Source organism: Callospermophilus lateralis, chromosome 1 (assembly GCF_048772815.1).
Source record: "Callospermophilus lateralis isolate mCalLat2 chromosome 1, mCalLat2.hap1, whole genome shotgun sequence".
Taxonomy (NCBI): domain Eukaryota; kingdom Metazoa; phylum Chordata; class Mammalia; order Rodentia; family Sciuridae; genus Callospermophilus; species Callospermophilus lateralis.
The window spans coordinates 80,211,114-80,312,243 of record NC_135305.1 but is presented as its reverse complement, the minus strand read 5'-3'; the positions used below and the strand labels follow the sequence as shown (position 1 = coordinate 80,312,243).

The 101,130-nt window shown below is 36.1% G+C and overlaps 2 protein-coding genes across 4 annotated transcripts; both read right to left on the bottom strand.

Moving 5' to 3' along the window:
* Positions 1 to 13,771: 13,771 nt before the first annotated feature.
* Nup42 (nucleoporin 42) lies at positions 13,772 to 28,184 on the bottom strand. The gene is made up of 7 exons (XM_076863373.1): positions 27,992 to 28,184; positions 25,811 to 26,039; positions 24,512 to 24,606; positions 18,395 to 18,471; positions 17,618 to 17,704; positions 15,539 to 15,617; positions 13,772 to 14,387 (listed from the first exon to the last, which is right to left on the bottom strand). Exons 1-7 carry the CDS (start codon positions 28,110 to 28,112, stop codon positions 13,813 to 13,815), a joined length of 1,263 nt encoding a protein of 420 aa, XP_076719488.1. The 5' UTR covers positions 28,113 to 28,184; the 3' UTR covers positions 13,772 to 13,812.
* A 14,523-nt stretch (positions 28,185 to 42,707) lies between these two features.
* On the bottom strand, positions 42,708 to 96,595 carry Klhl7 (kelch like family member 7). 3 transcript variants are annotated; one of them, XM_076835343.1, is made up of 12 exons: positions 96,183 to 96,267; positions 95,561 to 95,736; positions 85,358 to 85,460; positions 84,329 to 84,422; positions 83,976 to 84,100; positions 75,179 to 75,354; positions 72,196 to 72,370; positions 63,690 to 63,832; positions 49,653 to 49,893; positions 47,873 to 48,074; positions 45,270 to 45,367; positions 42,708 to 44,106 (listed from the first exon to the last, which is right to left on the bottom strand). In XM_076835343.1, exons 3-12 carry the CDS (start codon positions 85,434 to 85,436, stop codon positions 43,823 to 43,825), a joined length of 1,617 nt encoding a protein of 538 aa, XP_076691458.1. In that variant the 5' UTR covers positions 85,437 to 85,460; positions 95,561 to 95,736; positions 96,183 to 96,267; the 3' UTR covers positions 42,708 to 43,822. The 3 variants fall into 3 exon arrangements, with proteins under 3 accessions (XP_076691458.1, XP_076691450.1, XP_076691466.1); XM_076835335.1 differs by lacking the exon at positions 95,561 to 95,736 and having other exon boundaries at positions 96,183 to 96,595; XM_076835351.1 differs by lacking the exons at positions 95,561 to 95,736; positions 96,183 to 96,267 and adding an exon at positions 95,983 to 96,071.
* Between the last annotated feature and the right edge of the window lie 4,535 nt (positions 96,596 to 101,130).

Here is a 101,130-nt window from a genome sequence, read left to right as displayed (position 1 = left end):
TCTCTGTCCTCTTTCTCTCTCTCTCTCTCTTTTTCCCCACACAATGCCCTCTTTGCCATGATGTTCTGCCTAATCAAGGGCCTGCAGCAATGCAGCCAGTTGACCATGGACTGAAACCTTGATCCCAAATACATCTTTCTTCTTCTAAGTTCTTTTTCCAGGTATTTTGCCACAGCAACACAAAGCTGACTGACATAAAGGCTAAGAGGTAGAATTAATTAGGAGAGAGGGACCTCCACTCCAGGTAACAAAAAGAGATTAGAAGGCAACTAAGACTTGCATAGAAGTTTGAAAAAATATTTCCCTAATTTAGAGGATGCTTCAAAGATCCCCTCTGTTAACAGCTGGATTATATTTAATGAATTGAAGACAATGAAAAGAAAAATCTAAACATTACAGCCTCAAGGATTCCTTCCCCTCCTCTTCCTCATAGTGGTCACAGGAACCTAACAATGTGACATGTGATGGAAACTTCCTTAAAAACACAAAAAGCACAACTCAGCAGTCATGTGCTTAAGGAGGTTGGTGAAGAAATAACTGTGCGTACATGTGTGCGTGGTCTAAAAAGGACATCCTGATGCTATTTGTGTTAGTAAACTTCTGGAAAAAAACCCCAAGATATATCAATAAAGGAGAGGTTAAATAAATTATGACATATTCATACAGTGGGATACTATGCAGCTGTTAAAAAAGATGGAGGTAAATCTTTGTATGGGATTTGGTCAGGATATCCAAGAATGTCCACACATTCCAGGAATGGGAGTTTCACTGAGGGAAGGTATGGAAAGGGCTGGGGAAAGGAAGATTCTTCCTCCTTGTGGATATGAGCAAATATCTCTCATAAGCAAACTTGGAACCTTACAGAGAAGGGGATTCTGGGGAATGTAGCTGTGGATTCTCACTTGGGTGACCCAGGAGGACTCCAAGTGGGCATGCTCTGGTAAAACTAACTATAGACAGGACAGTGTGACCTGTGCATGCTGAGAGGAGAAGGGCACCCCTCAAGCCAAACAGTGATTACCTCTGGGGGAAGGTAAAGAGGACACAAGGGAGCACAATAACTTCTTTTCAGTGTTATTTTTGATTGACATGTCATTGTACATTTTTATGGGTACAATGTGATGTTTTGATATATTCATATATTGTTGAATAGATAAGTCTATCCATTCACTCTTGGTGGGAGTCTAAAGTCCCCTCTGACTCCTCCCTCTCCCTCAGCTCCATGGCAGGGTCACCCTTTTCAAGTCTTCATCCAGTTGAACACTGCCATTTTTGATTCCTGCTTGTCCTGTGGCTGCACAGGAGTCTGGGTCCTTACTCCACTCATTTTGTGGTACCATTGCATTGTGACATCCTTGCTTCTCTCCTCCAATCTACCCTGCACACTTCTGCCAAGATTTAAGAAACCACTCTCGCCTCAAGACCTCGCCCTGGGTCCCCACTGCTAATGCAACTGAGAACAAAGCTTCATGTTGGGTGTGGCTAACACCCACCTCACTGCCTCAGTTCCCTGTGTGTACAGGCAGCCCACTACAAACTGGCTGCTACCACCCTACCTCCAAACATGCTCTGTGCTTTCCTGCCTTCACATCTTGGCTCACGCCAGCTTCTTTGCAAAGAAAACTCTCTCCATTTCTCTTTTAGTAAAATCCTTCTTACTGAACACCTGGCTCAAAGCTCACAAAGCCTTCTCTGCTGCATGCCAGATTCCAGTGATCTGTTAGCTTCAAACAGTTCAAGAGCTTATTGTCTGGGACATTCCTTTTGATCCTTAATAACAAGCTCTGTGATTTCCCTCTGCACTCTCAACTGAATAGCACATTCTTTGAAAGTAGGGACATGTTTTGTGGTTCTCACTTCTTGCAGACAGTCTTGGTTCATGGATGAAGTCGTTTCTTAGCCTTCTCTGAAAAAGGACATTAATTTCTTTTGTTTCCTGTGTTCAAGGTGGTCTTGAGGTGGACAACTCAGACTTGTAAGAGCCAGGAAGCCCAGGCTTTGGAGCAGTATGATCACATTTCTTAAAAAAGCTATATTGAGATATACTTCACATACTCAGCAATTCACCCTCTTGAAGTGTCCTGTAGAATGGTGTTTATCATGTTAGAGTTGTGCAACTATCACATGAGCATTTGCTTTTTAAATGTGTGTTTATATTATTTAAAGTTATTATCAAAAGCCTACATTATTAAATAAATATGATGAAGCCAGATATATTCAAACTTAGTGATTTTGTTAGAATTATCAAAATAGGATTACCTGAAAAAAATATAGGTCATTCAATTAAATGTGAGTTTCATATAAATGATGAAGACCTTCTCTAGTGTAACTGTGTCTCAAATATTGTATGAGACTTATACTAAAAATCATTCATTACTTATCTGAGATTCACAGTTAACTGTGTCCTGTTTTTGTTTTTTGCTTAATCTGGCAATTAAATATTAAGTGTGAAGTGGGGAAGGTGAAAAAAAGAGTATTTGGATTTGATCAAGTGCACCCCTGAAACCTATTAATATGTATAATTAATATGTGCTGATAAAAAGATTTCCCCCAAAAGCAAAACTGTTAAGCATACACTGACCATATGACATAGCCATTCCACTTTTAAGAGTTTACTGGAGAGAAATATCCACACTAAACCTGTACACAAATGTTTACAGCAGTTTTTCTGATAGTCAGTAGTTAAAAAGTAGAAAAGCTTGCCTGTCAACAAGTTAATGGATGAACAAACTGTGTTCATCGAACATAAGAATACTACTCATGAATAAAAACGAAGAAACTATTGACATATTTAATAATGTAATAACACACATAAATCTCAAATATATTATGGTAACTGAACAAAACCAGATAGAAAATATGAACTTCCAAACAAGCAATGTTGATTTATAGTGGCAGAAAGCAGATCATCTTTGACCAGAAGTGGGGATTGTTTCCAATGAGACAAGACAGAACTTTCTGAAGTGATGAAAAAAGTTCTATGTCTTGAGTACTGTGGTGTTTAAACAGGTATGTATACTTATCAAAAATTATTAAATCCCACCGAGTATGGTAGTGCACATCTGTAAATCCAAGGGCTTGGGAGGTTGAGGCAGGAGGATCGTGGGTTCAAAGCCAGCCTTAGCAATTTGGCTAGGCCCTAAGCAATTCAGGGAAACACTGTCTCTAAAAATATATATATATATATATATATATATATATATATATATATATATATATATATAACAAAGGGCTGAGAGTGTGGCTCAGTGGTTAAGCATTCCTTGGTTCAATCTCCAGTGCCAATATATATATATATATATATATATTTATTTTTTTTGAATTCCACTGAAAACACATGTATTTTATTGCATGTAAATTATACCTTGACAATAGGAATTCAAAAACAAAATCACATTTTGCTCAAATAATAGTGAATAAGTATGAGTTTAGAATTCTGGTCAACATGTGGTTGGTAGTGGATTTGAAAATTAGCAGTGTTATTTAATTTAATAAAATAAAGATGTGTTTCTTCTTCCATCTTTCAGATTCAGTCATATTTGTCCAAAGCTGACGGTTTTATAGCCTGGACCCTACTAAATCTACTTGCCTGATGATTATCCCTAACAACAAAGGAACGATCTCTTTGTTCAATGAGGAATCTCCCCTCATTCAACAAATTATTAATTGTCCTCTCTGGGTTGGGCTTTATGCCTGGATGTGGTCAGACTTACAGGTAATTCATGGGAATGCAGTAGGGGGGCTGATTGCTGAGCATGGTGGGGAGGGGATGAGACAGACATTAAATAAATGGCTACACAAGTATATATGTAAATTGTCATGAGCATGAAAGACACAATGTTTCATCAGAAGACTAGAATGGCTCTCTTCCTCCTGTTCTCTAAAGAGAATTCTCTTTGATCACTTAGCTCTGCCTTGGCAGACCATGCCTTACCAAACCCTTACCTTCTGGGGTGGTTGCAACTGACAGTTGGCTGTTGTTTATCCTTCTCTTCCTAATAGAACCATATTTTTCTTTGGGGCAGCCAAGCCCACAGCTTAGGGGATACCTTTCCCATTTGCTACCCAACCTTCTTTGTAGCTTGATATAGCGCTGTCAGTTCTACCAGGCAAGAGGTAAGGAGAAGTGGCTTTTAGCAAGGCAGTTTCAAGGAGCTGAGTGGGCGGAGAAGTGTTCCCTTTTTACCATTGTGCTCTTTCTCCCTCTGGCTGGAAAGTGAATATTAAAAAGGCTCTGGTTCTTCAGTAGCCATCTTGGATTATAAGGTATCCTTAAGGATCGATGTCATGTGCAAAGATGGCTGATCAAAAGGTAGAGAGAGCCTGGGTCTCTCTGATGGCCATCATTTTAGTTTTGGACCACTCACCTGTGGACTTTGTGAACGGGGGAAGGAAAGGAGCTTTGTTCCTTGAATTTCTGTTATTTTGGGTTTCATATATAAGCAGCCAAACCTAACTGGTGCAGAAGGTTCAAGTCTGCCTGTTTGGTTGGTCTTATAATGTAAGCTGAAGTTCTAAATGGTGGGGGACAGGTGAAATGAGAGAAGTCAGAAGATATACACTGGAAACAGAGAGCTGCTAATGAAAGAGGAAAGAGACTGGGCATGGTGGTACATGCCTATAATCCTAGTCACTGGGGAGGCTGAGGTAGGAGAATTGCAAGGTCAAGTCCAGCCTGAACAACTTAGCAAGACCCTGTCTCAAAATAAAAATTGAAAAAAGGGATATAGCTCAGTGGTAAAGTTCCCTGGGTTAAAAAAAGGGGGGGGGCGGGGAGGAAGATCAAGCACAAGTCAGGTGTGAGGCAGGCATCAAGGGCTGGGTTAGGAGAGGGATATTTGGTGGGAACTTGCAGAGAGGTCTGGATAGCTTTAGGGTGTAAGAAATACTGAAAATAAGAAAAATGGGGCAAGAAGACTCTAAAAACTGCTGCTCTCCCCCAGAGTCCCCTGTTGGAGTTCTACAGCAAACAGGACTAAATTTACCCTGTAGCCATAACCTCAGCCATGCCCTAGGACTGGCACAGGATTAGTCAGCATTGTGGTGGCATTTTCCAAAGTCACATCCTATTATGAAAAGCCAGCAAGACCCCAGCCGCGGCTTCCATGCTTAGGAGCACTTGGCAGGTAGTCAGAGTAAGGACAAGAGGAGAAAGAGGGTCCCAGGGGGCACCCAAAGAGTTTGAGGAGAGCAGAAATTTTTTTTAAAAAGCTGGTTTCTTTTTCACTTAGGTGCAAGTTTGTAAAACAGAAAGTCTCTACACAAAGATTTGTACACAAATATCTGTAGCAGCCTTATTAATAATGTCAAAACCTGAAAAGAACCTAATATCCATCCACAGATAAATAGTTTAACAGTTAACTCATAAAACAGCCCACTATACATAAGGACATGAATGACTTTCACAACACTATTCCCAGTGAAAGGAGCCAGGCAAAAAGACACACTGCATGATTCGTCCTATATAAAACTGTAGAACATGTCATCTAACCTCTAGTGACAGAAAGTAAACTAGTGGTTGTCCAGGACTGGAGGGAGAGATCCTTGGCCACAGGGGTCCTGAGGACATGTTGGGGGGATGGAAATACCCTGTATCTCAAGTCTGTACATCAAGACTTGGCATACTTCACACACTGTGATTTATTGTATATAAATTATATTTTAGCATAATTTAAAGAACAGAATAAATACATGGGAGGAAATTAATTTATAAATAAGCGCTGTACATGGAGAATGTAGATAAGGGTTAGGAAAAGAAACTATTATTTCTAAAGAACCCAATGGAATTGAGTTCCATTTATTCTGAACAGGTGAAAATAATTGAGAAGCCATTGAACTAAGACTCCAGTTATCTCAAAGCCTCACAAATTCTGCCCAGAAATCTGCCTAAGAAGCAAAGCCCTGTTTCTTCCTGTAGCTAAGAATGGAGTGTATTTGCTGACCTCGATTCCATATACAACCTGACTTTTTCACTAAGAATGTTCTGGAGCATTTAGAACAGGTATGGAGCACATGTGTGGTAATGGTGGCCTAATCCAGTTGATCTGAACTCCAGTAAGGATGAAACGGCCTACTTTGCCTTCTTACCAGCCTTCTTGTTCTCATGTGAAAAGTAGAAATCCAGGAGTGTTTCAAGGAGGTTCTATTAGGCATAGTTTTTGGGTGTTAACAATTGAATCCACCTCTTGCCAGCAAAGTCAAAAAGAACATGTTAGAAGATGTCATAGCACTCTACCAACTTTGGACACTGGATAAACAGCTGGCACCACTGGGGTGGGCATGGCTAGGTCTGCTGTGTGACAACCTGGAGTAAGTCAATGACTTTGTAAGAGTAATAACACAGGTATCCAAAAATGTGATGCAACAAGAATTTCCTTGCACAGAATAAGGCAACATTAGGCTGCCACTTAGCATGCTGCATACCCCAGTATGTGATTATAACCCCTGGATTACACAGCAAGGTAGCCTTGAGAGAGATACTTAAGTGCTCATATGGTTTTCTCCCCTCCCTCCCTCCGCCAAAAATAATATAAAGAGCAGTGATCTTCAAGTTCTGAATATCTCTGGCCTGAAATATTTCTTTCTTAGGGCTCCTGGGCTTCCAAGCTTTTACTGCAACTGCATAAGGAATCCATGATGCAATGGGGGAACCTTGTTCACTCACTGGTGTCCTCTTTCCTGCTTGCTTTCTGATTTGGAAGTAAAATGAAGTGAAAGTAATGAAGCCAAGTACAAGTCTCCATTCTTGCCAGCTTTCCAACCTGGATCAGCCTGTGCTCCCAGTCTTACTTATTCACCCTTGTCAGAGTGAATTCTGCAGCCTGCCTTCATTGTTGCTTCAAGAGCTTCCAATTCAGCCTTTTGCCATTGTATGTGGGTCATGTGCCTGTACTCCATCTGCAAGGGAGGTTGGGGAAAAAATCTGTTTTTTTAAAAAAAATATTTTTAGTTGTAGATGGACATAATACCTTTATTTTATTTAGTTTTATGTGCTGCTGGGGATCAAACCCAGGGCCTCACACATGCTAGGCAAGCACTCTACTACTAAGCTACAACCCAGGCCCAAAAAAATCTAGTTTGCATGTGGTAGATACTCAGATGGAATGGATGTTCAAAAGTACTTGGTGCATAAAAAGAATGGCAGCTGTCCACTAGAGAGATCTCAGTAGATTACTACTATTTTTGTCAGGTCTCACCTTTTCCATTCTGGGACAAGATATGGCAATAGTCCCATTCTGGGACTAGATAACCTTTTCCCACTACAAGGGTTAGACTGGTCACCTGGATTTGCCAATCAGACTCACTTTGGCCACAGTGAAGGACATATGGGAAGGACATATGACCCAAGCTGGTCCAGGTGGCAGCATCTCTGGGACTTTTGTTGAATCTGTTCTATTTTCTCTGGAACTACTGTCTGTAAAAATGAGACATGGAAAAAGAAAGACATGAACTGTTAGTGTTCATATTTGCCACCACTAGCCTGCTGAAGAAGAAAGACAACCCAGTGATGAGAGAAAAAGAGGAGGGAAGCAGGGAGGGAGAGAGGGAGGAAAGGAGGGAGGGAGGAAGGAAAGAAGGAGAGAGAGAGGGAGAGAGAGAGAGAACTGTATATATTTTATAACCAAATGTTTGAGGCTGGGTATTGCATAAAGTGCTCAAGTTTTGGAGGTTGAAAGTTCAAGATCAGGTGTTTTAACCTCTGGTAAAGGCTCCTCTGGTTGTGGAGAATATGGCAAAGCAGAAAGGGAAATGGTACCTGAAGAAGGGTAAGATCACATGGTGAGACAGGAAATCAGAGAGACTCAGGAGTCAGACTTACCCTTTTTAACAACCAGCTTTCAAAGGAACTAACAAGGTCTCCTGAGAATTATGTTTATTCCTTCTTAAGATAAGCCCCCAAGATCTAATTACCTTGCACTAGAAGCCCACATTTTAAAGCTTCCACCATCTCAACATAGGCACACTTGAGAACAAGCTGCCATCACATAAATCTCTGGGGGACATACTCTAACCATATCCAAAACAAAACATGCTGTATCCAGTTTTGCCAAAGTTTACATCAACCCTGAATTTTAATTATGTGACCAATTTTAATTATGTAAACATCACCCACCTCTATCTTTTCTGTGATCAGGCCAGTTGAGTTGAACTCCTTCACTTGTAACAGAGTCCTAATATATTGGGTGTACTTGGCTGCTTCTATGGTTTGGATCTGGAATGTCTCTGAAAAGCTCATGTGTTAAAGGCTTGGTCTGTAGTACAGCAGCATCCAGAGGCAGGGCTTTTGGGAAATGATTGGACCATGAGGCTTTTAACCTCATCAGTGGATTAATCTATTTGATTAATTAATAATCTGAAAGAACTACTGGGAGGTGTTAGAAACTATAAGCAGGGCATAGTTGGAGGAAGTAGGTCACTGGAGTCATGCCCTTGGGGACTGTATCTTGTCTCTGGCCTTTCCTCTGTTTCTCCATATTTGCTGGCTGCCATGAGCTGAGAAACTTTCCTCTATACTCCCTGCCTCTTTGGTATTCTGCCTCGCCTTAGGCCCAGAGCAATTGAGCTGATGAACCATGCACTGAAACCTCTGAAATCATAAGGCAAGATAAACCTTTCCTCCTCTACATTATTCTTGTCAGATATTTTGGTTATAGCAATGAACTGACAAACATAGCTGTGTAGAAGACTGTTAAGAGATTGAGATACACAAAGATCAATAAATGTAGGCTGGCATGTAAATGATAGTAAGATATGTGTTATTCTTCTATTGGCTCATCCTTAATTTTTTCTCTCTTTTTAATAGAACCTGGATTTTTAAAGAGACTCACTTATTCCAATCTCAGCCCTTCAGGCAGGGCTTTGCAGCCCAAGCCAACCACAGCATCATATTCCCCTAGATCATGACTAATCCACGATGGGCCTCTAGTCCTAGTCACAGCCAGTAAGAGGAAGTGGGAATTTCACTGGGAACCCAGAGAAAGAGATTGACTGACTCTGAGAAGATGAAGTAACTGGAGCTGCCACAGGGATATTGTCAGCTTGAAAAGGGATTCTGAAGAGGGCTTGCTGGCATTAAGACCTTAGCAAGAATGGTTCCCATGGGATGAGGGGTGGGAGACAAATTGAAATAGGCTGACAGAGGTATGACTAGGTGGGAGAGGAGAGTGATCAAGCAAAACCAACACATAGTGTGGCCATTAAAGGAAGCAGGGAGCAAGGGTGGTCCAGGCTTTGGAAAATGAGTACAAGAGCATTTGTTTCTTCCTAGCAAGGAGATGCTATAGCCTATGTGAACCTTTGTGGGAGACTTCATGGAGACCAGGGGATGCAGGAAGATGGAAAACTTCATGGAGACCAGGGATGCAGAAAGAGATGGAATACTGTGAGGTAAATCTTTCAAATCTAACAAATATGGAGGGCTGGCTTGGATTGCAGATGACAGTGGCCAATGCCATTGGTAACATCTATTTTCTCTGTGAAAAAGGAGGTAGGGCCTTTCCAGAGAGAGAAGACAGTTGAAAGGTATAGGATAGCTATAGTGGGGCAGAGGCTGAGTCCATGGGAGGAGCTTGTGGAGTGCTGGGCAGTGCTTCTGAGACTCAGGTCCTGACCTCAGCTTCCTCCAGAGCATTTTAATCCATATGTGTGCTGGGCTAGGAGACAGCCCCCCAGGGCTATAGCTGGCCAGGCAAGTGCTTGAAAGAAGAGGGGAAAGAGGAATCACAATATTTCAAAAGAATAGTTGTAGTGATGGACCACAGAGTCTAAAATAAACAAATAAGTGAAAGGTGAGACGGTGGCTGAAACATTTCGGCATAGTTCCCTCTTCTCTCATTCAGTTTTCTTTTCCCTATTACAGCTTTTACCCATTTTGTTCTCAAGTTTGGCTTGTTAGAACCTGTTTTTAGTTAGAAAACTGTGTTGTCTTTTAGAGTTACCTCTATCCACTGTTGTGTTTCCTGCCAATAATTTTTCCCACTTTGAGGAGATTCATCTCTGTGGCAATGACAGATTTGTATGTTCAATAGCATTAAACATTACAAAAACTGGCCTGGTGATGTTTTCAGAGCAAAGAAAAGTCCTGCCTATGTAACTCTCTCTGGTTTTGATGAAAAAAGTGCTCACAATCCAAAGCAATGCCCATGTGGTGCTGGTCCAGGGGACTGAAAAGGACTAATGGAAACATTGCTGATCAATCTCTATAGATCTTATTGCTATATATATATTCAATTACAATAAACCCATTGCCACCTGCTCTCCTTTGAGGACCTACACTATAGGGAGGATGGAAACAATTTAACAAAATATACTAAAACTTAAAATATTTATACTTTTCAACTCAGCATTTTCACTTATAAAACATTCTCACAATAGTAAAAAGATACATGTTCTAGGATGTCCTATTGAAGCATTGTTTGCCCATAACTAGGAATATGGCTAAATTAATTAATGGACATACAATGGAATACTGTGAGGTAAATCTCTCCATGCTGATGGGGAAAATTCTTCAAGATATTGTCAAGATGCAAAATAATATGTTGATAATTATTGCATATAAACACTGGAAAATGTACACCAAAAGGTTAGAGACAATATGAATTGAGAAGGTAGACTGTAATTTTCATTTTATGTATTTCTATGTATTATTTTGATCAATGATGAAATTATGGAGCATCTCTCTACTAAGCACTTTACATTCTTTTTTTTTCATTTAATCTTCATACAATCACTGGGTGGTAGATATTAACTTGCCCAATTTCACCCAGCTAATAAAAATTTCTTAAGGAAATTAAGTTTTCAAACTCTTCACCAGCTTATCTTACCTCTATTTAGCTCAATTCCTGGCTGGGGATGTAGCTCAGTGGTAGAGTGCTTAGCATGTATGAGGTTCTGACTTCCATTCCCAGCACCTTCTGGCTATTTCTCCTTTCCAATATGGTTTTACTTCTCTATCAAAGCTACTAAAATTCATTTCCTCTGTGAAGTTACTACAAGCTGATGGCCCCTCATGACTCCATTAACACCACATCTTGGCACTTTGAAGTACTCCTTTAGATCCCTTTGTACATGTTGTTTGAATCTGTACACTTTTTTGGGGGGTTCATCTTCATCTTTGGTGATGAGCTCCTGGAGAAATTTGACCCTTTTGAGACTTCTCATAGGTGCTTAGTAGGATTGAATCCTTAGCATAGTACTTAGATTTGATGGGTCCTTAATAATGATGAGTAATAATCCAATAAATCAAACATATGCCTGTAATCCCAGAAACTCAGGAGAGGAAGTAAGAGGAGCTCAAGTTTGAAGGCAGCCCCAGCAACTCAGTGAAGCCCTAAGCAACCTAATGAGACTGTCAAAATAAAAAATAAAAAAAAGTGTTGGGGGTATGACTCAGTGGTAAAGCACCCCTGGGTTAAATTGCCAGTACCAATAATAAATAAAGCAAACCATCTGTCTCTTACATAAGACATATGTTGAATCTACTGAATTATGTAAAATGTCTCAGTTGAGCAGATTCTGAAATATTAGATAAATCAAGTAAGGATTTTTTTTTTTTTTTGTGGTGGAGGGGAGATGAGTCATAGGAGAAACAAATGGTTTCAAATAGATTTCCAAATGGAAAAAGCTCAAATGTGACAAAGGCATCACCAGTAAAATTACCCTACTCTTCTGCTTCAATGTTGTGGGAAGTGAATGCCATTTAAGTGATCAATGACCAAGGAAACAAGGCTAGATTTCCAGTTGCTTGAGGACATGTGGCTAACAGCCTCAAGGTCACACTTAACATACTGATTCTAGATTATCTTCCTTGTCTGGTGTACTGAAACAAATACAAACCCTTACACAGTTCATCAGATATAATTTTCATTTTGTTCACAAATACTCGAATGTGTACTCTAAAATTTCATTGGCTATACTCAAATGTTCTCCAGAGCAGTCCTGCTTCTGGGCTTCAGTATTTGAACAAGGTTTATCAGGGTGGCATGTTTAATCCAATAGACTTCAACACAATTTGACAAACCAGCCAATGCACAGTGATCACTTTAGGAATCAGAAAGTTACTTAATACACAATTTAGGGTGAAAAAAGGCATTCTTTTGTATTTTCTAAAATCTTTGAACATTTAAGGACCTATTTCAGGCATATGGAAAAGTACAAGAAATAACAATTATAACTATGTACTTGTCATCCACTGTTAAATTTTACCATAGTCATATAAAGCTTTAAGTCACATTTTTAAAATATCACACATAAAGCTTCCTGTCTATACCACTTGGATCCCATTCATTTTCTTACTCCAACCAAGGTAAATACTATTTTGAATTTGGAGCCTATTATTCCCATGTTTCTATTCCTATGTTGTATCCATAAGCAATATAACTTGCAATTTTAAATACTACATCACACATATAATTCTCATCTGCCTCATTTTGGTTGTTTGTACTTGTCACTGTGCAGATGCAGCCCACCATCATACCAGTTTATCTGCTATTCTGTGAAGGGACTTCTTGTTTCTTTCATTTCATATGCTGCTATAAACAATATTATGTACATTTTTATACATGTCCTTGTTTATGTACACAAACTTCTCATACATCCATGTGTATACAAATCACTTGATGAGTCTTTTCGAAAGTGCAGTTTCTGATTCATTGAGTTTGGGGTGAGACCTGGCTTTTTGCATATATGTATTAATTTCCCAGGTGGTGTTGATGTTGCTAGCCCTAGGGCCACACTTTGAGGAGGAAGGTCTTGCATAGAAGTGGAACTGCTAAGCTGTAGAGGTTGTGCACCTTCAACGTTATTAGATGCTGCCAGACTGCTCTTTTTTAAGTATTTGCAACAATCTACACTTCCATCAATAGCATGAATTTCTACAATATCACACCTTCACCAATATTTGTTATTGTCAGATTTTCATTTTTTATCAGGTGGATGAACATGATGTGGCATTTCGTTATTTTAATTTGCCCTTCATGAGTATTAAAGAAGTTTTGGCCCTTTTGAGTTTCTTCTGTAATAATTTAATATTTGAAGGGAAAGAAAAAGACATTATTTTTCTCATACTTTAAAGCATTCTTCTTAAAAAGATTCCCTCACTTTTTGAAGATTTTCAATTATCCCTTTGTTAAAGGAGATAAAAGTAGAAAGGCAAAATTGAAAGAATGGAGCTTGGAGTAAAGAAAGCAGCCATGTCAATCATCCAGCTGGAACATCCTAGTCTTGTTTCTGAACTCTTTTCTCTTACCCCACTGAGGGTAAGAGAAAAGGAACTGGAAGCCTAGGGAGGGATGAACAGATAAGAGGTCTAGCCTAGTACGAACAGGCCCTGGGTTTGGTCCCCAGGCACACATACACGCAACACATACACGCACAACTTTAAAGGGTAAGAGACAGTAAAGTGAGATAGAATGAGATTATTCAGTACAATATTTTTTTCAGTTCATAATCACGCCCCCACCACTGGCCAAATTCCCTTGCTTGTTGTGTATTTACTTATTTATAATTTTGGATATGTTTCACTTAGGCTTAAGAAAAAAATGTCAAACTTTAAAATCCCTAAAGTATTACTGAAGCTTACATTCCTCAAAAATGTGTGGTGTGTGTGTGTGTGTGTGTGTGTGTGTGTATGTATGCTCTTTTATGTGAACCACTCAAGACAAGTTCAAAAGCCATTATAAGGCTGGGAGTATGGCACAGTGGAAAGTGCTTGCTTAGTACACACAGGCCCCAGGTTCAAATCCAGCACTGCAAAAACAGAAACAAAAACCTCTTATTTAAAAGCTGTTCTTTTCTGTATTTAAAATTGCCCTTTTAAATATTTAGAAGCTCCACAGGTGGTGGCTTTAATGGAATTTTTCCCAGGATAAATTTCTTAGACTGAAATTGTTCTAGTTCTTCTACTGTTAATTGATCCTTGGGTGTGAATAACACATTATCTGTGGTAATGATGACATTTGAGAATGGGAGAGAGGTGGATATGTTGCTATCAAAGATGTCATTAGATGGCTTGGAAAAGGCAGTGTAAGAATGTGAGCTGGGACTACCAAAACCAGGCATAGAACTGGTGTTTCCAAAGGCTGAGGCCACTGGAGCTCCAACAGGGCCCGCTGCCAAGGAAGCTGGAAATCCTGAAAATCCAGGTGATCCAAAACTGGAAGCTGAAGGACTTTTAAATGAAAATGAAACAGCAGATGTAATTTCAGGCTTTCCAAATCCAAAAGCTGGAGTGGAAGTAGTGGTGGCTGAACTGGCAGAGGGTACAGCTCCAAATGTTAGAGGACTCCCGAACACTGAAGGGCTTCCAGAAGAGGCAGTGACAAATCCAGGGGTTGTTTTAAAACTAAAATTCTGAGCATTATCACTGCTGCTATTATTCACTGGAAAACCTACCAAAAACAGAAAAAGAAAAAAGTGAAAATGAGAGGTTAGGACAAATGCACTGAACCCTATTTTCCCGATATTTTTGCTACTGTGATTTACCTTCACCCTAGAGAAATCTCAGGGAACAGGCAGTGGCCTTTCCACTTTTGGTGTGTCACTCTGTCTTACCTGAATTGTCACTTGACAGCTATGCAGTGACAAAAATGTTCTCAAAGGTACTGCTACCATAGATATGTATTCCTGTGAAACTCTTGAGAAACATTCCTAAAATGAACTAAAGCCTAAGCTGTAGTGTCTTTCAAAGAACATGCCCATTCTGGACTCTTTTACAAATGCTTGATGAGCCAAGATCTCTGAGGCTCCATCATGGTAGGTGGCAGAATTGGCAAGGGTGATTTATTTATTTTAAAAAACTTCCAGTTTTTATTTTATAAACAATTACTTAAGAAAAATATTCAACCAAACTTTTAGAAATTAGGATGTATTAATAAAATAATCAACTTAAAGTAGCCCTTTTATTTAGGGCCAAAGCGGCCAATAGTTGAAATTCAAATAGCAGAATCGCCCAACTGATTTTGTTACCTATATTTGATGGCACAGAAATATAAGTCATACAACTTTCATTGATAACCACCCTACCATCCAGAGTGGAGTTTAAATACTTGTTTGTCAGGTCAGTATTCAGACTTAAAAATCAGTAATATTTTGAAATATATCTACAATTAACACTTTAAAAACAATTCTCATAGAAAAAAAAACTTAAAATAATTTCATGGCACATTAGACTGCTTAAAGAAACAGCAAAGATGAAAAATAATGCACAAGAATTATAGTCCCTTGTTTACAGAAACCACCCAAATAAAATATTTTCCCTAATTAGTTATCCTTGCTTCTTATAATTTATTAGCAGAGATGACTTGCAAGAAGCAGAATGCACCAACTTTTGGTTCCAGGTTAAGAATGCATAACTGTGAATACAAAGCAAAATACAATTATGATCACAAATTCTGGAATGTGAAAAAACCAAAATCTCTCTTTGAAGTTTTCCTCTATCTGGAAAGGGTGATTTAAAATGATAATTCAGGCTTTTTCATTTGAAACCTACAAAATTCTACTTTTCTGATTGAGTGAAGTCCAGCATTACTTCATCACTTACCTGGTGATCCAAATGTTCCTGCTGGCCTACTTCCAAATCCAAATGTAGGTGCTGCTTGATTTACTCCATCATCAGAGAGCTTAAAAAGAGTATGCAAACATAAAGTGCTTGATGAATAATTCTCAATTACCTTTTCTATACACTTAATAGTCAAATTAAATTTCTGAAATGTATATTTAAAAGTGTGAAGTTAAATGTTTAACATGTAAAATGCCCATAAAGGGATGTTCAAAAGGGTAAGATGTAATATTGTATAAAGTATACTATAAACTAAAAAATACAAATATGCATAGAAAAAAAGTACTTTAATAAATCAATAATAGGGGCTGGGAATTTAGCTAAATGGTTGAGCATTTGCCTAGGAAGTGCAAGGCTCTGGGTTCAATTTCCAGCACACTCAAAACAACAACAACAACAAAACCCCAAAAAGTTAAGTGACTGTCTCTGGCTGAGAAATTATGATTTAAAAAATTATATGCTTTTAAATTACTTTCTAGATATCAGCAATGCGCACATATGCCAATCAGAAAATAATGTTTAATAATACATTTTACTCTCTATAAGATTGGATTCTACATTTATTAAGAAATATAAATGTAGATACAAACAACCTTTAGAGTATATTCAGTCTACTCTAATGCTTGAACTGAATCCACAATTATATTATTAAAAGCTTACTACTAAAATCCACTGAACATTTCCTATTCCCTAAAAATATTTTATGCTCTTTCAACTCCACTGACATCTTTTTTCCCTTTTCTCTTCTCTTTTTCTTTTGTAGAACTGGGGATTAAAATCACAGCTGCTCTACTACTGAGCTACATCCCCAGGTCTTTCTAAAATTTTATTTTCAGACAGGGTCTCAATAAGTTGCCCAGGCTGGCCTTGAACATACATTCTTCCTGTCTTAGCCCCCTGAGTTGCTAGGATTACAGGTGTGTGCTACCATGCACAGTTTTAACTGCTAAATAATAATTTCTTAATTTCCTTTTCAAGAAACTTTTCAGACTCCTTCCAAGATGTTCCTAATCAAAGTAAGCAAATATAATTTCTCTCATTTGGAAGTCTCAATAGCATTTTTAAAAATTTAACTTTATTGAGGACTAATTTACATAAAATAAAATGTACTCATTTTATGTAAATATTTCCCATGAGTTCTGACAATCTTATAACCGCTTCTATAATCAAAATTCAGAACATTACTGTTACCCCTAAAAGTCCCCTTTTTCCCTTCTCAGTCAACCCTTCCTAACTCCTGGTTCCAGACAACCACTCATCTGCTTGTCACTATAGAAGAGATGTGTCTTTTTTATTTCATAAGAACAAATCATACAGTATGTACTTTTTTCCTTTTTTGGTCTCTACTACTCATGTGAAAAAGAAATGAAAAACTATTAAGCCAGTTAAGAATGGACTGTAACCAAATCAACTATGAAGGAGCCCTAGGAAGTTAGCAAAGAAAGGAAAACTCCCCACCCTCAGAGAAGTTCTGCAGTTCCTTGGACTCAAGTATCTTTTTCTCCATCACTTCTCATCAACAGTGATGGTGGTTCATTCTCACAGACAGAATACTTATTAAAAGTCCCACTAAAATTCAAATGTCATTATAACGGAAAGATCCAAGAAATTAGCTTGCAACTGAAAGTCCAGTCAGGACCATGTACCTTTGGAGAAAAGTGGGTACATATGTTCTAAAGGCATTTCTGCCTACAAGGAACCTATCTATGATCAAGTTCCTTTAGTCCCAGAAGTATACATTAGTCTGAATGTGCATTTATATCATTTCCAATGTAATTTCTTTTAAAACAGATAACCTTAAATACTTAAATTTATGTAATATTTCCCAATTTTCAAAACTAGTACTATCAAAAACTACCTAAAATTAGTTTTTTTTAAAAAAAGCATAATTATCCCTGCTTTTCTGAGAAACATAGAAAAAACAATTCCAGCACCCTGACTCTAAATATCATCTTAAGAATGTGTATCATAATTCTTGACATTTTGTTTTGCTTTCCAAATCCAAAGTGAAATATCCTCTACAAAAAAGTGATTAAGATATTTTTCTAAAGAAATACTCACCAAAGCTACTTTCGTTGAGGAAGTTAGACTTTTCAGTTCATTTATCCTATTACTCCACTGACTTATTAACTGTTGGATGGAATTTAGCTGAGGAGAGAAGACAGAAACGTAGTAACTCAAGTGTTTAAATCAATTTCTTCAATAACAACTTCACAAAAGTTTTATGGTGCCTAACTTACAAAATCTGCATCGACTTGCTCCTATTTGCCAAAGATATTCAAACTATAGTTGCCCCTCCCTGATCTCCAACTCCTTGTGTTACTTGATTAATCACAAGTACCTGGTAACTCAGAGTTAGTTATATTTGGAGATGAGGTGAATAAATGTACTAGTTGAAATGCATGATCATAACTGTCAACAATAGAAAAACATACCATTTTCCTTCAGGTTCCCAACTCAGTCTATTCTATTGACCCAACTTAATAGTGGCTTCTTAACTTTGTTCTTCTAACATTCATCATGGTATCTACACCTAATAGATGCTTAACCAATGTATTGTCAATTGATGAAAAGGTCTGATTTCTGAGAATGAATGCTGGGTGACTTATAATAAAAATCATAATATTCTTAATTACTGTTTTCAAATATACTATTATCATTTTAGATAACCAACCAATTTCAAAGAAAAAAATTTAGGACGGGGGGGGGGGGGGGGGCGGGGGGAGGCTTTCCTATAAAAAAACTGGTCTCCAAAACACAAGCAAGCCACTACAGACACTGAAAACAGTAATTGACACCAATTTATTATTGAGGTAGATGAATAGGAAACAGACTTACATAACTCTGTAAGTTATTGCTGGTTAAGAAGTTATGGTATTCAAGCCTCAACTCCTCTGGTGAAATGTCTGTAAAACCTGAAGTGAGGAATCAATTTGAATATTTAAAATAAATATCAATAATTTTAATAGTAAAGCTAGAGGTACTAGACAAGAAAATGTTAAAAGTCAATTATCAGAAAATTTTCATAATCATAAGGAAAAGAATTCAGTTTATGTTCTATTTAATGCTTAGTAAAGTATAAAATTAGAATAAAATATAGTTATTTGACCTTTTGAGAGGAGAGAAATTTTCTAAATATGAGTGGAAAGAAAACAAAGATCTGACTATATATACATTCAAACTTTAGTCTAAAAAAATTTTGTTAGTCTACAATAAATAAAACTAAAAGGCAAATGATAAATAAGAAAATGATATTGCAACATATATGACAGGAGAAGAGCTAACATCCTTAATGTGTAAGTAGATCTTATAAATCAATAAGAAAAGTTAATATGGGCAAAGAAAGAACAAGTAACTCACAAAAAATTCAAATAGCCAGTAAATAAATAAAGTTAAATTTTAAACTACATGTTAAACTAGAGATAAAATAGTTTACTTATAGAACTGGCAAAAATTAAAAATAGAAGATATTTACTGTTATTTAGGATGTGAATATTCTCCCAAAATGCTGTTAAGGGAATTAAAATGGAATAACTTTTCTGGGGGTAAAATTCTCAATAATCATCACAAGCTTTAATAATGTTCACAACCTCTGACATGTAATACATATATCTAGGATTTAAAATCTTCAGGAAACAGTTTTATATGTAAACAAAAATGTTTGTATAAGGATGTTCATTCCAGTGTTTCTAGTAGTAGAGACAAAACAAAAACTTAGGAATACTTAAGCTCAGGGAGGGGCACTTGCTGTGCAAGAGTCTGGGCTCAAAACACAGAACAAAGACAAAAAAAAAAAAAAGTATAGTACAAGACTAGATAATTATGATCCTAAATCACACACATGAAATATATGTTTGCATATGTATATGTTTTGAAGAAAATATAGTAAAATGTTTCAGTTGTTACCTTTTGTGACTTCAGATGATTTTATTTACATATTTTTGTACTTCCCAAGTTTTCTACACCAATAGCTGTAACTTTAATAATTGGGAAAACTTATTAAGAAAGGAAAAATGTTCAGGATGTTTTCTACAGAAAATTCCAGATATCATTAACTCTAACATCATCTACCCAGGCCAAAAAAACCTAGAAATCATTGGATTTCTCTCTCTACCCATATCTAATATTCAACAACCTGCCAGTTGAGGCTCCAAAACAGAACTTGAATTTTATCTCTACTGCTAATAACTCTACTCTTCAGCTGCAATTATCTCCTAATTTGCTTCTCTGCCTCTACTTCTGTCCCCACTCCCAACAAACCATATTTTTCATATAGTAGCCTGAGTGAGCTTTTTCAATTAGACCATACCTTTCTTCTGCTTAAAGATCTTCATGGCTGTCTATCACCTGACCTTGGCTACTTGGTTTTATGTTTGTTACTCTTTCCCTTGTTTATTCTCCCATGATTCGGGCCTCATTTAGTGTGCCAATCTTGTTTCCACTCCTGTCTCTGCATTGCCAGGAATGTTTTCCCCCAATCTTCCTATAATGGGTACCTTTTCTTCATTCAGGGCTCAGCCCCAATATTGCACTGGTAAGAATGGATAGCCACTCTATCTAAAGGAACACTCTCCCTGCTATTCTTTCCAGCCATGCTCAACCAGTGTGAACCACAGAACACAGAAATGATCTTAGTAACTATTTTCTTAGTTTTTCAATGGTGGTACAAAAAGAGTATTATTCTAGAAACATAGAAAAAGTTCCTTCCTTCCCTTTTGCAGTACTGCAGATTAATCCCAGGAGTACTTTATCACTGAGCTATATCTCCAGCCCTTTTTATTTTTTAAAAATTTTATTTATTTTTTTTATTAGTTACACATGACAGTACAATAATCTTGACATTTCATACATTTGTCCAGACCTTTTTATTTTGAGTCAGGGTCAGTTAAGTTGCCCAGGCTGTACTCAAACTTAATGATCCTCCTGCCTCAGTTTCCCAAAGTTTCTGTGATAACAAGAATGTGACAATACACTTAGCTAGTTCATTATTTTTACTGGATGCCTAAGGACAGCAGAACTCCAATTTTTTGGTCTCAGGACCCATTTATATTCTTAAAAATCATTAAGGATACCAGAAAGCTCTTGTGTGTGTGTGTGTGTGTGTGTGTGTGTGTGTATATATATATATATATAAATATACCACATTTGAAATAAAAACTGAGAAATTTAGAAATATTAATTCATTTAAAAATAATTAATCTTGTATCACATACATTTATTTTCCATCAAAGAAAATTAGTGAAACGAATAGCACTGTTTTGTTTGCAAATCTCTTTAATGTTTGGCTTCAGAGATTCTTAAATATGCTTCTACTTCATTCTGTTGCTGGTGATTATGGTCTTAATATGGTTGAAGTATATGAAAAAAATATTCACATAGATTTGTTACCGGAAAAGGAAGACTTGAATGGCTTTTTCAGATAATTGTGAATATTTTTGACTTGACACCAAAACTTGGCAAATGGCTGTTTTTTTGTGTGTGTGTGTGTGTGTTGTTGTTCTTTAATTTTTTTTTTTGTAGTTGTAGATGGACAGCACACGTTTATTTACTTTTTTATGTTATGCTAAGACTCGAACCCAGTGCCTCACATATGATAGGCAAGTGCTCTGCCACTGAGCTACAGCCCCAGCCCCAAGTGGTTGTTTCTTAAAAGATAGTTGTGATGGGGACTCTGTCTTAATGAGTTTTTTGGACTATCATATTAAAAATCCACTGGTTTATCTTGTTTTTAGAAAAGATTTTTAGTCATACATAATTTTTTTTTAACATTACACATTAGTTATTTGGAAAGTACTGGTACAATGAGTTATGTTCAAATATTGGTACATATCATTATATAATATTTTAAAAAATCACATTTGTTAATGCTGCCATCCATTTTACCAGAAGTATTCTGAGTACTAACAAGCCATTACTGAGGTGACAGAAGAGTTTTCTATAATTCTAATTTTTGCATAAAAAGTTGAATTTTATCACTGATGAAACTGCCAGTTGTTTTCTTTGAAGTTACAGGCTTACTGCATTTATTCACTTGAATCAATATTTTCGGATATATTTGCCAAATACATATGTCTGAATAACCACAGCTGTCATTCTTTCCAGTAAAAACTGTCTGAAAAAAGTGACTATCTCATCTCACAACTTGATCACACAAATGTCCTCCCCTCAAGATAAATATCACATTTGAGAGCGGGGCAGAAGCATTTTATGTGTTTCCCATTTTGTCATGCAGAATATTTGAAGTGTACTCAAGTATTAAGAAGTAATAAAATGAGTAGTTTTTACCTCTTTATTAAGGACATTCTTAAATTTAAATGGCATTTAAAAACTTTCTTTATTGTGATTACTATAGTCAACTAGTAGTTTGTCATCTCTGTCTTGATGGATGCTAAAATATAAGTGTATTGGTTTTACTCATCAGTTTGCACCAACAGTACAAATGTCAACACAGTGAAAATGCCAATTAATCTCTTAGTATTATTATGAAATATTTTGCACTTACACAGCCTATAAAGGGGTCTATAGGATAGGTTGCCTGATTTAACAAATACTTTTTTAGTATGAGTATGTCCCATATATTATATTGTTATATTGTATATTGTATATGTATACACATATAAATATGATATGTATAAATGATATATAACAAATACATATTATACATGTATAAAAATATTATTGTTTATCTGAAACTTAAATTCAACTGTATGTCTTACATTTTATATGGGAACTCTATTCAAGGATCCATATGCCTCATTTTGAGAACCACTGCTTTTAGGGCATTAGGCACTAGGTTTAATTCTGAACTGATTAAGACTTAATGTACAAGTATTAATATTTAGTCTGATTAAAGGCTTGATTTTATTATTTTCTTTACAGACTATATTCACTATCTTAAATTCTGCTACTTATTTGCATTCCTTCTTGTATTCTTTCCTGTTATATGAATATGAGGTATCCCCAAAAGCTCCTGTTAATGTAGGAATATTCACAGATAAAATAATTATTTTATCTAATCAGTGCATCCTATTTTGGATGAACTGATGACTGGGTAGTAACTGTAGGCAGGTGGAGCATAGCTAGAGACGGGTCACTGAGGGCGTGCCCTGGAAGGGCTCTTCATCTTCTGGCTCCATTATCCCCTGCTTTTTGGTCGCCAGGAGGAGAGCAGCTTCCCTCCAACACAACCCACCCCATGATATGCTGCTTCATCTTGGGCCCAGAGCAACTGAGTTGGCCATCTATAGACTGAAATCTTTGAAACCATGAGCCCCAAATAAATGTTTCTTCCTCCAAGTGTTACTGTCAGATATTATAGTCACAGTGATACAAAAGCTGACTAAAACACTTTCTCAAGAACATAAGTTTCATGATGGGTGTGGTAGCACATGCCTATAATTCCAGTGGCTCAGGAGGCAGAGGGAGGAGGATTGCAGGTTTGTAGTCAGCCTCAGTAACTTAGCGAGGCTGCAAGCAACCTAGTGAGACCCGTCTCAAAATTAAAAAATAAAAAGGGCTGGGGATGTGGCTCAATGGCTAAGTGCCCTTGGGTTCAATCCCTGATTTTATATATATATAAAATTTCATAACTTATTTGCTTTACTTATCGCTATATATCATCTACCCTAGAATAGGGCCTGGCATAAAAGAAATCCAATATTTGCTAAATGAATAATAAGAGAATAAATAAGTAGTGCTGTGATACCAATTCTCACAGAGAAAGAGGAGGCAGACTGAAAGAATGAAGGAAGATCTCATAATTCTGGGGCACTGATTCTAAGGTCTCCTATCTGCTAAGTATCTGCTTCCTCATCAGGCAAAGGCCCAGGACCTTTGGGAAAACCTGGTGGTCTAGGTTTTAAGCCAGAAAGCGCTTAGGGATTGTGGACAAAAGAAAATGGAAAATGGGTAATTTAAAAGAAATGCTAGCCTTGTAGTAGTCTGGGTAAGGCTCCAAATCTTCAAATACTATCTCCGGAATAAGATCTCACCATGCTTTATGAAAAATAAGTATTCTTAGAAAAGTGAGAATAAAGAACAAAGCCAGGCAGCAAAGGCCTTAATGGCAGGTAGAATGTGTGACTTGTGACTATTATTCACTGTAGGCAGCAAGGAGGTTCTGGGATTTTGCATATGGGAATCAAGAAAGCAAAGTCTTTTTGTAGGTTTATGGTATTGGAATTGTTGTGGGTCCCAATATGACTATGTTTCTCATAGGAATTATGTATCTTAAAGGAACTACATCCTCCAATTGCAATCTCTATAAATTATTAATTTAGAATACTTGGATACTTTAGACAATGTCCAACTCTCCTATAAGCAGCTGTTTGTCATGAATTCATTTAGCATGATCTTTGTTTTATAAAGTAAGCTTTATTTATTTATTATTTGCAGTAATGGGTATAGAACCCAGGAGTACTTCTCCCTGAGCTACATATCCCGAGCCAGCCCTTTTTTTAAAATTTTGAGATAGAGTCTCACTAAGTTGCCTCGACTGGCCTTAAATTTGCCATCCTCCTGCCTCAGTCTCTTGAGTTTCTGGAGTACAGGAATGTATCATAATGCTCAACTAGAAAATAAGTTTTAGAGTGTATTTTAAAAACACAAATTTGAGCTGGGTGAGGTGGTGCATGCCGGTAATCCCAGCAGTTCAGGAGGCCGAGGCAGGAGGATTATGAGTTCAAAGCCAGCCTCAGCAATGGTGAGGCGCTAAGCAACTGAGTGGTTGAATACCCGAGTTCAATCCCCAGTACTAAAACAAATAAACAAACAAAAACAACACACACACATAGAGTTTCCAGGCTAAAGGGTGTAAATGAGTGGTAGAGCGCTTGCCTAGCATGTATGAGGCCCTGGGTTCATTCCCCAGCACTGCAAAAAACCAACCAAACAAAAACCCAAACAACAATGAAACAAATAAAACACAAAAACACATAAATACAATGTCTCAGTTACCTGAAATATTAGGTTTCTTTTTCACTGGTGAATAAACTGAAAACATCCACTGTCCTGATGATTTCCAAACTTCCATATCTTTCACAATTCCTTCCCTGGGGGGAAAAAAAAGTAAAGGATTTTTTCAACTATTTGTTAAAATTTATTGCTTGTGATTTTCAATAATTGAAATTTTAAATTGTTGTAAAATACATAATTTAGATTTTTCCAGTTATTTCCTGAAGAATTTTCTTTAAAGCACAAGCTGATAGAAATACAAATTATATTTTGTGATTATAAAAAATACAGATAAATTAATAATTTTGTTTTCCAATTAGTAAATCATTAGCCAATATACTTAATTATACATTATAAATGCTACACATTTTTTTAAAGAACAAAAATATACTAAAATACACAATACTAACTTTAATCTCTGTTTATTATCATAAACATCATTGATCACTTAGCTGGGAACATTAGAAATTACCACTTAACTGATTCAAAGATTCTCCCCTCCCAGAATGCAACAATTAATAAAATGATAGATATCATGGAGAATAACTGTTATAAATTTAGGATTACAACAAATATAAGAGAGTTTTGTTGTTTTTTTTACTTAAAAAACAAAACAAAACAAAACCCTGATATTTACTTAGCAATGTACGAGGCCTTCTGTTTAATCCCTAGCACTGCAAAACAACTGTATAATTTATATGGCTCAAAATATTTACCACTGATTCTAATTTAGTTATGGGAAATAAAAGATTAACCATTATACAGAAATTTTGTCTTAGGAGCCAGGAGCTAAGGAAATGTTATAGACAGCCAAACACTATTTCAGCACCAGTCATAATTTTACTATATATGTTCTTAAGAAATGTCATGAATATACTACACAAAATGAATGAAGTCAGTCTGAACAGGGTTAACTGAAGTAAAAGTTTTAGAAACAAGAATAAGTGATGCTATCAGTGACTTTCAAAATTACAAGTTGTTCTGAAATACTTTGTAAAACACTCTTAATTTACAATGACCTTATGCAGGACTAATCTTAGGTATGCTATGGAAATATATTTTTCAGTAAAATAAAGCACAGAATGTTATAAAACAAATTAATGGTTAGCTCTGAATGATAGGATCATGAAAGATTTTTGTTTTGTTTTTGATTACTTTGATTTAGTAACAGATTACCTTCTTTTAAAAAAACAAACAAACAAAAAAAAAAAAAACAAACAAAAAAAACACAACAAACCCTACAGGTGCTTTGGAAAAAAAATAAGCAAATGGGAAGTGATTTCCCTTAAGGCTTTCACTTACAGAAGTTTCTTTTCATCTGTCTGCTCATCAGAGTTAGGTGAAGCAAATGGGTTCTCAGAAAATCCAAAGCCCCTGTTCCTGCTAGTTGAAGCTTCAGAATCAAAAGAACCAAAAGATGGCTTTTCTTGATCTCTGCTGCCCCCCCATGGTGTGGATTTGGAGAAACTGGATGGCTGGATGACACTGGAATATCTCTGACTGGTGGCATTCCATCCACGCCTATTATTACCTAAAACAAATATAAAAATAAAAGAATAATTTTATTATCAACTTCTCTATTAAATCCTGAAAATCTTCATTATATTTTGTTTTATTATGTCTAGGAATTACACAAAGGTTTAACAAAGTACTACATTTCCACTTCTTTCAAATGATAATCTCTTCATTTCCAATTTGCATAGTTAGGTGTAGTAACAAATCACATATGGTCTAATTGCTATTTGACATCTTAAATCATAAGATCCTTCAGGATAAAAAGTGTGTTTTTATCATTCTTTGCTCCCCCACTAGGCTTTATACAGAAGAAAAGGCTAAAAAACTGACAATTAATTAAACAGAGCAATGAATAAACTGGACAAAGAATAAAAGATTAAATTCTATGCTCTATCCTTGAATAGATGTTTATTCAACTCAGTCTTCCCTCTGGGAAAATAACACCTTCATATCTATCTTTTATAGACATATTTTATGGGTAACTGACATATGAATAAAGTGCATTGAGTTCATAAGTATCAAAATAAACTAACAAGACTCTCTCCTATCTCTATTTTGTCTTTAATCTTATCACTGGGGCTAAGATCAAGGTAATTCATCTTATTTGATAGAATTCTAAAACGTGCCATTAAATATATTAAGAACCAGAATAACAGGAGGTATATTTCGTTATAAAAGTTCATCCTCAACTTTAAATTAGCTGATAAATCCATAGAGAAAAGGGAGAAGACTGCTGAACAAGATCCCTGAAATAGGAGTTAATGGTATCCAAATCCTTTGGGGGAATCACACAACTGTAGAAATTCACTTCCTCTTTTGGTATGTTGCATTTGATCTTCACAATTTTGGGCTTTACAATTCCGTAAGTATTGATTAGTTTCTGAGAGCTAAATACACTATCTGTTGAATTTTATTCACATTTTTTCACCCACAAGGTCTATTCATTCAACATTTACTTTCTAATAACAACACTTAAAGCAAGCCTCCAGAAACTGCTGAATATCCCATTGTCCTCGGAAAATACATTCATGTTTATCAGATTTTGAGTCCTGATTTTTGGTTTGGATATTTCACTGGATCCACTAAGGACGACATAAAAGGACTGTCTTCTACAAGAGGGCTCACACATGAAACCGACAGAAGAATCAGATAAATATCCCTAAAGGAGAGGAGTGAAAAGGAACAGGAACTCCTGATATTTTAAAGCACAAAATTCCAATCTTAAGAAAACAAAACCTCCTCTTCTCCTTATAGACAAATGCTTTGACAAGATCCTAGGCCCAGGGAGCAGGTCCATGTGAATTTTAAAGGACAATTAGTCACCTGGAATGGAAAGAAGTGCTTCTCTTCCCTATAACCCAAAGGGTTCTGAACCAGGCATCCCACCCTCCCAATCTCACCCCAAATTTTAAGAGCATGTGCATTTTTCTGTGGTATGGGTCTACAGTTTTATCCGACTTCAAGAGTTAGCAACCTCCGCAAATGAAGTCCTGATTCTGATTCAAGTTGCTTGCCCAGCCCTCAAGGGAGGGAAAAAAGCTCATCAAAATTGGATTCACGGTGTCAAGGGGAAAAGACAAGTATACAAAACAGCAGTAAGGAAGAATCTGGCTCAACCCACTTGAATTCTCCCAACCACTGACATTCACCGACAAGGTAGTTTTTATACATACTTCTGATGTAAAAATTCGTTGTCTGGCACTAGCACCCAGGGACAAACCCCGGTCCTCATCTGCTCAACAAAAACCGACTTGCCCAAGTCGCGGACGAAAACATCAAACAGTACTGTTCGAAGCCAGGTGGGCGGGGGCGGGGCTGCCGCGACGCGGGCACGTCCTGGTCACCTGACCGGCGCGGCGCCACGCCCAGCACCGGGACCCACGCGGGACGACGGGTCCCAGCCGCCCGGGCCCCCACGCCAGGCCTTTCCCGGCTCAGCTGGCGGCGGAGGATTGAGGGGAGCGTCACCTGCGGGCTGCTGCTGTGGTGGTTGCCGTCCCCCGCCCGCACCCCGGGCGCCGGGATGTTCGTTCCAGCACCGGTCTCCAAAGCGGCACCGGCCTTGAAGGAAGAACTGACAAATGGTCATTGCTACAGCGTCGCCGACGGAGCGGTCCTCAGTCAACACCAGTCAGCGAGCAGAGAGTGCCAAGCAACGGAAAGCCACTGGTCCCCTACTGTGACGTCAGCGTCTCGCGCCCGGAAAAGGCCCGCCTTTTTCCCTCTTATCCCGCCCCCAGTGCGATGAGAGGCGCGGGTTTTAGCCAATAGGACTTGAAAAGAGCGGTACTGACGCACTGTAGAAAGCGGGACGCTTGAACGTTATTCCGACACTGGGCGCCGAGTTTGACTGCTACGCAGACCTTCTGTCCTCAGGGGAGCTTGACGTCCGAAATGAGAGGAAAGAGATGACAACGGAGGACTTCAGCAGGGCGCTGAAGGGGGACCATTAGCTGTGGTTTGAGAAACGGAGTCGTTCTTTTCATTTGTAAGCACTCAGAAAGTAAAAACTCGGGGAGAAAGTGGACTTTAAAGCCAGTTATGACGTTAACAGGAAATACTGTTTGTTTTTAGGACAACCGAACTGAGAAGTGTCATAATGCTCTTTGGGTGCTGCCTTTCCACACACTGAGAAATCTTGCCCGTTAAAATCCACATACTATTTGAAATTATATCAGTAATAATGAAAGAAACATCCCATTTTTTGCCTTCAGGACTAAATCGCTTTGACACAGAAGCAGCCTCACAGGTACACAGCTTCCAATAAGGGTTTCTGAAAACAAATCCCTTATAGTTTTTGCAATTTCCAAGGAAACATCCCACACCTATTTTCCAGCCCACACTTGATGTTAATGCCTTTGCACATAGTTCTGCATTGTTTCCAGCCTATCGAAGAAGTTTTATTTAAGCTTCATTTGAACTCAGCTCTACCCCAACTCCTATAAATATCTTGTCTTTGTTTGGTGGGATACCCCATAGTTCCTCTGGTTGCAGTCTCCTTGGTTGCAATGATTTAATGTATATGCTTTTGATTAACTGCAGGTTTGTCCCTGGTGGTTTTAGGATAGTTGATATAGGGGTAAGCCCTCCCTCTTGCTGTGTACTTTGGATTTTGAGGATAGTGGGATCTGTAGGAACACTGGGACAAACACAGTACAATTTCCCTGCCCCCATCCATTCAAGACTATGTTCCAGACCTAATGCCCATCACCCAAATACTTATTGTATATTTCATACAAACACGGGCATTCTTCTACATAACTGTTAACCCAGTCATAAAATTAGGACATTAATATTTATCCATTACTACTATCTATCCTTAGGCTTCATGTTTTGTCATATGTCCAATTAGGTCCTTATAAAAAACCCCAGAACCCCAGTTCAAAATCATTGTTGCTTGCCTGAGTCAAGTTTTTTTAGTCTCTCAATCTAGAATATTCCTGAATCATAACTTGATTTTCATGTTCTTAACACTTACAGATTATAGACTAGTTGTCTTGTAGAAGTTCATCAATGGACTTCTTTTTTGATGTTTGCTCATGATTACATTCAGATTATGCAATTTTGGTAGGATCATCACAAAAGTGACACTGGGAGGTATGACACACACCTGTATGACACACATCACAAAAGTGACGCTGGGAGGTATGACACACACCTGTAATTCCAGAGACTGGGGAGGCTGAGGCAGAAGGATCACAAGTTCAAGATTATACTCCGAATCTTGGTAAGACCTTGTATGAAAATAAATAATAAAAAACTGAGGGTGTGCTCAGTGGTAAAACACTCCTGGGTTCAATCCCCAATACCTCCCCCCCCCCCCCCTACCGAATGATGCTATGGTTTTCACATTGCACTTACCAGGTTGTGCACAATTTGTCCCCTTAATATGGTGTTTACTATTACTACTTAATTAAGGTGATGTCTGCCAGAAAGCTCCACCATATACTCTTTTCCTCTTTGGCATTAAAATTTTGTGGGAAGGTACTTTGAAATTATATAAAAATCTGATTCCTCATCAAATAGTTCATTCCTTTATTTACTCCTATAAATATGGACTTATGATTTCAAATTTTATTCAATGGGTTAGAATCCATTAATATAATTTTAAAAATTTTGATGTTCAAATCATCCTTAATTTGGTCAATGGAAGCCCCTTTAAGCTCCTTTGTCCTTTTAACAAAGGAAAAGAAAAACCTGATTCTTGGAGCACTTCTTTACATTTCGGGTGATTAATTTTACACCACCTCTGCTTTAGTCCTGGAATCACTCCTCTCTCCAAAGAGCCCTTTTTTGGGGTAGCAAGATCTGAGCTCTAAGTGTGCTTATTGTTATTGTGATTTCTTTGTTGCCAGGTCCTTTTATGAGCGTCACTAGGAAATACATATGTATAGACGTGCATGTACTTTGTGTGTGTGTGTGTGTGTGTGTGTATATGTATACAAAACACTTATATAATACAGTAATATCTAATTCCAATCCAAGACCACAGGATTAATTTTTATTTTCCTCCTACATTGTAACTTTCTTCTTTGATAGTATGAAACTTGGCTTCTATAATTCTTAATGTGTTTGTTATCTCTTTGTATCAACCAATTTCTCTGTAGCCAATGACTTTTCATCCCTCAAAATGCCAGCATATTAAGGACTTTGCTGGGATTGAAGACCTCAAATAATACCAATTGTGGATAAAGCTAAAATAAAGGTGAGCACAATGGCTTTTTGAAAGTGGAGAGGTTTACAAAGCCAAAATTAAGTCTTAAGTGGAGTGTTGTGTGGAACGATGAGAGCCTAAGGCTGAGGCTTGCAGAACTTGGTAATCAGTTTGATGAGGGGTATTGTTGGCATTCAGGAGATTAGTGTTATAGGAAGGAAAATTTTAGTTTCAAGATGGCAGAGTAAAAATACTTCTTTCCTATACTCCTGAAAATCATCTAAAGAGAACAATCAAAAACACCATCTTTGATTATAGTAGGAGATAACCATAATCTCAAACCACAATGTATGAAGACTGAATGCACATGGAAGAAGAAGAGTGAATAGTAGATTACTTAGAAGTGAGGAAAAAGGTCAAATTAAAATTCTGCAAGGTGGACACTGAAGTCCCCAGAGAAGACTGAAAAGCCTCAGGAATTAAGAGCCACTGTGGATGCCAGAGAAGGATGGATTTTTTGAAAATCTATATATGGTGTGGTTAGAATTTGGTTACAAAACTCATCTTGTAAGGCAATTTCCTCTGACAGAAGATAAATTTTATTAATAAATAAATAAAAGGTACAAGAGAGGTTTCAGATTTCAGGATATCAAGTAGAAAGGGTTTAGGGCTTATTGAATGTGAGTTGGAATTCCTTTTGTCTGAGCTCCACAAATTCTAGGCTTAAGATTGCCCTCTTCCAGATTTGTACCCCACCAACCAAGGGAAAGGAGATTATTTTATGGAGTATTTAACACCTCCCCCCCCCCAAAAAAATCTTATGGGTTTGTTATGGATTCCCAACAAAAATAGTTGGTCATTTCCTCATCATATATGTTTATTTTTCTTTTTTAGGTACTGGGGATTGAACCCAGGCTTGCACATGATCTACCAAGATAGTCACAAATTTTTTTCCCCCAGTGCTTGGAATCAAATCCAGGGCCCTGTGCATATTAGGCAAGTGCTCTACCACTGAGCCACACCCCAGCCCTTCACTGATTATCGTACTCACCCTTTATACAAAAATTACTATCAATTTTAAATGTCTGTTTTAAATATAAATTCAGTCAGAGAACACATATTTGCAAATATGCAGAAAACAAATCAGAGGAAATAAACACTCCAAGAACATAAAAAAACTAAAGTATCCTCAAAGTACAACATGAAACAAGAACAACATGCTCTATACAGGAGTAATACAAAAGAAAGTGCTCTTGGGATACACGATAGAATATTATTCAGCCTTAAAGAATAATGAAATCATGGCATTTGCAGGTAAATGGATGGAGCTGGAGAATATCATGCTAAGCAAAATAAGAAAATCCCACAGAACCAAAGGCCGAATGTTTTCTCTGATATGTGGATGCCAATTCACAATAAGAGGATGGGTAGGGAAAAATAGAGGTACTTTGGATTAGGCAGAGGGTACAAATAAGGGGATGGGGGTAGGAATAATAATAGAATGAATTGGACATTATTACCCTGAATACATATATGATTTCATGCCTGGTATGATTCTACAACAAAGAATGAGAAGTTACACTCCATTTATGTATGATGTATCAAAATTAATTCTACTGCCATGTATAACTAATTAGAATAAAAAAGATTGCGTGAGTATAAATAAAAAAGTGTTCTTGGAAATCATATGTGGACAGTGGGAATGAATTTTAAACAGTTGGAAGATAAAGTCACGAGAATCCTAGTAAGACTCAGATAACCTTGAATCTCATTTTTACATTTTGATTAAGAGGGTGTAAAACTCTTAAAAAGCAAAAAGCTTTCTAGTTAGAATAACAACATTTCCTGGAACAGACTACTTTTTATTTGTTTTTTCCCAAATCAGTTGCAGACATCTTGGGAAGGAGGAAAATTAGAAAGATGAAAATGAAGCTTTTAAAAATCAGATTTATGTCTTTTATTGTCATAAAAGTCTAAACCCACTGCTGTAGTCAATAATCTCATGTAATCTCATATTCCTAAGAGCTCCTGTGATTTCATATTTCATTACAAGAAAGAGAGGGTATTTAAAAGATCTGTCAAGTGTTGAATGTTGAGTTCTATAAAATATCCTTTCTTATTACCAATTTATTGAGGTTTAGTGAGAAATGGTTTGGTGCCATGATAGAGTAGACTGGATTTTGTCTTTGGTATATGTTAATAATATCAACCTTAAAAAGCAAAAATTTCCTCTAAGTATCTACCTTGGCATATGCAGCAAATCCAAAATTTTTGTTGCTAACAGCATGTAAGACAAAAGGAATATAGACTTAGTTGAATAACTATTTAGTAAATGGAACATTTTGATTGTTAATAATAGATCAAGATAATTCATGACTCAAATTGTTCATGAGACTGTCAAGCTTTTGAAAACTAGTCTATAAAAGCCACAATTACTATTTTTTTTGAGAGAGAGAGAGAGAGAGAGAGAGAGAGAGAGAGAGAGAGAGAATTTAATATTTATTTTTTAGTTTTTGGCGGACACAACATCTTTTGTTTGTATGTGGTGCTGGAGGATCGAACCCAGGCCGCACGCATGCCAGGCGAGGGTGCTACCGCTTGAGCCACATCCCCAGCCCACAATTACTAATTTTTTTTAGCAACATTTAAAAAAATATTTTATTTAGTTGTTGTTGGACACAATACCTTTATTTTATTTTTATGTAGTGCTGAGGATCGAACCCAGGGCCTCACACAGGCTAGGCAAGCATTCTACTGCTGAGCCACAACCCCAGCCCCAGCAACAATTTGTAAGATGCCAAACTTTCATGTGCAAATTGTGATTTTCAGAAGTAAAATTTTTTTTTGAAAATTTCAGATTTTTTAAGAAGAGTTTTTCCCCCTTCCTTGAATTCTACCTGCTTACTCTCATTCTCTTTAGTGACTTCTTCCCTTCCCTTCTAATACCTTTCCTCCCAAGCATCAAATAAATTTATAGGAGTAAACAGTAACTCAGCAGAACAAGAAGTAACATGAGCAGCATGAAAAAGCAAGGAAGAAAAGGAGTACAAACAATGCAGGACAGCCTAAATATTCAGGAGGACCTAGAGTCATCAGAAAAATGGTCAAATAAAGAACTCAAGGAATACTTAGACAGATGGAATGGAACCTTAAAGAGGATATGAGAGCAAATTGAAACAGTGAAAGAACTCATTGAAAATGAATTACATAAACAGATAAAAGAAGAAGTTAAGCATCTTTATCAGGAGATAGAGATTATAAAAAAAATCAAATAATAATTCTAGAAATGAAGGAAACTATAAACCAAATTAAAAACTTAAATGAGAGTATCACTAACAGAGTGGAGCAAGTAGAAGCCAGAACGTCAGATAATGAAGACAAAATATATCATCTTGAAAAGAGTCTAACCAACTCAGAAAGGCTGGTAAAAAAATCACGAGAAAAACATCCAAGAGATATGCGATAACATAAAAAAAAAAAAAAAATTAAGAGACATTGGGATAGAGGAAGGTATAGAGATTCAAACCAAGGGAATGAGTAACCTGCTGAATGAAATAATTACAGAAAACTTTCCAGAAATAAAAGAGGAAACAGATATACAAATTGTAGATGCATACAAGACACCGAGCATACAAAATCATAGTAGACCAACGCCAAGACACATTGTTATGAAGATATCCAATATTCAGAACAAAGAGAAAATATTAAAAGCTACAAGAGAAAGGAGGCAGATTACATTCAGGGGTAAACCAATAAGGTTAACAACGGATTTTTCATCACAGACGCTGAAAGTGAGAAGATCCTAGAACAACGTATTTCAAACACTGAAAGACAATGGATGCCAACCAAGAATTCTGTATTCAGCAAAATTAAGCTTCAGGTATGACAATGAAATAAAAATCTTTCATGATAAACAAAAGTTAAAAGAATTTGCAGTCAGAAAACCAGCATTGCAAAGTGTCTTGAGCAAAACACTACACGAGGAAGAAATGAAAAACAATAACCAAAACCATCAGTGGGAAGTGCCTCAGTAAAGACAGAGGGCAGGGGGAAAGCTAATCATGGAGAAACAAACTAAATTAAAAAAAAGATAAATAATCAAACATGGCTGGAAGTATATCAATATATATATCAATAGTAACTCTAAACGTTAATGGCTTAAATTCTCCAATAAAGCGACATAGGCTGGTAACATGGATTAAAAAAACAAATCCAACAATATGCTGCCTCCAGGAGACACATCTGATTGGAAAAGACATACACAGGCTGAAGGTGAAAGGTTGGGAAAAAATATACCACGCACACGGTCCTCGTAAGCAAGCAGGGGTGGCCATCCTCATATCGAATAAAATTGACTTCAAGACTAAGTTAATCAAAAGGGACAAGGAAAGACATTATATACTGTTAAAAGGAAGCACTCACCAACAAGACATAACAATTATCAATATTTATGCACCAAATAATGGTGCTGCGATGTTCATAAAACAAATTCTCCTCAAGTTCAAGAATCAAATAGACCACAACACAATAATTATGGGTGACTTCAAAACACCTCTCTCACCATTGGTCAGATCCTCCAAACAAAAGTTGAATAAAGAAACTATAGAACTCAATAACACAATAACCTAGACTTAACTGACATATATAGAATATATCAACCATCATCAGGTGGATATACTTTTTTCTCAGCAGCACATGGATCCTTCTCAAAAATAGACCATATATTATGCCATAGGGCAACCCTCAGTAAATATAAAGGGGTGGAGATAATACCATGCATTTTATCTGATCATAATGGAATGAAACTGGAAATCAATGATAAAAGAAGGAAGGAAAAATCCTAAATCACATGGAAAATGAACAATATGTTACTGAAGGATCAATGGGTTACAGAAGACATAAAGGAGGAAACCAAAAAATTCTTAGAGATAAATGAAAATACAGACACAACATATCAGAATCTATGGGACACAATGAAAGCAGTTTTAAGAGGGAAATTCATCGCCTGGAGGTCATTCCTCAAAAAAAGAAAAAACCAACAAATAAATGAGCTCACACTTCATCTCAAAGCCCTAGAAAAGGAAGAACAAAACAACAGCAAATGTAGCAGAAGGCAAGAAATAATTAAAATCAGAGCGGAAATCAACGAAATTGAAACAAAAGAAACTATTGAAAAAATTAACAAAACTAAAAGTTGGTTCTTCGAAAAAATGATCGACAGACCCTTAGCCATGCTAACGAAGAGAAGAAGAGAGAGAACTCAAATTACTAACATACGGGATGAAAAAGGCAATATCACAACAGATGCTACAGAAATACAGAAGACAATTAGAAATTATTTTGAAAACCTATATTCCAATAAAAGAGAAGATAGTGAAGACATCGATAAATTTCTTAAGTCATATGATTTGCCCAGACTGAGTCAGGAGGATACACACAATTTGAACAGACCAATATCAATGGATGAAATAGAAGAAGCAATCAAAAGACTACCAACCAAGAAAAGTCCAGGACCGGATGGGTATACAGCGGAGTTTTACAAAACCTTTAAAGAAGAATTAATACCAATACTTTTCAAGTTATTTCAGGAAATAGAAAAAGAGGGAACTCTTATAATTCATTCTATGAGGCCAACATCACCCTGATTCCAAAACCAGACAAAGACACCTCAAAGAAAGAAAACTACAGACCAATATCTCTGATGAACCTAGATGCAAAAATCCTCAATAAAATTCTGGCAAATCGGATACAAAAACACATCAAAAAAATTGTGCACCATGATCAAGTAGGATTCATCCCTGGGATGCAAGGCTGGTTCAATATATGGAAATCAATAAATGTTATTCATCACATCAATAGACTTAAAGATAAGAACCATATGATCATCTCGATAGATGCAGAAAAAGCATTCGACAAAGTACAGCATCCCTTTGTTAAGGTCTGTAAACAAGTCAGGATGGCACCTGGTATTTTGCCAGAGAAATGTTAGAGTCTGTAAACAAGTCTGGATGGCGCCTGGCCAAATGCCAGAGGCCATCCTGACTTGTTACAGATCTTAACATCCCTTTATGTTCAAAACATTAGAAAAACTAGGGATAACAGGAACTTACCTCAACATTGTAAAAGCTATCTATGCTAAGCCTCAGGCTAGCATCATTCTGAATGGAGAAAAATTGAAGGCATTCCCTCTAAAATCTGGAACAAGACACGGATGCCCTCTATCACCACTTCTATTCAATATAGTTCTTGAAACACTGGCCAGAGCAATTAGACAGACGAAAGAAATTAAAGGCATAAAAATAGGAAAAGAAGAACTTAAATTATCACTATTTGCAGATGACATGATTCTATACCTAGAAGACCCAAAAGGGTCTACAAAAAAACTACTAGAACTAATAAATGAATTCAGCAAAGTGGCAGGATATAAAATCAACACGCATAAATCAAAGACATTTCTGTATATCAGCGACAAAACTTCTGAAACGGAAATGAGGAAAAACACTCCATTCACAATATCCTCAAAAAAAATAAAATACTTGAGAATCAACCTAACAAAAGACGTGAAAGATTTATACAATGAAAACTACAGAACCCTAAAGAGAGAAGTAGAAGATCTTAGAAGTAGAAGATCTTAGAAGATGGAAAAATATACCCTGTTCATGGATAGGCAGAACTAACATCATCAAAATGGCGATATTACCAAAAGTTCTCTATAGGTATAATGCAATGCCAATCAAAATCCCAATGGCATTTCTTGTAGAAACAGATAAAGCAATCTTGTAGAAACAGATAAAGCAATCATGAAATTCATATGGAAAAATAAAAGACCCAGAATAGCAAAAACAATTCTAAGAAGGAAGTGTGAATCAGGCGGTATAGCGATACCAGATTTCAAACTATATTACGGAGCAATAGTAACAAAAACAGCATGGTACTGGTACCAAAACAGGCGGGTGGACCAATGGTACAGAATAGAGGACACAGAGACTAATCCACAAAGTTACAACTATCTTATATTTGATAAAGGGGCTAAAAGCATGCAATGGAGGAAGGATAGCATCTTCAACAAATGGTGTTGGGAAAACTGGAAATCCATATGCAACAAAATGAAACTGAATCTCCTCCTCTCGCCATGCACAAAAGTTAACTCAAAATGGATCAAGGAGCTTGATATCAAATCAGAGACTCTGCGTCTGTTAGAAGAAAAAGTTGGCTCCGTTCTACATATTGTGGGGTTGGGCTCCAAATTCCTTAATAGGACACCCATAGCACAAGAGTTAATAACAAGAATCAACAAATGGGACTTACTGAAACTAAAAAGTTTTTTCTCAGCAAGAGAAACAATAAGAGAGGCAAATAGGGAGCCTACATCATGGGAACAAATTTTTACTCCTCAGACTTCAGATAGAGCCCTAATATCCAGAGTATACAAAGAACTCAAAAAATTAGACAATAAGATAATAACCCAATCAACAAATGGGCCAAGGTCCTGAACAGACACCTCTCAGAGGAGGACATACAATCAATCAACAAGTACATGAAAAAATGCTCACCATCTCTAGCAGTCAGAGAAATGCAAATCAAAACCACCCTAAGATACCATCTCACTCCAGTAAGATTGGCAGCCATTATGAAGTCAAACAACAACAAATGCTGGCGAGGATGTGGGGGAAAAGGTACTCTTGTACATTGCTGGTGGGACTGCAAATTGGTGCTGCCAATTTGGAAAGCAGTATGGAGATTCCTGGGAAAGCTAGGAATGGAACCACCATTTGACCCAGCTATTGCCCTTCTCGGACTATTCCCTGAAGACCTTAAAAGAGCGTACTATAGGGATACTGCCACATCGATGTTCATAGCAGCACAATTCACAATAGCTAGACTGTGGAACCAACTCAGATGCCCTTCAATAGATGAATGGATAAAAAAATGTGGCATTTATACACCATGGAGTATTACGCAGCACTAAAAAATGACAAAATCGTGGAATTTGCAGGGAAATGGATGGCACTAGAGCAGATTATGCTAAGTGAAGCTAGCCAATCCCTAAAAAACAAATGCCAAATGTCTCCTTTGATATAATGAGAGCAACTAAGAACAGAGCAGGGAGGAAGAGCAGGAGGTAAAGATTAACATTAAACAGAGACATGAGGTGGGAGGGAAAGGGAGTGAAAAGGGAAGTGCATGGAAATGGAAGGAGACCTTCATTGTTATACAGAATTACATATAAGAGGTTGTGAGGGGAATGGGAAAATAAACAAGGAGAGAATTGAATTACAGTAGAGGGGGTAGAGAGAGAAGATGGGAGGGAAGGGGAGGGGGGATAGTAGAGGATAGGAAAGGTAGCAGAATACAACAGTTACTAATATGGCATTATGTAAAAATGTGCATGTGTAACCGATGTGATTCTGCAATCTGTATTTGGGGTAAAAATGGGAGTTCATAACCCACTTGAATCTAATGTATGAAATATGACATGTCAAGAGCTTTGTAATGTTTTGAACAACCAATAAAAAAAAGTTTTTGTTTCAGTTTAGTACAAGTACGCATATATTTTCGGATTCTAATAAAGGATTTCTTATCATGAGTCTTGGTCATAAAGTCTAAACTCATTGCTGTAGTCAATAGTCTCATATTCCTATGAGTTGCTGTGATTTCATATTTCATCATTCCTTTGGCCACACTTCTATTATTAATTTAACTCATGTTCCTAAAAAAATGTATTTTTATGTCTTATTCTCTAAACCTGTTAAGAATCTTGATGGTAGGGGCCTTATGTTTACATGTTTTGGAATCTTCCACAATATTATTGTACATAAAGTATGTTCCCATAACTTTTTCAATTTAACAAAGCCATTTAGAATGTTCAATTTTGAGTCCACACTTGACTGCAAAAAGTTCCTGTGACTCTTGGTTTTATTCCTCCTGGATCCTTTTTTTTTTTTTTTTTTGAGCCACTGTTGATGGGAAGAATGGATGCAGTTCTCTTTGGAGACTGAGGCAGGCTCACTACCATGACCTTCAGTGTCATCATCTACAGCCTTGGGTTCAGACCCCACTGCCCATACTCACTGCCCTCACACTCAGCATCCAGACTGGGGAAGGTAGTGCTAAAGCCACTACCTCTAGATGTCATCTTTCTCTACCCTAAATTGAATTATTGTCATAAAAATTGTGTCACTGCAGAGGATATAACACCAACATATCAAATATCCACAAAAAAGTACAGCACTTTGTAGAACAGGAACTTTTTTTGGGAAAAAAGTAATAGAAAATGTACCTGTCAAAACAGAGTATTTTTGCTATTATCCTGGCATTGATAATTGTGTAGAAGGGTTCCAAGGCAGTAAAAGTCACTTGTTAGAAATTATAATGTAGATTGCTAAGGGAAAACAACTTCATAATAACCTACATCAAACCCATCTGTATCTTTACTATAATGTGTTCTAGTTAGTGGACAAAGCCTATAAAGAATGGCTACTGTATTTGAAATAGATTAAACATTGGTACACATTCTAGAAGGGCAATTATCATAGTAAATTAAGCAATATAACCATATTATGATAAATGGATATTCTTTCCTCCAATGGAGTGCAGAATTCAAAAAGCTAATAAGGTTCACAATAGCCAAATCTAGAAATAGAAAAGATTAATGGTTGCCCAAGGATGGAGTATTTGTGGGTGTACTGGATTGAATTGTATATTCCCCCAAAATGTTTACCTAGAGCTTCAGAATGTGACCTCATTTGGAGATTGGATCTTTGCAGATGTAAATAGTTAAGGTTCTACTAGACTGGGGGGAGCTCAACCCAGATGACTATTGTCCTTATAGAAACACTATACAAATGGTATTAGAATCAAATCAAAACAGACACAAAGATCAGTGGAATAGAATTGAAGACATAGAGTCAAACCCACATACTTACAACCATCTGATATTTGACAAAGTGCCCAAAACAGATGTTGGAGAAAAAAAATAGCCTTTTTAACAAATGATGCTGGGAAAACTGGATAATCATATGTAAAGACTGTAAGTAGATCCCTATTTCTCATCCTGCACAAAAGACAAATCAAAATGAACCAAAGATTTAGAATTAGATCAGAAACTTTGTAACTGCTAGAAGAAAATATAGGGCCAATATGCCATCATATTAGTCACCCACTTCTTCACAAAGAACTAAAGCTCAAGAAATAAAATCAAGAATCAGTTAAGTGGGATGCCCTCAAATTAAAAAAACTTATGCATAGCAAAGCAAGTGATTAAAAGCATGGAGAGAGAGCCTACAGAATGGGAGAAAATCTTTGCCAGTTGCTCCTCTGACAAGGGATTAATGTCCAGAATATATCAAGAACTCAAAAAACTCATCACCAAAAAAAAAAAAAAAAAAAAAAGAAATAACCCAACCAATAGGCAAAATAACTAAACAAGTATTTTTCAAAACAAGAAACACAAATAACCAACAAATACATGAAAAAATGTTCACATCTCTAGCAACCAGGGAAAGGCAAATTAAAACACACTAAGATTTTATCTCACTCCAGTCAAAATGGGCATTATCAAGAACACAGTATTAAATACTAATAAATGCGGGTAAAGTTGTTGGGGAAAAAGGTACACTTGTACATTGTTGGTGGGACTGCAGACTAATTCAACCACTCTGGAAAGCAGTGTAGAGATCCCTCAAAAAAAACGAGGGATGGAACCACTGTATGACTCAGCTATCCCACTGCCTGGTATTTTTCCCCAAAATCTAAAATTGGCATACTACGGCAATATAGTCTCTTCAGTATTGAGACATAAAAGTAGCCAAAATACAGAATCAGCCCAAATGCCTGTCAATGGATGAATGAATCAAGACAATATGGTATGTATATACAACGGAGTTTTACTTAGCCATAAATACTGGCATTTTCAGGTAAATGGATGGAAGTAGAGAACATCATGCTAAGTAAAATAATCCAGACTCAAAAAACTCAAGGGTCTGATGTTTTCTCTCAGGTGGAAGCTACAGTAAAGTAAGTGAAAGAAAGCGGTGGCAGGGGGAAATCAGGTATCATAAATACATAGGGAAGATCAGTGGAGTAGGTGGAGAACCAGAGTGGGAGAGGAAGAATGGGAAAGGGGAAGAAATATGGAACAAATTTAACAAAATCATTTTATATGTATATATAAATGTGACAAAGGCAATTTCACCTTTATGTGTAAGTAAACAGTACCAATTAAAAAGATAGGAGCGAAAGGGAGATCAGTGGAGTAGAGGAAGGAGAATAGAGAGGAAAAAGGGGAAGGAAAGGGGGATAGGTATCAAAATCAAATTTCTTGCATGTGATTTTGATAAAATGAATTCAATTACTATGTATAACTATAATGATGTAACAAAAAAAATCATGTGAAGATACAGAGGGAAAAGTCCACGTAAAGACAGAATAAACTGAAGTGATGCAGCTACAAGCCAAGAAATGCCAAGGATTGCTAGCAATCATCAGAAGCTAAGGGGAGGGGACGCATGTGTGGGTCCTGCTTCAGAACCTCCAGAAGGAACCAACCCTGAGGACTACTTGATTTTAGACATCTGGCCTTCTGAACTGTGAGAGAATAATTTTTTGTTATTTAAAGCCACCTAATTTGTGATAATATGTTACAACAGTCCTTGGAAACTAAAATGGGGAAATGGGGAGTGATTGCCATGGGGGTGTGTCTTTTTGGGGTGATGAAAACATTCTGAAATGATGGTGATGACTGCATTAAGTCTATGAATATACTAAAAACCACCGAATAGTACAGTTTAAATGGGTCAATTGATGGGCATATGAATTACATCTCAATTAGCCCGTATGTATGTATAAAAACGTATATATGTATAAATAGGTACCTATTATGTTGTTTTCAATTCCCTTTTAACATTCTGAGAGTTTAACACTATAATAATCTCCATATAAAGAAAGCAGTGAAAACTAAAATAGAAAAACTGCTTCATAAATTAAAAATAATACATAACACATTTAAAATAAATAAAACTGAGCAGTCCATTTTAAGTTCAAAAATATTTATTATTATCAGATAAAAACTGATGATAATTTTACCCATGGCTCATTTCACATTCCAAACATAGAGAAAAGGGCAAAACATTACTAGAAAAGAAGTTAGTAGTTGGGTTGGTAAACAATTTATTGAGACATAAAAACAACAAATAGAAGATGACATATACTGAACTAATTATTACAAAACTTTTAGACACAACTATACTAAATATCTCTTATGTGTCCTGCTAAAGAAAATATAACCCATATTAAGTTCAAAGTAAATACTAATATTGTGGGTACAACTGTCAGTGCTTTTCTAATAATCTAGAAATTTGCTATAAATAGCTTTATCTTTTGCTAGATAACCATTCTTATTATGATTAGATTTTATTTAACAGAACTAAAGATGCAGACTACTGTTTTAATTGCTGGGTAAAACCATATAAATTAATCATAGATACAAAGCTTAGCATTTCATGTTAAAAAGATGAATTACATTTAATTGGATTGAAAGTGTTTAATGAGGTTTTTGGGCACACTGTTAAGTTCCCAAATCTGTTTAAGAAGTTTTATAAGAAAAGTGTGTATATGCCTTGACTCATCTTGCTTACTTCAGAATAAAATACATTTGGTATTAAATGAAATAAATGAAGACAAGCAAAACTACGTGACATTAAGTTGCTCCATCAAAGTCGCCCATCTTGAATTACAATTCATACTATTTCTTAGTTCCTGACTGAACGTGAACAGACCTAACTACTAGCACTTACATGATATATGAAAATAGAATATAGGGCTAAGATGAGGCTGCTTCAGCCTGCCATAACCATAGTTATAAATTTGAAATTTATTCAAGAAATTCATATTTTTAACAAATGCTTATAATTTTTAAGTTTTCTGGCTAGATATGTTTGTGGTTATGTGGCCAGCTAAAATATGGTCTTTTAATTAAATAAGGAACTCCATATAAAAGAAACATTTACTTTACAGAATCTTACTTCACTCATTTAAAATTTCTTTTACCAAAATGCCAAACCAGAACTCTGTAGCCAAACTCTTGGAACAAAGTGCTGGTGGCCACATTTTTGAGTCTCTGATATGTCTTGAAGTTCACTTGTTTTTCATGTTTCAAGTGTTTCTTCATTTGCTCCACAAGTATCAACAACACAAATTAAACAACTTGTGACTGGAAAAGCACGAACTTTGGAGTTGGCGACCCATTTGTCTGTTTCAGTATTATATTCAAGGATGTGTCCTAATCGGCCCACACCTTGAAAACCAGCCAAGACATAAATGACAGAGCCAACTGCTGCACACTTCACTGTCACACCCTTCCATGGCATTGGTGACACCATCTTCCATTCATTTAATTTAATGTCGTAATATTCCACATTGTCTAGGCCACCTTCAAAAGAATAAAACAACATGAAAAACTATATGAATAATTGATCATTTTTGGATTTTTCTAACATTTAAAAAAATTTCAAAAAAAGAAAGGCTGCAAGAATTTTACAATGAGTGCCTACATAGCTACCACCTAAATTTTAAAGAATCATAAATATTATTTCTAAAAAATTAAAATGTTATATTCTGGAAAAATCAAAAAGTAAATTAGTGATTTCCCCTTTGATTATAATCCTCTAGTTTTTCCTTCTTCTCTTTTAGCAATTTATTGAAAATAAAAATGGATGAGCACCGTAGGGGAAAGAATCATTTCTTTGTTATAAATGCATAATGCTTATGTGGTTTCCATAGGCTTAATTTCTTAACTTCCAATTAAACACATTCTAGTTACAAAACAATGAAGCTCGTGGACTATCTCTAGATTTAATTCAGATTTCTCATTATTTAAGAAAATTATTTAAGACACTTGAACACATTATTACTAAAGAAAATAAAAAGATCTAATTTAATAATTTAAAAAATAATATTAATATTTTCATGCCACGTTTAAAAATGTTTAGGAAGCTGGGTGACGTGGTGCATACCAGAAATCCCAGTGACTTGGGAGGTCAAGGCAGGAGAATTTCAAATTCCAGGCTAGCCTCAGCAAGTTAACAAGACTCCGTCTCAAAAAAACGTGGAGGCAGCTAGGGATATAGCTCAGGTGGTAAAGTGTCCCTGGGTTCAATTCCCAGTTCAATTCCCTTTTCCCCCCAAAAAAATAGTTTAGGAAACTTTGCTAAAGTTAGAATCTGGATACAAGAGTTAAAATTTCTAGTTAAAAAGTTTTAGAAGATTTTCTTTTTTAAGGTTCAACTATTTCTACTGTTCAAGTGTTCTAAAGCTGGAGGGAGTGATATTATTCCACAGGGAGCATCTGGAAATGTACGGGAGTTATTTGAGATTGTCATAGTGACTGGTGGCCCTATTGACATTTCATAGACAGGGATGTTTAATATCCTGCAATGTTTCATAAAATGTTAGCTTCCAGAAATACAGAATAGATGTAATGATGTATGTGGTAGAGAACTGATTTTAAGAAATATTTCAATAAATTAAAATATGAAAGTATCAGCAAACTCATCAGCAAAGTTGAACTAATTAACACTAATTAACATCATATACCTAAACCATTCTGACCACCCACAGCAAATATCTTGTCTTTTACAAATACCAGCCCATGATTCTTCCTGGGTTCAATCATTGGACACAGCTCAGTCCACCTGAAAAAAAATAGAAGAAAGTTTTTAGTATGCTTATTTACATGCAGTAAGAAGGCTCTTATACTAACAAGAAAGGTCTGTTATCCTAAATAATTACATTTAGAGCACACTGACTTATTCTGAAATATCAATGATCCCTTTTTGTTTTAAAAATTGTTCCACAGCCACCACTGTGGAGCACACTGTGAAGTGAGGTGGGAGAGGCCTCCATTGCTGAAAAGGCCTCCACTAGCTCAACGATACAGTGAGCTGTTATGGTGTGTTAAACATGGTATTTAGCTTGGAAAAAATTCAATATATATCTCTTTCCTTCCTCTTCCCCACTGTGTGCATGTTTTATGTATATCTAAATATGTATGTTATATGTATATCTAAATCTCGACAGTTTAGAACACAGTTGCATAAATCCTCCCTCCTTGTATAATTCACATGCACAGAATATATTTCATTCTTGTTCCCCAAAGTGAAGTTTAGTGTTTAGAAGCTTTTTCTTAAAATTCTTAATGTTCAAACTGTGTTTTGTGATTTCCATAGGCTTAATTTCTTAATTTCCAATTAAACACATTATAGTTACAAAACAAGATGTCAAAGTTAGGATAAAAAAATTCCTATAAAAATAACTTGGAAATCTGGATCAAATTTTAGGAAGGATATCATAGCATATAACATTTATTTTGAGAATTGGCTAGTTATATTCACAAAGCTTTTTATTTATGAAAATGTAAAGGCACTAAAGAGATCATAAGAATTCAAATTTAACACAGAAACTCAATATAAAAAAAAGAAATGCTAAGTTGTACAGTTTATACAATATTCCTAACACTGAATATTCACCTCAATTTTAAAAATCACAAAATTCCTTTACACTTTTTCTCTTTCTATAAATGAGATCGTATTGACTTACAACAGTATTGCCTGAATAAAGATCTTAAAATTTCAAAGTTCAGAAAACTTTACTGGTTATGAGTTACATTTTAAGGATTTTTAGAAATGTAAAAATTAGGAATCAGTATGAATCAGATTACAGCTTTCCAATTAGTATGCTGTAATACCTGTGGGCATTTTATGGAAGAGGTTCATAAAGGAGGGAGGACTTTTAGTGTTAACACCACTCACCCCATCGTTTGGAACAAAATGATATGAATAAATGGCTGAATTGATGGGTGATAAGATAAGGAGTATCCCCAAGATCCCTGGAAAATACATGGTATATTTTGAAAACATATGAAAGCAATACATTTGATGATCTCAAAATTTATATTAGCAAAATATAAATTTCAAGACAAGTTGTTTTTACTTCTGTTCCTTACATTGGTAATCTTGAGCAAAAGATGAGAAAGGAAAAATTTTAACTGCATTTATGTTTGGGTAAGGAATATTGATTATGCAATTATTCTTAAAGCCTTTAAAATATGTGAGAAGCAAAAATAGATGAGTGATCACATTTCATAATAAAACTTCTATCTTTTAGTTTAAAAAAAGTAATAGGTGGAGTAAAGACTTTTATGTTTGGTAGTGTGGTAATATTTTCTAAATAGAAAACACAAAGCATAACTCTGGACATTAACAACTCTTATCATAACATTTAACTTGAACATATTGGGGGACTAATATATTCTAGTAATGGAAGAACAACGGGCAATCCAGGTACTTTTCTTACCAAATTTCTTTTGATATATCAACTAAAAGTATGTCTGAGATGTTACACATTTTATTTATTCAATGATCACATTTCCTTTTTTGCTACAAAATTAGTAAAATTAGATAACTGTTTTTTTCTTTAGCATTTTGCCTTTTTAAAATTAATTGATACTCACTTGATATAAGAGTAATTTTATTTAATAAATATGAGCCCAAACACAATTTTGGACATATGAGCCCCAAAAGATATTATACCTAGGGGTATGATTTTTATTAATGCCATGAATCAATATGTAATATTTCTACTTAAGGGCAAAGTTACTTCTAAGTCCTCCATCTCCTACATTTCTTGACATCTCAAATATAAATATTTGATGAATCAATCAGATTTGTCTCATTCATACATATTTACTACACAAATAGGACCAGAGAAGACTTCCATGGGGTATAAAGTCAAGCCATTTCTAAAGGTACAAAGGAAGGGTTAGGTTATCCAGGTTTATGTACATTCTTCTTTTTTTACAAATATTTTCTTTGGTTGTCAATGGACTTTTATTTTTTTGGTTACTTATTTATATGTGGTGCTAAGAATCGAACCCAGTGCCTCACACATGCTAGGCAAGCACTCTACCACTGAGCTACAGCCCCACCCTTTCTTTAAAAATTTTTTTTTAAAAAATCTGTTCTAATTAGTTATGCAGGACAGTAGAATGCACTTTGACACATCATACATAAATGGAGTATAATTTCTTATTCCATTCTTAATGTAAGAACTAAATTCTTCTGTTGGGGTCCTTTTGCCTTTTCACCTACTGGACTTATAGAATACAGTAACAATGAAATGAATTTTAAGTTGATACATACGTTTCTGTGGCAGGATCATAAACCTCACAAGAACTGAGGACTCTCCCAGAAACATTGTTCCCTAAGCTTCCACCACAAACATAGATGAGGCCATTGGCTTCCACCATCCCATGGCTGCAGCGCTGAGTCAACATGCTGGGCTTCGTGTGCCAGCTTTCAGTTCTGGTATCATAGCACTCAAACAAATACAGAGCTGAGTTTCCTGTATATATTTAAGAAAAAAAGAGGGGGGGGCGGTGTGCAATCACACTTAACTGAGTGTATATGTGGGTTGGGAATGAACTGACTGTATAGCTGAGTCATAAATTAGGAAAGGAAAGAACTGTAGAGCCATTTTTATAAACAATAACAAAAATGTAAGAAAATTTAATAAAAAGCTAATAACTCTGTATAGACCTTGGAAAACATTTAAAAAATGAATTTACTTGAAAGACTTTGTTTTTTGGTTCTGGTACTGTAGGAAGAGAAACTGGTTTGATTTCAAAATAAAACAAGAAATATTATTTATGTCTTGAAGTCCAGTTGTGCATGATGGGAATGACCTAGACTTCAAATATTAATATAGAATGGAAAAAAATAGCTACTCAAAGATGGTAGGTATATCAACACCTTAAAACATGAAAAACATTATTTAATAATATTCTAAAGTTTATTTAATGTTAATATGATAGTTACTACTTACTCACTGAGACCAGTGACTTCTTCACTGGTCTCAGTGAGTAAGTAGATAAGCCCTAAAATCACACCGGTTCATTCTTGACTATATTCTCAAGGTATCAATGTATACATTTTAATGATAAAACATTTACATTATGTTTTACAACTTTTGTATACTATAAGTTGTCAATAATGGTTTGGAAATAATATATTAAAGGTGAAGTGCTTTTTTTCCTTCTAAATAAAACTATTTCTTATCTTCCACTGTTCTGGGGTAATGCCAAATGATTTAAAGGTAATTACAACACTGCCACCTTTATAATTCTCCATTGCAACCAATGTCTAGGAAAAGTAAAGATCAGAGAATAACAAACAGAAGAAGCAATAGTTATGGCCTAAATAAACTTATGATCCTCCTGCCTCAGCCTCCTGAATAGCTATGAATTACATCCTTTTAACTTTAAATATTTTTAATTTGGTATAATCAGGTTGGTGGACACTAGGGAAAAATATACAGTATATAACATCTATAAAAAAAACTGACAATAAATGCTAAAGAAATAAAGTTTTAAATTTTTTTGTTTAGAAAAAACTACTAGATACTAACAAATCAGCCATTATGAGAAACGTTTTTATGTCCATACCCACACTCCTGTTATGATACATAAAAATAAAATATCACTGCCAACATTAGACTAAAACCTTACAGAATACAGCAAATGAAAATGATTGTTCTTTTTTATGGTACAAAGAAAGCAACAATAATACGGATTTTAAAAAGTATGAATGTAGTAAAAATTCTTAAAAGGTCTATGAGTAAGTATAACTTTAAAAATATTTAAAGCAAATAATACTAGATGCTAACTAATCTAGAACTAAAATTCAGATAGTGTTAACTAATCATAATAAAAAATGGGCAGTTAAAAATCTAGGGAGCTGAAATTCTTATAAATTAATTATTAAGGTAAATCTTGAAGGAAATGGGCTCTAAAATGTAACAAACATGTAATTAAATTACTAAAGACAATCTGGACAAATAATATCAATGTTTATTTTAATATGAAAGCTAATATACTTGGCTTTAAAACATTTCCTTCAAACAAAATTACTAAGAAGTCCTTACCTACTTCTGAACCTCCAGATGTATAAATTTTGCCTTCTGCAGCACAGGCAGCAAGGCTGTCTCGAGGTGTTGGAGGGCCCAGTTTGGAATACCAGCTATCCTTTACTACATTATAGCAGTCCATTCGCTTTATGGGGAAAAGCTGAGAGCCACCCAAAATGTATACTACGTTGTCCCAAAATACACATGCTGCATCTCTCCGTTTTTCAAATGGGCAGCGGATGTCTGTCCAGCTATAATCCTGAAACAGGAAAGGATAGGAAGCTTTTGGTGAGGGAAAAGCATAATTAAAAAGGACAAGCATAGATGTAATTAAGAAAATAAAAAGTAAAGAAATGTGTTAATTTACTAGAATATATACAATTTTGACTTGAGACTGTTATCCAATTTAATCTGTGTAATTTCTCCAGAATGTTGGTTGGTTTGCAGTAGAGGGCAAGAGGAAGATATTCTATTCCTTTGGGTCCTGTCTTTTCTGACTTTTAATTTATACATCTGGATATACTGCTATAACCTTGTTTTCTATTTCTTCTGCTACTGAATACTAGAAAACTCTTAAAATAAAGTTGTTTTGTTATAAAATATCTCCATGACTTCCTGCCAGATGTATAGACCGATATAAAAAATGTCAATGGACCTTAAGGAGGTCAAATTGCCATTATTCTACTGATACCTAAAGCCAAAAGGTATTTTGTGGGCTTTTGTGAGATATTTTCTATAAATATTGACTCAGTGTTGTCTACCATGCTCTAAAACTATGCTATTTGTGTGCATTTATGAATATATAACAATTTTCATCATTATGTACAACTGATATACCAATAAAAATGTGCAAAGAGAAAAAAAGTTATAAAAAAACCCTATGTTATTTACTTTGAAATATTTAAGTTCTGAGTACTAGCATACTTGCTTTTTCTCCCTGATGATTTGATATGAGTACACATCAGTACCTCACAGTAAGGGCTGTTCACAATACCACCCTGTTTCCTATTTTGATGGCATCTGAGGAAGCTTCTGCCTATCTTCCATGTGTGTGAATGGGGAATGCTGACACTTTTTTTGAGAAAGGATGGGCTGGGGATGTGGCTCAAGCGGTAGCGCGCTCGCCTGGCATGCGTGTGGCCCGGGTTCGATCCTCAGCACCACATACAAAGATGTTGTGTCTGCCGAAAACTAAAAAATAAATATTAAAAACTCTCTCTCTCTGTCTTAAAAAAAAAAAAAAAGAGAGAGAGAGAAAAGAAACTAGTGTTTTGGTATTTTCTGAAAAAATCATGATCAGACAGTAATCCAAACAATTCCCATCTCCCTGATGTACTGTCTGACTATCAACACTGTACTGTCTGACTGATACCTATTATGCTAGTATCTTATGTGGCAGGTATTTACTAGATTTCAGCAGTTCATCATAAGAATATGAGGGTTGATCTCTTAGGGAAGGAAGAGCTCCTCTATAAGGATTTTAACTCCTGATGATGATGAATATACAGTTTTTCAGGTAAACAGGAAAATACAGACTTAATCACAATCTCAATCACAGATCTGAAATTAGGATCTTTGTCCTTCTAAGTTACCGAGTGGTACATCCATTATTAGGAGGTAAAGACAAGTATACTATAAACATAACTCCTTCCTGAAGCTTCAGTTTTACACAAAGGATACTGAAAAACTAGGGGAAAGTAATTTTATTTATTCTCCTAGAGAAACTGTATACCACAGAATGAAAGATAAAATAATGATCATATTCTACAGAGAGCAATCCCTCAAAGATAAACTGAATGATTTTCTTTCAAATTCTGGAAATTCACTTATAATTCCTACCTTACCAAGTTTATTTAGCAAATAAATGCAATTTAATCAACTATATTATTAACTCAGTGAATCTAAAGTCATGCCATTCTTATACCAAACTTATACTTATTAAGTTATGTAGGAATCTCTCCAAAATTTTAAAAGATATTCTCAAGAACATTATTTTCCCGTGCTCTTAATTTTGGGATGAAAGAGTTGGTCACATATTCTTTTATTTGATCTCCAAGACCTGCGAGTCTTTTTTAAAAAATATTATTGTATTTTTATACCTTTATTTATTTTTATGTGGTGCTGAGGATAGACCCCCAGTGCCTTGCACATGCTAGGCAAGTGCTCTACCACTGAACTACAACTGCAACCCCGACCTGCTTCTCTTCAAATTAAAATAACTACCCACGTGGGACCTAGGATTAAAAAGGAAAAACATGCATTCTTTTCTTTTAGCCGAATTTCCTTAAACAGATACTAGGACATGAAGGTCTAAGGAATGAAGTAATTCTGCAGAGTTTGGTAACAAAATATTCTAATATTATTAAGAGAGTAGGGAATACATTGCTGGTCATATGTACCTATCATACAGGTGCTAGTAATGTTTCAAGTCTACGAACTAAAATAAATTCTTCAAACCATAAATGCCAGGTAAAAAACTATTGAGCTTCTGTGTGTGCACTTGAGGGAGGGAGAGATAGGAATAGGCACATGCCTCTACCTACCTACAATTTGGACTCCAATGTCTCCAGGAAAAAATCTGTTGTTGTTGTTTTTTGAGCTGAGATCTTGCTATATTACCCAGGCTGGTCTTGAACTCCTGCCTGAGCTCCTGAATGCTGGAACTATAGGTGTATTTCACCATGTCTGGCCCTCAATTTTTAATAACTGTCAATGGTTACTGTAGATGTCATACGCTAGTATTTGACAAATACTAGCGATATATAATATATATAATATTGGTGCCCATTAGTTCACCATCTAGGCAGATAAGTGAAATATCCTATATCAGCATTTCTACCAATAATATAAAACAGAGTTCAATTTTAGCTAAAATTTAATGTTTTGCATTTGGGCTCACTTAAATACACCTTCATTTGAATATATCTGGCTTTCATTTTATGTATGTATGGAGGGAAAGGAGCTTATATATATATTTTCCATTTACAGATAAGAAAACTAAGTGATGTAAGAACCTTATCAAAAGTCACATAGTTGAAAACAGATAATCCAAAATTTAAATCTAAAGCTGTGCTCTTAGCTCCTATGCTGTACCATTTCTCTAAAATCTTCTTTCACCGGCTACTAGATAGAACACTGGACTGGGAGAAAGGCAATCTGGATCTTTCTCACCACTCTTGTGTTCCTAGCTAAGTTACTCTGGGTTCTTATGTTGATAATGAACCTCAATAGACTCATCTGTAGAATCAGGTGTTAGCAGGATGGCTGCTGAGGTCCTGCACCACCTCTACATCTTATCATTTACAAACACAATGCTCAACCAAGCCAAAAAGATGCTTTCATATTCAGCATTCAATGAACTCTAAATCTTTTCTCTTTCTTCCTCAACAAACTCTACCAATAAATCTCTCTCAGGAAGCTTCTTCCATGGAGGATTCCTGACTAACAAATCCAACCCAGAGAATTTTCTTCTTTTTATACTACCAATGCTGGCACTGTCTTTAACACTGGGACATATAACTGGTTAAATTCAATTGAATTTCTTATCAACCTCTGCCTCTGTGCAGAGGAAATTTTTATTAGGTGACAGTTTGTATTTACAGAAAAGTATATTTCATACAGCTGAGGTACCTGCATTTTTGACCTTACAGCAGTTAAGAGTATGCAGGTGCTGCACTCTGTTCCTAGTTTGGACCAGTCAGAAATCTTTTGTCACTGCAGTACTATCTTTTAATTGTTCCAGCTGGTATCCTGTCACTGAGGATCCTGGCTTTGTGGTTGACTGCACCACTGAGGACTTGGGAAGCCTGTGACAAATCAATAAACAATACTTGGGGTTGGAGAGCAGGCTTTCATACACTTTTTAAAGTAAAATCTAAACTGTTTACATTTTTATCCTTTGTTGGGATAATTCTTTTCTGAAGAATTTATCCAAAGGGAAAAATGGACAGTATGCAAAGCTGGCATATAAAGGGTATTTCACTGCAGGGATATTTTATTTATTTATTTAAAAGTGGGGGGGAGGGAGGGTGGGGAGAATTTTAATATTTATTTTTTAGTTTTCAGCGGACACAACATCTTTGTATGTGGTGCTGAGGATCGAACCCAGACCGCATGCATGCCACACGAGCGCACTACCGCTTGAGCCACATCCCCAGCCCCTGCAGGGATATTTTAATAGGAAAAAACTGACATAGGCCAAATGTGAAAGAAAAGGGCAGGTATACTGTAGCCCTTCATGAGGAAATTTTCACCTCACCATAAGATAAAGTTGGGAGGAAAAAGAATTTTGTAAAATAGTATGTTTGTCATGACTTCAAAAAAAAAAAAAAACAACAAAATGTGAGAACTGGAGTGATGTTTGCTGAATACTGATGTCTGTCTGAATGTTGGGAGCACTTTGAATTTTATATCCTGCTATGTTTCAATTTTTAATAAAGAAAATGTATCTTTTTTTAAACAGAAAAGGTAAAAATACAACAATCACACAAATGATAGCCAAGAATGGCACAAAAAAACAACTGCTTCCACATAAAGACCTACAATAGTACTCAACATTTTAACAGAAATGTGAAATTAAAACTAATTTTAAGATACAGGCTTTAAGAATTGAAGAAAACCAAACAGCTCTTTTACTATGTGTTGAATTTCAATTTAGGACAGATTTACAGTATTTGACTTTCTTCTAAATCGCACATTTTACAGAGTATAGTGGTTTTCCAGAAGTAAACATGTGTTAAGCAAGTAATTCACAGGCTGTTCCTGTATTTTGAAATGTGTCCATTTTTAATAGGGCCACACAAATATTGGTGGAGATATATTATAAAATTACAGACAAAAAATTTTTCCCCTTGCCAGGCTGAGGCTTTGTGTACGCATATTATATTCAACAATATCACTTAGCCATTGAATGGAAATTAAAAATTAGGAAGAATGTCTGTATGAGCACCCTGCCAAGTTATTTTCAACAGATTTGCCTTTAAATGAACTATGATGTGTAACCTTTAATCTTGGCATAGTAAGGCACATTACACTTCACATGATTATCTCAAATTCTGGAATGAACTCATGTACTAATTTAATAAAATGTTCTCACCAATGAAGCATCAACTCACTGTGTTCAGACATGAGGAGTACAGGAAATAATGCAGATGGTCAATGTTTGGAAGAGTTAGGGAAGGTAAAGGGAAACCCACAGTGGAGAAGAGGGCAACCTTCTGTACATTTAAACTTAAGAAAATCAGAAAATCCAAGGATGGCAGTGAGACAATAACTGAGGAGTGACAATCCAAGACATGACTAAGGAGTTACAGAAACATAACTCCTATCCACACAAATCTTGAAGTTTAAGCTCTTTTAGTCCACAAAACTGGTTTAGAAAGACTTGGATTTGCCTAAAATCATATACCTAGATTGAAATGCTCTTTCTAAAAAACAGTTACCTTCCTTTAGAGAAAAAAAGACTCATGAGTAGGTCTAAGAAAAATGACTAATGACCCACACCTTCAGTTTTTCTACCTACATTAAATTCTTTTTTAAAAGTGCAAAGTTAAATTAGATTCTATTCAATTAAATAATTCCTTTGCAATCTTTCTTGGAAAATTTTTATAATCATACTTTTTACACAAAATGATGCATTCTCACTCAGCATTCAATATTCTTGTAATACTTTTTCTTCTTTCTTCCCAAACTCTACCAATAACTCCCATTCAAGAGAACCTCCATGAAGCTATCACAAAGGGGTCCTGATTGACAAATCCAACCCAGGAAGCTTTTTTTCATATGACCAAGCCATCATTGTGTATCACACACTGGGATATGTAACTGGTTAAATTCAGTCAAGCATCTCATTGACCCTGTTATGGTTTCATCAGGTGTCCCCAAAAAGCTCATGTGTGAGACAACACAGGAGAGTTTAAACATGAAATGATTGCTGCTTTCCTCCACCACACTCTCCACCATGATGATCCGCTTTATTTCAAGCCCTAAGGAATGGAGCTGGCTGTCAAAGGACTAAGACCTCTGAAACCATGAGCCCCAAATAAACTTTTCCTCCTTTATTTTTGGTAGATCTTTTAGTCATAGCAGGGAAAAAACTGACCTCCCAAAACAGACCCCCACCTCTGTGCTCTCTCACTGCTTCCTATTTCTGAATGTTTCATGAACTTTGAATTTGAGAACAGGTCTGTGTTACATGTGTCTTTCATAGGCCATCAATGCCCAACCAATAAACTTCAAATTCTAGGTGAACTATGCTAACAGGAATATATGTTAAAATCTTTGTTTAAACTATATATTTTTACAATTAGCTAAAGATACAATACTCTCTGTTCTTTGTACGAGCTGAGGATAATTGTCTTTTACACCCGGATCATCAATTTTCAAAGGAAAAAACCCTCACCACTCCTAACTGAATAGATTCAATATTTATGAGAATGATAGGTTTTACTGTGCTTCTGGATCATCATATGAACAAGCACCAAAGATAGCCAATGTAATTATCAGGTGACATAATATAGTAAGTAGTGAAAATGTATCTCCTTCCCAGTTACTCTCAGCTCTTATTCCTCTAGTGGTCACGTGCTTACTATTTTCTTGCCACTTCTCAAAGGGTAGAATCCCTTAAAACACCACCACAGAGATACTATTTCTATTTTTGTCTTTTCTTCCCACTTAACCCCCTCAAATACCTACAGTTCTGTTTCCACTATCTCCAAACCTTTGAAGGGACTCTTTATTAATTTATGATAATTAAGGCTGGCTGTGGTTTATGGAGAATGAGTCTGACATCATCCCTCCTGGGGTTACTCACATTTTCTCTGAAGATTTTTTGAAGGTACAGTGACAATACAAAAAATAAACTGCAATGGACCAAGGTGGGATGGAATGGGCTATGAGGTTAATTTTTACTACAAAACTACAAATCAGTGTGTTATGAAGATGCTTGAAAAAAAATGGGCTGAGACTCACTATTCCTATTTTGGAAGATATTCAATGAAGGCAGAACACTTAGAATTTCCCTCAATAGGTGCTCCAATACCTTCTTTACATAAATGTGAAGTCAACCTGTACAACCAAACTGCGTAACAAAGACTCAGGCAGAATACTGCTTGTTCATAAGTTGCAGTTAACACTGATTTTGCCACTGGAAGCCTATTATGTTGATAACAGAAAGCCTAGGGGATTCCCAGGATGATCTACACTTGAATTACATCAATATCAGTGGCTGGATGACTGCTACCCATTTTGAATTTTGAAAAGAAATAACTTTTTTTTTAATTCAATTATTTTAATCTGGGATTTATCCCCAATCTCCATACACACCCTCCACCATCAAAATTCATCACATAGAACAGGGGCCAGAAATGATAGTCTCGCTTCCATCACCTCATGTACAGAACACACTGTATAAGGTCACTGGTTGGAAAATTCTAAACATGTTTGAGCTGCAAACATGTTTAGAGGCATAACTCTTTTCACATCAGAAACCATGGTAACTAAACCAAATAGGTTGTCAAGCAGTTTAAACCTATGCAAAATTTGGTTATCTCCCTGGAGCCCCAAAGTTCCCTAGAGTAGCCAGAAATGCCTGTTTCAGAGCTGTTCTCTCCAGTCATTGGAAACTGCCCATGGAACTAGTCCCTTCTTCTTGAACTGTGCGCACCAAGATTTCACATAATGAATGAACGCTTCTACCTATTGAAATTCAGAAAATTCCAGTCCAGGGAATAAAGCCTTTATTAAAGATGTATTAGCACAACAAAAATGTCCATCATACTTATGGAAGCTCTTAACTAGGCAGAAAAGTGAAATCAGTCCTGGTCCAAGCCATATAGTCAAACACATGCTCATCACCAAAGCAGAAAGTGAAACCAAGGGCTGGAGGGAGTATATTCAGCATGTATCCAAGTACATAGGTCCCAGCGCCTGTCACACCCAACACAAGCCAATGAGGACTCACTGCAGGGCAGAGCTGTAGGTGTTTCTGACCATTTTAGCAGTGTTCATGCTTCTACCTCAATGCAGTGCTTCTAGAAACACTCTTTGTTGGTGGCAAAGACTACTGGTATATTTTTATAAAATTCTCACTTTTTAAAATAACACCATTTCCTTTGAGTTTATGCTTATTTTATGCAAGTGATCTTTTAAAGTCATACACAATAAGTAACTGTAATTTCCACCTTGATCGCAGGGTGGGACTGCTTTCTCTTTTGGGAAGACCTGTTTAAGAGGGAAGGTGGCTATAAAACTAAGATAAAGTGATTTAAAAGCACAGTATTTTTAGACATTGAACTCAGAGATGCTTAACTACTGAGCCACATCACCCCAATCCCCACCCCACCCGCTTTTTTTTTGAGACAGGGTCTTGTTGAGTTGCTTAGGACCTTGCTAAGTTGCTGAGGCTAAGGCTGGCTTTGAACTTGTGATCCTCCTGCCTCAGCCTTCCAAGTTGCTAGGATTACAGGCATCCACCACACTGCCCAGTAAGGTACTGTGATACCTCTAATAAATATTTCCAATAGAAAAATGTATTCTGATTTGAAGATAACTACTTCTTGTTTCTGAAATTAAAAAAAATTAGGGCCCATTCATATTTTAGATCCAGTCCCATAAAACCAACTGATAAAAATTTCTCTGAAGTGCTATATAATGGTTCATTCATCCTCACAGACTTGAGTACTCACATTAGGCCAGGCACTAACCTCAGTAATAAATCTACTTTAGAGTCCTGAGAGAATGCAGGTAGAGCAAACCTGAACCTGGTGGTACCACAAAATACTGTTTTCTGCCTTTGTAATTTACAGACTCTAGTCCTCACTCTGCTGGTTTCACTTCTTGTTTCTGTCAGGGAACATGCAGAGTCCCTTTTTTTTGTCTAGGGCATAGACAGTCTCCTATTTCTTCACCATACAAAAATAGTAAGCCAAGATCCTTACAAATTTTCAATTACAAAAATTCAATCCTTCAAAGTTTCAATTCTTCAGTCCATCATTTCACTAGTAGGAGTCCAAATAAAAACTGGTCAAGTAAGTCAACTTTTATTTAGACATCAATTACATAAGACATTACCATGCTACAATTTGTGAATAATAGAACTAAAACACTCACAACAATCTTTTAGCAATCACTAAGCACTTAGAAATTTAAAACCAGGTATGAGATGCAGAAAAGTGGACTCAGTAGGCTTTACAAAAGAACCATAGGAGAGAAATAACATTTCAGTTCAATATAGTAATCCAAGACTTCTTTTTCTGCTAACATTAAGGGAAAAAAAAAAATTAAGATTCTTTGTTATCAAAATAATTTAACTGATATTTAAGCCATTCATTAATACAAATATTTTCCACTGATGCCAATAATAATCCAAGAAATAATTCACTACAATATTGACTTAATTCTGGATAAGTTAAGTAACATTGCCTAAAATGTCCCCTTTGAAGGAGATCAATGCATTGCAAGTGGTCCCCATTTTGGCTAGTGTAAGATCCAAACAAATGGACTCTATTTAGTATTAGTGAAACCCATTTTAACATTTCTGAACATACTAAATTCAAGAATTTTAAAGTTTACCAATTCCTACACAGTATTTCTTACTTAACAGTCTACATGAATTGAATAATGAATCAATAACCCTTTTGGGAGAGCCAAGATTAATAATTATTTGTTAATTAAATCAGCTTCCCTATTTTAGCATTAGAAATAATAAAGGCTAAAATGTTATAGACAAGTAGTAAATGGCAAAATTTTTTCAAGATGGACTTTATAGCTAAAAGTAGGGAGGGGGCTGACATTTTTAATAGAATTATTTAATGAATATTATAATAAGATTATAATTGTATTAGTTTCCAGGAATAAGAGATAATTGATAGAATGAAGATTTTGTTGTTTTTTTAACAGTTAATTCCTCAATTATTTGAGGTTTTCCCCTGGAAGTCTAAAAATTTGTGGTTAAGTATACAAAAAAAAAAAGCAATTAAGTATGATTTATTGGTAAAAGCAGAAAGCAAGATACAAAATGAGAATTCTGAAGCTACATTCTCACTGCCAGGCTTGTGTAGAATATGGATCTCTTTTCAACTGTCCAATTAAAAAAAAATTAAGGAAAGCATTAGAACTATGGACTAAAAGTGAGATACCTTTCATTTGCATTATTCTAGAAATAATGCTCCCTGCCCTCTAAATGAAATCAAGTTTCTTACGCCTATTTGTACATCAAAATAGCCACTCTATTCTAAAATACTTTCTACCAAAATATGGTTTAATTGCTTCTTCACTGCCCAAATCAACACCACCACAGTTAGGCTGTATGGATGTAACTTATTAACAGTTAAAGTTGTAGTGTGTAGCCTTTTACTTTAAAGTGCTATGATTTCAGTTTTTGCTTAAAAAAAAAATCATCATTTGCTGTTATTGGCTCAAAAGGATCCTGAAAACAACAACAACAACAACAAAAAATTGTCACTTAAATACCAATAGTATGACACAGGTGGGTAGGTATATCAACCTTTTAAGCACATAGAAGAAACTGTGCCTTTGGAGTGTGTTGCCAGGCCATGAATTCTCATGGCACCTGTCATCCACTCAGTTTTCTACTGAGGAAGGAAGCCAGATGTCAGCCTATATTCTGAGAATGAAGGCATGGATCAGTAATAGACCCATTTGGCTGCTGAGTTGACAACAGCCAAAAATGGAGATACAAATAGGATGGTGATTCACTTTAACTGATCCTCCTTGGGGAAGTATTTCTGATACCTGGCAGCAAATAATTTACTCTATGGATTATGGTGTTAAGTGTTATGGTGAGAAAGAGAAGCTGTCAGAGGTCTTCTCTACTGGAGGAAGAACTGTCAATACTGGTGATTCAGAGTTATAATAGGGCCAGACACAGTCTTACTGGACCAGATTATCACAAGAACTAAAACTTGGTATATAGCTAACACTTGGCTAATGTTTATTTCTGTTACTGTCTAGCCAGATTATTAGAGGAATTTTCTTATCTTCTGGTAGGGTAAATAATGTGTGGTCTCTGACTTGACCTCAGAGATCTCTTAACTCTGGCACAACATCATGATCTAAATTTCAGAGACCCTGGACCAGCTCACCTTCCCCAAAGGAAGTCACAGGCTGGTTTACTTTGTTGATGCTCATGATACTGAACAGTTCTAGAGACAAGAACATGAAAAGGATCCTATGTATCTTGGTAGAAATAGAAGAGAAGCTAGTCTAGAACACAGTGTTGATCATTTTAAAATCCATAGGTCTAGAGTAGAGGCTGGCAAACTATGGCCTGAAGGTAATCCAGACTTTGACTTGTTTTTATAAATAAAGTTTTATTTGAACACAGCCATGCCAATTTTTTATGTACTATTTGTGACTGCTTTCCTTGTATGGCATCAGAACTGAATACTTGTGGCACAGAACAATGGTCTATAAAGCTGGAATATTTACTCTAGCCTATTAAGAAAATGTGTGCCAAGTCCTGATTAATGGCATGTTGGTCTTATCCCTTGGCAATGAAGGGATAAGATGGGACATATCCTATAATTGGGTGTTTTGTCCCCCTAACCACCTATAATATGGTGAGAACCCTTTTTTTACCCCAACACTGACGTAAAATGGCACCTTAATAAGTGGCCCTTAACCAAACTGAGGAAGTACTGAAAGAAAAAGAGCATGTTAGTTCTGAATTTTCATTGCACTTGAGAGTCATCAAAAACAGTGCTTCTCAAAGTTTTATGTACATCTGAATTATTTTGGGGTTTTGTTAAGTGTGCAGATGCTAATTATATCCTATAATTGGGTGTTTTGTCCCCCTCACCACCTATAATTGGAGATGGGACATATCCTATAATTGGGTGTTTTGTCCCCCTAACCACCACCCCCCAAACCAGTTTTACCATATAAAACAAAAAGCTCTCAGTACAAGTATACTTCAGAGCAGGAGAAAGCCTTTTCAGTGGGATAGGCTGTAGTAATATGGCTTGGCTGCTCAGGTTACCCTATGATCCCAGGGCACCAGGATGGTGTACATTGCTTGAGAAATGTACCAATATGATCACAGAGCACACTCCTAGGATTTTGGAGCACAGTCAACCTCCTTTAAGCAAGTGCCATTCTTTGAGTAGACACTTCCTGGTTGGCCACTAGATTTGGACAGAAAGCAAATAAATGTCCGATGCCAAGGGAAACCAGGTGACCATATTAATCCATCTAGAATAGTTTTACCTGATCTATCTAACCACAAAAATAGCATGCCTTCAATCAATTATGTGGTATGTACGAATAAGATTGGGCTTCTTTCAGTTTCAAAGGCACAAAATACCCAAACAAGCTAATTATAATCCTTACCCAGTAGCCTTTCCCATCATACACAGTTTTCTCCCTCAACCAGGACAATGTCTTCATGGAGGTATTTCCTATATAATCACTGACAAATTTGAGATACCTGAGCTTGGTCCATTTTTTAAAGTACTAGCCAATAATGAACTGATAAAGCAGTGCAACCCTTTTAGTAATTGTACTAAAGGACAGCACAGAAGGACAGTATTCTGATTTGGCAGAATTTCAAGCAGTTCATTTTGCTATCCATTATATCTTTAGAAGGAAAAGCCTAGGTCAGGTTTATCAATGCTTGGGCATCATTAATTGTTTATTCCGATGGATACAGACTTGAAATAAGAATGCAAGACTGTTGACAAGATTTGAAGAAAGGTAATGTAGGTGGGCCTCCAGGAAGGACACACAAATTTATGTTCCACATGAATTTTTATCAGAATGCCCACAACTGTAAAAAAACGTATCTTGTGTACGGAACCACATCAATGTCTTCCCTCCCCCATTTGCTGATTGCTCAATGGGTTGATGAGTGATTAGTGGCACTGACAGAGCGGGGTATAAGCTAGTCATTTGTTATAGTAGCCAAAGGACTTTCCCTCTCTAAGGTCAAGGTGGACCAATGCTGACACTGTCTGTAACACTGACCAATCCTAAGTCCTTAATTTGCTACCATACTGTAAGAAAGCAAGTTAATTTACCTCATAATAGGCTTTCTCCATTGGGACTCTCTCATTGTTGAAGGAGCAATGCTTTGCCTTCACTGGAATTGATACTTAATATGGATTTGAACTGGTCTTTCCTGTCCTTCCCCCTTGTGAATCACTACATTACAACATAGAATACCTCCAAGGACCTACTTCACACAGAAATAAGCAACAGAAGAGTATCCTAATGCCAACAGGATGCTCTGGTCTCATTGGGTATTTATCATCAATCAAAACTGTGCCTACAGAATTATGAAAGAGACCATTATGTGCTAGAATTCAGCATGTGTTATGGATACTACTAAATTTTGCATGTTATCTTTTAGGTTTGGGATATTTGCTCTGCCCCAGCAATACATGCAGTACAAGCAAAATATGGTATTTTTCCTTAACAACCAAAACACATAGGACTAAGAAATAAGAAGTAGAAATGTAAGTGGACTCTTTCAAGGGATAACTACTTGTAAAAGATAATGTTCCTAGACCTATGACTCAGAATCTGCTAGCCCAATTGGCGTAATATATACTGGAAAGCACACTAAAACTGGAGACTGTTTCTAAATGATCAGAGTAAAAGTAATTTTATTTTTTTTTCTTAACAATTTTTTAGGTTTTCCAAATTGCTTAGAGTGACTATTTTTTATATTAAAATATTAATTACTGAAGAAAAAAGCAAATCTAGCTTCAGAAGCAGGTTTTCATTAAAAATAGCACAGAATGAAGGCAAAAAGAATGGATGCAGGGACTTGCTAACAAAAAAAGACAGGAGAACTAGTTTTTTTTGTTTGTTTGTTTTCTTTGGTTATGATTGCTATAAAGAACATCAGAGCAATTATGAGAACATTTGAAATCTAAATCTCAATTTCCTTATCTGTAAAACAAAAAGGGTAACTATGTATCCTAAAAGGTATGTGAAAGAATGCCGTAAAGTGACATATTTAAAGAAAAATTATTACTACTTGGGTGAGTATATTTGCACAGTGTTTTCAAAATCAAAAGAATAAAAATTAGTTACCTTTGGGTTAAAATATCTACAGGATTGTGGTTGGGAGCCACCAAATAGGGCTATGCGGTAATCATGTTTCTTTCTTCTAGGTCTTGTGCCATCTGCAAGTTCTTCTCTATCCTCTGGAGATAGCAGATGGTATCTCATTCCACCTGTAGAAAAATACACAGCAACTATTCAAGAACTTCAGGCACTAAATGCAGTGTTTTGAAAAATAAATGCCCAGACATAATAAAGCATTTATTTCTATAATTTTATTTTTATCACCCCTTATAGCATTCAAAGAAAGAGAGAGAAAACATGGTAGGAGAAATATATAATGATCTGAATCCTAACCAATTTATTATTCTCAACAATCACCATTGTTCAAAGATTGTGCCAGGCACTTACTTACTACATTCCAGTGAATATCCTGGCTTCATGAGCAATAGGTACCAAAACAATAATTACTGAAATCCACACCTCCTTCCAGCATATTGGAATTACCTAGGAAATCTCTGAAACTCTTTATAACCATGTCCTATCACAGACCAATTAAAATCTCTGGTGATAGGGCCTAGGCATTCATATTTTAAAGGGCTCCTTGTCACTTAAAATGTGGTTTAAAGAGCAGCAGTTTTAGCATATGGGAGTTTGTTAGAAATGCTGGATACTAGGCCCCACTGTAGACCTGCCCAATTAGCATCTGCACACTTAACAAAACCCCAAAATAATTCAGATGTACATAAAACTTTGAGAAGTACTGTTTTTGATGACTCTCAAGTGCAATGAAAATTCAGAACTAACATGCTCTTTTTCTTTCAGTACTTCCTCAGTTTGGTTAAGGGCCACTTATTAAGGTGCCATTTTATGTCAGTGTTGGGGTAAAAAAAGGGTTCTCACCAATGTTAGATAATAATATGGGGGAAAAACTATCCCCACCTCATATTTTACTTTAAACTCCAAATCAACACAAACTGGAATATGCAAAAATATCTCAAATATCTCAAAGAAAAATAGTGTGGTTAAAATAAAAATGCCTCAGAATGAGGAACCCTAAAAATGATCAAAACATGGAGCTACAAAATAATGTTCAGACTTAATACAGAAAATTTTAAGATAAATTACCATGTGATGAAAAGAAATGACAAAATTAAAAGACAATGACAAACTAGGGATATATTTAAATTTTTTATAAAGACAGTTATAAAAACACATCCTAGTAATAAGATTAAGACCAACAACTTGAAATACCTGAATACAGTTCACAGAAAAAGAAGTATGGACAAATATTAGACATATGAAAACATGCTCACCTGTTCTATCTAAGAGAAATACAAATTAAAGCCATAGTTTTTCAGTTATCAAATTGGTCAAGATAAAACTGTCTGGAACACAGGGCAAAAGGGTGTATATATCTGGTAAGGCAGAGGGTCACATAGTGAGGTTCACAAAAATCACAAATATACATATCCTTTAACGCAGTAATCCCCCCTGTAGGAGTTATGAACCTAAAATTCATTGATAGGGAAGTGGTTAGAAAATTAGGATATATCCATTAAATGGAATATTATAAGTGACTGTTAAGAATGGAAAAAGTTAATATGAACATATGGAATGATCTTTAAGAAATACTGTTGTGTGAAACAAAACAAGATATACACACACCTGTAATCCCAGAGACTGAGGAGGGAGGATTGCAAGTTTGAAGTTAGCCTGGCATCTAGCAAGATTCTGTCTCAAAATAAAAAATACAAAAAGGCTGGGGTTGTGACTCAGAAGTAGAGCGCTCGCCTAGCATGCATGAGACACTGGGTTTGATGCTCAGCACCACATAAAAATAAAATATTGTGTACACCTACAACTAAAAAATGAATGAATGAATGAATGAATGAATAAATAAATATATTTTTAAAAAAGATAAAAAGGGATGGGGTATAGGAGGGTGTAGCTCAGTGGTAGAGCACCCTTGGATTCCATCCACAGTACCATACACACAAACACATACACAAAAATCCCAAGATGTAGGACAGAACACAGAGTGCAATACCATTTGTGTTAAAAAATTGTATTTTAGGCTGGGCGTCATGGCACATATCTGTAATCCCAGCTACTAAGAAGGCTGAGGCAGGAGGATCACAAGTTCAACCTCAGCAACTTAGTAAGACCCTGTCTTAAAATAAAAAATAAAAAGGGCTGGAGATGTGGCTCAGGTATTAAGTGTCTCTAGGTTCAATTTCCAGTACAAAAAAAGCAGGGCGGGGGAGGGCTTAAACATATATACCTATTTTATATATAATTTATACATGTATAAATAAGCAAATGACTATATATTATATATACAGTCCCAAGACTACCTCTGAAAGAATAGTTAGCATTATCTAGCATAAGAGATTAATAGGCTAGGAAAAAGGGCTATCAGTGAGACTTGCTTTTCACTATGTACCCCTTTTACATCTATTTGTGTTGTTTATGATGTATAATATTATTGATTAGTGAATTTTCTATTCAACAGTGCAAAAAATTCTTAACTCATGCAAGCCACTTTTGTACTTGAGGCTAGGTAGGGTCTTTAGAAAAGGGATCAAGAAAAAGTTTGCAGAAAAGTTTGTGAGTGAATGAAAATCAATATTTAGCATTCTCTTAAATTTTAGAGTTTGAGTAGAGACATTTTTGCATAAGAAGAGCTAGAAACCTCAGACACCAAAGCTCTGGCTTTAGGTCTGGGGTCAATACCCTAGGGCACAGGCTGGCAAACTTTTTCTGTAAAGGGTAGACATTAAATACCTTAGGCTTTCTCAGACACATTTGGTTTCTGTGAAATAGTTTTTTTTTAATTATTTTAAAAATTTCTTTCACAAATGTAAAAACCACCAAAGCTCAAAGCTGGATTTAGCCTGGGACAGTTCTTGAAATGTTGGTCTTGTGACCCACAGTATCAGCATCACCTGGTAACATGTTAGAAATTCAAATGATTGGACACTAGCCCAGATCTTCTGAATCTAAAACTCTGGGGTTTGAGAACATTGCTCCAAGAGGGTTCCATACATGATGATCATCTGAATAGTGTATGAATCTAATATACCCAGCAAGAGAAAGGTAGGGGAGAGTGAGGAGGAAACTGTATCCAGTCGACAGGCTGCTGGATGACAGTAGCTGACCCAGAGGAAGCATGAACTAAAGTTCCTTCTCTGATAGGTTTTTAAATTTAAATTTATTTATTTTTTCTGTCTCCAAGCAGAGGTCTGGGAACACTTGGCACCTGTCCTTGAGAAGTTCATTACTCCTAAGACATATTTCTTTGGGAGCTATTCCTTTCAGTATTATTATCATTTGAAAAATTTTAGTAAAAACTTTATACTGGCCCTTTGGGCCTGTAACTATGTACTTTACTTTGTAACTCATTCTTTTTATATATACATTCTTTTGGCTTAGCTTTATTCTACTTTTTAGATTATCTTTTCTGTTTTTCTTCCTCTATAAAAAGGCAACATAAATTAGATGGCAGGAAGACAACTTGTGATCTGAAGAATGGAGGCTGGAGGCTTTCTTTCCCCTACATAGCTCTGCCTAGTCCCCCACACTTGAGGTCTTGGCTGCTTGTACTTAGTTAATAAGTTATGGAATAACTCACTGTTCTTCATTAAGTGGGGAAAAAAAGGAAAAGGAAAGCTGCAATAAGCCTGGTAAGCTAAAGAAATTTAAACAAAGCTTCTAATTTAAGAGCCTAATCTCCACACTAGAATTTCTTAAATAATGCTACTATCCTGATTCTAAATCAATTCAGAATTCACCTAGACTCTGAGCCTGGCTAGTTTCTTTAATAGCTCATGCATGAAGAAATAGTGCAGCCTTCTACCTTGTGAAACTGTAAGGCCAGAAAATACCAGAATTTGCAAATAGAGGACTAATGAAAAAACTGATATTAACATGTATGTAATCCAAAAGATGGAACCCTAATCAAAAATCTTTTATGGTGCTGATTTTCTTTTCTCTCTTTGTATTTAAAGGGACTAGTGGTCACCTGTGCTCTCCTTAATATATCTTGGTCTTCAAGATACACTAGGCTTTGGTTTTAGCAGTTCTGTGAATTCACCTTCCCACCCCCTTCAACCCCTAAATGTAAATATTCACAAGGATGTGTCCTTCATTCATATTCTCTTTTTCTTTTTCCCTTGAAAACCTTACCTGGGTTCAAACACTCCTGGTCTCTAAAAATTTTTTTTTCATTAACCATAGAACATTTCATTATATGAATATACCACAATATTTTTCCAGATTAGGGTTAAGCTTACCTAACTACTGGTCCAAGCTTACCTATTTTCCACATTACTCTAAAGCTGTAGCTATGTGACAAGTCTAATAGAATTTTCCATTAGACTTCCAAATCAAGGGCAAGTGATTTAATAATTCAAAAACTCCAACTTATTACCAATCTTGATATCATCTTAGGAAGAATAAAAGCGCTCATTTTTCTTTCATCAGTTTTCTTAACTTTGTGCCAGAACCAGTCATACCTTAAATGAATCACCCAAATGAGGTAGCAAAAACAAGTGTTCAAAATGGGTTACAACTACCACTTTGAACACCTATTATTTTTGCTACCTCATTTGGGTGTTTTTTTTTTTTTTTCCTTATCACATATAAATTGAAATCTACCTTGCTGCCCCATGTGGTTTCTGGTTTAAAATGAAAGGGAACTCAAGAGCTAACAGTATACTTGGTGTATCATAGTCATTATTTAGAAAACTTATATATTTCACATCTGTTGAAATAATCTGATTTTACACTTAGAGGAAATTGACAGATTAGATTTATAAAAAAAAACTTTCTGGTAACAAAATATAAATGTTGAAAAATAAAATAAATATCTCTTTGAATGCACAGCTAAGATCCCAACAGAGTAGACATAGAGGGCCAAAATTAAGAAAAAAGCTAAACACCAGAATAGTAACCATTAAGAGACTCTTAGAGATGTTCTGAAATCTTTTGGTAATACTGTAAATTAGAAATTGTTTTTATTGGCTGTATGAGGGAGAAAAGATAAAGTCTTGAACCTGCTCAAGATAAGGAGTTGGAACTGAGTTATCTGTTTAAAGCTGAATCGCTTGGACCAGTAGTTATACTTTCAGTGAAAAACAGGCTAAGAAACATCTGTCTGAGGGCAAAGTGAGAAACAGTAATATGCCTGTTTCAATTTCAGGTCCAGGTGGAGGCAGTCTCTCTCCTTTGAGAATTTACAATGACAGTCCTGCTTGTAGGTAGGTTTCAAGTTTGAATTTACCCTACCTGCCAATCTAGGAAACCAATAGGCAAGGAAAATTCAAAGTTTGCTAGGGAACCTGGCAAAAGCAAAACTATTCTCCTTTTAAGGAAAAAGACCTCCAGGGACAAACCAAGTCCCCCAATATTCCTGGAGATTAAGATCAATCAAATGTTAAACACACAATTCCAAATTACAAAACACACAAGGAATTAAACCACCAGGAAGAAGTCAACAGAAAAAAACAGCAGTATTTGATCTTCAGACACTTCAGATACTGGAATTATCAAACACAAAACATAAAATATATTTAAGGTATTTAAAAAAATGAAAGAACTGAAAACAAAAGGGAAAAAAACACCAAAAAAAGATCAAGTTGATAAATAATAAATAAAAGAAAAAGGACACTATCCACAGTTGCAACAATAAAAATGTCTAAAATAAAAGCAGAAACTAAGAAAATTATAAATTCTCCAAAAACATATGACAACTTAAATGAAGTACAAAAATAACTAAAGAAAGGTACTTGAATGAAAGAGAAATTGTGTGTATATGAGTACAGATTTATGCATATTTGTTTTTAAATCAGTGGGATAGATGAATTATTCAATGACTTTGGACCATCTTATCAGACATTTAGAAACAAATTAGTTGGCACCAAATAAATATCAGTAGGATGAAGTCTTAAAGGAGAAAAGAAATCCATCAGTGGATAAGAAGAAAATTTAGGTAATTAAAAAAAAAATCTTGGAATAGGTAAGACTTTTCTAACCACCTCACTATAAAGCGATCATAAAGAAAGACTATTCAGATTTAATATAAAAACAACATGATACTGGGCTTGCCATTTCAAGAACTTTTTTTCTTAAAAAACACTCTAAATATCAAGAAAATAAGAAGCAATCAAAACTAACAATACTATGAAAACTATAACTCCAAAACACTATTAATGAAGCCAGCAGATGTATATCATACCTAAATGATTATGCAAGGAGACACAAATGAAAAGCAAGCCAAATTACCCTGCAGAATCTTGGAAACAATCCCAACAGGAGATACCAAGTATGCCAGAAGAGGGGTGGGTGAACATAAAAACAACAGAACTCTAGAATTCTGAATTACACAACAGTTAAACTCCCAGGTCTCCTTCCCCTGCTGTAGTCAGGTACTGGCCATACCTGGACAGGTCTTCTGCAGGACTCAAGGACTGGTTTTTGGAAATACTGACAGATGATCCAGACTTAGGAAAAAACACAGAGAAGAGTGCAGAACTGAAACCAGGGATTAAGTGAAAAAATATCTTCTTAACCCAGCTCCTAAATGTCTGTACCCAGCTTATAACTCCCTAAGAAAATATTGACATTTGGGGGCTACCAATTAAAAATTTACTGGCTACGCTGATTACCCTACAGTTTAGCCCAAGAACTGAGAAACACTCTGATATGCACAGCATAATCTATCAGTTTTGTAAAAACTCACTCTTAAATAATTGACATATCAAGCATTTAAGAAAAGCTTCCAACAAACACAGGAAAATTCAAAGGTAATAGGAAAATACAACATAAGAAAATTCCAAAGGCACTATAATGACTACTTTAGAGTGATAAGATATTGCAGTCATGAAATAAGTAAAAACTCATAGAAATTAAAAATAGCTGAAAAAGGTTTAATAGAAAAATGAAGGCAATCTCTTTGAAGAGAACCAAGAGAAAAAGATGGAAATAGGAGACAAAAAAGAGTTAATGTCTGAAGAACCACAGTGTCATTCATTAATAAAGAATTGAGACATATTTGGCTGAAAAGAGAATATCCAACATGACTTTAAAAAACAAGGTATACATCAAGGTACATTATTGTAAACTTTTGAAACATCAGAGTTGAGAGAAAAAAAGATACATATATCTACATTTCCACTCCTGCCCCCATACTGGGGATTGAACCCAGGGGCACTTCACCACTGAACTTCACCTCCAGCCCTTTTTATTTTTTGAGACACGGTCTCATTAATTTGCCTGGGGCCCCTTTAAATTACTGAGGTTGGCCTTGAACTTGTGATCCTCCTGTCTCAGCCTCCTGAATTGTTGGGAAACAGGTGTGTGCCACTGAGCATAGCTAAGAAAAAAGATAGTACTTACGAGAGAGGAATAAATAAACAAACAAACAAACAAACAAATAGGAAAAAATGATTGTCTCTCAAAAGTTAAGAGTAGAAGCCTGAAGATTATTCTAACTTAAAATGATTTTCAACATAATTTTATGTCCAGTTTAATTATCATTCAATGTTTTATGGTAAAATACACATGAGACTTGTTAAGTCTCCAAGTATTTACCAATCATGTGTTCTTTATCAGGAAATTTTTTTTTTTTTTTTTGAGGTGGTCGTACCAGGAATTGAACCCAAGGGTGCTTAATTACTGAGCCACATTCCCAGCCCTTTTTTTCATATTCTATTTAGAGACAGTGTTTTGCTGAGTTGCTTAGGGCCTTGCTAAATTGGTGAGGCTGGCTTTGAACTCGTGATCCTCCTGCCTCAGCCTCCTGAGCTGCTGGGATTACAGGCATGCACTACCTTGCCTGGTTTACCAGGAACCTTTTAGAAGATATGTTCCTTTTAGAAGATATGTTATGTAAGAGGTAAACCTGGGATCCAGCAGATAATGGACACAGAGGAGTAAAGGATTTCCCAGGATGGTGACAGGAAGCTCCAGCACAAGGACTGTGCATCAGGCCTAGAGAACAAACATCCCATATTGGAATGGGTAGAAGGCTCTAAAAGGGATATTTCCAACAACAACAAAAAAGCAACAGATTGTTTAATTGTACAGATAATTTTATTAAGTGGCATTTTAAAAGGGTACTGAGGGCTTGAGACAGCCTATAAGAAAATAAAAACAAATGAAAAATATTCAGTAATAATTGGTTGCAAGGAAAAAAAAAAAAGAAAAGCTATTTAGGAAGAAAAATGTGATGAAAGTATACTGTTTGGCCAAATAAAATAAAGAAGAAAACACTAGAAACAAAGTGCATGAAAGCTATTGTACAAAAAGTAAGAAAGCCTAAGTAATTTCTACCTTCCATCATGTAAATCCCTATAAAATAAGGCTGAAGCCGTCTTCTCCAGGGGACATCAAGAACCCTGAGGGACTGACTGACTGGCAGGGCAAAGTCATCAATGTTTCCCCTTGGCTATTGAGTCTGATCCATTCTAATGGGTTAAGCCCATGGGAAACTGGCCACATGATCAGGTTATAAATGGATATTAAGGCAACTTACTTATCACCATCTTAAGGCATTCAGGATTGTCTTGAATAAGTGGTTCAGCTTGTACTGTTTTACTTAAGAAATTCTTTGATATAAGAGGAAACCTGACTTTAGCAAGGATGTCAACCATAAATGGCTGGCGATTAGGTTCATCATATTTCAACCACCTGACTGCAGCATCATAAACCTAAGGGGGAAAAACAGCATAGTGAAGTTTTTAGATGGCAGAATCATTCCAATTATCTATGGTTACATTGAAGGGGGAGAACCTAGTAAGAGGACCACCACTTATTCCCAGTATTTATTCAAATATTTGTTTTTATCCCAAAATCGTGCCTATACTTCATAATAGTTTACATACTGCTCTAGTGAATCTTGTCAATGATGTGTTTTCTAGAAGTAACTATTACTATATAATGTAATCACAAGGAAGATGTTTCATGTATAATTTTTTTAAAAACAAAATAAAGTTTTCTTTTTGGAATGAGATACAGCATATTAAAAAAAAATCTATTGATTAATGATAGTTCCAATGTATGCTCATATAGTTCCCACGAGGTCTTCCATCTCAGGAGATAAGAAGGTCACCCATGATTTTACTTCAATTTTATATTCCTATATTATGAACTGACAGACTTATCTGCTTTCTAGAAACTTAGATACAAAAGTTCCATACTTTATGACTTATAGGATATTTATATAATAATTATTTTTCAAAAATAATTATTATATAAATACTATATAAATATAATTTATTATATAAATATAATTTATTATATAAATATAATTTGTACTAAACAAGTCCAAATTCATCTGTATTGGATTTATAAATTATTTAAAATGCACTGGAAGCAAATTAATCATTTCATATACACACATATCTAAAACACACACACACACACACACACACATTTGAGCTTGTTAAATTAGGTAATTTTGGGGTGATGTTAATAACCCAAGATCTGATCTTCTATGAGCTAATTAATTTTTAAGTGAATTGGTCTTTTTAAACAATAAATCTTTTTATTTTAGAATAGTTTTAGATTTACAGAAAAGTTGCCAAGATTGTGTAGAGTTCCCACATACTCTGAATGTAGATGTTAAGATATTATATTAGTATGATACATTTGTCACAACTAATGAACCAATAGTGATAACATTAAGTAAGGTTTGCACTTTTTTTGGATTTGTTTAGTTTTTATCAACTGTTCTTTTTCTGTGTCACAATCCCATAAAGGGCCACATTACACTTAGTCATCAAATCACCTTAGGCTTTTCTAGACTATGACAGTTGTTCAGACTTTTCTTGTTTTTGATGATATTGACAGTTTTGAGTTCTGGTCAGGTATTTTTTTTTTTTAATTTTTATTTATTTTAATTTGTTATATGACAGAAGAATGCATTTCAATTCATAGAACACATATACAGCACAATCTTTCATGTCTCTGGTTGTACACAAAGTACAGTCACACCATTCGTGACTTCATATTTGTACTTGAGGGTAATGATGTCCATCTCATTCCACTGGTTGGGTCTTTTCTAATGACCCTGAATTTGAGTTTGTCTGATGTTTTGCTCGTTGGTCTGGTGTTATATTTTACGGGGAGGATTACCAGAGGAGATGTGCCATCCTCATTATGTTAAATGTGCATGTAATCAACATGACTTATCACCAATGATGTTAACCTTGACCAACTGTAGGCAGTGTCTGTCAGGTTTCTCCAGTGTAAAGTAATTTTTCTTCCTTTGCATATGTCAGTTAATTTTGATCACAGAACTGAAGTATGTTTTATGTTGTTTGTTTTTACAGTAATGGGCATTGAACTCAGGGTCGCTTTACCACTGAGCTAGATCCCCGCCCCTTTTCATTATATTTTGAGATGGGGTTTTGCTAAATTGCCCAGACTGGCCTTAAACTTGCAATCCTCTTCCCTCAGTCTCCTGAGCTGCTGGGATTACAGGTCTGAGTTGCACACCCAGCTGTTTGTTTTCTCCCTGAGATGGGAGTCTCACTATGTTGCTCCAGACTGGCTTTCTTGGTCACTGGGACTTCAGGCTACTGCACCTGGTATTAAAGAATTGTGTTTTTTTTCTTTTTTGCCTAGTCAATCCTCCAGTCTAATCTGTCAACTTGCAAATTGATACTCTAAGCCATGATGAAAATAGGGCAAAAGAATAAGGCTTAGTAAAAAAAAAAAAAAAAAATGTTTATAGAACAAAAGCAACTCAAAGCATATGATCTTTCAGTATATTACCACCCTATTTACTACTGCTGCTGTTTACAAATTACTGCAAATTTAGTCGCTTAAAATACAGAGAAGGATATGGGGCTAAAAATAAGGATTAAGCAAGCCTGAATATCAAAGTGTTCTCCCACCCACCTCCCAAATGCCTGCAATTAGCTTATACTTCTGATAGTTCATCTCACTATTCTATAGGTCAGAGCATAAAATGGTTCATACCTGGGGTAAAATCATGCTGGCAGGGTTATCTGGAGATTTTTATAAGATACCATTTCCTTGTCTTTTTTAGAACATAATAGCTGCCTGCATTCCTTGGTGTGTGGCCCCCTCCACCTTCAAAGCTGGCAATGATAAGTCTATTCTTTCCTACACTGCACCCCTCTTTTACTTTTAAGGACCCTTATGATTACATGGGACCCACCTGAATATATCATACACCTCAAAGTCCCCTGAGCCATTTATTGTAACATATTAAGTTTCTGGTGATTCAAATGTGGACATCTTGTTCTGTCTATCATGTAGTTTTATCTCTACTAAGTGGCTTCTCAAATAGCTGGCCCCTATAAGCACCCAAGACTTACTTTTCCTATGAAATAGACTTTGGAATACTGTGTTTATTGTAAAAAAAAAAACCCAAAAAAAAACATATTCTCTCCTAATATGACTCTTTCCTTTATGTATCCAAACATCAGGTATAAGAAATCAATAAAGAAGTTTTTACTAAGAAAAGTTTAAGAAGACACTTTAGTCACCTGATCCTCTGCTCTCACAGTTAGTGTGTCCTGGTTGAGAAGATGTGTTACTCGTTTCACATCAAGTTGAAGAAATTCATCAGTTTTGTAAACTTCAGTAAAATGCTGATGAATAAAGTCATCTGCTGTTGCTTTCAATTCAGGACAGTCCAGACACTCTGCAAGCACACTTATACCTAAACATAGAAAGAAAATATATGAACACAAAATCAAAGCATTCGACAAAATACAGCACCCCTTCATATTCAAAACACTAGAAAAACTAGGGATAACAGGAACATATCTCAACATCCTAAAAGCTATCTATGTTATGCTAAGCCCCAGGCCAACATCATTCTAAATGGAGAAAAATTGAAAGAACTCCCTCTAAAAACTGAACAAGGCAGGGATGCCCTCTTTCACCACTTCTTTTTAACATAGTTCTTGAAACACTGGCCAGAGCAATTAGACAGATGAAAGAAATGAAAGGGATACAGATAGGGAAAAAAAGAACTCAAATTAGCACTGTTTGTAGATGATGATTCTATACCTTGAAGACCCAAACAGTGCCCCCAGAAAACTTCTAGAACTAGTAAATGAATTCAGCAAAGTAGCAGGATACAAAATCAACGCCTATAGATCAAAGGCATTTATGTACATCAGTGATAAATCCTCTGAAAGGGAAATGAGGAAAACTACCCCATTTATAATAGCATCAAAAAAAAATAAAAAAAAATATTTGGGAATCAACTTAATGAAAGAGGTGAAAGACCTCTACAATGAAAACTACAGAATGCTAAAAAAGAAATTAAAAAAGATCTTAGAAGATGCAAAGATCTACCCTGTTCTTGGATAGGCAGAATTAATATTGTCAAAATGACCATACTACTAAAAGCACTATACAGATTTTATGCAATTCCAATCAAAATCCCAATGACATTCCTCATACAAATAGAAAAAACAGTCATGAAAAATCCAGAACAGCTAAAGCAACCCTTATCAAGAAGAGTGAAGCAGGTTACATCCCTATACCAAACCTTACATTATACTACAGAGCAATAGTAACAAAAACAGCATGGCATTGGCACCAAAATAAACTGTAGATCAATGGTACAGAATAGAGGACACAGAAACTACCCTACATAATTACTGTTAATTTATATTTGACAAAGGTGCCAAAAACGTACATTGGTGAAAATATAGCCTCTTCAACAAATAATGGGAAAATTGGAAATCCATATGCAACAAAATGAAATTAAATCCCTATCTCTCACCATGTACAAAACTCAACTCAAAGTGTATCAAGGACATAGGAATTAAACCAGAGGCACTGCATCTATTAGAAGAAAAAGGAGGCCCTAATCTTCATCATGTGGGATTAGGCCCCAACTTCTTCAATAAGACTCCTATAGCACAAGAATTAATATCAGGAATCAATAAACAGGATGGATTCAAACTAAAAAGCTTCTTCTCAGCAAAAGAAATAATCAGTGAGGTGAATAGAGCACCTACTAATTGGGAACAAATTCTTACCAGATACACACCAGAGCACCAATCTCTAGAATATATAAAGAACTCAAATATCTTAACACCAAAAAAAAAAAAAAAAAAAAAAAAAAAAAAACCCCAAATAACCCAATCAATAAATGGGCCAAGGAACTGAATAGACATTTCTCAGAAGAGGATATACATCGATCAACAAATATATGAAAAAATGTTCAACATCTCTAGCAATTAGAGAAAAGCAAATCAAAACTACTCTAAGATTTCATTTCACTCCAGTCAGAATGGCAGCTATTAAGAATACAAGCAACAATAAGTGTTGGCAAGAATGTGGGGGAAAAGGCACACTCATACATTACTGGTGGGACTGCAAATTGGTGCAGCCAATATGGAAAGCAGTATAGAGAATCCTTGGAAAACTGGGAACAGAACCACCATTTGACCCAGCTATCCCACTCCTCAGTCTACACCCAAAGGACTTAAAAACAGTATACTACAAGGACACAGTCACATCATTGTTTATAGCAGCACAATTCACAATAGCTAAACTGTGGAACCAACCTAGATGCCCTTCAGTAGATGAATGAATAAAGAAACTGTGGTATATAAGGAATGGAATATTATTCAGCATTAAAAGAGAATGAAATCATGGCATTTGTAGGTAAATGGATGAAGCTGGAGAATATAATGCTACGTTAAATTAGTCAATCCCAAAAAACCAAATGCCAAATCATTTCTCTGATTTAAGGATGTTGATCCATAATATGCTGGGGGTGGGGGGATGGGAGGATTAAATGAACTCTAGATAGGGCAAAGGAGAAAAGGGGAGGGAGAAGAAGGAAGGAAAGATGGTGGAAAGCAATGGTCATCATTACCTGAAGAACATGTAAGAGGACATGAAGGATGTGACTTTACTTTGTGTACAACCAGAGATATGAAAAATTGTGCTCTATGTGTAATATGAATTGTAATACATTCTCTTGTCATATATAACCAATCAAAATTTTAAAAAAGAAAAATCAAATTGCATTAAAGATAAAGCATGACTTCAGGAAGATATGACTAAATTTCATAAATCTGAATCCTTCTTTGTTCCTTTGTCTATGCTTTGTACCAATATTACTGTCTATGTTTGGCTAATTTAAATATTTTGTAGGAAAAGCCTCCTTCATTGTTTTTCACACTTTTCTTGGTTATTGTTAAATATTTTTTCTTACAAATCAATTTTAAAATAATTGATTTAACATACTCTACTTTTAAAAATCCTGATATAATCAATTAGGATGGTTCAGAACTTGTGAATTACTTTGGGGATGATGGACTTCTGTAACATGGAGAAACTCCACTTAAGAACATGACATGTATCAAATTACATTCTGACAAATATATTCATAATGTTTATTTAAATTTTATGATCTCTTATGTAAATGCACAATTTTATTCAAATAGGCCTTATGTATTTCCTCTTCAGCCTTTCCCTAGCTATCTTAATCTTCATTTAGCAAGGAGTTTCCCTGTTAATTGGATACTTATGTTCCATATCAGGACTCTGCAAAATATTGTCCATGGACCAAATCCAGACACAAGAGCTTGGTTTTTATCCTATGGTCAGCACATAAGAATGGAAAAAAAAAAAAAAAAAAAAAAAAGCAAAATTAAGCATCATTCTTAAATGGCTATTTAAAAAAATATATAGGAAGAAGGGAAGAAGAGTAGAATGAAGGTGAAAGAGGAGGATGGGAACAACATATGGCTCATAAAGCCTAAAATATTTATTATTTATTTTCTGGCCCTTTACAGAAAAAGTTTAACTCCTCCTCTTCTGTATAAAACCACTGGTTATTTTTATATTTTTGTATGTCCTTTTTTTGTGGCAGACCTCCCAATTATGATTTTTCTTTCATATTTCAAGTTCATGTTGTTTTCAGATAATGAGTTTTGATCGTTTCATATTTACACCTTAAAAGTTCTTATCACTGATATCTGCTAACCAACTTGTTGGATCTGGTGGCATTTTCTATTTCCTTTTTAGAAATGGGCTGACTTATGCCATGGCATGCTGAATGCTCATAATGAAAAGTCTGCTTTATCTATACACTTCTGCTCCCACCAGGGAGATGATATTTCACTAAGAACTATTTTTAGTTTAAGAATTTATTTATTATTATTTTTTTTTGGTTACTGGGGATTGAACTCAAGGGTACTCAACCACTGAGCCACACTGCCAGCCTATTTTTGTATTTCAGTTAGAGACAGGGTCTTAGTGAGTTGCTTAGAGCCTTGCTTTTGCTGAGGCTGGCTTTGAACTCGTGATCCTCCTGTCTCAGCCTCCCAAGCTGCTGAGATTACAGGTATGCGCCATGGTGCCTGGCAAGAGTTTATTGTTTTAAACATCAGGAATAGGTACTGAAATCACAAAAGTACTGTCAGCATCTGTTGCTAAGATTTGAGGTATTTATTTCTCTTATAGGTTGTTAGTAAATTAAGAGATTTCTTCACGCTAAAGTGTCATTTCTAAGTAAATATTATCTAGTCACAAAGCATTACTACTATTATTTTAATTAATAAACTATTTTTTAGAGTAGTTTTAGGTGCACAGCAAACTAGGGAAAGTACAAAGTTCCCTTTACTCCCTTGTCCCCACAAACACATAACTTCATAGTCATCCTGCACCAGAGCCAGAAAGGATTTTCTGAAGAACATTCATAGCCAGGAGCTGTGGCATGTGAATACTGTATCTATTCATGAGGCTGAGGCAAGAGGAATTAACAAACAAACAAACAAACAACAACAAAAACAATGCTTCTAAATGAAACTGAAGTTTTATGTATGTTTGTACATGCACATCTTACATAGGTTTGTTGTTTGATGTTGGCATTATGGTGATCTTATCCTAATAGAGTAAATGAACTGGGACATTTTCTATCCTTTCCATGATTTAGTACACTTTAAATAATATGACCATCATTCCATGGAAGCTTGAAAGAATTAACCCATAAAATTACAAGGCATGGAGCATTAATTGAGAACAGTGTTTTACTTTTTCAACTGTTTGAGGTTATCAGTTCCAGATTTTCTGCTTTTGAAATCAATTTTAGTTACTGACTTTTGCTTTCTTATCTACAGTTCCAATTCTTAATATTGTCCTTTGATATTTTCTTCTTGATCAGAGTTATTAAGGTTATTTAATATTGTTTTAAAAAATTAGTTTTTGTCTTTCTAATCAAGTCCAATCTATAGTTTTATTTTCTATATCATTAATTTATATTTTAAGGAATCTTATTTTCATCTCTTTGAGAAGGACGCTTATATTATGAACGATCAAAATTTAATGCATTTTTTTGGAAAACATATTTATTTATTTTAGTTTTAGCTAGACACAATATATTTATTTTATTTATTTATTTTTATGTGATGCCAGGCAAGTGCTCTACCGCTGAGCCACAATCCCAGCCCTGGAAAACATTTTGAGATTAGTAATTTTCTTCCAAGAAATACTTCAGTTACATTCCAAGGTCCTGATTTTATTATGTCCTTATCATATGTTTCTATATCGCCTCTACATTAATTTTAAATACCTCCTTTTAAAGTACTTTTCTAAATAATTCTTCAGTTAAATTTTCAAGTGCTGAGAATGGGGTTGAAGAAAACAGATATCCCTTGTGTTTAATTTCTAGTTTTACTGCACTATACTTAGGGAGTAGGAGTTGTATTTCTTCTCTTTGAGGTACTTCAGAATCTATTTCTGGTGATCAATATTTGTAAATATTTCAAGGAAATCCTAAAACAATTTGTGTTCTCTGATCCACTGAGTAAAACACTTTGTGTTGTTTCACTAGGTTTGTATTATCCTTATATTTTTTCTAACTTATTTTTGTGAGTTCTAGGGAATTCTTTGAGTTACCCATTAGTCTTTCCAACAAATTTCCCCTTTAAACCAGCAAAAATCAGTTTATTTTGCTTGCAGCTAAGATAATCAGCATATCCCTATTAGAGCTATATACCTCTCTCACTTGGCTTCAGTAGTTCCTCTGATAAATTTTCAGAAACATAGGTGATTATTTACTATTTCTTTATAATTTCCCAAATGAATAATGTCTTAGAACATAATTCTTTCTTTTCCCCCTCTCATTTGCAAACTTTATGCTATTATTATTTTATTTTTTGTACTAGGGATTTAACCTAGGGGCACTTAAACACTGAGCTACCCTTTTTTTATATTTTTATTTAGAGACAGAGTCTCCCCGAGTTGCTTAAGACCTCACTAAGTTGCTGAGGTTGTCTTTGAACTCTCAGTCCTCCTGCCAAAACCTCTCCAATTGCTTGGATTACGGGTGTGTGCCACCACACCTGGCTATTATCTTCTAACTTTAGGATTAGAAAAAAAAAATCTATTATTTATTGTAATTGTATGGGGTCAATGATGGTTCTTCTGATCTGGACTACTTGCCTTATCTCTGCTGTCAGCTGGTTGTTTGGCAGAGGCTGAATGGTTTAAACTGATCTCATCCACATATTTGGTAACAGCAGGCTAGTTGTTCTTGTGACTATCAGGTAGAAGAGCTCAACTCTGATCCAAATAGTTTCTTTTAGGGCAAGTTCTAATGTACAAGCATTTTTCAAGACTTTGCTCACATCAAATATATTAATGCCTCACAGCCTGAAAAAAGTCATATAGCCACATCCAGATTACACAGACAGAAAACAAGCTCTACCTCTTGATGAGAGAAACTTCAGAGTCATATTGCAAAGGGATGGGTATATATGTACAGGGATGGAAATAATTTTGCCCTTTTCTGATAATCCATCTTACTGTGTCTCTCTGAAAGCTGGTAATTTTTTTTCTTATTGTGGTAAAATACAAATAACATAAAATCTACCACAGGTTACCATCACCACTATCAAGTTTCAGAATATTTTCATCATCCCAAATGTAAGGTCTCAATCTCTGAAGATTTAAAAAAAAATCACTAGGATATATCTAAGGGAGGATTATCTTAGAGGCTATTTATAAATGATCAGCTTAGTACTTCATAAAACTTAGTCAAAGTTAATGTTTTTAAAGTCCAAATAAGTTTTTTCTAGATTTTTCTTTGATTCTTGCTTTACCTCCATCCTTCTAAAATTCCTACTTCACATTAGTGTTTCTACATCTTCCTATCCTTTCACTAATGGCTTTCTTTAAATTTTTATTTTGTACTATAAGGCAGTTTCCTATTTGATCTTCTTTAGTTTGAATTTTGGAGTATCTACTTTTGTTCAATTTGATTGGATGGCAAAAACTGGAAAACAACTCCCTTTGAATATAATCCTAAATTCCCTTTCATTTCTTCATTAAATTTGCCTGTAGGAACTACTCATTCTGGCTGTTTAGCTTGATTTATATCCTTTAAAACTACTGGGTTTCCTTAAACTTTATATGATTTTTGCCCAATTCAATCTACTGCCATGGGTTCCATTAGTACTTGTGAAAATCAGATTGTTGGGATCTTATGGGAAGCAGGGAATTGATAGATGGTAAAAACTAGGTCAGGAATTTTCTATTGGGTTGGCAGTGTCAACCACACTCAGAGCCACAAAGAAGGCAGGTAGAAGCAGTTCCTCTAGTTACTTGGTATTATGCTTGGCTCAGCTGTATTTGTCCTAGGCTTAGAAGAAGATCAGTCCCGCTTCTGAGTGCTGGGCTATCCTTCCTTCCGGCTTTGTAGAACAATGACAACCAAAGGCATCCAGAGGCAGAATACCTAAGTCTCCTCAGGAGCCCAAAAGCCTAAGATGTGTTTAGCATGAACTCACTACAGGTTCAAAACCTTACTTGGTGCTATCACATCTACTCCCGGTGTTTTAGCCATATTTCTTTGAGGTTGTATACCCTAGTAGGACATTTAGAGTGCTAGGGATTTAGGGAAATATACCTAAGCCATCATCTTCCCAAAACATTTTAAAAGCAATTCCCTTCTTTAAATACTTTGTATTAGAATGTATATTTATTTAAGGGAAAATAAACATCAGGAATTTAAGGTTTATTGATGAATAAAGCCCCAAAACTATGGCAAAGAATGAGTCTCATCCCAGAGTGTCTCTGTTGCATAGATTTATTTCCTAACACAAGGGCATTTTTCACTATGCTGACCCATGACTACCTTTTTAAAAAATTCTATCAGTATGTTCACCTGCATAACCGTTTCCCCTTCTGCTCTATCAAGTTCAATTCCTTTTCTAGATACTAGGCTGAATCTCATTTTTATTCACTTTTCCTGGCTTTTATTCTTCTCTGAAATTACTCTGCTTACTTTTCACCTATGCTCCAAGTTTTCTCTCTGTGCTCACAGTAAGGTCCTGTGAAGGAAGGAGTACCAAAGTGCCCAGGAGGAAGGAAGACTAGAAAAAAGAGGGGCAAACTTGCAAAAATTCTGAGGCATCTCTCCAGGAGGCCTCCACCCTGGCTGTTGATTCTTGACATCAGCATTCATTATCTTTTTTTCTGGGTCAAAATCTTAGCATTGACTAATTTCCAGAGGCTCTATTTCCTTGATTCCAGTTTTCTTTCTTCCTTGTTTTCCTAGCACTCCTACCTTCTTCCCTTTCCTTAAAGGTTCTGAATTACATTAAGGGTAAGAAAATATAATTACAAATATATGGTTTCATTCACTGCCTCTTGGGATCATTTCAAAGTGGAAAACTGACAGATTTTCTCTTATCAAATATAAAAGGCTCCCTTTATTGATGGCTTCCTAATGGAGAACTATGCCAGTTCCTCAATTAGCACCTTAATTTATAATGTTTATGTGTTTTAGTATAAACCAGCATATTTGCCACTGTGGAGGGGCAGCATGGTGTAGCAGCTAAGAATTAGGTTACTTGAATTCCAATCCTAGCTCCTTCATGTATTGGCTATGTGGCCCCCAGTCAATTTTTACCTCTAATTTTTAATCTGTGACAGACTTTGGCATACACATAAGTACTTAAATAAAAGTAAACATTCATGTTTATCATATGCCATACTACCCATAGATACAATCATTATTCCTTGTTCTTGATATATGAAAACTCATTATAAAAACTATTTTACATTTTGGGAGATGCTGATACAACTAAGCCATAAATGCTGATACAACTCAGCCACAACTGAGCTGTGGATACCTAGGCTAATAGGTATCTTACTAAGCTCCTCTTAAAATGTGACCACTAGAAAACATTCCAGTGGATAAAGGTTAAATAAGGAACTTGCAATCATTTTTTTCTTCTTCTTCTTTAATAAAATACACAATCAAGATTTTTTTTTTTTTCAAAACAGGAATCTGGCATTTCTTACCAAGACAATTTGAAGCATCAACTTGTTCTTTCAAAAAATCAACACACATTTTCTTCACAGGTTCAATCTGGTACTGGTTTGCTGCATCTAACAAAGACTGAACATTGTTGCTGTTCACAGAAATTCTGCAAATAAATAAGTTAAGGTGAACACTAATTTCCCCCAAATTTTAAATATTTACATAATATTACTGTAAATTGTACCCTCATATGGCATGGGACCTTCAAATTCCACCATGCTTACAGTTTTTCATTCTGAAGAATCTAGAGCACACCAATTTGTTACAACAATGCTTTGCTATGGTAGATCTCAATGCTGTTCCCTTAACATAGAAATGATTCTTCTTGACTCACCTAGCTGTATAAGCAAATTCCACAAGTTGTTCAATAATGTCAGGTTCAGCATCTTTGAGTTCTACTTCAAAGGATTTTGATTCAAGCATGTTGGCTAAAATGAAAAGGAGAAATGTAAATGGCCCCAGTACCATCACAAATTTAATTGAAGAAAGAGACAGTATTCGGGTCATAGTAAATATGTAGAAGAAGAATAGCAGGACAGATCTACTGGAAGAAAGTACCTCAGGCAAGCCAACATTCCTATAATAAATACAAAATAACTTAACAGTTGAGGTATACCATAAATTAATCTAAGAACTTGCTAAAGTACAAGTGAACAAAGACATAAAATTAGATTTAGTTTTCCCCCAACTCCTCAAGTAACTCAAGAGCACTTTGAGGAACAAAACAGTTCTAACATAGCTGGAACAAACATATATGAACAATGATAACTACAGTCATCTATCACTTGCCAAACTCTCATTCCTCCTAAAAACCCTGGGAGCTAGAACCTAGGTAGCTAGAACACCATTATTTCTGATTAAGATTATAAAACAGTATTAAATAGAGAAATCAGGAGTTGGACCCAGTTCTCAACTTCAAATTCAAGTTTCTTTACAATATACTGTATCTCATTTTTCTTTTCTTTAACTTGCTAGATTAAATGTCACTGAGAAAGTGCTGCTCATTTGCCTCTCCATGTGAAGTTAAGAAGAAAACTGGGGATGTGGGGATGCAAGCTCAGTGCAGAGCACCTGCTAAGCATTATGAGGACCTGGATTCAATCCCTAGTACTTCAAACAAACAAATAAGAAAGAAAACCCTGGGCCTTCAAGTTGAAGCCTATCTTTATGACCAAACGCATCTGAAAGGCCATTTTTCCTTTGCTCAATCATCATATAACCACTTTTCAGTCTCCTCACTGCTCTGTAGCTCTAAATCTGAAGTGCTTTATAAACTAACCAGGAAAAACGACATATTTTCTCTTAGGGTCCCATCTAATTCTCATAGAAGAAATAACGGCATGATTTACCTTTAGATACTTACTTGTGAACATTAAGTTAAAAAAATGACTGGCAGCAGCAAGGACAACTCGATGAGCAGGTATCTTTCTTTCCTGGACCATGAGGATCACATCACACAATGTTTTCTAATCCAAAAAAAAAAAAAAGTATAAAATTAAAAGGGGCTCACTGAGCCTAGTTTAGTAATGCATATAAAACATGGGCTTACCATATGCATTATCTCTATTTTCTACTTAAATTCAATCTTTTTTACAGCACAGAATTTGTTTGTAATACATACTAAGGAAGGATTTTCAGAGTTGCTGCAATGTGGTATCAAAATTTGGTGCTGAGGTTCCCATGAGAAGAAAATGTTCCTCATAACCAGAAAAAAGAATTCTACTAATCTTTCAGGGAAGCAATTTTTTTTTTTTTTCTTTTTCTGACACAAACCCAAAGTGTTTCTCTTGGTGAGCTTTTCTGGGAGAAATTAAATGACACACTAGCAATGCCCTGACAATTTTTCAAACATAGCAATCTGTTTTTATGTTTTTTTCCTCAAATATGTATTCTTGATAAAATCCAGAGCAAACATGGTATTTCCCAAGAAAATAGCCTTCACAGCTCTAACTTGAAACAGAAACAGTGCAGAATACACAGAGTAGATGAACCAAATGTCCTTTGAGCAATCTTTCCTTAAATAACTCTTCTCTCAAACTCACTTCTGATAAAAGCTGGAGAGCAGCCAGTTTTAAATTATGATTTCTGACAAGGGCCAAAACAGTGTCAACTCTAGCCTGCTGAAAGAAGGAATATTCAGAGTAAACATCTGATTAAAACATTGGGAAAATGGACTTAAGGTTAGTTATAAATAAGTGAGTTTTAAGGAAAAATGTCCTTTTTGTTAAATAAAATTTCAATTTTTTAATAAAGCTAAAGATATAATGTATAGGTTAGGCTCACAGAAAATTTGGTGTCTACATGTGTTGAACGGTCTTCTAGGCACTAGGAATGAGGTAAAAATATATTTAGAACAAAAATAACTTCTCACAAATCTAAAAATGGCTTAGTATCTCAGAAGACATGGCGTTTGCAAATTTTAAGTACTTAACTAAAATTATTAATATAGTTTCTTAGAAACTATATTACTCTTTGCTATTTCCTACTTTTTGTTGTGAATAAAAATCCAAATAAGATGCTAATGCTTATAGTGAGAGAGAAAACAGGCCCCAAAGTAAATCAGATCATATTAGATCACAGAGACCTCATACAGGAGGAATCTATGGCTACTAAAGGGAACTTCCAGAAAATACAAGGCTAAACCAAAATATAGCAAAAAACATTTCCAAGGCATATTGAGAAATAGAGGCTTATTGGTCAAATTTATAGGCACTTTGGGCAGTTGGAGCAATGGAGATCTCTGCATGGCAACTGAGTTAAGTAATCTATAGCTGTATGCATGAAGGTGAAGTGGAAGGGGTCATTTGTGTCCAAATGGTACATTTAATTGACTATGCTATAACAGACCCAAAGGTTTCAATAAGAGGTGGGACTGACCTAGAGAGGTACTGTTAGAGGACAGATAGGTGTGAATGGTGAGAACATGGGGTCAGGAGAATAATTCTATAAAAGGACAGCCTACTGTACTGACCCTCTACATGCTTTCTTTTCCAAAGGCAATTTACCTGCAGCCCTGCTTGGCCTAAGTGGATAGGATATGTCACATTCCTTAGCAAACCACCTGTTAACTGCAGGGAAAATGCAGGCCCAAGATAATGTCTATGGTAGGAACCCAGGAGATGTTTGTGACCAAATCATGAAACTCTGGGAGATAAGGATAGTTCCTCCTAACTATAAAATATGTTACAATATATGGTTAAGAATCCAATTAGAACCAATCGGCATGAGCCAAGGTGACCTAGAGTTACCTGATAGTAGAGACTACAAAGTCTGATGTCACCCTGCAGTCAAAAGTCAAGAGGTGGAATTCTATATTTAGAAGATTCAAAAAATCCACCAGAAAACTTTTAGAATTCAAATGAATTTAGCAAAGTAGCAGGTTATAAAATCAACACCCATAAATCAAACGTGTTCCTATGTATCAGTGATGAAAGAGAAATTAGGAAAATTATCCCATTCACAATCGCCTCAAAAAACAAACACAAACAAAAAAAACACTTGGGAATCAATCTAACAAAAGAGGTGAAAGACCTCTACAATGAAAACTACAGAACACTAAAGAAGACGAAGATGACCTTAGAAGAAGGAAAGATCTCCCATGCTCTTAGATAGGCAGAGTTAATATTGTCAAAATGGCTATACTACCAAAACTGTTATACAGATTTAATGCAATTCCTATTAAAATCCCAATGACATTTTTCATAGAACTAGAAAAAGCAATCATGAAATTCATTTGGAAAAATAAGAGACCCAGAATAGCCAAAGCAATCCTTAGCAAGAAGAATGAAGCAGGAGGCATCACACGCACAGGATGAACAGAGAAAGAAAGAAAACTGTAAGGAATCTGGTGGCTGAGCCTTTCATCCTGGCAAATTTTAACATTTTGTCCAAGAAAAAGAATGTGTCATATGCCAGAGACATCATTATGCATAGACGAAATCTCTTCTATCAATGGCCAATAGTCCCCTATTAGCCTTGGGCAGATGATTCCTTCCAGGTGAGTTTAGTCTGACAATCTGAAAAGCCCAAAGCTGAGATTTTCTTTTCTCGTGTTTTCTTGGAAACCCCTCATTCTCCAGAAATAAGTTTTGGTTCTGATTTTGGACGAGAACAATAGTGTGAGCCAGACAGTGTGCTACTGGGCCCAGCTATTCCATCTACTTGCTCTTGTATTTACGTAAGTTTTAACTAATTTCCTTTTCTCTCTACAATCACATAAGGCACCTATTTTTAGTCTTTAGGATCTTGAAATGGCTACAGAAGGAATGGATATCAGCAAATGAACTTAACTTGGAATTAGACTGGTGACGTTTTAAGTATAGGAATGAGAAAGAACATGTATGTTTTACTGGACAGGGTAAGGAGTATAGTGAACTCTATTTGTGGACTTATCTAGTCTACAACTCCCTCTTCTTATAAGAACCCCTAGCCCCTACTTCTAAAAAAATTTCCTCATAATAAACTATCTGAGTGAAAGAATCCTAGAGCCAAAAATCAGATACTTCATTTACTTCTTGCAGAGACATGCTCAGCTTTTTTGCTGTTGTGCCCAAAAGACGTGACAGGATTAATTTTAAAGGAGGAACAGTTCATTTGGGGCTCATGATTTGAGAGGAGGTCTCAGTTCATAGGCGGTTAATGCCATTACTCTCTTCCTGAGTGAGGTATGTCAGAACATCATGGTAGAAAAGTGTGGTGGAGAAAAGTGGCTCAGGACATGGCACCAAGAAGCAGAGATCAAGTGCTCAACAAGGACAAAATGCATACTCCGAAGGCACACTCCAAGGACAGACCTCCTATAGTCACAAAAGTCTGCCTACAGTTACAATCCACTTAATCCCAGTCAGTGGATTAATACACTGATTAGATTAAGGCTCTCATAACCCAATCATTTCCCTTCTAAACTTTCTAGTATTGTCTCACACATGAGGTTTTGTAGGACACCTAATATCTAAACCATAATGGTTGGGTAGTTAGTCATTTAGATACCTACTTTCATGATTTGAATCTTGAATAATGGGAAGAGGGAAAAAAAATCATCTCTATGGCTACATCACTCAGTGGTCAAAACTGTTCCTTCACTGCAAACTTGATACCCAGGTTTCTTTCTGTGCCAGCATGAGAGAACCATGGGTTCTTGCTTGACAAACCTGCTCATGGCTCTAGCTATTGTTTAAGGCTGTTAGCTCTAGATATTGTTGAGAAGTTATTACTTAAGAATAAAAATTTACTGCTTATAATCCAAAAATCCCATCAGACTCGCTGTAATAACAATACCAACAATATTTGTATGGCATTGAATAATTTCACATTCTTTTTTTTAATTAATTTTTATTGTTGGTTGTTCAAAACATTACATAGTTCTTGATATATCATATTTCACACTTTGATTCAAGTGGGATATGAACTCCCATTTTTACCACGTATACAGATTGCAGAATCGCATCAGTTGCACAACCATTGATTTACATATTGCCATTCTGGTGTCTGTTGTATTCTGCTGCCTTTCCTATCCTCTACTATCCCCCCTCCCCCTCTCCCCTCTTCTCTCTCTACCCCCTCTACTGTAATTCATTTCTCCCCCTTATATTTTTCCCCCTTTCCCCTCACTTCCTCTTGTATGTAATTTTGTATACCCCTGAGGGTCTCCTTCCATTTCCATGCAATTTCCCTTCTCTCTCCCTTTCCCTCCCACCTCTCATCCCTGTTTAATGTTAATCTTCTTCTCATGCTCTTCGTCCCTACTCTGTTCTTAGTTACTCTCCTTATATCAAAGAAGACATTTGGCATTTGTTTTTAAGGGATTGGCTAGCTTCACTTAGCATAATCTGCTCTAATGCCATCCATTTCCCTCCAAATTCTATGATTTTGTCATTTTTTAATGCAGAGTAATACTCCATTGTGTATAAATGCCACATTTTTTTTTATCCATTCGTCTATTGAAGGGCATCTAGGTTGCTTCCACAGTCTTGCTATTGTGAATTGTGCTGCTATGAACATGGATGTAGCAGTGTCCCTACAGTGTGCTCTTTTTAGGTCTTTAGGAATTTCACATTCTTTATCTCACTTATTTCAAACATTATTAGGTAGGTTAGGAGACTATTATGACTGTTATACCAATTAGGCTGAGAAATTGTGGCTTGCCCAATGTCACCCAACTAATAAGACTGAGCTAGGATTCAAACCTAAATCTATTTGATTTCAAAGTTCACTATAGTATGCTGCTTCCCAAAGTAATAGGTGGCAAAGGACATCACAAAAACAAGGTTTTCTTTTGTACCAGCGATTGAACTCAGGGGCACTTGACCACTGAGCCACATCCCCATCCCTATTTTGTATTTTATTTAGAAACAGGGTCTCACTGAGTTGCTTAGTGTCTTGCTTTTGCCGAGTCTGGTTTTGAGCTGATGACCCTCCTGCCTCAGTCTCCCCCGCTGCTGGGATTACAGGCATGGGCCACTGTGCCTGGCTAAAACGAGTCTTATAAAGGACACACACAAAAATGCTTTTAATTTTTCTGAATAAAAGTTTCCAGTATAACATTTAATCAAATTCAATTGAAATTTTTTAATAAAAGGTCTGAAGAACTAATTTAATTCTACTATGCCATTTTCTAGTTAGCTAACCTTATATAGAATTCATGAGAATTAGTATAGATGGCATATCCTTAAGAGTGTCTTTCTTAAATATTAATTATACCAACTGAATTTTTGACAGGGTTCAACAGAATATAAATAAATTATATTCTGTATCATTACATACTAAAATATATAATATACCAGCTATTTCTCTGATGAAATTCATTATAGTGGACACTAAGTGGAGTAGCTTACTGACTTACTTATTTCCTCCTTCTGAAGTAGTGGCCTCATTACCTAAGATGGTTCCTTTACGTGGCTCTGCTCTCTTTACCATAGATAACTGATTCACAGATTCAATGAAAACTATAATTATCGGGTCCTCTTTCTCCAGGATCTGAAACCGTGAAAGAGAAGGATACTGTAGGCAGTCATGAGTTGCAATGAATGCAGTGGCCTAGAGAAAGGCTAGAGAGTTTTGGGGGATACCCTGGTTCTTATACTTTCCATCTTGATTATCTCTCTTCTCCTTAGAAGGAAATTTTAATACAATCGTATCTCTTCTCAAGATAAGCTTTTGTACTCATTTATTCAACCAACATGCTGTGTCAAAATGTTAGCATGCACTAAATACTATTGGAGTTTAAAGGAAGAACATTAGTCCCTTTCTGGAAAGTCTGGGTATCACAGGAGACAGCTCTTGTCTACTTACCCTCTGTCCCTCCTACATTCTCTAAAATTTGTGCCGCCAGTCCCCAGGATTCCATTAAAACTCATTTTCTAAGTTTATCTATTTCAAATCCAGCCAATACTTTCTTTTTTGGCCTCCCTATAACATTTCATATTCCTATCTCCTCTTTTTTTGTAATTTATATCTTGGTCTCAAATATACTATTCCAATCTTTCATTTCCAATGCATTTTACTTCCTATCTTTTTAATATGCTATTTCCCAGCATTTCATTCTGACTACTTTTCTTCTTACTGTGATCTCAACCTCTAGATATACCCATACACCAACTTTCATTTATCAAATACTTGAGCACCTATGTGGTAGATGTTGGGACTCTGACATTGAACAAGACATAGTCACAGTCAGCCCTTGCTTAGATTTAGTAGCAAAGACACTTTTTAAACTAAAAAGTGCCAACTGTATTTTTAGAGAGATGATAAGCGTATGAAAGAAAGGAACAAAATAAGAGTCTACAGAAGGTGTTGACATATCTAGGCCAAGAGAAAAGTGATATCAGATATGATTGGTGAAATAAGGTGGGATCAGACAAGACAGGGCTTTGAAGACCACGTAAGGATAGTATTCATTATAAAGTCATAATAATCTCAAAAGAACCTTCAAAAACATTGTCATCTACCATACCATTTACAAACACTGCTTTCCTCAACTTCTAGCTTTACCTTCTTCTTCCTCCAATTTTGCAGATCGTCTCATCTCCTATGATTCAGAGAAAAGAGAAGTCTCTGGATAGAAACTCCTACATTCTTCTAATTCTAAACACACCTAACTACCAATCCTGTCCTCCTGCCCATTTCTTAGTTAAAGGAATTGCTACCCCACTCCCCAAGATTAATCGCATTTACTTTGATCTCATCTCAGGAATTATCAACTACTCATTCTATTCCTTATACATTCAACCTCTTCATCTTAAATGAATTCTTTCTACTAGTTTTTAAACAGATTTATATCCCTCCCATTTAAATAAATAAAACAAGCAACTTCATTTGTGCCACCACACCTGGCTATTATATATTCACAGAGCAACAAAAAGGGGTTTGTTGACTATTGAGAGTTATATTGTTGGAGAGACAGATGGGAATCAGATTGATGTGAGCTGACATGAGGAAGAAATTAAGAAATTGAAGCAGCTTTTGAGAAATTTTCCCTGAAGGGAGCAAGGGACTCAAATAAACTGCATAAGGATTAGGACTCTTTTAAGTTTTGGTTATCATTGTAACACTGGAATCTAGCAAAATGACTAATGCACAGTGATCTGAATGATTTGAGAACCCAACTGAAATAGAACCATAAATAAATGATGAGTAAAGAAAGATAGTGAACCTACCCAACTTTTGAGTTTAACAGGGGGACAAGAGTTATTATTTAGAGGGAAATGTTAAGATTAGAATGCATGGACAGACTTTGTTGGTTAGCTCAAAAACTGGAGAAGCTAAAATACGCTTAATACTGATAACATGGGTCCAGCAGAGAAAGAAATTAAAGATGCCCAACAATTAAAGATGTGTAACTTTTCTGGGAAGGTTAGCATCAAAGAAGCCAAAGTCTAGAAAGAAGCACTGGCCTGAGAGAAAAAAGATGCAGTTTCTCCATTGCAGCAAAATGAGAAAGTATTAAAATAGGTTCATAGATTTGGTGATGGAAAGTAAGTTAGAAAGTAAGTTAGTTAAGTTAGTAAAACAAATCTGAAGGGTTGGGGTTTTGAATCAGTGGTAGAGTGCTCGGCCACAACGTGCAAGGTGCTGGATTAGATCCTTAGGACCACATAAAAATAAATAAAAATAAAGGTATTGAGTCCAACTACAACTAAAAAAGTATATTTAAAAAAAAATCAAAAAACAAATCTATGATGATAGAATAATGGTTACCATTCTGGGGGTGGGAAGGTTTCCTGAAAAGGATATAATGGGGGTCCCTTTATGTTTAGACATGTTCTAGTCCTTTTGATGGTAGTGTGTTCACTTTGTATTAATTCATTCAGCTTCATGTTTATGATTTGTGCCCTCTTACGGGTATCCTATACTTTTTTAATATTTATTTTTTAGTTGTAGTTGGACACAATATTTCTATTTTATTTATTTATTTTTATGTGGTGCTGGGGATTGAACCTATGGCCTTGTACCTGCTAGGCAAGTGTTCTACTGCTGAGCCACAACCCCAGCCCCACGGAAAGTTTACTTAAAATCAAAAGGCTAGAAATAACAAAAAGAATATAGAAAAAGGCTCCATGAGAAGTTAAAGTTACAGAACTCTCTTTTATCTCTATGTACAGAATTGGCCACTAGGCTACTGCTATGGTTTGGAAGTGGTTTTTCCACACTAAAACTCACACTGAAATGCATGTATACTAGCTAGTAAAATAGGCCCTTTAAGAGCTAATTAGGTCATGGTGGCTCCACTCTTATGGAAGGATTACTGTTCTCACAAGAGTGGCTCAGTTATTGTGACAGTGATTGTTATAAAGCAAGCTTAATACCTTCCCTCAGTCTTGATTGTTCTCTTACACACATGCTTCTCTTCCATACACTTGATTCCCTTCTGGTTTTTCATGGTACAGCATATGGCCTTCATAAGAAGCTGAAAAGATGCTGGCCAATCTCTTGGATTTCCAAAATTTTGAACTAAATAAACTTGTTTTCTTTATAAATTTCTCAGTTTCAAGTATTTTGTTATAGCGTTAGACTAATACAGCTACAGAGAGATGAAATGATATAAATCAGGACTCTGAAGTTTTGGTTATCATTGTAATACTGGAATCTAGCAAAATGCCTAATGCATCTTTTAAGATCACAAAAAAATTAATGTGGGGCAGGAATTTTAATTGAAATATGTTAATTTCAGAGTAGTCTCAAATTCTTGAAGAATGATTCTGAGTATACACAGGGGGTTCTTGTCACCCAGGTATTTATTATCCTCATCCTCTATGCAATATGTTAAAAGGGAAAGCAAAAAACAAAGTCATAACAAAAATATTTACTACAGAATTAAGAATACTTATAAAATTGGACCTCAAATATTTCTTCTCTAGTTCAAACCAGCTTCTGTTTCTGCCAATTCTCATCAACTGCTTTATCAGTCATTCTTGGTGAAGTCTTTCTTGTGTAATAATGTCAAATAGAACAATATAAACACTGTAAATCAACTACAAAGTAAAACTGCACATCTTACAAAAGATGCAGGATCCCATGGAGTTGATAAAAAGTACTCTTAGAAAACTGACTGAATTACATTTGAAACCAATGACAAAAGAAGACTCACCCAGGTCAAGAGTCCTTAACTACTATAGAAGAGATCCCTGGTTGCTCACTAAGTATCTGTTTCTCTCTTCCTACTCAGTAACAAAAACTTGATTTTTCAGTAAGTGTAAGTTAGTAACTGTTTCTATTTTACCAGTAAATAAACAGATGTTACTACAGTCTAAAGCTAGGTCTAAGAAATGTACTTGAATCAATTTTTAAATCCAAAGAACTAAACATACAGTCTCAGACAATTCCCTCTCCTCAAGTAAACATCTGATGCTGCACCCCCATCTACTTAAGGAGTGAGGCAATGCTTCACAATGCTAGTCAACAGATGAAAGCACTTATGTCTGAGGGCGTGGGAGGGTACCATATTGAGTCCTCAACAAATTTCAGCCCTTATGAATTGAGTTCAATTACAATTACAGGCAAACACCAGTGAAATGTACAAGCAATTTAAAATCAGTGATATTAAAAATAAAAATGGTCACATGATAAGAGATATATGAAAGTTACACAAAAGAATGAATTCAGCTATTCACAGATGGTTCAGTACAAAGATCAGTTAAGATTTAAAGACATTCCCGTAGATGGCACAGTGCACCAGAGCAATAGCTAGGAACTGGTAAACAAAGACAAGATCCCTGTGGATAGTGTTTGCTGAATGAAACCAGGTGTTAATATCTTCATAAAAATTCTGAAATTCCTCTACTATTGTCCATACTCCCAAGAGAACTACCAGAAAAACAGTAGGGTTTGTAGTTATATTTACATCCTGCTTTGCCCTCTTGAAAAACAGTACCAGTCAACAAATCCGAAACATTCCATGTCTCCTTACATGTATATTTTCTACTAAGTAAAGCCTAAGAATCAAAAAGTATCCAAGCGACCTTTTAAAGCTCATTGATAAATTAGAACGATATGGAAATTTTTTAAAATTAAAAATAAACCTTTCTATCTTCTCTTTCCAGCGTTAAAATCCCTTCTTTTCATAACCCACCTTTCGCCGACGTGCTGCAGACTTTCATGAATGCACCACACATCAAAGACAGAACAAAGAGCTCCTCTTAATAACAGGGGCGTATAGTGTCCTTAGAAGATGGCATGGTATTTATCGATGACTGTTTCTGCTCTAAATTAACACGTACAGGAGGATTTGTCTTCCACTAGCTCCACCTGGGTAACACAGGAGGTGGGGGGATCTTTATTCAAGAGAAGCTTATTTCAAGCCAGCAACACTTCTCCCTTTGGGGGCTTCAGAATGGGCCGTGCCAATGGGCTTCTTTACACCAGATCTCAGGACACCTTAAAACGGCTCGCCAAAAGAGGGCTCCTCGCCTCACAGAGAGATAACTAGGGCACAGCTGTTACACAACTAATACCCGACGCCGAAAGCCTGCCCGAGTCCCCCAGGAGACTGACCTGGAAGTCACATCTTGGCGGGCGAGGAGGCACTTTTGTTCGAGAACTATTTAACGAGACCCTCCAATAACTGCAGATTCAGAGCGTGCGAAAAAGGAAGGGCGGATGAGGACACAAGAAGAGGGTCTTCAGCACCGTGGCCCCGAACACCCCCCCCACCCCTACCCCGCAGCCGTCCGGCCCTCCCACAGAGGCGGTACCTGTTTTCGCATATTATTCATGACGCCCATGAAACCCGCCAACAGTTTAGCTTCCTCTCGAGCGGCAAGTTTCTTCTCGGTCTTCTTCTTACTGCCCTTCTCCACCCCGGAGGCGGCCATCCTCCCTCGGCCGGCCACTTGACGCCCGGGGCTCGCCGGGCAGGTTGACGGGTCGCACTCTCCCGGCCCTCTGGGGATTCTGCTGACCAAACACTGCGGTCAGGACTGCAGCCGCAGCGCGTAGCACACAGCTTTGGAGCGGCTGGACTGCGGCGTTGGTTGGACCACAGAGGGAGGACAAGGCCGCGGCCGGCTCCAGAACTCTGAGGAGGAAGACGTTGCGAGCCGGGCTGCGTCTCCCACAAAACTCGAATCCGGCCGAGGAGCCTGCGTACTGCGCCCAAGGCGGCGAGGCGCAACGGAGGGAGTGGGGCGTGGCCTATGTGCGTCACAGCTGTGCGCCGCTCTCTTGCAGGTACCGCCGGTGGATTTGTTGGCGTCTGGGACTGATGTTGCCTGGTAGCTGGTCCAACTTCTCGCATTCCTTTCCATCGGCCAAAGGCAGATTTCTCGGTTCAGATTACGGGATTATCTATTTTGGATCATTGGAAGACTAAAATGTTTCCCCCGGGTATAAACTCCGTGGGAACAGGGTTGGCCTTTCTTCACTGCAGTATCAGAGCGTGGCATATCGTGGGTGCTCACTAAATATCAAATGATTAATAGGTGGCATGCACTGCTAGTTAAAGGCTTATTATATGGAGCACAAAATTGGTTTGCTTGAAATTCATAAAGCAAGAATACACCGTCCCATTGATGTCTCCTTGGGGGACAATGCCTGCTTATTAGGCTGGCTTACTGTTAAAAACTGATCAGGTTTTAATCATCCCCAAGTGTCTTGGGGATCTCAGAACTCAATCCTAGCATTCACAGACGTGCTTTTTGTAACTGTTTACTCTTTTTCGTGTTTAGTAATGTACGGGATTATTTGCAATTGTATGCTACTTTTATTCTGGACATTTTCTACATATTCTCTAAATTTTCTACTTAGGTATATTTAGGACTATGTGAAAACATTTTTTATGTGAAATAACTTACACTATTGAAGCATTTTACTTTTTATGAGGACAAGCAACAGAGTGAAAGCAAGCAAGAGGCTTATAAATCTCAAATTTTACAAAAGGACACTTGTGTCTCTGTAAACTTTTATCTTTTTTTTTTTAATCTAGAGGTTCTCAGATGTGCTTCTATTTTAACTATTGATAATTTGAAGATTTACAATGGGTCCTAGCAAGGACCCATTTATTCTTAATGAAATTAGAAATGAGAAAAAAATCATTTATTAAATGATCCAGGATACTGAAGAATAAAAGAATAATTTTTTAATTGAAAGGAAGTAGAAACCTGTCTGATCCTAATTCTAAGACCTTGGAAACACTAAGGCTGTGTGAAAGCAGAAATGTAAGTAATATTAGAGTGTTATTCTATAACAACGTTCAAAGAAACAAGGAATAGCACCCTTAGTACTTGATGTTGGAACATTCACATATTGCAGAATATGAAATATCAAAGCTCATAAGGGCCATAGAACTCAGAACTCAAAAGAAACCTTGGAGATTAAATGGCACAGAAGTTAAGCATGATTTTGCCTTGATGCAAAATCAAACACCCCTACTTTTTTTTCTTTCTTTCTTTTCTTTTTTTGGCTGGGGATGCAGGGGATTGAACTCAGGGGCACTCAACTACTGAGCCACATATCCAGCCCTATTTTGTATTTTATTAGAGACAGGGCCTCAGGGAGTTTCTTAGCACCTTCCTAAATTGCTGAGGCTGGCTTTGAACTCTCCATCCTCCTGACTCCGCCTCTGGAGCTGCTGCAATTACATGCATGCACCACCACACCTGGCCTCTCAAACACCTCAACTTTCTAGTCATGCAATTTTGAGAAGACTGTTTAACTTCTCTTATGTCTCAATCTCCTTATCTGTAAGAATAAAACTTACTACATAAAACTGGCAAAAGTATTACAAAAATTCTTAGACTGGTGCCAGCACAAGGTGCTCAGTATTAATATACTGAGTTAATAATACTGGCTATTATTATTTAATACAGAATTTCCCAAAATATGTCCCTCAGCATACTAATGAATCAAATCTTGCTCCCCCTCTACCCTTCCTGAATTGGTTCCCTGAGAATATACTTGCAGTAGAACAGGTCCCTGAATGACCTTGGAAACCCAGATCTCCCCTCTCTTGCTTATAGTTCTCAGAATAAGTATAGAATACAACATTCTGAGATAGAGAGGTAATGTCCAGAACAATCCAGCTTGTATCCTTGTTCCTCCCAGAACAGGATGAACTACAGTGCTTGGTTTCAGTGATTCAGTGATGCCTAGAGTATAAAACCCAGAGAGATATGTTCTCAGGGTTTCTAAACTACAGTGGAGTGTGGGGCATGCTGAGATGAGACTTCCCATTTGCTCTGGGTAGCTTTCCTGAGCTTTGGAGGACTGGATTGCTGTGGTTCCTAGGCTTCTGTTTATTTTATTTTGATTGAAAAAAGTTTTTTTTTTTTCTCAGTGCTGGGAAACAAATTGAAGGCCTTACACATGCTATGCAAATGCTGTATCACTGAGCTACAACCCCAGCCTGGAGTTACTTGTTCTGACTTGTCTGTGAGAAATAAACCTGCTTTTTCAGGCTTGTTGCATGAAAGTTCTGTTTCATTGGATTTGTGTGAGTGATAGAGAACTTTTGTAACAGCTTTGGGAAATATGTAAAACATATCCTTCTTGAAAGAAGTCCCAAAATATATTTGAAGAGGAAAAAAAAAATAATGAAGCAGAAACCTAGAAAGAAATCAGAAGAACAGGTGATATGTGTGAGATGAAGTTTACCATTAAGTTAACTAAGATTAAAATTCAGGGTCTCTAACTTAAGCAGGTAATTTTCAAGACTGGGGACCACATGTGTTCATGAGGTCACACTGTTTTATTAAACTAATAAGTAAGATATTGGGGGTCTCAGAATGTGGTATAGTTGTGGAGCATTCACCTAGCATGAGCAAGGTCCTGAGTTTGATCCTATCAGGTATTGTTGGAATAGCCATGGGTGTTTTGGGAAACTAAGGATAAATCAAATTGGGAATACATTTTGTTGGTGTTTAATGGGATGTATTTTTGTAGATCACAGTTACTTTCATATAGTAAGCTATTTGCAGTCTTTCTAATGTAGGAATGACATCCAAGAATTAGTTCCTATACCCACTACACCAACCCTGTCTTGTAAGATGCAGCCATCAATCTTATTACAATATGTTGTACAGTGCCTAGCATTGGAGGTATGTAAGAAGTAATGAAAGTTTGAAACAAGTTTGGTTGACCAAGCCATAAGATGGTCTGTGGAGAATTCTTTCAATCATATATGTAAAATGATAAGCAGAAGATTTGATATATCCTTAAAATATTGTCAAAAATCAAAGAAATATAGTTGTTATGCATACATTTTATAAGATAGCATATGAATTCTTAAGTGTGACCTCAACTTTCAGAATTACAGAGTAAGGACTTCTGCAAATCCATTTCTCTGTAAAAGCAGCAATAGTATGCGAAAGTTGTCAAAATCAAATCTCTCCACTTTCCAAAGCTCGGAATTAATCAATTTATAACAATTCAAGGGTATTTATTCCAGAAATATGGCTGAATCTCAGTAAAAGCAATGAAATTTGTGGTATTTTAACTTTTCCTAATCCGTTTCCTGGTCCCTGGATTTGTGGGTCTTGAAAGCCGATACCTTTACAACAATGGTAACTGTGAAAACTACTAGCACTGGAGGAGGCCACATAAGTTGGATATCCCTCACTCCCACCAAAGTCCCATTTCCAAAGAATCTTTAGTATTTGACCTGTCCAACAGCTTGCTGAATTGTCAAATAAAGACAATACCAAGAATGGGATTCTCTCTATTGGACCTGACTCAGAGCTTCCTTTGTGAAAATAACCTTATCAGCAAAAATTGTTTTGACAAAAACAATAAGTGGCAGTGATTTCATACTGCATGTGCTTGAGGCAGCTTTACCAGTTGGGTTTAGCAAAAGACCACCCTAAATATTTAAAGGGAAAAACTGGGTATATGAATTAAGGTTCTCTAGAAAAACAGAATCAATTGGATGGATAGAGAGAGAGAGAGAGATACACATAAGAGGGGATTTATTATGAGAGTTCACACAATTATGGAGATTGAGACGTCCCATGATATGTTATCTAAAAGCTTTTCTGAGTGCAATGGTGCATACCTGTAATCTCAATGATTTGGGAGGATGAGGATCACAGGTTCAAAGCCAGCCTCAGCAATTTAGTGAGGCCCTAGGCAACTCAGTGAGACTCTGTCTCAAAATAAAAAACAAAAAGGACTGGGGATGTGACTCAGTAGTAAAGCACCTCTAGGCTCAATTCTCAGTATCAAAACAAAAACAACTAAAATCTGGACAATCTGGAAAGCTGGTGGTATAATTTAGTCCAAAGGTCTCAGAACCAGAGAGACCAGTGTAATTCTCAGTCCAAGTCTGAAGGCCTGATAAGTCCCGGAGTCTAAAGGCCTGAGAATCTGGAGTTCTGATACCTGAAGGTAAGAGACATGAATTTCCCAGCTCCAGAGCAAAGAGTGACTTTCCCCTTCCTCCACCATTTTGTTCTGTTTGGGCCCTCAACCAATTTTGTATGATGCCCACACTCCTTCATGAAGGGTGAATCTTTTCTATTCAGTATACTGATTTAAATACTTACTTCTTCTGGGAAAAAAACCTCACAAATTTATTCAGAAATGTTTTACCAGCTCTCTAGGTGTCCCTTAACCCAGTAAACTTGAAACCTAAAATTAATCATTATATTGCATAATGAAATACTGCACTTGAAAATGAAGAATTCCTGGGAATCTGGAAGGCCATGTTCA

Coding starts and splice junctions, on each gene's coding strand:
- Nup42 (XM_076863373.1), bottom strand. CDS start 28,112: ATGACCATTTGTCAGTTCTTCCTTCAAGGCCGGTGCCGCTTTGGAGAC. Junction 26,040..27,991: donor ACCACAGCAGCAGCCCGCAG/GTGACGCTCCCC, acceptor TATTTGTTTTAG/GTAATAATAGGCGTGGATGG. Junction 15,618..17,617: donor CCTCAACGAAAGTAGCTTTG/GTGAGTATTTCT, acceptor ACTCTTTTTAAG/CTCTCTGATGATGGAGTAAA.
- Klhl7 (XM_076835335.1), bottom strand. CDS start 96,302: ATGGCCGCCTCCGGGGTGGAGAAGGGCAGTAAGAAGAAGACCGAGAAG. Junction 84,423..85,357: donor TTTTAACTTAATGTTCACAA/GTAAGTATCTAA, acceptor TTTTCATTTTAG/CCAACATGCTTGAATCAAAA. Junction 49,894..63,689: donor GTAGATATTTTAACCCAAAG/GTAACTAATTTT, acceptor TTCCTGTTTCAG/GATTATAGCTGGACAGACAT.